General features: G+C 37.4%; 1 protein-coding gene across 1 annotated transcript; it reads left to right on the forward strand.

Moving 5' to 3' along the window:
- Positions 1-78866: 78866 nt before the first annotated feature.
- Positions 78867-82951, forward strand: SLITRK4 (SLIT and NTRK like family member 4). The gene has a single exon (XM_065729778.1). The coding sequence runs from the start codon at positions 78882-78884 to the stop codon at positions 81393-81395; it is 2514 nt and encodes an 837-aa protein (XP_065585850.1). The 5' UTR covers positions 78867-78881; the 3' UTR covers positions 81396-82951.
- Positions 82952-144179: the final 61228 nt, after the last annotated feature.

The following is a 144179-nucleotide window of genomic DNA, read 5'->3' on the forward strand; positions in this document are numbered from 1 at the left end:
TAGAGCGTATCATTTTTCAGCTGGAATATTTTTACTAATCAATACTAGCTTTAATTAACAGCCCTGGATTGTTTGTTCGAGAAATAGAAATTGAGTGGTATCCTGCCTAATATTTCTTCCTTGAAAAACTTGTGGTTTTCCCACTGTTAAATGAGTAATTGAGGTTGGGACCTTGCTGTCACGTTGAAAATTTTCAACATCTGTGTCTGAATTGTAACATTTTTCTGGAAAAGGTGGCAGCGTATTTAAACGAGCTCCAGTCAAAAACTTCACTTACAGCTTGTGCCCCTTTAGTATGAAGGATACTCATTTCAGTGTCTTTAAATAATATTCATGCCATTAGGAATTATAAAGGGAATGAACATCCGTATTATTTAAATTGTTGTGTTTTTCTCTGCTGTGCCTCTGTGGGAGTGTTAAGTGCCACACAAGAGCTATAATTGAGAAATCCCCAGCTCTCTGTGACTCTGATTGCTATTATAATTGGAATAATTTGCATTTTTATGAAGATACCATTCTGTCTTCAGGCATCCATGACAGTGCTTGATGTTTTTAATATTATTGGGAAATATACATAGAAATCACTTGTTTTTAGTAGAATGACTTTTAACTTGCAAGCCAAAAGCAGATTGAGTCCAAAGGAAATAAAAGAGTCCTAAGTATCCAAAGATGGTGCTATTCCTAGGTAATATCTCCAGAAATTTACTCCTCTTGACTACCTGGCTGTGCAAAGACTTTTTAACCAAAACCTACTCAGTGACACAGCGAGAAGATTCTTATAAACTTCCAGAAAATAAAATTAATGTTAGAGTTAGAACCTCCTATGACAGCAGACCATTTTATCTCTCTATTTTCCCTGCAAATGCCTACTGTAAAACTTTCAGGTTTTTTTCACTCTGGGAGCCTGAGGCTCTGACAGTGGCCTCCGGCTTGTTCGAATACATGCTTAATCTCTAGCATGCTAGAATCAATGAATAAGTGGTACCACATTATAACTGTCATTCTGTATTATCAAGAAAATTATTTTTTAAGAAGGCAGATGAAAACATAAGGCAGAGGCCCTGATACCCTGTTCACCTTCACTGCATTAACAGAGCTATATTTTGTTCTGCAGTTAGACTACTTTGAAGGGAGAGTGACTAAACTTGTGTAAAAATTATTTTGTAGTTAAGAGTTCGAGTATGGTCTCCCTTATCCTGCTAAATGCAAGCATATTTACACTTATGAAGGAAATTCATGCGTAAACAAAAATTACACATCTATGACTAATGCTGAGCAGAACGTAATGGTAAGTCTTATGGAATTTTTTCTGTTCCAAAATGGAAAGTACTTATCGCCCCTGAAGAAATATGAGTCCAAACGACAAATACAGTCAGCTGGTGTTTATCTAGCATTTTTCAATCTACTGCTGGAGACCTAAGGAATGTTCAGAGATGCCCACTGATCTCAGATTCCCTCTGAGCTGCTATCATCCAACACTGAATGGTTTTTCAACTGACTGTATTTCAACCATCAGTTGACAGCAGATTCAGAAATACTTACGTGAAATAATTTTTATACCTAATTCTAGAAATACGTGCACTTCTTTCTGTACCCTGAGGAAAAAAGCTCTCAGCCCTCTAGTAAGACCTTCATTTCTACAGCTGACATAGTTTTTTATAAATGAATCGTAGAATCATCAAGGTTGGAAAAGACCTACAAGATCATCCAGTCCAGTGGTCCACCTATCATCAATAGTTCTCTCTAAACCATGTTCCTCAACACAGTGTCTAAATGTTCCTTGAACACCTTCAGGGTTTCTATGAAACATCTGTGTCCCAAGTGGGCATCTTAATAATACTACTTTGAACAAGTTAGCCTATGAATTGTGTAATTTACAGATAATTAGATAAATTTATCTGCAATAAATCTGCTTTATGATACTTTTATTTTATGAAATGCCTCTTTAACAGCTTGAGTTTGTCCCTTATTTGAAACAAGGAGTGACCAAAAATACAGTACTTGATGTCTGATGCTCATTGCAGTGTTCTGATACAAAGGACACTCCACTTTCTGAGTGGAGTTTGCGATCATTTGTCTCTTCTGGTATTTAAATGCAAGCAAATTAGCTGAAGGAAAAGGTTATAACAGATCAGTGGTAGCTGGTAATTTTAATAAGAAATATTAGCGTTTAATAGTTATTCTACACAAATATATTAAAGGTTTCATAAATGAGTACTGACACAAACTGCTAGCAATGTTATGAAGGCACAGTCTGGCTACTTTACAATTCCTTCTTGCACAGTTACTGATTTTGCAATGGCAGATTGTGGAATTTTGGAATGATTTGATAGAATTTCAGTTGGTCTCTCTAGGCCTCTCTTTTACATTCTTTCACAATGAAATCTAAAACTATTGTGCAAAGGACAAAATTTACTATCTTTTAAGATCACAGATAAGCTATAAAATGTCCATTCTGCTGTAGAGCATAACGTTTTTAAAATGCTTCTGATTTTACTAGCTCTTTTCTGTTATCATGTTTATCCTCCCATATCTCAGTGGCGCTATAAATGGTGACATTGTTTTATATGGCAACTCCAAGTCATCACTTTTCTTACAGGAATTGAACTGGATCCAAGATAAGGTTATTGCTATTTTTCAGAGGCACTGTCAGTTACATTCCAACTTCACAGCAATTCGTAGAACTGCTCAGTTACTTGGTGTCAGAGTACGTGGATCATTACAAGTCACAAGTGATCACATCTCTGACCTTCACAACTTTGTACCATTCTCTAGTCCTGTCTGCATTTGTGTCTCTGTGGGTGATCTCACTGCACTGTTCTGACATAAAGCTGCTGTACCAAGAAAAGAAGTACCAGTTTGGGAGAGCTCTTCTTTAGAACAGATCCTTATGCTGTTATTCAGCTAAGCACTTGAAGATGTGTCTGGGTCACCTAGTTCTGGCAGGTTCAGAAATTATTGTGCAGCACCTGCAAACAGGTTTATGTTAGATGCATTTGGTCATCTGCTAGTGACTGCTACTCCATATGGATCCTAAACATTACAGGCATTGATCTTATTCTGTAATTGTTGCAGAATGAAAAGTCTCAGACACTTTTTTATCAGAAACACAGAAATGCTGACATCTTTTTCTCTTTCCTTGACTGCTCCATGTATTATGTTGCTAATAGATGCTTCAGAATTTCAGACGGTAAACATAATTACTACATTTTCTCTTTTGCCTGTCTGCCTTCCCTTTTGACAGCTTCTAAGTCTCTTTGAATGAAGGCTTGGCTGCATACCCAGTCCTGTACTTGTATTGGAATAGCAGCACATGTAGATCTCCTGAGTGCAATAGAAAGGATTAAGAAGAGACTATACACACTCATTCTCCTATTCTGCCGGTGTGTTCTTCATCTAACTATTCTTCTATATGCTCAACATATTTGGCCTTATGTCTCTGAAACAGATGAACATACTGTAAGCATACAGAAAGAAAGTAGATATTAAAATTGGTTTGAATTACTTTTCTTGCTTGTCAAAAAGTCCCCTTCCAAATCCGAACAGCAATCAGAAGCATTTCTAAGTATCATCCCTTCCTGAATGAGGACTTTGAAGGCAAAATAGGAAGAGTTAAGATTTAGAAACTTCCTTAAGAAACTCAGAGAAGACAAAATAAAGGAGAAAAAGAATTCCACCTGGGACTTAGAGCTCAGTTGTGCTGTTAAAATGCAGTCCTTCCAGTATATGTCTTCTTCAAGATTTTCAGTTTATCAGACTTAAAGGAGCTCAGCACCTTATATTCTGTTTTGAAAATTCCACTTCCCCTGTTGTTTTAAGAGCTTAATGAGCTGCATTAAGTAAGAAAATAAGTTGGCAGTTGTGGCACTGTTGGAGAAAATATCCACACCTCCTGCCTAAAGTATTAGCAACAGTGATTGTTTTAAATAGTGATAACTGGAAGACTGCAGTAAAAAGTGAGTGCTGTAGATTTAAAAATATGAGAAAAAGAATTTCTGTGGGCATTATGGACATTGTGTAAGCGTGAGTTACCTCGTGAGAAACCAGGACATCAGCAGTGAATTTGGAAAGCAACTGTGGACTGTTCCTCTACAGATAAAGAAGTTGTGGGATTAAATAAAAATTTACCTGTTCTCCCCATCTAATACGAGTCTGAACAACAACAATAGAAAAAAGAGATTATTTCTTAGTAACAAGCTGAGTAAAATTTCCTGACAGAATAGATATGGTTTTTCTCATATCTTTCTAATTTATTCAATTAATTATTGCAACTAACAGATAAGTCAAGGCTTATCCTAACATAAGTTTTCAGGCCTTTTCCTTCTCATCTCATGTTTCTTAGTATTCTCTTTAATACTGTCTCCTTACTGTTCCTATTCAGATAAACAAAAACTAGAAAATGAAGACCTCCAATTTCCAGGGGAGTAACAGTAGCATGCTGGCAAAGGATAGTCTGTCTTCCTAAAAAAAGATAAAAAGTAGCAGTTGGGCTGATTCCTGTTTTTCTTTTTCTTTGCCTTAACTCTTGAAATACATGTGTGATTGTCAAATATGATCTTTGATGATCTAATTGTGAGGAGGAGAACTAGGAGGATAATAGAAGAAATGTAAGGCAGGCCATCCTGCATCTCCTTTCATATTTGTTATTTCATGATACTCAATCTCTCTAAAATTCATGTGTGGATCCTAGTCACTAAAAATGCTTGTCATACTTTGAAGTTTGCCTTGCTTAATGTGACTGTAATTTCCATCAAAGTAAAGACTATTGTTGACAGTTAAAACTTGGAAGCAGAGAAAGGGGAGGTGGTTAATCTCCCCTAGGAGCTTCTTTGGGATATCTTTATTGTTACTCTTAGTCTTTCTAAAAAGCTTTTGGTCACCTCAAATTACAGGCTTTGGAGAACAAAATTGCTTCATTTCCTATAAGCTAAATTCTGTCCTGGGCTTTCAAACCATACTAAGGCTTTTCTTATAAATTACCACATTTTATATGTATGTTAAGAGCAGAAAGAGAGCATCATGGTGCCTTGATGCATTTGTGGATTCTGTTTATACCCGATCCAGCTGTTGTTGTTGCTACCCCTTAAATTAAACTTCAAGTTATGATATAATTGACCAACTCCTAAAGAGCACTAAAGGAAATTCAGTTTCTGCTGATTAACCCAATGAGCTTATTATAATGTTTTGACAATACTGCTTTTTATTTAAACTGTACTGCAAGGCAGTGTTACCTCATGGGGAGCAGGCAGCATGCTTGCTGACTACAGACAGACATTATAGCATTGCATTGCAATATGTTAATAGCTGAACTGTCGCCGCAGCAGTACAGAAAGTAAATAATGATTTTGCTATATCTTCTTTCTTGCTCCTCTTTGCTTGGTGAAATAAGTAAGTTAGCTCCTCTTATTGTCCTTTGTGAAGTTGATTTTTGACTGTCTTTCGGTGGGCAGCATGGGATGGCAGTGTTTATTGCTACTATAAGCAAGCGTTTCTTAGCTGACAAAACAACTTCCTTCAGTGAAAACAAAGTGAGTCTGTGCTTAAGTTCCCATGACAATCTTTTAAAATTACTCTTATGTAATGTCCCTTAGCTGTGTTATTAATAGTAACAATTGATTTAGCTAAAAGAAACTAGAGGTTTTCCATCTAAATAGAAACCTTCTTTCCTCAGCATTTATTTCATGAATGTTCAGCTACCTTAATATGGCATTAGTGTCATTTACAGTCTGTTGCTTTGATCCCCTAAAATACATAGGTTGTTCTAAAAATAATGCCTTCTATTTATTTCCATGGAAACAACAACAGATACAAAGAGCACAACAACGCTATTTGATAGAGCAAACTTTCAGATACAAAGCACTGTTTTTCTACATAATCACCATCATTAGCTGCGCATTTTCAGCAACGTGCATTTTTCAGCAGAGGTGACCACTGTCACTGATGCCACTGCTGAAATGTACCACCCACTGTCTCACTGTGTTACATCCACTCTTTGACCTTCATAAACATTCAGCATTCAGTGAAGGTCAATGGGTGCCATTTTTTTTTCACAAGGAGTAATTAAATTCCACTCTTTCACTTCATATGCAGTTCCATGTCAGGTGCCATTCTGTCAGACTGCCCCTCCACGGCCATCTGTCACATGGCAACAAAATGTAGCAGGCTATTAGTGGAAATATTCAGCCTCTACAGCCATACCACCAACATCCACTCTGACGCTGTTGGCCAACATAATAAAATAGGAGGCATTCATTTCAGAGCAGCCCTCATATAGAAGCAGGATTTAGGTATTTAGGTATTTATTTAGATACATATTTTTCACCGGTTTTATAAAATACTTTGCTCAATCCCTATGCCTTCTCCTCTAGGAAAAGGAATTGCTAATAACTGTAAATGTGTAACTTCAATGTCTCTATAAAAAGTTTCTTCAGTAGTTGTCACCTTTTCTATTTGTTTTGCTTTAGGTATGTGAAATACATCTGCTAGTCAACCAGACTGATACATGATTTGAGCATAGGTAGTCTATAACAAAACTTTTTAATATTTGCAGCTGAGTACTAAACAGATAGCAGCATCTATAAACTAGCAGCTCTTCAGCTGTGTGTATGTTTCACTTTTAAGTCTCGCACCCAGGGAAGATTAGAACATGCTCAGTGGCCCAGATCAATCTGAGTACACTTTATTTTAAAGAGGTGCCACAGTGTCTCCTTTCTCAACATAACAGAACAGTTGGCAATCTTTCCAGTGACATAAAGAGATCTTTTGAAACCCAATACGCCTACATAAACTCTTACTGTCTTTGACTTCAAGGAACTATGTTAGAATAGAGAACACAATCCCTGAAGTTTCATAATCTTTTCCCTCTGATTCCTTTTACTCCAGAACAATTCTAATTCGAATACATTTTGCCAACTTGCACACTTACGTGTTATACCAAACAGAGGGAATATGGCATTTTTTATGACGACATATAGAAAATGTCATGGGATTTTCTTGCTAGTGATCACATTCCAGTGCTCATTCAAACTCCAGTCAACACATTCTACTCTGTCTCAGCCTAAAGTCATCAAACTTTAATACAGGAGCATATTTCCCAGAAAGAATATTATGTCCAAATATCTAATTTTAATTAAAAATTGAAGAGCTGGATTCAAAAGTTCACATTAAAGAAACTGCAGTATCATATGATAGTCAATAAGGAAAGTAATTTACTAAAATTAGTTAATGCCCTGTACATATTCATTTCCAGTGACAAATTCTAAATGTGTCAGAGTGCTTACAGAAAGGGAATCTTAAGAACAATAGATAACAACCATGTCCCATTGAGACCGAGTAAAAGTGGGAGGATTTTTTCCGTTTGGACCTGAAACTGGCATTCAGGGACGACTCGAGCTAACTTCAAAATATTTCACCTCCAAGCAGTGAAAGTCATACCTATATTTATTATATTATTTATTTTTGTGTAGCTGCATCCTGGAGTGCTAAGCAGTGTGGTTGTAAATAATATATTGGCCATGTTAAAAAAAGAATATTAGAAGAAAAAAGAGAAATTAAGAGCTGTAGGCAAAAAGGAAGGCAAGGACGTGCTCAGAAATGAGTTACAGAGTCAATGAGGTGGAAAGAAAGAGGGAGGCCACTTTCAGATAGCACATCAGGCAGAGAAGGAACAAACTACCAGCAGTAAGAGATCTTGTGAGGCAATGCTGACAAAATGGTGCTGAAAACATGAAATAAAAGGGAGGATACAGCCAGAACTTAGCACTGGGGGAAGTAAGGGAAACACCATAGAGTATTTTTGAAAAAAATGAATAAAATGTAATAGAGATCAGCATTTTTCAGAGGATTTCTCTTTTAAGTGCTGCTTTTAGGAAACACCTTTAAATAGTCTGAAGACAAATTCTGATCTGATTTTCACTTCTTTTTACGTATAAAGTCCACTGAAACTCACAGAATTATATATTTGCAAAATCTAATAAATTGATCTGAAGTTTATATGAAGCAAGTGTACCCAGTTTGACTTTATACTAATGAAATTGAGGCTGCAGTAATCTACTCATTTATTTATTAGGAAAAAGGAAGCAAAACATCTAAACATTTTATTGATACTGTAAAGGAAACATATATAAAAGCCAAAAGGTAAGCTCATTTAAATAATCCTTTAATTGATTTATATTCATTCATCTTCCATATTCTGTCAGTTCAGAATTATTTTCTTGAAGCTTTTCTATATGCAGATAATGTTGAGTAGAAATCTCAATGTCTATATTATTCAGCAAATACTTGTATTGTCATGATAAGAGTGGGCTCTTCCCAAGAAAGTGTTTCTGGTACTTTAGCTTCCCTTGCATGGAAAGATGGAGTCCAGGTGTTTGAAGTAAATAATTTGATTCACATGGTTGTTCTGTTGTTCTCAGATATGCCAGCAACATGTTAGGTCAGTTCAGGCTTTGCAGCAGTCTCATTGCCTCACAGTCAAACGTAGGTGTTGGTAGCGTAGCCAGTTCCTCCCATTAGTACAAATATGAGCTTTAAACCTACATATTAACTGTATGGCAACATGCTTTACAATTTTCTTTTAAGTATTGTAATTAACAAAGATGTAGTTCTTGTTAAATCTGACATAACTCATTCAGCAGAGTGCAGTGATGTAGGCACATCTGTATATTTGCATACTAAAAAAGTCTAAAAATACTTGTATAAAAGACAAAAGGTGGCTTTTGAATTCACAACCCAGTCCCAGCTTCAATTATATGTTTCAGCGTAGAGTATTATGATCTTGCTTTTAGCTACATGTGTGTGACTGCTTAATTACAAAGCAAAGCTTTTAAACAAAGGGCCTGATTCTAGCTTTCACAGTGGGGAAAATTAGGATAATCACTGTTGTACAGAATGGAACCGAGCTGTTGCACAAACTTTTTGAAGTAAGAACTTTGCTCAAATTTTGCTTAAATTATGCTTTATTTATTTCCCTGTAACTGAAAGAAAAATATGATAAAATTAAGGAATGTAAGAACTGAGATTGACAAAATTAAATTGGCTTTTGAGATTTACTCCATTAATTTACTGGTTAGAATATGACTCTCGATTGCAATGAACATATGCTAGCACAGCAGTAAGCTCTGTCTGACTGTTATATGAAATAAGACCATCTAAGTCAAAGCCTAAACTGTGTGTTCCCAATTTGTAGTTTCTTTGAAGTGAAATTTGTCCTAAAAAGAGGGCAGATCTTTGCATTATACTTGGTGAATAGCATTTCTCAGTTGTTTGCTGCAAAATTAATACTATGTACAAATAAATACACTTGTAATTCATGGAGCATTAAGAGCATACAAAGAAAGTGAATGTCTGAAGGAAAAAAATAGCCTCACCATTAGGAGCTCATAAATTGGAGTATACTCCAAATGAATATAAAATTCGTTTGTCCTTCTCTCAGCTGATGCTGGCATTTAGCACAAGTGAGAGGGAAAAACAGACTCCTCAGAGCCAGTAGGTTTACTTTCCTTCAGTACGTGCATGGAAGCAGAATTTGGTCCCTACTGCAGTTTTTGTCACTGTTTAGTGCATTACTCTGTACTGCATTTTCTTGATGATGCAGAAAGTTGTGGTATCTATTGATCTGTAAGTACCTCAAGATATGACAGTTTCATCAATAGGTGAGATGGAGAAGCCCTGGGTTAATATAGAGACTGTGAGACATGAGAGGGTTGAGAGTTGCCATGAAGAAAGTCTATTCTGGTTGACAGCAAGTTGAGTATGAGTCAGCAGTGTATCCTGACAGCCCAAAGAGCTGGTCATATCCTGGGGTGCACCAGGTCCAGCACTGCTAGGAAGGGATTGTCCCACTCTGCTCTGCCTGGTGTGGCCTCAACTCAAGCACTATGTATAGCTTTTGGCACCAGAGTATGAGAAGGACATAAAACTATTAGAGAGTGTCCAAAGGAAGGCTAAAGACGTGGGGAAGGGTCTGAAGGCCAAGGTGTGTGACGTGTGGCTGAGGTCCCTGGGTCTGTTAGAGCCAGAGCAGAGGAGCTGAGGCGAGCCCTCATGGTGGCTGCAGCTCCTCACTGGGAGTGGAGGACTGTGTACAAAATTGTTTGATTTATTTCATTGACTTTTTGTGTAAATAGATTCCTTGGTTTAAAAGATGCAAACCAATTACTGACTCTCTACCTGGTAAAAGTATCTGAATGTGATTTCCTTTTTATCTCACAACATCTTATCTAAGCAATGGTTCTGTCTGTAGGAATGCACTCACATTGTCTAATTCCGCAGTAGTCCTAAGGATAGCTATAAATGCAAGTCACATTTTTTTTTCCTTACAAAATAAAGCATGCTTATAAAATAAAGCATGCCACAAATATTTAAATTTTCTTTTTTTTGTTGTTGTTGTTCTAATGTTTTATCTTTACACTTCCATCTGTAAGGTATTCACTTTTAACTGTAGCATCTGAATTTCTTTTATTATTTATGAATATCAGTGAGCAGAAAGTGTACCTCAGAAGGAGGGAAGGAAATCGATAGTCTAACATTTGAGGTACATGTTCCACATTCAAGGTTACAGTGGGTGACCCACAGCAGATGAGACATGCCTAGCAGCTTGGAACATTTTTTATTACCTGAGCTGTCATGAGAATGTGGAAGGTAACATTATGAGTTAGGGCCACCCACAACATGCAACATAGATAATCCTGAACTTTATACAAGATATATATATATATACTTTAATCCTGAAATTTATACAAGATTAAAAATATGGCTTCTATTCTACAATTCCCTATGACTTCTGAGGCCAAGATCTCAGGGGTCTTTAGCCTATTAATTTTCTTCAATGAGAATCAGAATCCTGATGCTATGTGTGAAACCAGATGAGAGGTTTCCTGCAAGTAAAAATCTATGAACTTTCTCTCTCAGGAACATCCAGAATGTTTCAATTTACTTGTCTGTCACTTCTGAAAACATTTCTCTCTTTATTCTTTGGATTGTCATTCTGAGAATTTGCAGCCTCACGGATCTGTTCAAACATATTACTTGGAGACTTCAAGATAAAATATGTGGGCCTATTCTGATGTCTTTGAAAGTTAGCATGAGTTTTTCCATTAACATCAATGTAAGTAGTCATACTTACTTTGTATTTTTTTTTCCCTTAGAGAGCCTTTTGAAGCAAACAGTTTGGCTTGTGTTTAATTTCAAATATATATGAGTTTTACGTCCTGAACTCATTGTACCTGCTATAATATAAGAAAACTGATGCATGTATTTGTGATATATTTGGAAGAAGTTAGAGGCAGAACTCTTAAAAGCTATCTGAAAATTTTCCAGAGGATCTTGTATTTTCTAATAAAAATAGAGAAATATCATTGTAATTCATCTCTACAGTTAAAACATGTAAACAAGATCTTCAAATTTTTCAATTTTCTGAGAAATAGTTTTCAAAGTTCCATAAAAAAGTGTTTTCTGATTTAAATGGATGTACTTATGTAACCTACAGGGCATTCCTTACGCAAGAGTTCTTATGAATTTGTCAAATGCTTTGAGCAACTTCAAAAATAAATCCTCTCAGTAATACAACTGGCCATTCTTGAACCTCAAGCTAATAGGACTCTTGCCCACAAATGAATTGAATAAAATAAAAGTGTATTCATGGCTATTATAAAGTCCAAATTTTAATCTAGTTACTTTGGAAAGCTCACTATAATCTTTAAGTCTTTAAATCAAAAGTAGATAGTGTTGTAAAAGACATTATAGTTTGAGAATTATGAGCACAAAGTAAGAACACCTGGATGGTGTTCTTTGGCCTCTGGGAGGCATCAAGTTGGACTAGATGATGGTAATTGCTCCTTTTAGCTGCCACATCTATGAATCTAAAATACTTTTTCCAAAATCCTGAAGGGAGTGAAGAATAGGTGGCCATCAAGGAACAGTGATTTCTATTAATGCAGCCTTCTAGCTACTATTTCTGACAGCAGCTCTCTGTACATTATTAGAGATTATCATTCTGCTTTCTTTCCATCAAGCAATGAAGTGATTAAAAACTTCTAGCAATGCTTGTATAAGGTGATATTCAAGATACTGACTTCACTTAAATGAGAGTTAGGGTAAGTTACACCCCAATATCATTCTCTTTTTATTTTACTACACAGCCTAAAACTCATTTTGCTAAAGGAAGCAGATCTATTACTGATGGTGATTTATTCAAAGGAGTTCATTCTAGTTCCCCTGTGGCTATCTTCAGGTGCTTAAGGCAAATTTCCCTAACCAATTTCATACTCTGTGAAATCTTTCTCTCTCTCCTGTACCTCTCTTATCAGGAAAGGATCAAATTCTCTCACCTTGAAACAAACTCTCTCTACTCTTTTGTGCAATCATGGAGATAGGCACATCATTTAGATAGTCTCACAAGTAATCAGGAAGGTAATTGCTGGATTAGCTGCCACTGCAGTTTTCTCTTCAAAGGCAATCTTCATCCAAAAACAAGCTACTCCTTGACCTCTGTAAAACTAATAATATCCAAAATCCACTTAGAAGTTCTCTTGATCTTCATGTAGGTGTTTCTCAGATTTCACTTTCTAGAAAAACAAGTAATATTCAAATACTTTCATCCCACTCATTCTTAAATCCTTCAATACATGTATGGAAGCATCCCGAGGTCATTCCACTTGATTTATGTTCTGTCTCAATAAATTGAGTCACCTTGATTTTTTTCTCACTGGGGACAGCCATTTTGCTCTGATAGTCATAAGAGCAGAGGTTAGGTTATCTGGATTCCTCTTCCTGTCTTCACTTTCATGATCCTTTTAGGGTCTCGATGTTTCATTTAATTAGTCTTTATTTGGATAACCCAATATCAAGTTCATTCAATTTATTATTCTAAACAAAGCCTCAGAAGACCACTTTGATGTTAGCAATAATAGTACTGGAGGAAGGGAAAAAGCAGTGGGAGAGGTTTATTGTAGTTGGGAAGTAGTGCTGATGTTAATCCTTATCCCATAGAAACAGAAACAGAGGGGCAACTGCCAATAGGCAACTAGTGTCCCTTTCTGGCAGTCCAAGCAGAAAGACAAGCCTTTCATAGCTTGATTCCTTGCTTCTGGCAGCTTAAAAAATGATAAAATGCAACATTAGTGCTGTGGAAAACAGCCTGATGAAAAGGCATAATTTGACATAACTTACCCATGGCAGACAGGGAACGTAAGTGCTGTAAGTACTTACCACATTGCGTTTCTTTATTTAATCTTTTTAAACTGTTCTTTCTGTAGAGCTTAAATGAAATTGCTATTATCCTGCTTGGGCAGCACAGCAAGGAGACATTTTTATTCTGCAGGCAAGTCAGATGAGTTTGAATAGCTGCTCAGCTGACAGTTTGGAAATTGTTGGTGAGTTTGGGATTGTTTCATTTTTTCCTTCAACGAAACAAACTTAAACCATGTGCTTTTCAGCTTTACACTACATGATATTGCTAGTAAGCTCCCATTCAAAACAGAAGTATCAGTTTTTCAGCAAAAATACCATTTTCTCATACTTATGTTCATTTCACTTCTTTCTCTTTTGGCAATTCACTTATAGCTTGGGCTTTCTTTGAAGGAATGAACCTATCATCTCTGGAAGCTAAATACTAGAGATTCAGTCTGTGCTTTGTTTCTTCAGCAGGAAAGATAAGAAAAATCTCTTTTACCAGAAGATAAGTGAAGCAATGCAGTGGGTGACTGCTCAGCTGATGGGTGAAATTCAATGGAGGTTCTGTTCTGCCAGTCGTTGAAGAAATGGCTGTGGTGTTTTAAGGAGTGTCTTCCCAGTGATTTGTTACTGTCCTCCATTGAATTCTGAACATTAGACTGTAGGAGCTCTGCCTGTTACAGAGTAAACAAATTAAACCTTACCTTTGCCTTCAAAGAAAACTGTTTAAATTAATCCTCTTGATTTTACACTGCCGTAACTGTGTGACAGCCTCAATTCTTATTTTCCCCTCTGTAGTCTCTTTACTTTAAGATGAACTTCTGAAAACATACAAATTGTAGACTATTTCTCCTACAGAAAGGAAGATAGAAAAAATAAGTTATTTGTATTTATTTTTGAATGTGCATAAGACAATTTCAGGCCTAACTTTCTACAGCTTAAGGAGCACTTATTTCAATATTGATGGATCCTGCCAGGCAATCAGATCATACACTGTACCATATTTGCAACTGCAGAAGTATTCCTATCCTAAGTCAGCAGGAGTGTGGTTTCACTGCAGATAAACAATTCCATTCTTTTCTAAATTAAAACAGAAAACCATTGATGTTAAATCTTTCTGAATATATGTAGGTCACTCCAGAAGTAATGCTTTCTATTTAATTCCTTGGAAACTACAACAGATACAAAGATCACAATAACTCTGATAGAGCAAATTCTCAGCTACAAAACAGTTTTTCATCAGTCAACCACCATCAGCAGTGCATTTTCACCAGTGATGAACAAGAGCCTGCATGCTGTGCTCATAAAAATCTGTACCAGTGGTGGTGACCTACTGCTGCTGTCACCACTGCTGAAATGCAGCATCCACCACCTCACTGTGCTACATCCACGGCTTGGTCTCCATAAAGTTCATAAAAAAATTAGAAGAATCTTGAACCCCAATCATATCATCTCAGTGCCACGTGCTACTCTTTGAAAAGAATATTGCTATGTAAGAAAACCTTGAAACTCATTACTTTCCTATTAATTTATTTTTTTTGGGAAAAAGATTGTTGCTGGTTCTTGTACAGAAAAAGAAATGATACCTGTGGAAGTATTAATGTTTAAGTTTGTCTGTTGTTGTTATCTGAGCCACTGGACAAAATAATATCAAAATAAGCGTTGGGATAAGTTGTTCATAATAATGTATACCTGGACTAGAATTGTGCCTCTGATGAAAGGTTTTTTATTGCTTTTGTTATAATTGCTTTTATTTATTTCTGCGTGTGAGTAATAAAATTGTCAGTGCTTCCATAGCACCTGCTACCAGATTTAGGAGTTCACAGATGTAGAGTTAAGTCACCTTTGCCATAAATCATAATGACATGTGAGGTATAAACAGAAGAACTGGAGGAGTGAAAGCTACCTTTCCAAGAATAACAGGTAGCATTTATACAGTTGGTTCAGCTGGACCTACAGGTGTTTTTTTTTTCCCCTAATCAATACACAAAGCTAGTATCATGGTCTTTTGGAGACATGAGTAAAAGCTGTTTCATCTTTCTGTTCAACAGATGTCAGCCATACCTGGAAAGTCGAATTTAATGACAAGATTTTTACTTTTATATATTGCTGCCACCTTCCAGCAAAACAGTTCTGCTAAAGGGAGTTGTTTCTGGTCTAGGAGTTCAGTGTGCTTTGGACCTTCAGTTAGAGGAAAACACTCTGTGTTTCCTGCTGCTGAATGACACCAACCTTCATCTGACCCACCACAGTCTAGTGGAAGACAAACTCTGTTCCTTCACATTTGTCTGACCTAAAAATAACAGTCTCTTTGAACTTCTTCTTCTGGAAAATCAGTGGGATTTATGTTCTGTATTATCTGAGATGACTCACAGTATTTATCATGCCTAAAGAAAACAAAGTGATTTATTTACTTAAAGATATATAATTCATTGATTTACAAAATTAGAAACAGATTTACCTAAATATGTAAGAAAAGATTTAGACCTTGTTATTTTTAATCTAAATATAGATTTGAGAAATACCTTCTTTTCCTTAACTACTTCTGTATCTCAGATATCCTGGTCTATTTTTTTTTCTCTTTCCTCCTTGCAGTAAAATGACAGCCTAACAAGTGTGGATCTGCAAACATAGAGGAAAACTATAATTCTCTAGCTGCCACGTTTCTGATTTCAAAATGCTAAGGCAGCCTCTGGGAGATATTGGAATTGCATGCTCTTAATGAGAGAGTCTCATTTAGAAATGGGGGTAGCTAGCTGTAAAAAGTCTCTCTGAGATTCATATCTACTTTTTAGGGAGTCTCGACTTCCCTTAATATTCCTTACAAGATAGTATTAAGCAGTAACAAGGAAAAGCATTTAAGGGCCATGTAAGAAAGGCAGAGAAATCAGCAGCTCTCTGTAAACAGTAGGTATGGCAAGGGGCATTACCTCATATGCCTTCTTATCTTTTCCTGGGAGTTTGGTCTCCTCATCTCCCTGTTCACGATTACTGTGAAATTTCTCAATCACAATCAAACTGCTGAAGGTGTTTGGGTTTAGGTGGCCAACAGATGTAGGCAATGCATCCATGCTTTTATGGTATTCAGACTTCTTGGCTGAGACCTTACTGGTTCATGATCACCATGAATGTGGACTAACCAAACCACATTCACATTTCGATAGCTAATACCTACAGCTGGAGTCCGTGTTCAGCTCCAGATGGAGCTGAGCAGGTCAAGAGCAAGTGATTCCAGCTATAGTTGGTGAATTCACATAACAGATTAGAGTATGTAAAACTTTGGGAAATCAAATGCTAATTTCAGGTTTTTTCCTTAGCATTTGTTCTCACTTTTCCCTCTTACGCAAAACAAACAAAACAAACAAACAACAACAAAAAAAGAGTAACATTCATAACACTGACACAACTGTAGTAAATTATTATTGATTTTATCAAATCACTCAGCTGCATTTCAGAGCCAAAGCAAATGTGTGGTCATTTATTGCATCCTATACTTTATTCACCATTGATGCGAATTGTGTGCTAAGAATGGCACTGCTGAAATTGTGGAAGGAAGTGACTCTGGACAGCCTGAAAATGCAGTCAGTGGCTAACTGAATACAAAGATTTCTTTGGTGGCAATTGGCTTGTTCCTCTTCACACACTCCAATATCAGAATTTACTGAAAGGCTCTTTGGACAAGAAAGAAAAAATAATCCTGAAAAAAATAGGCATGCTCTTATTATAAGAAATAATTATTCCCTTAGAATGGTGTAAAATAATCAATATGTGGGAGTTCAAACATTCAGCTGCAATATATGTCTAAGCTGTCAATATATGTTACTTCCTGATTTAAAGAGTCATCTAAAGCAATTCTGTTTTTCTGCTTATTTGTACGTAAAATGAGTGTTTCTTTTTCTGTATTGTATCTACTTGTACTTAATGCACTTAGAAGTCATAATAATTCTAATAATCTGAAATGACAAGTATTGTATGGGTTTTATGTTGGTACTAATAAGGTTAAATCAAGTGAGCTATATACTGACAGAGCAAAAGGAATTAAGGATCAAAAAACAAGGTCTGAAATTGTTCTTAAATAGATATGAAGTGCAAAAAAAAATTACTAGTAAATGATTTGAGCAGTGAAAACAAAGAAACTGTATTGTTCAGTCATAAAAGAACTAAAGGTAGGAACTGGTGAAATAAAAATGGCTAAGAACAGTGTTATGAGATCTGTTAATACAGAAAAGAAATGCCCTTTAGACTTGATAGAGGCCACAGTGATTCTAATATTTGAGGATGAAAAACAGTAAACATAATAGAAATTTAGAAATCCATTAGTTTAGCTACAGAAAAAGCTTGCAAGGTCTGTGAAAAGATCAAACATGGGAACTCCCAAGAAATCCAGAGAGAGGATTCAGTACATGGATTATGTTCCCTTCTCTTTCTCCTCCAGTTTTTGAGACTTTTAGCTAAATCCTTGAATAAAAATAATCTAAAATTAGACTCTTAATTATTCCATAGTAGTTGGAAAATTTGGTCAGAGGAAATGAAGGGAATCCATATTTGAAACAAGTAATTAAGGAAAAAATGTGCTGTAAATGAATCTATTATATTGCACTGAGGAAAACAAGCTGAAGGGCAAACAAAACTAATATCTACTGAATCAGAACAGACTATATTAAAATCCTTCTGGCATTCAGGTATTCAGATGTTGTGCTTATCCTCAGAAACTCAAAGCATGACATCTAGGTGAACAAACAGTTCACAACTGTAAGTTATTAAGGGGTAAATGGCCAATTGTTAGCTTACCAGCAGCAAAACTGAATTACCTAGTCATGCATCACAGACTGCAACAGAGCACTTAGGAAACAAAGAATTATTCTTATTAGAGAGGTAATAAATGGGGAGAAGACATAGTGGTTCAGGAAAGAAATGTGGGAGTTTCACCTTGGTTGGATACAGTACTGTTCACTGCAGGAAGACATTTCAATGTTTAACACTAGAAGGCAGCTTTTCAAAGTGTGGCATTTTCAGATTTAGCATCTTTTAGTGTGTAAATGCTGCTGTAACCTGTGAGTGCTTTACAGGTTCGGGGTTATACAGTTTGTGTATTTAATCTATTTCCATGCAGGTAGGACAATAAACCTTATTCAACACTTTAAAAGAAAGTAAAACAAGGGCAAGAGCTAGAAGCTTGAAATAGAGATGTGATACTGCATGACTTTTCACTTCATTTTAAAGGAAGTGTAATTACTTTATCAAGAATGCAGGAGAATATGGTCTTGATCTAGTTTTGGGGAAGTTTTTACTCTAGGGAACATAATTCAGACTTATCTTTACACTTGGTCAGACAAAAGAAGTTTGAATATCACAATTTTTCAGCAAGCTTATAATCGTTATTAAATGTTCTTTCTCATAAAATGTTCCTAAAAAAAAAAAAAAATTGTTATTAAACTTTCTTTAGACAAGTTTTTTTTTTGAAAAAAAAAGATTTCCTATTCATTTTTTATTCACCCTGTGGATTTATATATTTCTACTGGAGGCTTTTATTAGCAATTTCAGGAAAACAATTTAAATTTAAATTGATTTAATGAATGATTGTATAAAATTCAGTCACACAGGTAGCACTTTTATTGTCTTTGTCCTACTAGACTAATACCACAGGATATGAAATATCCAAATAAAACATCATGCTGTGTGGTTTGGGAATGTATATAATAATCTATTCTCTCTCGAGAAAGATTCATATAAATCAGTGGAGACTGAATGAACTTAAATAGCAGTATCATCCATATAGAGCGCATTCATCTAAACACAGAATCTACAGAGGGCTGTAGGATGAAAGAAATGCAAAAAGCATACAGATGGATGCAGATTAAATTTGGAATATGATCAGACAATCTTTTATGTTAGAACATTTCAATAATATCCTGTCCTTTAGCTCAGAAATAATATCTGATGACAGGCATGGTGTTAATCCTTTGTAATGAAAAGAAAATGGTTTACCTGTACTGCTTGATATGAACATTTGCATCATGTTTATAACATTCCTAGTTGTTTGGAAACACCTTCCTAGTTCAGTAAGTTCCTAGTAGAATGCTGAATACCTACAGTTAAAGTTACATTAAAAGTGGTCCTTCATTAATTTTGAAAGCAGAATTGTTTAATCTTCCAGGTTTTATAGACCTGTTGCATCAGCAAATGAGAAAGAACTCACTGATACCAATAGATACTGACTTGGAGTCAGAAACCTGAAAATTTCCCCAGTAATATGACTTCCTATATAAACCAGGACATGTTGGTTTTCTGTCAAAGTAAGAAGAAAAAGAAGTGAATAAATATAGAATATATCAGTCAGAAAATTCACAGTGTTGCATTTGTCTTTATCAGTGCCATGAAAAATAACTGACATTCAACTACTCCCATTCCAGTTCCCACATTCCTCCATGTTTCGTCTATAAGTAAAGGACACTTTGTGTCATGTGAATATGCATAAAGGTTTTTGACAGGCTTGGAAAGAAAAAGGATATACTTGCTTGTAATACAATATTATTTCTCAATTATTTTCCTAGATTTTGGGTCATTTGTTTCTCCATATCATTTTTGACATGGAGATAGCTTGCTCTTCACTATTGTCCTCTTGGAGAAACTTTAAGCTGCACTACTAAATAATATGTAATTCAGGACTAAAAAATAGATATTTAATTCAGATATTAACATTAGTTTTGTTCTGTTCCTTTTGTTAATTTATACCTGCAACAGTGTGTTAGGGAGAATTTCCAAACAAAACAAAACAAAAACAAAAAAAGAAAAAGAAAAATTAAAAAGCTTTTAATCTGTCTTTTAACTAGAAGGGAAGTGAAAATAGTCTGAGCAATTTCATTTTGAGTCTTCTAAGTAGCACAGTGTTTTTTTCTTCCTGCCAAAATATAACTACTTCAAGCATATAAACCTTCCAGCTATAAGCACATCACAAAGCAGAGTCTGTCATATGTAACTCCCAGAACTGTAGTAGGAACTATGTGCTTAAGTTCCCCTGTATCATTTAATGTGTATATGCAGAAATCAAACCAGCATGAAAGCAGAAGTAGTTTTTTTGCAAGTTATTGAACATTATTGTTAAACTTTACACTTTTTTAAGAAAAATGCATTAACCAACAGATTTACTGCAGTATGTCCTGTCAAAACTCAGTTTAAATTTGACAAAATAGGATTTACATGCCACTGTCAGAAGTAAGAACCCTGGAGTAAGCATTAAAGTATCCAGATCATGTGAATTTTAATGTTCTTTAGGTAGTTATTTTATCTCACACCCTATTTGCCTGAAGTCACAAAGTTACTGTCTTCGTGATTACATGCAAGATGTCAACACTCAAGAGCTATATCTCCGTGCTTGTCACCTCTGAGCTAGGTCACATAGTGTACATTATTCAAGTTTTCTTAGACTGAAATAGGTAATACAGTGGTTGATATCTTCGTATCTTCTAATACAGTGTACAGACCTCAGCATCCTGATCCATAAGGGCATGCTTATCCAGTTAAAGGCCTCACTTTTATACCCCATAGTCTCAAAATTCTCATTAAATTCTATGAAATATGGAAGCAGAGCTCTCAGACTCTGACAGCAGGCCTTTCCTACCAACTCGTTAACAAGATTTGCAACAAGGCATTTCTTCAACATAATTAGGAGAATAATGTGAGATTTCAATCAGAGTCCTAGGATTTTACACATTCAAATTGTTCTGGAATGTTCTGAGGATTATTCTGCAGTTCTAGCACCATCCAGCTCTCTTCCTTGCATCAACTGTACTCAATAGTATGACAGCACTGTGTTGTCCCTCAATGGTGACAGACAGACACAAATGCACAGGTTCTCTTGCTTCCTTCTTTATCCTGATTTGTCTGCATAATATATAGCTTCATCCAAAACTCTCTGGATGAAGAGGGAGCAGAGTTATTTTGTTTTTGTTAATAGCAGCTTAGATGGCAATGGCAAGAACTTCCATTACACTACATGGTAATGGATTTTAGTATAAGTCCCAGTCAATCTTAGAGAGTTCTCAGTATGTCTAATGAGTGGAAATATCAAAAAGCATGAACGTTTGCCTAGATGCTGGAAGCCCTATTTAGGGCTGAATGCATCAGTACTTAATACTGAATGAAGCATTCTGCAGAGTTCAAGACAAAAGTGCAGACATAATCTGGTTGACTTCAATCGTGTTGCTGGATGTTGCTTTTGCTGTAAATTTTAACCGTGTGTTAGCTACGGAGATAGGCATGCTCTTGTTGGAACGAGAGCTGGGCAGAACAGCTATTTTTGTTCGTTTAGACAGGTAGGATTTTGCATGCTTGAAAAATAGCACAGCAGCTTGCAACATGTAGGTAGAACCAAGGGAAAGGACGAGCATAAACCTGGGGCAGAACAGTCAGGTTTCTGTTGTGTATGCACAGTTGCTCCTGCCTACACAGAAATTTTCCATCTAGGCAAGACTTAAACTATTCATTCAAAACAACAATGAATTTCATTGATGATTTTTTGTTTTGTCTGTTTTCTTTTTCATTAAAATCAATACCTTTTCCACTACTGTTTGAGAATGAACATAATTGGAAAAATGATTACTTTTCAGAAGTGTTTATCAAGGTAAATATGTACAAACACCCTATTTTTTCAGTTCTGTCTTTATTTATAAAGCTTATCTTATTAAAACTTCTTCTATTATTTCCTAACAATTATGTGATTGGTAATTATGTCGCTTGATTGGCAACAAAAAACAGTTTAAAGGAAACCAGGGCAAAAAGTTCTCATCCACTTGTTTTAGAGTCAATCGAACATACCTTACAATGACCAAAATATTGAAATGTCTGAATTTTTATGTTGGGTGGGAAATAATTGTTACTTCTTTCACAATTATAGCATTTATAATAATCTTATAATTTCTGTTATTCTTTTTTGATCTTTACACAAGCAATTTACATATAATATAATATTAAAGTGAAAATTACTCCAGTATAACCTATGAAGCTTTGATTATACACAGTGCTACTCTGTAAATACCAGACTATACACGTTATTAACTTAGATTGAAGGAACAATTTAAAGAGTCAACAAAATCCTTATTATTCAGTTTGTGGTGATTCATCTTGGTAGATGAAACTTTTAAATCAAGTTACTGTAGTTCCAACAGAACACTGGACTCTGAGATTTTATTTTCTTTGTTTGCTTTCCAAGGACAAACCAGAACCGAAAGGTTTATGACTGAACAAATAGGGAATAACATGTTCCATACAATATAATGCCATTTCTTTATTGAAGGTTACTGGTGACATTGTTCAAATGAGTACAAAATCTGATGGGCTTGTTTGCACTTCCAGAGTTATAAAAAAATAATATACTAAAAATACTTCTGGTTGCCATGATAATTATGTTGCAAATAATAAGGAAGGATTTTAGAGAAAGGAATGAGTCTAACAGCTATAACTGGAGAGCTCCTGGTTTGGTAGCTGGCTTTTCAGAACAGGATGCAGGATACTATAGATCCCTCAGTCTCTGGATTTTTCTGCCTTCCTGTGCTAATCGAGTGATTGCTGTTAATTCAAAATCTTAGCGTAGCAGTTGACAACCCCAGAGAATCTTCCAAGTAGGTATTGGATTTACAGTACTGGTGACCTGAAAGACAATTCATCTATGCTTACGTTGGTTTCAAGCCCAAAATAACCTGCATTTGAGATTCAGTATCTTGAGAGTTTTAAAATAAGTTGATGCACTTTGAGCCATCTTTTGAACTTTTTCAGATATAGCAAATTGGCGATAGAATAATCACAAGTAAACTATAATGTAGAACATATAGAGATTAATTTGTTGTTGGAACTTAAACTGAATCAAATTCTGACTTAATCTGCTTAAATTGTGGGAAAGCAGAGATTTATAACCTTTGCGGTTCTATGTGCTTGGGGTTGTTTTTATTTGCAGAATAACAGAGCCACAGAAATCTAGGGGTTGGAAGGGACCTCTAGAGATCATTGACTCCAGAGTCCCTACTGAAGCAGGTTAGTTTGTTAACACTAAACCCTAGATTAAGTTGTACAGGCAAGTGTCCATGTAGGTTTTTAATATCTCCAGAGAAGGAGGCTCTGCAGCCTCTCTGGGCAGCTTGTTCCAGATTCAATGCTTTCTTCTCCTTCCCCAGATTTTTGTGTATCTTCTCTATGTTATCTTTCATCCCTGTATTTGCAATTCTTATTTGATTTTTCTGCTATATGTCTTCGTAGCCTGTCTTTTCAAAGTAGAATGAGGTGTCTTTTCAAAATAGAATGAGGTGTTCAAAATTACACAGGAAATTGTGTTTTCTCCATACTATTTCTTACCCGATCTCCATACTTGATCTTGTGCTCTTGCATTAATTAGATATCTCGAGTATGTCAGTGAATGGAGGTCAGAATGTTAAAGGTGTAAAAGATATGAAATATGTAACTAACCCAAGAGCTTTACAAGGCAAGTCCTGGAAATAATTTTCCTAATAGTGATTAGTATTTAACTACCAGATTGAACTCTAAAGGATACTACTAAGTTTCAGTGAAGTTATATTTTTGGGAAAAACAAACAAACTATATCATAAGATATTCTTGGGGGTGTGATGGAAATACCCACAGGTTTCCAACACCAGAAGCATCTGGGCTAAGGCAATATTTCTGCACTGTCAAACACTATCCTCTTCAAGACAGACATATACAGCTATTCCAGAGTCTTGAAGTTTGTGGCCTGGACTATTGTGGAAACACTGGTTTGATTTAATAAAGAAAAAATGTGGTGAAGACAGGAGATATTTCTGCAAGGTCTATAAGTGCTTCAGGATAAAACTGCTTTGCATGTCTACTGGACTAGGAAAAGCAGAGCTGAATATCATCTGGAATAAAGTTTTGTTTTAGTTAAAATAGTTTCTGAGTATTCGGGCTGGATTAGAAGGCTGGAATTTTCACCTATGTTATTTTAATAAACAGTTACACCATATTTCCTGGAAATTATAATTTCATTCTGCCTCAGGAATGGTGGCTTCAGTCAGAGAACACTTCAAGATCTCTTTCAGCTTCACTTTTACAGTTTGCTAGAAAAACTCATAGGTCTTTGTTTGCTTAATGGTTTTCCCAAAGAGTAATCTTAATATTAAGAAATTCCCTCAAAAATAAACATAAATAAATAAATAAATAGATAAATAAATAGATAAATAAATAAATAAATGCAACAGTATGATATGTAATTGAACAAGAAGTTCAAATTTCCTTTTGGCAGTATTAAAGTGTTCCTTGCCATGGCTTCAGAACTGCTTTTGAACTGCTAGTAATTACTGCTGCACTGCATACAATCCATTTTCTGCCATACATATTGTACTAACATATGTCATAGTTGTTCATGCACTGAAGTCAAAGGAGTCATCTTACTCATTGCGCAAGAACAGAAGCTGACACTGCATATTTCCAAATTATGTCAGTAGAAGGTGACTGCCTCTGTTTACTAGTCACATTAGAGTGGTTTTGACCTCTAAGCTAACGGGCAAAAATCTTCTGTGCTGCTGAACTCAAAAAGGGGCACAGTAGAAGTGTCAGAACGTACCAAAAAATAAAGAGGAAAGGTAAGTTAAGCACCTAGATGTACAATAAAGAAAGTCTGTTTGTTTAGGGAATTTAAATAAGAATCTTAGCACCCCAAGATATTAAGGTTTCTCAGCCTAGCTCAATTTTTTAAGCCATATTTGTTCCGTGGTGAAGGCATAACACTAATTTTAATCAACTGACTTTGAATATTTTACTCAGAGCATATTTCAAAATCATTCAACTTGCCCATTTCCTGCTGCTATACCATAAGAAATTGAGAACTTGTATTTCCTGTTGTCTTCCATTTCAGTAATGATCTGATTTAGAATCTTTGCCTTTCTTCATAAAAATTGGATTGAATATATATATTTATATTTTTATATATCTATTTACTTCTTTTATTGAGGAATTCTGTTGAATTCATGTTGTTATGTTAACAAATAAATTATTTGATTAAAAGGACATTTATGATAACTGCAAACTAATATTTCTCTTCATTTTCCATTTTGTTTCATATTTAAAAAAGGCAGAAACCACGACCTGTTAATTGAAAGGTCATAACGCAAATTTACTTCTATTTAAAAGCTGTGGTATTGATTTTATTATGTGTGTGAATGCAGATGGCTCTGTTCTTTACCTGAACAAGAATACATTATTGGGTTGTGCTCGTTAGGTAACTATCTGTAGTTAGAAGAAAAAGCTTTTTCCTGGAAAATGTCAGAGTTAGCAAGATGTTCTGCAGTGATTCAGCCTAAATTGGAGTGATTCATTATAGCAAAATGACATAAACCACTTTCTAATTGATTCAAAACAAATTCAGAGCTGGATTTTCTTAGTTTATGCATTATGGGGGTTATAAGTGAGGACCCTGTATCCGGTGTTTTAAACAGAAATGATGGATTGCTCTAAGTGTATCATAAAAGATATGGTCTCTCTAAGAAGCCTAGTTTGTAGGATACAATGGGATGTCATGCTCCATGTCTGGAAATTAACAAAGAGTATTTTTTTTCAGAGTTAGTTTTCTTCAGGCTTTTCTCTAATTTTACAATGAAAGCACATGTTGTACTTAATGTGCAGACTGAGGGAAAGTCCAGAACTTACCAAGTCTTTTTCTAGACAATTTAAACAGAAAAGCTTATGAAAATGGGAGAGTACACGGGCACACGCCGTGAACTAACATACCTTTGTGAAGCTGTTTTCACTTTGCTACAGAATAGGGAATACTTCCTTGCTGTAATGTTGCTCAGTTCATACTTTCTGTCCAGCAATGATACTGGGCACTGTACTGCTTTCTTTAATATCTCTACCAGTCTTCTCAGCCTGTTTATTCAGGCTGGTGCTTATCACTTGCTATGTAGAAAAGGTGACTGAATATTTTACAAATATCTTTGCGAAGAATGTGGATTCCTCCTCATATCAAGGCAGCTCTTTGAGGAGAGGGGAGGCCCTGGGAATTGCACAGCAATAGTCCATGTTGCAAGTAGGTCCTGAGCTCCTGAAGCATAACACATTGCATCAGCAGCAGATTGCTGTTTCTAACGTTAGCTGCAGGACAGGGCATAAAGCAATTTTTTGTTATTGACATTCTTGAGTATAAAGGATTACACTCACTAATTTTGAAACCTAGCTGAAAACTCATGCACAATCCTTCTCAGACTGTGAAACACTGCGTGGAAATAATAAAACAACATTTGGAAAAGGAAAGACTAATTAAAGGCAGTACACAAGGGCCCTGAAAAAAGCAAAATATACTGCAGTGAGCTTTTGAGACTATCTTTAGGGGAGATGTCCATGCAGGGTTTGTGCATTGTATTCTTACACCTTGCTTAAGAGCAAGGCAAGCACTAAGGCTCCACATCAGCTGGCTTCTTTGGATTAGGCCCTGAATAATCAGAGTGATATGAGGTGTTGCCAAAACCTCAAGCTGTGTGAGAAAAGATAATGGATCTCAAGTTAAAAGCACACGTTTGGCTGCCTGCTGTGCACAGAGCCATAGGGCAGAAAGTAAAGAAATGATATTAAGATAAATGATGGTGAGATGTTTGACATTGCAGCACATATCTGGCTAGAAATAACTATTCAGAGCATGAGTGCAGTACAGATTCTGTGTGTCCTAATAATAAACTTAATTTCATCCTAATGCATTAAACGGGAATATCAGTTAATGGTATTTATGTCCTGAGAATATATTGGAACTATGAAAGAGCATAGTGCTGCTGATGGCTAATGCATTCAGTCAGTGAATTTCTCTGAACCAGTAGTTGTATATAGTTATCAGTGCTATTGTGCCAGGTTTTATGTGGCATAATTATTAAGATCATCTCTTCTTTATGAGATGGGTCTGTAACCTAAAAAGAATTGTAAATATTTTTCCTCTGTGTACTAGTCTGTGCTAGGTCCAGGTAACAACCCGTGGCAGTTCCAGTATGTCAAAGAAAGGAACGTAATTGGCTTTCCTTGATTTTGACTTTCAGGTTCATACGTCTGTTGACATTTTTCTAATCACTTGATGCTGAGTTGTACCTTTAGATACTCTAACAGGTTTGTGTAATTGGCTACACTCTTTTCCTAGTTCCCACATGTTAATGAGATGTTAAGAGCAGTCTGCTGCCCCAGGCAAGTACATTAGCAATGAGACTGGGCAGGATAAAACAAGGAGACTCCCTTGTCCCTTGCAGGTCAGGGAGGAGAGGTGCTGGTCTCTGACAAAAGCAACATTCCAGCAGATCCATTGGGCTTCTCTATCAGTATACAATTAGCCTCCAGTGCCTCTCTATCTCCACTTGAAGTATAAACTTGTAAGTATAAGCTGGGATGCTTCAGTTGCTCCTCCTGCAGCCTGCAACATACATGCTGACTGGCGTTTCTACCTCCACCAAACATAAACCTGTTCTTTATTGGACAGACCTCCTGAGGCCTATCAAATGTGTACTGCATAGGGTAATGTTTGGTAAGTGAGGAAGAGAGTAAAAGCACAGAGAAACAAATGTCAACCAGCAAAGAAAAGTGGAAACACTTGTTTGGCAGTGAGGTACAGCTGTATGTGAGCAGCTGCTGCTCCCTCTGGTCAAGTGATGCGTGCCTGTTGCTTTATTTAAGGTTGGCTAGACTCTCTGTAGGTATGTAAGATAGAGTTGTTGCTATTTTAGAGAAAGAACTCCCTTCACCCGTGGATTTACTCAGCTCTAATCAGAAGTTATGTACCTAATAGCAGAGCTATAAAAGTTTATTTATTTTTCAAAATTTTATTTCTTCTAGAAAAGTTTTAAATGGTGCGTGTTCTTACTGCTGATCTTTAAAATACATTGCATGATTTTTAGAAGATGACGTGAGGCCCAGGTTTTATTTTGAGTTATCTTCTCACTTCATTTGTTCTGTGAACTGACTGTGAGCAATGTCACTTATGGAAGAGCTACTTAAAGTGACTGTGCTTATTGGAATCTATGTATTATCTTCATTTTCAGTTTGTCTTTTTTTTTTCTTTCATTTAGAAATTTTTCTCTTAGCAAATGCAGTTTCACTGTGATCTCAATGCGTTCCAGGTTATTACCATAATCATTTTAATTCAAAAGATTGTTTGAAATTAAGCATGCATCTTTCATACATGCAGGAAAAGCCCTATTCCTCAATCATGCATATTTGCTTAATGAGCATTGAGTTCATGGTATAGCTATGAACAACAGCTAAGCACCACCAAATTGTATTGCATTGAACCATGAAGTATAGAAAGTATGAATATATGCGTTATGCAGCAGTGTGTGAGCTGAAAGTAACTGACCTACAAACTGAGTGCAGATGTCTACCTGTTCAAAATGGCTTAGGCTCTTGTGAAACCCACCTGGAGTACTGTATTTAGCAATGAGGCTTCCAGCATCAGACAGACATGGATCTTGGAGTGAGTCCAGAGGAGGGCTATGAAGGTGATCTGAGTATTGGAGCACCTCTCTAGTGAAGATAAGCTGATAGAGTTGGGGTTGTTTTGCTTGGAATGGCTCTGGATAGGCCATGTAATGGTCTTCCAGTACCTAAAGGAAGCCTATAGGAGAGCTGGAGTGAGACTTTTTATAAGAACATGTAGTGATAGGACAGGAAGTAATGGCTTTAAACTGAAAGGGGTGTAGATTTAAATTAGATATAAGGCAGAAATTCTACACTATGATGATGATGAGGCACAGCAATAGGTTGCTCACTGTGGATATCCATCCCTGGAAGTGTTTAAGATCAGGCTAGATGGGTCTTTGAGGATCTTGGTCTAGAGGGATATGTCCTTGCCTTTGGCAGAGGATTTGGAACTGAATGACCTCTAAGGTTTCTTCCAACCCAAAGCATTCTCAGATTCCGTTCTTTCTTTTTTTTTTTCTTTTTTAAAATTTCCCTTTATTGTAGGTGTATCACATGTTGGCAATGAGTAATTAGCATAAAGACAAGTAAGCTATCCATGATTAAATTCAATCAGCAGAGATGTATAAGCATCAATTGATTTTCCCACAACATGCACAAAGATAATTGGAAGTGGGAACGTATGAGACATAAAAAATCAGGACATTCAGTCCATATAAAATTTAGCATTGATTTATCCTATTATAGAAAAGGTAAAAGATTAATATGAGAGGCTTTTTTTTTTAATTTAAAAAAGGTCAATTCCTTATTACAATGGTAAAGAACAGAGTGATCTTTTGTAAAATATATTGTTGGCAGTGCTTTCTTCCACTTGTGTCTGCCAATTTTTATGCCAGTGTACATAAAACCAACTGTAAAAAAGGAAGATCTTTTAATTAGAGTACTTATCATCTTGCACTAAAAATTGGTACAAAAATATAAATCCATTTAGTGGATGCCACTTAACTCCAGTTGACATTAGTCTCAATCCTACATGCTTTACTCAGAGCTTTAATGCCAGTGACGTCAGTAACTTTTGTGTAAGGCCAGCAGGGTTTGCCCTGAGTCATGTTTGCTCAGAGGGAATAGACATAAAGAAAACCACGTTTAAGGAGAACTATAATAGAATCCAAGAAAAATATTTGAATTTCATATTGAAGAAAAGTGTTTTTCCTGTAACAGTGTCATGTGTAAAGGCTCCCTTATATTTGTATGCTTCAGGTATGCTGAAATATACTGAACTGTAGCCTCCTGTTCTTGTTTTGTACAGCAATTGGGAGGCACTCCTGCATAAGCATTCTTCCAGCACGCACAGTGCCAGTGAAGAGCAGTGCTCTGCATGGCATCGTCAGCTCAGGGGGGAACTCTTCTCTGCGTCATGGTACAATAATTTATCATACGGAATAGTCCCTCTGAAATTCTACACATCTACTAGCTGGAGGCATGGCGTGCTTTCTCAAGTGCCATCAGTGCCTAGGAAAAACTAAATAGCCCCGATAGCAATAATCAAAGAAAGAGAGGAAATGAAGGAAAACATGACAGTGCTTTGTAATACTGTCACAGCTTTGGAGTAGCTCTGTTGAAAGAGCTCTTTTGCTGGCCACAGAGTATTTCAGGGAAAGAAGACCTATCTGAAGAAACGTATACCCTTGCTGTGGAACGTTGTGTTCAGATGAAAAACACCAAAGGAGTCCTGAGTGCTGCGATCTGCAGTTTGCTCTGCTCTACTGCACACCGGTAGCTGCAAACCTCCCCGTTGTGTCGCTCCTGCAGGCAGTGTCCCTGCACAGAGCTCAGCCACTTTCCAGCAGGCTGTTTGCCACCTCGCCTTGCATGAATGCCCTCCTCCATGCTACCTGCCTTAGAATGCCTTGCAGGGAGATTTCAGTGCCTCTCTCCTTTTTGACTTTACTATAAAAATCAGCAAAATGATCAAGTCTCAGTTATGTACCTTCTAGCACCAGCATGAAACCTTTCAACATTGTGTATGTTGGTTACACTTCTTTATGCGCTTCTGCTCTTAATTGCCTCTAATTTCTCCACAGTCTCCTTTAATGCATTTTGCATTCAACGCCACATTTTGTGTCCCCCTTATTAACCATTTGTTCACCATTACAGTAAAAGCAGTAGAAACACAGCTGTAACAATCAAAAAATATATTTTTTTTCTCTAAGAAAATGAAATTAGGATATTAATTCCCCACAAATATGACCAAAGCTATATTAGCCATCAGTACTACCATATGCTTATAGGAAAAAAATAATTACCAAATTGTTTAAGAGTCTTCTGGGAAAGGAGAATAGAACATCTGATTTAAGATGGTGTGATGTCTTGAGAAAATTACACTATGTCCCTGTCATACTTTTATCTATTATGGTGCTGTCTGCTTGTGCATTTCCATTTGAGGAGTGTTATAATTTATCATGCTGCTGGAGATCTTCAGAATTATGGCTAGTTATGTATTCTTAAGTAGAACATAAGAATCTGTTGAAGGTGTGGCAGAAGGCTAGACTGCAACCAGTGAGTTTAGTCCCATTGGATCGAATTGTTTATTAGGGAACCTTGACCTTAGGATTTTTGTTTTGTTTTGTTGTTGTTGTTTAAGTGAATTTGGAAAATAATTGTACAATTTTTAATAAAATCATCGTGCTTATTTTCTCTACATTTATGTAGACTGTAATCCAAGCTAAACTTGCTTGTCACTGCTCTGTGTTAGGAGTTCCAAAACCTATCCATAGTAGGGCTGGTCTTTTTCTGTAGCCCAGGTAACCTTAGATATGTTCTGCTGATTCAGACTCTTGTGATGATTATTTTGTAATTCCACATTTCTGGTCTAAACTGTAGAGTGTCAAGACAAGCAGTGTAGCGTTGCCATAAGGCAGTGAACCAGTGTGAAAGGATTTCTGCAAATTGTACATTTGTTTAGAAAGAAGAGACAATTTCTAGGCATTTAGACTCTTCCAAGTCCAAGCATTTCTCTTAAAATATGAAAAACAGACAAATGTTAGCCAGTTCGGTTTGTATTCGTTTTCCACACATCTTAAGGATTGCCCACTGTTTTAAGTCTTTCAGTTCCTCTGCTTTACTGTTTAGAGAAAGCACAAAAACATTCATTACCTCCTTCTTCGTTGAATGAAGATTCTGACTAAGGAAGCATGAAAGAGCAAGTTAGTCAGAATCTAAATATACAGAATATTTTTTAGCTGTTCAACAATTCGAGTTCCTTGTTCCTTATACAAGAATTTCTGGTGGAATTTAACCAAAAAGAAAAATGAAAATCTGCTCTGGAAGAGTACAGACTTTTCCAAAATTACCATAAGCTCATAAAAATAGACTGCCACCTTGCTGTTTCCTTTGCATGGCTAGTCAAGCAGAAAACTTTTTAGCTTTTTTCTTCTGTGGAAATGCATGAGATTTAGTGAAAGCATGGAGATTGACTCTAAATTGGGCTGGGATATACTCTTTCACATTGTTCTATATTTTAAAAGAAGAATTTCTGAGAAGAAAAAAAGCTGTGCAGCATTTAGAGATTAATTTTCTTTTCATCAGAAAATCAATCTATACAAAACTGTCTTGCACTATAGGTGTTTTACCATCTGTGGATTTAGTACTGCTATAAGGCAGTTTGCTGCATTGGTTACGAGCAGGGCCATGGAACAGAAGCAACAGCAGAGAGTTGTAGATGTTAAAAAAACTGAGTTTGCTTTAGAAATCATGAACAAGTTCAAGACTTGATTAGTACATTTGGACCAATAATATCCATGATTTTGCAAGGCATTTAAAGATGGTTTTGTATTCATACACAGAGAAAAGTCATCAGGTTGTTCAAAAATCCGATGTCATTTGTTTATATGTCACATTCAAACATAGTACATTCAAACATAGTAAAATGTCTTACAACTGCATGAATGATTATTCTCCTTTGTTGTATGCTATTTCAGGAAAATATTTCTAGCAATACTCTAACATGTTATTCCAGTTAAAACATTCACAGCACAATATAAAAGGAGTTAAATTAGGGACCTTGTATGTACTTATAATAAAACAATGAATATAAAATAAGGCAACTAATAAAATATTTAATAAGTCATTTAGCTTATCTCAAAGGAGTAGACAAGGAAAGAGTTGAAAAGACAAACTAGAACAATCAAAGGATCAAAGGATCAAAACACAAGGCAGTCTTCTGTTTGCAAAATGAAATGGTTAAGAATATTCAGCCAATGTAATGATTCGATTAGTTTAGCATCAGTGGGTACTTCATCATGGATAATGGCAGTGAATGGCCTTAGGGCTCTAATATTTGTTCATATGAATTCATTGCAGTCACCATGACAACACTCATGATAATGTAATGTATTGTATGTACCCAAGTTAATAATACAATATATTTCCAAATTGCATGTCTAGGATAGTGTCTTCAGACTAAAAGAAATACTGTTGAATACTTCTTTTCTAAATGTAGAGTATTGGCACTGATTTTATTTTAATTCCTGAAATAGCTAAGTTTCAGCTTCCTAGAAATAAGTGATTTCTATCAAATTTCTGTGTCATACTCAGTTATAAATGTTACAGGAAAACTACACATTCTTTAGAAAGCTGGAATACAGCAAGAAAAATCATTATTCTTTTAATTACAAAGATACTGAAATTGAGATAGTAGTTTTACTGTGATTTGCTTAATTTTACGGATTTTGTATGATAACACTTTATTTTTTTATTTGAGCTCTATTTATGTGCTTGAAATGCTTTGCAATAAATAACTGAAACTTAGATTTGCTCTCTTTGAATACATGGTGGATATGAACACAACAATGATACAGCTTAAACTTACAACCTGACAACAAAGACTGATTTTAGATACAAACCAAGTGTGCAAAACTGGTATGCTGCATTACCCCAATCAATTTAACTTTATGGTGCAAAATGAATTTATTATAATATACCACAAAATCATTATGCATTTGACCTTATTAAACTGGAGTGGAAGCAAATTGTATATCAGTGACCTTAACCTTGGTTCACTGTGTAGATGAAAGAAAATAATTGCACTTGTAAAAATAATAAAATGACTGCATGCAGCTCTGCAAATTGAATGGACATTGACTCTGTGCTATTATGAATGATTTAGCCCATATAAATGGAATTTTGTTAATCAACAGTAAACAGGGGCAGGAAAAAAAATAGTTCACTGGCTGCTTTTAAGCACGAGTGGATGGATGCAATCATACCAGCAGCTAGTTGTTATAAATATTAACAATGGCTTCAAGGTCTGGAAAGAAAAAAAAAGGGTGCCAAGGCAGAGATGAAAAGTGGTCTAGAATGAAGGTTTTCATAATCCAACAGAGTTTAATAACTGAGGAATCCTTAACTAGGGTGGTGAGGTCCTGTCACAGGCTGCTCAGAGTAGCTGTGGATGCTCCTTCCCTGGAGGGGTTCATGGCCAGGTTGGATAGGATCCTGGGCAATCTGATTTAGTGCCTGACTTAGTGGTTTGAGATATTGCCCATGGCTGAAGGGTTGGAGCTAGGTCATCTTTAATGTCCCTTCCAACACGAGCCATTCTATGAGTCTATGAAAGAAAACTGAGCTAGTGAGGCTCACTGCATATGTGACTTTAATGAAAATTTGGCCCAGGCACTGATAAAAAAAGGAGACTGGAAAGACGCCTTTGCTGAGGTTAGTGAATATCTTCCATTCTCTATTTTTGGTAAAAAACATATTTGCAATTGATGCTATTCAGCAGTGGAGTAGGTTGTAGGTATGGTATTTGATGGTCACTTAGGCAGAAGGATATGCAATCATTCTTACCCGGAACTGATAAACTAGCAGCTCTGAGACTCAGAAAGGCTACGGCAGGAATTGTCATTTAGGTGGTATGAAGTCTCCTGAAGTCATGGGAGATTTGATTTTAAGCCCACTATTCAACAAAAATAATATGTTTCATAGTTGTTTTTGTTATTTTCCCTCTCCAATTGCTATTCTGGAAGGGACAAATAGATAAATTCTGCTTTGTTCTACTAATTTAATTAGTACTTGATTGCTGTAACTGAGCTGAATTTGTCCTGTTCTGTTCAAATGAGATGAAAGCTCCATCAGGCTGACTCTTTTATATTATAGTGCATCTTCATTAAAATATCATTTAATACCCTCTGTGATTTCAGCCCCTTAGTCTTTGCTTATGAAGTGTATCATTCTGATATCACTGGTAAGGTAGGCATTTTACTACTTCCTTCACAGAGTGTGGTTTTTCCCAAATGCAGAGGGAAAATAATTGTGTGAAGGAAGGCCTCAATGAACATTTAGCTCTTTGATTTTAATATTAACACTGCAATATGAATGGCTAGATTTCGTTACTAACACAAGTATCCTAAGAATAATTCTTCTGTGGCAAAGCAGTGCCACAAAATGTTTACAGCCCAGCTGTTAACATGAAAGAGGACACACTGGCAGGATAACCAATACACAGTTGGTCTTCTTTGCTAGAGTGGTTTCATGCCAAACACATGAAGTTTTAATTATAAGCAGTTTAAAATATTTATGCTCTCTTCATTTCCTTATTCCTGTACAGAAACGAGATAAAAGTTCTTTTGAAATTTGATGACAGAAAGTATTTGATACCAACACCATGCAATTGTGGTGCCTAATTAATTAGTCTAAGTGAATATTTATGTGGTTGGGATTTCTATGATTGCATTTTCTGCTTAGTGATATGTAAAGCCAGTAAGACTAATTACTCAAAAAAGACCTGAAATTAATAATCCTCCCTCCCTCACAGCTTGCTTCATTTCTTCTCTCCGAATAAATGTTTGGTCCACTGAGGGAGTCAAGTGCCAATGAACAGGGTATTGCAGTGTCTTTTACTTGTGTGGTTTCTGGAATAGGATCCACAGCTCTAAGTGACTCACTTAAAGATCCACTTCAATGCATATGTTTCAAAGTACTTTAGCATCCGAGGTCCTTTTCTGAATTTGAACACTCACATCAGCTCTTTCAAAGGCTTAGTTAAGCTCACTGCTCTTCTAATATCACAGCTGGCACCACAATGAGGTGGTTGCCTTTGTAGAATGCCTTTGTGGTTAGCACAGATGCACACAAAGATATAGGAGTAGGGTTTTATGCCCTACTCAGCCTGGAATCTCTTCTCCATGGCAAAAATACTAAGGATTATTGGGTAGAAAATGTGAAAAAAGAAGGTGATATTCTAGAGCTGACTAGGAGATGAGACAGATTCCACATCAAAATTCCTTCATGGTTTATGTATTGGGTTTTTGAGTTTGCTTTGTTTTTCTCTAATTTAGTAGCTATATAAAGTAAGATAATAAAACATTTTGTTTCACTTTCTGGAGAAATCAGTAACCATTTGACTGATACGGGTGTATGTGTGCGTGTATGTATGCATATATGTGTATATAAACATATACCATATTTTTCCTATTTCTTTTTAATGTGAAGCTCATGTTCATTAGTATCCATCAAATAGAGTCTGACTGGTGGATCAAACCCCAGTGGGAAATTAAATAGAATAAACCTTTAGATACACAGATTGCTGTAAGTTCAACAGAATTCACGCAGAGTGTTACTGAAGCTAGATACTGAGGCCTTTTCATGTATTAAAGCTCTCATTCTTACAAGGACACTGATTTTCAGAGCAGATACCATCACCTGAAAAGTGGTTCTTCATTTGTTTTTAACTCTAGTAACATGTTCGTGGTTTGAGAGGGCAAATCAGTGCTTTCTGATGGCACCACAATGTCAGTTAAGATAGGGTAGAAAAAATACAACGTGGAATTGTTGTGGTGTCTGGCAATTGCTGGTATAAACAGATTTCCTGATATATATATGGATATTAAAAAACAACAACAACAATAATGTTATGGATAAATGTATAAGACACAGTCTTGTCTAAATCTGAACTGCAACTTAAGCATGACTGGGAATCAGCTACTGCACAATTAACTACATCTTGTAAGTTCAATAGTCATCCTATGTTTTAACCTTCATCCAAATAATATCAGAAAAGTGTCTGTGTTGCAGACTTCAGTGTTCTGTAGCCACATGTCAGTTTTAAATGAGCTGTCTTGGATAGTGGGAGGCCCTGCTGAGATCAAGGTAAATTAACATTCCTGCTTCCTATTTTTTCATCAATAAGCAGCTGTCATCACCTATAGCTCCTATAATAACAATAACATGAATGTCTTGTAGCTATACAGTTTGGATATATCCAAAAGCAGTTGGCTTTTTTGTCAACCAAGAAAGAGCCAGCTGCTTGCATTACACTCAAATCAAAATGTTTCCTATTCCAATAGATCCACAACAAGTTCTGCCTACCTTTTTTCCCAAGCTGCATGCAATAGTAACAATGAGTGTTTATCAGGTCTCCTACAATTTTCTGCCCAATAAACTTTTTTTCCTCCTTTTTCTGACTAGTTTTTCAGTATTACCATGCTCTCTACAGCTGAACTCCTTTGTTTACCTTGTATTTCAGGTCTTTTGTGGATTACAGGATATGATACTCTCTCTCCCATCTTGCCCTGTGTCTTGTTCTTAGTTCAGTTGTCCCTGGCTCGAGCAGGAAATCCAGGCAACTGTCCACTGTCATGACTTGTGCTGGGATAGACTGGCTTGACAACCCACCTGATTAACATGGATTTGAGTATTATAATTTGGAAAGGGAAAGAATAATGTTCACCAATTCATTTCTATTTCTTTTTTTTTCACTGACTGTTGTTCCTGGAGGGTGAAAAACAGAGCTATGAATTGGCAAAATTAAAATAAAATCCACAGTTATATAAGAAAAGATCAGAGAAAGGAAGTGAGAAATGACAGTAGAACCTGGTAAGTGCAGTTTAACATTAACATATAGCTAAATAATACATTTTTATTGCACATCTATATAGTCTCATAAGAAACATGGCCACACAACCCAGCCAAACACTGTCTTTCTATCTAAATTACTCACTTCTTCACTGTGTGGCCTTTCCTGCAGTATGACTATACTGCCTGTATAATTATCTCTGTGAGTGATCAACTCCACCTGTAATTGCTTGATTTCTTTACCTAACAGAGGCATTTTCTTGTCCATGGAGAAATATTTTTCAATCCTAAGTAATGCATTTGTCTAATGCCTTCAAACTCTGTGTAGTTACAAGATATAAGAAAAAAACTAAGCATCTTCTTTGTAAAAGAAAGCTTATAATCCTCATAATCTTTTCTCCACTAAAAAGATTCTAAAGATGAATTAGTGATATATTCCTTTCTAATAAATATTACATATGAATGCTGTACATTTCTATAAAGCTCCTTCCCAACCCAGAGCTGTAAAGACTGATTGACCGTGGAGGGCAGGAATTAATCAGAAACCATTAATGAAAATTCCTGTGTTCTAATCGGTGCTATTGTAGCCATTGAAAAAATTGAACGTCAAAACTGAACTCCTTGGATAATAACCAGAATGTTTAATTGTTGGATATATCGAAATGCAACTTTCCTCTTTTTCTTTTGGTTGATGTCTTTAAAGTGAGTCTCAATCTCTTTATTTGGTTCCAAAGTAATTATTTAGAGCCTCATAAGGTCTGATAAGATTGATGCTCTGTAGCTAGCAGACCATGTTTCTTGACTGTGATAGCAAGTTATACTCCAGAGTTAGAGCCTTGCAGGTAGGAAGCCCAATTAGAAGGTTTCCTAACGGGCTTAGATGTGCTTGACTGCCACACAGTGTAAAAAGTCAGGTAATTGCTGTGGCACTAAGCCCCTCAGCATGCTTTCCTGGGGAAGCAAGAGCAGCATATCATGGAAATGATGCTGACCTTCTGCCTTGCAGGCAACCTCACAGACTATGCACTCTTGAAGAGAAGGGATTCTCAAGGTGAAGAAACATGGTTCTTATCTAGATTTGAGTTAAGATATTAATAAAAGCCCCTTGCAATCGTTACCCATGGGCACCACTTTCAGCTTCTTTCTTTTAATTAAAACTCGTTTTTGCCAAAATTAGATTTTTAAGCCTCTCAGGTTGTAATATTTTGTCAAATGCATAGATTCATGACACAAAAAAATGTTCAATAATGTCTTTCGTTCAGATTTTTTTATTTCATGGTGCTGGCACAATAAGATACAATGAAACGTGATTCACGGCTAGTTCTTGTACCATTCATGTGAAAGTGAAATGCAGTGAATATAATCATAGTACCATAGATTCACTGTTAGCAAAGTCACAGCACAGAAGCCTGAGACTCATCATTTCTTATGGTGTGTTTCTGTAATGATCCACAAAAGCTTGATTATTAAAAATATCTTGAAGATAAACTTTTTCATTTTTCTCCCTCAGATTCATGGGAGTTCTTCCTTTTGAATGATGCCTGTGTTACTTTAGCCTTTCAGACCACGAGAAAACCTGTGGGTGAAATACCTTATACTTCCCCATTGAGGTCATCATCAGGAACCATTTGTCACACACTTCAGTTTATGCTGCAGCATTACTGTATCTTAGATTTAGTTAGCGTTATATGTGGATATCTATTAGGTCTATAATATTTCATATAAAACACTCATAACATAGTGGGTTTTTGTGTTGTTGTTTTTTTTTTTTTTTTTTTTTTTTTTTTTTTTTTTTGTAGTGGACTTGATCTGAAATGATCACATTGTGATTAAAAGCTCCTTATCCTATTCATTGCATTCCCAACTGCAATGCAGTGCTGCACAGAATATGATCTCAGGTTGTAAAGAAACAACCCTACTTATAAACAACCCCACTGTGTGTTTTGGACTGTTTCATAGCAGTGTTTCAGAGTACTCTTGATGGAATTTTCCATCGAAGAAGTTATTGAACCCCCTCTTTTGAATGCATCAACACATCTAAGAGACAGCATTTGCTTATTTATCTGACATTACTTATATCTGTAACAGCTCTTGTCACTTTCCTTTTGGGAGTAGAAGATGGATACTGTGTTCTCAAAGCAGGTATTTCACTGTTTGTCACTTATGATTTTTTATCAATTTTGGCATGGTTTCCTATTACTATAATATTAGAATGTTAATAAAAGCCTAAAGCTTTCATTGGAACATCTTGTAAAACTGGTTTGGTAGCCTTGCTGGTTAATTTATTATTTTTAATATGGCTGACTCATTGCCACCAAAAGAACAGAAAATAAATTAGTAAAAATATAGCTTTGATGAAGACTATCAAAACAATTTCATCTTGGAAGTACCTTACAGCATAGAGAACATAGACATGGGAAAGTGACACAGAAGAAGGCCACTTGAATAAATTCTAGTATATACTCAATGTAATATACTACTCCTCTTTGAATATCTCCATGAAAATCTACTTATGGTGAGTAGTATCTTACTCCAGTAAAAAAAGCACATTATTTATATGGAAGAATTTGAGATGTAATATTACTCAGCTTAAATAAATACAAAGCCAAAAACAGCTGCAAAGGCTTTTTATAGAGGCTTTCCCAGTATAAGTAAAGGCAGCATTGAAATCTTTCAGATATAGAAGACAAATCACTCTGTCATCTCTCAGGAAAATCAGTGAGTTGGTATTAGTATGCATCTACTACCCAGAAGGTAAATAGAGGATACACAGTTGTATGTTCTTTGGGAGGAAATGCTTTATTACTTGGAAATCAATTGCATTTATTTTGTGAAGTTTAGGGTAGCTTGGAGGTGTTTGTATATTTTTTTTGCACCATTCTAAAACAAGAACAATGAAAGATTACTTTTCCATGATCATAATGGTAGAATAATCACTACATACTGTATCAGAATGCATCACATTTTTTAAATTCTGCACATGAGTTGAACATCCCAGCTGGATTGAATTAAGGTCACCTACTGATGTTATGCAAAATTTACTTCCTCTTCATATATAAGATATACTGCAGTCTTATGTCTGATACATTATGTAATCTCATGTCTGTAGCTCATTTACTATTCCCAAAAGTAAACATTTATCAAACAAATCAAAATAAAACTCTCATTTAAATTTCTTAGCTTTGTAAACTCTATTCTTTTACTTTAATTACATGCAGTTTTAGATGGGTTAGATGTTCTTATGTCTCTAACCAATAATCAGGCATCATATTCACATACACGTTCTATTGGAAGCCATTACACGGTCATTTGACATACGTCTGAATTTGTAGTTTGGAATTTATACTTTGTATTCAGAAAAGTGATTGTTACTGAGTATTTCATCATCCTGTCTTTAGGAAGTATATGATTTATTTGTGAAATTTGTGGGTATTATTATTACTTGATGTACCCACGAATCCTTCATTTTTGCTATGTGAGATTACACTTAAGGAGGTATAATGAACATTTGCTATCTCCAGATAATATAAATCCCTTACCTATACCTTCGAGATTATGTAAAGGATTGGCCCAAGATATAAATGTCCCAAATAAAAAAGTGCCAAGAGCAATATATGCACTTCTATAGTAGGTTCCTGTGTGTAGGTTGCACAGGAAAGTATCCAGGTGGGTCTTGAATATCTCCAGAGAAGGAGACTCTACCACTTCTCTGGGCATACTGTTCCAGTGCTCTGTCAAGCTTACTGTAAAGAAATTTTCTCTCATGGAGGAAATGGAGCTTCCAGTTTGTGCTCACTACCCCTTGTCCTGTCACTGGGCACCACCAAAAAGAGTCTGGCTCCATCTTTTTGAAACCTACCCTTTATTTTTATTATTTTATTTAGAACTGTTGGTAAGTATTCTCTTCTCCAGGGTAGCCAGTCCCAGCTCTCTCAGACTAAGTATATCTGTAAACATAAAGTGTTGATTTTGGAAGTAGCCATAGACAACTGATATACAAAGAAAATTTCTGGATTGTTGAATGGCAAAATGAATCTTTTTTGGGTTGTTATGGTAGCAGATGCCACTGAGACCAGATAAGTTTTGGCTAAGTTCGAACAATGAAGCCATGGTTATTTTAGGCTTATCATTGTAGAGCACAATCCTGCATTCCTTGCATATGCAGCTGCCAAGTTCCTGCTGAGATCAGTGAGAGTTTTTTGTGCATAAAGAATGAAAGATCAGTTTCCTAAGAAATGCTTGGACAGAGCAACTGAGTGACTTTACTCCTTTCATAATGCTTTTTGCCTTGGTTTAAACTTAAAGCTTGAGTTCTCTTCTTCCTTGATGCTCATTATTTATGAAAAATGAATCAGGATTCATTTTCACTGTTGCACACTTTCAAGATATGTTATTAGACAGTTCTATGTGCAAAGACCAGTTTGGAGGATATATATGCTCTTGTGTTCTTTGCTCACTCTAGTTTCTCTTCCAGGCAGTTAGGACAGTTATTTACCATAGTCTTCCGGACTGTGCTTAGAAAAGAGACAATAAAAAACACAGGTTGAAATGCTGACTCCATTGAAATCAAAAGGATTTCTGTTACTGATTTCAGCCTGTGCCTTCCACAGCACACTTTTCTATAGTTCTTGCTAGAATGAGAGCAGCTTCATATTTAGTCAGCTCATTCAAAGTCTAATTCCCTTCTGAGGTTCTCATTATTAGAAGTTCAGGTTCATTAAAAATTCAGGTCTTAAAAGCAAAGTAAAATACACCCCAAAGTAAAACAGAGAAATCTTATTCATGTTTAACGGCTTTTGAAATTCTTTCAACACTGCACTTTTCAAGCTGTCCAATAGTAACTTGATACTCACTCCAAAGGGAATTTGACTTAGGCTGTCTTGATGAAACTATTTATCCACAAATTCTTTGTGTCTATTCACATCCATCCTTTGTCTCAAGAAGCTTTCAATTATTTGTTTTTGCTACAAAGCTTATTAAACTACTTTGCACCTCAAAATCGCTGACATTAAAAAAGCCATCCCCAAAGAACTAATATTTATGATCCCAAGGGCTGTTGATCTCAACTAAGATAGCAGATACAGCTCTGTATGTGTGATTCCTGTGAAATAGTAAACAGCAAAACCGTTTAGCTGAGAGTCCTGGCCCTTAAGAAAAATAAAGGCGTGAACTCAGATTACAACATATGTGAGACACTGTGGCACCATAAGGAGACGAAGTTTAAGGCTGAACAGATTCAGATTTTAGGTTGGGTTCTTCTAACCATCCCAAGCATTGCTTCTCAATTTCAAATTGATATGATATTTGGAATATTTTATCATCTTCCCAAAAATACCCAAACCTTTTCAGGAAGTGCACTCTCCACTGAAAAATAATACTTGGGTAGAACACCACTAGCTTTATCAGCATCTGACATGACATGACTGCTGTGACTCAGCAGGTCTGTAACGACGTGCTCAGTTCCTGATGCTCTTCAACTGAATGCAATCACTCCTTTACCACTTTGTCCACGAAGGTCCAGATCTGAAACCTTCCTTAATCAGAGAGAAGTTTTCACTAACCTTAGTGTTCATGTCTCACACTCCTTAATTTAAGGCATATTATAAACACTGATTATTTTGCATTTTAATAGCTTTATGCTATCAGAGTTTTTAGAGAGGAACAGAGATCTACCATACAGATTGTGCATCAAATCTTGCAATTTCTCAGTGATCACCAAGCTCTGGGGAGGCAGTATTTTCAAGTAATTTCCATTTAATATTTTGATATCATATAAAGAACAAAGAAAAGTTGTAATGAATCATAAAAGACATTTTCATTCTCCAAGAATAAACTGGATACAGTTATTGAATGAGACAGTTCAGTGTTAATGTATCCTGGAAAATTTCAGTGAATTGTAGCTAGCAATATCTTGTGCCCACAACTAAGCATGGGTAGGAATGAGATTTATGAAGCAGAAACAACAATAAAAATTCTGGCTATAAATTGTCTGCATTTTAAAAATGCATTGAGATCAGCACTGGCTTCAGTTTACTAAAATAATTGCAACCCAAGTGTATTTGAAGGTGTCTTCTCTCATACAGAAGAGCAAAAAATGACATAATGGAACTAACAAGTATGGTTTGTCAGGAGTGACCAAATGTGTGATTTCTACCCTAGCATTAAAAGTGAATGCAGAACTGTGACATGAGGATTGTATCTCATCTAAAAGTGGTGATTTATGTAGCTCCCAGGCATATTGTTAAAATTTGGCCTTTTATCACATTCCTCCTTTCCATTTTTTCACTTCCAATCAAAAGGCCCATCGATTTTGCATGGCTATGATAGGGAGAGTCCAATAAATAATATGAAAACAATGCTCTCTTAAGAAAACAAATAATCTTCTAGTGCAGCACAGTGAGATGAATGCTTAAAATGTTAAGTCTGTCAATTCTTCAAGAGAGCAGTTCTGAAAATATTATTTGGTCACTGAAGCCAACAGGACCATTCAAATGAGTAAAATTTTTGTGTGGATGACAGCTCTGAGTTTACCATCAAACTTATTTTCTCAGGCTTTTAAAAACCTGTACATCAACATTTCCAAGTATTTTGATCAAACTTCAAGATTTAAGAAGACATTCTTTCACCATATCAGTGCTACTATTTTCCATTGTATGGGTGCAAACAGAGTGGGTTTTTTCATAACAGGCACCGGTACAATGGAAAAGGGCTGACTCATAACTTATGTGCATACTACACCTTCCTTTTCATCTTGCCTTGAGGTATTTCATACGTGAGACCAAGCTAGTTTTAGAAAACTTCCCAAAAGTTGCAGTCATGTCAGTTCCCTCTACACAGGTACAAATGACTTTACAAGGTGCTGTAGAGTCACACTTCTCGTTCTGATTTAAACCTTAGCACATTTTCCTTTGTTCAGCCTGAGACAAAAGTAATATCATTTTTCTTGTTCTGTCTCCTTCTGTTAAAAATGAAATGAATCTCAAGTATATAAATTCCTTCTAAGTGTGTGAAAAATCATAACTACAAATTAATATTTTGTTATATGCTCAGGATGACTTATCCTTTCCATACATTATTTTCTTACCCAGGTAAGCATTCCTGATGATCTAGGTAACCAAGTTATGTACACCACGAGTAGAACCTTTTTACTTACATAGGAAGAATAACATTTAGTTCTGTCGTAACAGGGGACTGAGGTCCAGTTCCCTCACAGAACTGCTATGAAGTTTATTATGGTAGGAGTGCTCAGATAGCCATATCCTACCAACTCAAAGTGTGGAAGAAAAGTTCTCAAACTGAAACTGTTGTATCCTGGAAAATGGTCTCAGTGGCAAGATATCAGTGTCAGATGGAAAACTGGTCTTATCCAGAGCAACACTTTCTACCTTTCTTTGCTCTGTTGTACAAAATATAGGAAGAGACAAATCTTAAAATCCATAGAACACACAGCCCTGGCTTTTTATTTACTCTATGAAGTGCTGTAGGCACATGACACTAATATTAATAAAACAATTCACCAGTAAATGTGCAGCATAGTTTTCAAATCATCACAATTCTTAAAAAATCATGGTGATACAAAACCTTGAATTATATTACTGTTGCAAGGGATGATTGAGAAAAAAAAATGATATCCACAAAGCTGTTTAGAATTACATTGGGTTGTTTGACATGATAGATACTCTTCCTACTATGAAGGAAATAACATTTTAATTCATAGGTATCTAATATGAAAACTGCATTAATTGTCTGAGGGGTAGGAGGAAAACTTGATCACATTCCTTCTGAAGTACCTTGATGCATTGATTTGGATTAGATCCTGTCTGATTTTATTGTATGATAATCAAGTTTGTATTTATTCATTCCTATACCTTGCAAAGCATCAGAATTCAAAATCAGGTTTGCTTGGCTTTAAGAATATGATGTTCTAGCAAAACAGGAGCTACACTAAGCCATTTACTGGAGAGAATTGTAACTAGAGAGAAGATCCATTACATTTTTATAGATAGAAATCATAAGTCCATAATTCACACTTTTGGGAAGGCATTAGCAACAACTTAGATAGGAAATCATTCAAAATGACATGAAGGAGAATAATTGTGTGATCACTAGAGAACCTTGAATAGTCTGAGAGATAAACTTGTAAAAATTACAATACAAATACATCCTTTACAAATGTCTTGTAAAAGGGAAGGTTTATTATCTTTGTTGTATTTTGAGCACCTCATATTTCTAGTGATCACATGAAAATGTTCAAATGATTTTTAGCAACTCTGCTCCTAGGGAAACCTCTTTATTATTATAATTATTTTGACCTTGGAAGAAAGGCTAGATGATTTCTACATTCTTGACAGGGACACAGGAAAGAATGTGATAATAAAAATTGTAAACTTTTTATTGTCAATGTACCTCATGTTTACATCCCACTTCCTTTATTCTTTCAGCAACCAATGAAAGCAAGAGACATGTTTAGATACAGCTATCATCTATTTTTGTGGAGCTCAACAGCTGTTCTGTTCTACACAGAAACGTGACTGTGCTATGGTTGGGACTGGAAATAATGTTTTGACTGGATTTGCAAAACATATTTAGCTAATCAAAATATGAATATCGAAGACTGAATATGGAAAGCAGATCTGTAACTTCTGTTCATGTTAAAAATCCAGAAAATTCAATATCAAGAGAGTGAAACTATATCCTTTCATCTTAGTCATGCAGGACACTGGTTTGTGGCCAGTTTCTACCTTAAGAATTGTTCTGCCATGGCTCTTTCTAGTTAGTGAGACAGTCAAGGAGAAAGTTGAATATCTGCACATGAGAAGAGCAAGATACTCCTAGAGAAAATAGGAAGACAGTTGCTGCATTAATTTACTGACATGAATATGCACCAGTATGTTTCCCCTTCATTTCTCTACAGGTTGCCCACTATTGTCAACATGAGCAGCATAGGATAATAAGCTTTTTGGTGTCTTTAATGCTTTTGCAGTAATAAAAACCAGCATGTACATAAAGGAACTTTGATAAAGTATTCTCAGTTCCTATTATTTTCAAGGAATATTCATTAAAATGTTTATTTACATGTCTAAACATAATTTGAGTACTAATTATGGAAAGAATGAAAGAATGGAAATTCTAACAGATTTTAGAGGACATGGAAGGAATTTATAGATGATAGATAAAATGCTCATACTATCAGTCTCATGTGTAAAACATCTGTAATAACCACTTTGTAGGTGACCAAACAGTAGGATCCAGAGGCAGGATTTTTTCATCATAGACGAATATATTCACCCTTATTTTAACCTCCCAGCAACTCTGAATTAGGACAACTGAAGTTGATAGTACTGAAGTCAAAAGGTACAATGAATTGCACTAAGGTCAATATCATTATACTATTGTAAAATGGATATAATCATGAGAAATCTGTCTCAAAATCTTTAACTGTCAGCTGTCTCTTTCCTTCTGCCTCCTTCAATTAACAATGTCTGTGACACTTGGACTGCCAGGAAAAGCCCCCTAGTTCAGATGAGGACAAAGAAAGCCTGGAAGATGAATGTTACCATCAGGTTTATAAATCTCTGCTCAGACAGGTAAATAAGGTGATCTACCAGAGAAGCAATCATAAGTCAATGCTGATTTTTTTTTCAAGGCTAAGTAGACAGAGTATATTATCTAAGTGCTGAAGACACTGAATTTCCAATTGTGGTTTTTTAAATATGTCTGTGTTTCTGCTCTTCTTTGTATACTATACAACCCTGGGAAACTTATCCCTTAAATTCAAGAGATTCTAAACTCCAAAAATAAGAATGCAGAACATAGGAATACTCAAATCTCAAGACACACAGGTCATATTTTGACAGAACACAAGCAAGCTGTTTAGACAAAAGATACTAAAAAGACTGAAGTTTTTGTCATTTATGGAAAGCACACAGTTTGAGCAAAGTAATTCTGAGTAATCCTTACTTTGTCAATTGTCATATTTCTCCAAAATGTCTCATATCAATGAATATCTCCATGTGATTTAAGGCGAACTGAAGGGTACTGGTTACATTAGAAATATTAATACTTCACAGCATTAAGGTCATAGTGTTTCCTCCATCTCCTTCTACTCACTCTCATATATTCAATACAGCTATTCAGAGAATGGGGATATGCTGGTAGTTACTCTAAATTCTGAGTCTTAGAGGGGGCAAGCCACTATGGCAGATTTTTCTTGTGAGGGATTTTATGGTGACTCAACCAACACTCAAAGCAAGTCCCAGTGCTGGTATAGGGACAAAGCCTCACTGACTTTAGGAGAGTGAGACAGACTTAAAGAGTTTACAGTCTGACCTTACTTATGAACAGAAGGTACGTAGAGATTATAACCTCTTTGGTCTTCTAGGTCTTTAATGGACTTTCTTGTTACTACACATTGGGAACACTGACAATTTTTGTTATGTATTATCATAGTTTGACTTAAGAGTTAAGCAGGATATGTTTTCACCAGGAAAAGTATTGCTCTAGTTCGACAGCAATTTACACGATATAAAAGGAAGTATGCATGAAACTTTTGAAAATTCAATTCTCTGTGTGCAATTAAGTTATTTATTTGGTGTGTATAATTAATATGTTCGGCGATTAAGGTAAGGAGGCTTAGCTTTTAATCCTCCTTTAAAGATAAGAGATCATAGGAATGAAATGTAAATTTGAGGTCTTATTTTATGTTTATTCAATAATATCAAGCATTTTTCACTGTGGATGAGTACTGAAAAAAAAACAAGAAACCCAGAAATCCCCATAGGCTAATGATTGCATTATCAATGCAAGCAAATTCTTCAGCACATTTCTGAAGGATTTAGGCACAACAGCAGATCAGCACTGTCAGAATCTATGGTGTAGCAGATGAGTTGTTTGTAATACCTTGGTTTTCCATAGGTGATTTGGATAGCTAATAAATAGAGTAACTAAATGTTCCAAATCCATTTATTTAAGGAAATATCTTCCCAGTTAAAAAAAAAAGTGTAATTCCCAAACACTGAGGAACTGCCAGTTTCATAGCAAGAGTTTGGAGAGGGTAAGAAACAGAGAACAGACAGATTCCAACGTCTCTCATGGCCTGTGGCACCACACTCTGCATGCAAAGATAAGATGTCACAACTTTAGCCTGCAAAGTATGTGACAGTAGTGGTCATACACTCAGATAAGAGATAAAAAAGGCCAGCGCTAGGGCAAATCCTGAAGCAAAGCCTGTGAAAGATAGGTTCTGATTCATGTATTTCTACTGATAGGGGTGTGAAAATTTCAGTACATTTTCCTGTGAGATACATATATGTCACTCATTCATGGTGAGCTTTAGAGTAAATTTGTTCACATGCGAGTGCTCAGTGAATTAATAAAATCTATTTTTTTACCACAGTCTTCTACTTTCCCTTATCACACCAACAGAGCTCTCTTGTAAGTTCCCTATAACCACTTTTTTTCAGTTATTTCCCTTGACAAATATCCTCTTAAACCTCTGCCACCATCCTTTGTGCAGGAGATACACTGATCACAAGTGAGGTTGGTGCTGAGAGGCACCCTGCTAACTGCAGGCTTCCTGGGGAGGAGAGCAAGCCAAAGAAATATCTCTTCTTTTACTCTGAGCAGAGAATGAATGTGGGTCATACTTTTCCAGTTAGCTGTAGATTTTCATGTAGGAACTTAAGCCATGAGACCTCTGTATCTCTGTCAAACATATGGAAGTTGTTTGGTAGCTACTGACAGACTGATGTGCAGATGAACATCTTGTCAGTGCGAACCTCACTTTCTTACAAAATAACAAAATAACACTTTCTTCAGATGTCCCCAAGCTTTGACAGCTTTGGCTGTCATTAAAAGTAAGCCTCTGATCCTCCCAGAAGTCTGGTTTAGTCTTGAGCATATTCCTGCAATAGGAGGAAGGTCACAGGGAAAGGAATCTTTCCAATGAGGTTTGCACAGCTGTTCACCAACACCAAGAAGTTTTGTTCGGATAATCTCAAGTGATCACTACAACTTCTGTAACTTTGCAGGTTGCCCATTTGAAATATTTTCCATCTTTAATGCAGGTGGCAGCTAACAGCCTTATTAGACACAGACAAAGTCTCCACAATTTGAGTTAAGAAATTCCTTGTGATATTATGATCATTTTACAATTACGAAGGCTGAAGAAGACACACTGTGTATAGTTTGTTAAATGCAGATCAATAACTACAAGTCTGTATTTGCTCCTTGACCTCTGTTTACACACTAAAAAAACCCATAATATGGTCTATTTTTTTCTTACTGTGGCGATGCTCGGTATCATTATGTTTTGCACAAGTTTCTGTGCAAAAATTCCAGACATATTATGAACTCAGCCAAGTTTTGAATGGTCTGCTGAGCTTACATCATTTGCTTGATTTTACTATTGGAATCTTCATTTAAATGTCTTTTAGTCTGCATTCCATGAATTTATGAATTAGTAATTCAGTAGCTGTATGCCACTAATTAAGACACAATGGGATAAAGCAAGATAGTTAATAGCTGAAGCTAATGGGAACAACAAAGATTCATCCCTACAAAAGGATCAGTATCAGTTTGCATTAAGTTGTACATCGTTAATATTTCTATCTACCAAGATATATTTGCAATACTAAATTAACTACTGAAAATAATTGTAACATTATAAACGAATGGAATTGTTGATAACAGCATATATATGAATTAGATGCATAGAGTTCATTCTAACATTTTATAATCTGAAAATAACCTGTGCTGTAGAAGAATTCTGTCTTGCAATATGTGGATGTAAAGTTACCATGTATATCAGTTTCAGCTGGGATGGAGTTGTTTTCTTTGAAGCATCTGGTATAATGCTATATTTTGGTTCTAAGACAAAAACAATGTTGATAACATACTGATATTCATACTGCTGTTACTGCTGGGCAGCATTGTACAGAGTGAAGGCCGTTCTCAGTGAAGGGCCCAAGAGGAAACAGAGTTGGGACAGCTGCCTGAAGCTGGCCAAAGGGTATTCCATACCACACGACATCAAACAGAAGGAGTTTTGAAGGGGGTGGGAGTTTCTCTTTCAGAGAGATAAGGTAGGAGGTGGTAAGCAATTGCTTGTGCACTTGTTATATACATTTATGTATACATATATAGAGAATCATAATTATTATCCTTTATCTTAGTAAATAGTTTTATCTCAATGCACAAGTTCTACGTTTTTTTAATTCTCACCCCCATTCCACTGGGAAGGAGGGAGTGAGCAAATGACCATGTGGTGCTCAGCCACCTGCCATGTTAAACCACACCATGGTTTGTCATTTTAGAGAACATAACTCCCCAAAGAACTGGAATGAGAAACAAGTGCAAGCAGCTGCTCATATTTTGGCAATATTTGTCTGAAGAGGGTTGAAACTCATTTAGTTTCATTTGAAAAGATTTTACATCCCCTGTGTGTACTTTAAGGTTGAGACTCAGGAATACAAAGAATACCTCAGTGCGAGATTAGAAACATTTATTAATTTCAGATCAAAACAGTGGATTTTATTAGGTCTTTCTGCTCATGCTTATTGAAATTATTCTTCAGGATCCAGCAGTTTTCATTAAGTTCTATAAAAAAAATCTTTCCTTCACTTACAGACTCTTGTTTAACAAGAAGTTGTATTGCACTAATTTTTTTCATTCGTTGTTTCTGTCTTAAAAAACAAACAAACAAAAAATACCAACATCTCTGAAAACCTTATCATGAAATTAAAGGTTTTTCAACTATTTTGCAAATCAAAAGCCTTGTAAACACTGTTTTTGTTGGTACATTGCATTGTCCTATTTTAAACACAGTAAGATCATTTGTCACAACAAATCATATATTATTTCACCTACTCACGTGTTGTGAATAACTGTACCACTCCCATGAATTCAAAGTGATAAGCAGCTGCAGTTTTCTGAAGAATTTCTCTCTTGTGCAGACCAAAAAATATTTTTTATGGTACTATCTCATTACGGGATGTTTTATTTCTGCTGTTTTAGAACAACTGACTTAAGAAACAAATCCAGCCTATATAGAGGTAGTTATGGGGTGCAAAGTAACAGTGAAATTAATGTAAATTTATCTTTTTATTGTGATTTTAACTCAAATCTCAAAAACCAAGACCCATTTTAAAAACTGATGGCCTGCAAACTCTATAAATTGTGCTTGAGAGTGGATTTTAAAATATGTCTCACATAGTTTTGTCAATACACTGTACTTTAAAATCATTCTATTAATTTTTGTATAATCTTGGAATGATTGGGATTGGAAGGGACATTCCAGCCCTACTCCCTGCTGTGGGCTGGCTGACCCCCACCAGCTCAGGCTCTCCAGGGCCCCAGCACATCTTTCCCTGAACACCTCCAGGGATCCACAGCTCTCTGGGCAGCAGTTCCAGGGCTTCCCCTTCTCTGAGTAAAGCATGTATTCATAACATCTAACCTAAATCTCCCCTCTTTTAGTTTAAAGCCATTCCCTCCTGTCCTATCTCTATCTGAATAAGTAAACAGTTGGTCTCCCTCTGAATAGGATCATTCCAAGCTCTTTCCTCTCCAGGCTAAATTGAGTTCAGCTGCCTCAGCTTTTCTTCATAGGAGAGGTGCTCCAGCCTTCTGATTTTCCCCACGTTATTGCATCATCTCCCTAATATATAAAATACATTAGGTTGTATTTTAGAAACACACCATGTTCTGTACATTCTTTTGATTTATGGAACTCTCCTAGGACCACAGAACTGAAGTACTGATATATAACATTGAGTTAATAGATTTGATAAAGCAACTCGGTAGCCTTTTTCACTGTTTTGCGAATCATCTGATGGATAAGGTTTTTCTGTATATACAAAATAGAAACCATTTTTGCTGAAAATTATGAGGAATTATTAAGCACTTAACACAATGTCTAGACACTGTATCTCCTTATTCTATTATCAAAATCATTAATAAAGTTTTGTAGTGTAAAGTCAAGGACAAGCTACTTTAGGGACCTCCACCTGAATTCCCGCTCCAACAATGAACCTGTGATAGCTACTCTAAGCAGATTGTAATAATATTAATAATAATAATTTAGTCATACATTTAGAGGATGGTGTTTTTTGCAGAAAATAATTTCTCAATAGTTATTTAAAAATTAGTGATAAAAAAGAGAAGCATTTATCACATCTACTTCTTCCTTCTTATCTAGTATATTGGTTACACTGTCAAGAAGTGAAAGATTAGTTTGAATTAATTAGTTCTTCATGTATCTCAGCTGCTGTTATCAACTAATTATCCCCCTGCTATTTTGAAATCAATTATTAAAGATCTATTCTTCCCAGATAGCAAAGATTTTTTATTTTATTAAACCAGTTTTACCAGATGCATGTATAAGACCTCACCAGGGAATTTACAGAAAATGTGCACCATATTTTACGATACAGCTTTTTACAATACATTCTCTATTAAAATCAGCATTGTTATGTGAAACTATATTACTGTATATATAGAATATTGATAAAATAGGATAATCATTGTGGCGTTTCCTTTGGCTCTTATTTTTTTCTTTCTTGGACTATTATCGGTGCATTTGCTTTTAACAGCTGTTAATATACTGAGCTTTCAACAAAACAAATTGGAGTGGAATTTTTATGAGCTTTATGGTATTGCTGAAGACTTGCTTCTCAATTGTCAACTTATATATTGACATCTATTAAAGTTATCATCAGTCTGTTACAAAATATGTCACCATTGTGATGTCAAGTAAAACGCTACGTAGACAGAGAACTGTATGCATGTGAAGTTTCCACCAAAGAGCTGTTTATCAAATTCAGTATCTACTTTGCTGTACTAGTGAGGGCTCTCAGTCTTGTATTCTCTGGACTTGGTTTGAAAGTCATTGACTTTGCAGGATGTACGAGCAAGGCCTGAGTGTGCTAGAGTAGATGATTGAATCTCATCAGCCATAACTTTACATGCTTAAGAACTACTGTGAGATTTAAACCTCTCTTGCTCCCACCTTGAATTTTTATGAAATATTTTGTGATTTTAATAGGACATGTGTCCTTCCCAAACCATTTTCAAAACTTGTATTTTAGAAAAGATGCCTTTACCTGCCTTCAACCAGGCACAGACCTGGTTGCATAATATAAATCACAAATAAGGGTCAACATTTCATGAAATGTGAAATACGTCTTTCTTGGTACTACATTATTTTTTTTCCTCTGGCTGGGTATATTAAAATGGCAGGTAGTACAGTATTCACTTCTTTATATTCTTATCTTCTATTTGAGCTCAAGGACATTTTCTCACTGTGTTCAAATACCTTTCTAGTGGCTGATTACTTTAACATTTTCCTACTCCATTTCTGGCAGAGTTTAAGCATATGTTTTTGCAAGGATAAGAGAAGTTTCAATGAAGTTAAATGAAAAGAAATACAAGTTAATGAATTGTTCAGCTTTGGCTTTGTGGTCATTCTGTTAAGCATTAAGATGTAAATGTTCTCTGGAATATTACAGAACAGCTGAATTAAAATGATGCAAACAACTCTAGTGGTTTGTCAGGTACAACGCTGAATTATTTTTATCTTCTTTTTCTAATTTCCCAGCAGTTTTACATTTCCTGTATGGTAACCTCGATCATAAATACACAATGCAAAGAAGATAGAGTAATGAGTTTGGAGAATCTATAACATTTAATTATCTCACCAAGTACAAAGGATCTGTTTGATTCAAATAAAAATAGTTGTGATCTTCCTTTGGTTGAACCAAAATGATTTATCACTGACAATAATATGTTTCCTAATTCTACAACCTAACAACTTTCAAGTTTTTTGTTTGTTTGTTTGATGTGTCTTGTAATTTACTTCCAGTTCTTAAAATAATCTACTGTACACAAACCGAAATAAATATTACAAATCCATAGAGTGGCTTGAGTTGGAAGAGATCTTATCTTAAAAATCATCTAGCAGTCCATGTTCATGCACCAGAAAGTTTTGGTGTTTAATCTTTGTCTTATCTTTAACTATTAATTGTATTTTTTATGGTTATAGGCAGATAGATAGATAGATATTTTAAATATTTATTTCAGTTTTCCTATTGTATGACGATGCCTGAAATATAGTTTTTAAAAGTGATGATCTGGTTTTTATCCATGGAAGATCATCTGCGTTTATGATCTGCTTCTAGTCCCACTTGATAAGATCTACAGTTTCTCTTTCCTGCTGGCTGCTCAGCCCCAAATTGCCATTAGATACATTACAGATTGCTTCTCATTTTCATTCATGATTTTCTGTAGCAGAGTTGATTCATTACAACTTTTAGATTTTTCTAATTATTTTTTCCTAAATGCTTTTTAATACTTTTTCACATTGCAACCTTTGTGAATATTCTGCTACCTCTAGTCTTTATGAAAACGTAGTAAATGTAAAGTTATCCACCAACTCAAGTTTTATCTGAAAAGACGATAAAGAGAGCATCAATTACATTTTTCGTTCATTCATAGAAATTCTGTTTCCATATTTCCATATTTCGCAACTCTGTTGTGCTATGTTGTGTTGTTGTGTTTTAATCAAGCATGTCCATAGCTAGGTAACTTTCCATTCTTGTGAGGGAAACAGAACATTATGGCTTGGAAGGGGCTAGCAGGCAGGAAAACAGTTATTTGCTCAGCGTGGGTGGCAATCTTTGCTATTGGTAATTATTTTAGCAGCACTTCAGTGTAGGTTATCACAACAGTGACGATGAAATAAATGTGTTGAAGTAGTGATGTGAGATGTGTTCAGTCTACCTTGGAGAGTTCTCTTTGAGCTCCGATAGAAGTAGTGGTTTCAGATTTTAATACAAGCTTTTATTCATCAGCTTAATACTAACTTTAACTTGGCTATAATCTAGAAATTGCATTTTGTGTATACACAAAACTATATCACAGATTGGATGTATACTATTTTAGTGACTGCATTTAGTACATATGACTTTCTTAATTTCTCTCTTTCATATCCGCTTCTAATGCCAATATTGTTTGCTGCTCTCTCACAGTGAAAGTGATTATTCTGCAGTGAAGCTCCTGGATTTCATCTGTGATAGCTACCTTCACATGCTAGCATTATCTGCTACACAATTGCTTCAATTATTGGCATTGTTTTTGAAAAGAATGCATTTTTCTTTTCAAATGTGAGCTATTTTATGGAGCTAATTTAACAAAAGTAAGATTCCTTGCTTTAAAAAAAAGTAGAGAATCTGTGAACAGTAGATAAAGGAAGTGAAAATATGGGATCATGCAAGCACTTAAAATTAAGTCAGATTAACTCAGACAGAATCTCTATCAATGACTGCATAAGAGAATGCTATTAATTTTCATTCTCGTAATGAGTTCTCCTTTATTTTCCTTAAAAAAATAATAATTAAAGGATGCATTCATTTATCCAAATTGAAGAGCCCTGTCTTACGTTTTTAGTTCCCTAAGAAGGGTGTTCTTACCTTTGCTAATATAAAAATTGAAAAAGGTAGTATTTCTAAGTTCCAGAGGTGAGGTGGTTTTGGGGATATATGATTTCTCAGTCTTAAAGCTCTAATTTGCCCTGAATGTTATAGACAACCATAACCCAAAGGCCATGTACCACTTTCATGTCACAAGGTTCACATTTGTTTTACAAGGGAGCAGTAACGAAGTTCACAGTTTTTTACATTGAATTACACCTTCTATATGCTGCAAACTATGATTTTTCTAAAAGAGTCATTGCACGATACTGGTCACTAGGGAAGTGCTGCATGGAGAACTCAGAAGAGTTCATTGGAAAAAATACTTCATCTGCATCATAGGAAAAAGAGGAATCTTTCATAAAGCATTTGAAAGATGTGTAATGTTTGCCTCATATCAGAAATCACTGTGCTGTATCCATTGGCATCGCTTCATACTTTCCAGTATATCCATCCATCTCCAGATACCAGAAATAGTCAGCCCTAAGCAGCCTCAATGATTCCTCCAGGCTAAGCCCCTCCAAGTGCCACTGCAGTGGGTGGTGACAAGAGCTACTACAGAAGATAAAGTTTGACTCCATATAAACAGCAAATCCCCCAGGTAGCATTATAATGAAATCATGTAAATGTAATAAGGTCACCACAATGGTCATACCATTCAGGCGACAATTTTCAAGCCAACAGCTTGAAGTCCATCTTCAAGCACCTAAGAAGTGTCATGAATTTCCTCCAGCCTGTGATGATTTCTTTCAGGATGAATGAAACTGAGTATACAAACACCCAGGGGCTACTCTGGCTGCTTTGCTAGTGGAATTTGTAGTCACCATTGAAATCATCACTGTCTGCAGCCTGGACCATGTTGTCCTATGTAGTCCTTCTGAGCTTGCAACCGTAATTCTTTGCCAGGCTGGGTCTGAGATGGCATTGACAGAACACAATCACTTCTAAGACAATTAATTGCTTAAGCAACAAACCCTAAGCCAGGCCTAGTGGATTGTCGCAGATAATATGCACAAGAAAATCGTGACAATTAGTAATCTTCAAATGCCACGTACTAAACAAGAAAAGCCACTTTTAGCCAGAGCATATTTGTATCTCTCAAATCACTTCCCATTACCTCTCATGAGTCAGAACTTTCTTCAAGGTAATTTAACTCACTATCGTGTCTTCCCTGTTGATAAAAAAATAATCTCTTCCTCTGAGACACCTAATGGATGATCCCCTGAAATACATGCCTAAATAATTGTCTGTCTAGGAGACTTTTTTATACAATGAGTCATCATTCACTGTCACTTTAAAGGGCTTGTTCTAATTTTGAGACCCTCATTAGAATTATAATATCAAACAACATATATGCCTATAACAGTCCACTAGAATTGCAGCAGTAATTCTGTAGAGCAAGGAGAAAACAAAAGCAGGACTAAAATTATAAAAATTTTCTTTGCAACAAGCAAAACCAGAGCTCAGTGTGAGAGAGTCACAATACAGGAGTTAGGGAGGAAAAAAAGGTCTCAAAAGATTAGAAACTTGATGGAAGAAAACTGCTATTTGTGTCTAAATTTAGTCTTTTCAATGTTTGCTTGGTAGGATTTGTTTAAACCACATCAGAGCAATTATTTGTAAGAAATCTTGGCTTTTGACTTCAGAATTTCTAATTGGATGTGCAAGCTGAAATTCTTTCAGGTCCCAGCTCTCAGTCTGTACATGAGAATAGTTGTTACTTGGCAGAGTCAGGCAGGTCAGGGCTTTCCCTCAGTATATAAGGGAGCTATGCAAAGGAAGGCTGGGGTACCACTGAACGTTAGATGTGTGAGCTTCCTTCTTATGCAGAAATCATACAAAAAAGAGTCTACACCAGAACAGATCTGAAAGTTGGTGTATATTAAAATTATGCAAGCTGTATAGCCTAGCTTATATTTACGTTGCAGCTCTCACTGACTGGATTAATTGGTTACATAGAGCCTTCCTGTAGCACATCCACTCATGTCATGGAGGGATCCCTGTGAGCAGACCAGGCCTCCCTCCCACTGTAGGGAAAAGATTGCTTGTTCTTTATGAAAACTTGCACTGTATTTAGTCTCAACTGTGACTCAGAAGGCACAAGCAGCACACAAATAGGGTGATTTTCTCCCTAGTTCCCACCATGAGAAACCATCCAGCTTCATATCTATCATTCTATGTTAGCACTACCTGGCAAGAGTTGCTCCTCTTACCAGGAGGCTGACCAGAAAAAGAAAGAACTCTTACCCCTGAAACTATTGCAATTGTGTCCCTGTTTTTATCTTTGTTCAATGCTCTGATGAGAGGCTTAGCTTGCTTCAGTATCCCACACTTGTGTCTATTCTTCCACATTACTTCTCTGCTTCCTCCCACAATCTTCTCTAGTTGTAAGCACCTTCAGTTAAAGAGGTCTAGGAACAACCAAGGAGAACTGTATAGCTTAATTCCCAGAAAATAAAAATATTTATCTCCATTTTCTTTGTGCCTGCTTCTAACATCTCCCTCCTCCCTTTGCATTGAAGCATTCTGTGTGTGACCTCTAAAAACACAGAAATCAAAAATACATTAATGTAAAAGAAAATTCAGGAAAACCACCATGGATCTTTAGTATTGCAGTGTCTGTCTTCTACACGTCATTTTGCAGATACTGGTATAGCCCTACCATGACTTTGCTTAGAGAAAGACCCTTTTAGAGGCGTGGGCAGCCACAAAAGGAGGACAAATTACATTGTGTTTTGCTTAAGACTTCTTTCCTGTGCCAAATACTGGAGAGATACCTCGGTAGCTGCTTCTGTCAGCGATGGAAAGGTTTGGGTATGCAGGGAGGTAGTTGTTGTTGGGTCTGCCCATCACAGTCCTCATCCCCACTCCTAGTCTCCCTGAAAGCTGCTGCCCTGGAACTCCTACTTTAGAAACCCATCCAGCCCATCAGCTATGCTGCTTGTGCTGTATCAGCAGCCATCAAGCCCTCATCACCAGGCTGCCAATATCCAGCTGAGCCCATCAGACTGAGCTGCTGTGCTGTGGTCATGCTCCTGGGGCTCTGGGCTTTCTTCCCATCCTGGAGGTCACAGGCTGTTACCATGAGTGACTCTCCATCAGGTTCCTTCCTCAACAAAAGTCATTATGTGACACTTCACCCTGGCTGGCAACAATTATCATTCTCTGTGTATTATCATTTGGGAACATCTGTTGCATAACCCCTCTCCTCTACATGTTGCATGCAGAGCTACACTGCTGTGCCTGGAACCACTCATGCTCTCTGATGTTGTCTTCTGTGCTACACCTGTTCACTAGCCATAGAGGGTCACTGCACCCTGGCAAGAACAAGACTATTTGCTTAGGGCTCACCATTTTTTTTAATGTCATATCACCATTGCAATATTGGCTCCATAGTGGCTGTTTTTCTGTGTTAATTGCCTCAAGTGTTGCTCAGGCAGTACTTTGTTCCATTGTAGAAACTCACACCTGTACATTGACAGATTTATTTATAATAAACTGAATAGCATTAGCTACTTTTTAATGAAGTCCTTTTTCTTCTTCTTGTAAACATTAAATTTACACATAGATTATCAGTTAACGTGATCCATCAGAAACTATGCTATTAGTTTAGAGATGAATACTGTCAAGATGCTACTAAGTTTGTCTTATGCAGTGTTTAGTTCAGTGGAGGCATGATGCCACTGGAGTCTTTTAGTCACTTTATGAGATTTTTTTTTTTTTTTGCTGGGCTCCCTTTGAAAGCTTTCTGTGTACCTTATTTTAAATAAATAAAAGCTCCTAAAATACTTTTATCACAACTCAGAATTGTATGACATGCAGCTGTCTCTGATTGTTAATAAGCTGTGCAAACATTTGTGAAATTTCAGTGACTATTGAGTAAACCCACAAGATTTGTGGCTTTATGTAGCAACCGTTCCCAATCAACAATGAATGTGAATGCATGCACAGCTATTGGCAATTTGGATATGTAGATTTAGCTACACTGACATTGAAGGAAAACATCCAGCTTAGTGTCTTATGAGCTTGACACAGATGAAATGTACAGATCTAAAAATGATGAGCAGTTACTTTTTTTCTGAATAAATTAAGAATGAAGGTAAACATTTTTTTTTCTATATTATATGGCTGGATTCATTTTCTCCTGTTGTATTTCATCTCCAGCCAGTCCTGTCTAGCACAGAAGCGGCAAAGAGAGTGCCATCTCGTGGATAAAGACAACCTGTACTTAAAATAAAACACTTGGCTCTTCTCCACTGGTTTGAGTGAAATCACTAGCAGATTGACCCAGTACAGCAAGCTGCAGGTACTATGATACTTCTCTCTGATCCACAGCAGCAACCTTAGTGGAAGTTTTCCAGAGGGCAGGCACTGAAACCTGAGTACCCAAACACATGTTCTCCAGGAGCATATTATTTCAAATTTTCCTGGGAATAATGTGTGGTAGATGCTAACTTGGACAGTTTCTTAACAGGAATTAGTTTTCCATAGAGGAAAATGTACCATTTTTATCACAGGATGTTAATTTTAGTATTTTGTATGCCAGTAAAAATCACTCACAACTTATATTTAGAGAGTCTGAATGATTAAGAACATTCCTATAGCTTATGTTTTGGTTTAGTTCAGTTTTGGAATAGACAAAATCAGTACATCTGGCTATTAATAGCCACTTACAAATTTAAGGCATGTTTCTCTGCAATCTGTTTTTCATAAATTAGAAATAATTTAAAGAGTGACTTGCCATAGCATACTGTACCATGTCATGCCTTGCCATGCCATGCCATGCCATACCGTACTATACTATTCAGTACACTCTATCTGTAGAATCGCACATACATTTCTCTGTTCACACTGAATCTTGTCCGTCTCCAATAAACTCCTGAAATTTGATTTTATCCTTAGATTTTGTTTGTGGTTATACCATTATTAGTATTGCATTGGCTCCTTATCAGAACACCAAAAGGTAAAAAATCACTGCAAATCAGGTGTGCATATGGAGTTGTATGTACTCCTGTTAAATTACAGCATATGATAAAGGGGTTATGATTGCTCTGAATTTTTATTCTGAGTTGCTACTGGCTGTGGCAACATCTGATAAAGCATAAAGCTAAAGTGCTGAGTGCCTAAGCAGTCAGCATGAGGTTTAGTCAAACCAAACCATCTTGAACTACATTGCAACTTGAACCAGCAAAGTGAATTTACTGCTATGCAGAGTGGGAATAGCACTTTGCATCTTGTGGATGCAGTTTCCTTGATCTGGTACTTGTACTTGGAGGGCTGTACTGTCAGACCATGGCCCAAGAAGCATCTTAATTTGCCATTTCACAATCATATTGACTTGGAACTCATTTAAGCATCGCAATTTCTCATAACTTACTTCTGTTGTTTAGCACTTCTGCCAGTTGTGCTAATACAACTGTTTACTAATACAACAGTGTATTCCTTCATGGTAATCTAGAGTGATAGATCCAAGTGAAAAGCCTTTATTCCTCTGTGTGCACCACTGTGTGTATGTGTGTATACACATGTACATCTTTATGTTTGTGCACACGTGCCTACTGCCCAGTACTGTTGTCTTACTGCACTCTGAAATATACCAAGTAAGTACAAGGAAGTCAGCTGGGTTTATTTCAATTTAAACTGTTGTTGTGTAAGGGAAAAACAGACTGTCTTGTGAGAAATAAGGGCACTGCAGTTTATCTCACTGAATTTTTCAACTTCTTAATGAAACTTTTGACACATTCATCTGGCTACAAAACAAAATACAGTATGAACACTAACAGCAGGTTGACTTACTGAAATGATTCAGATGTATTATTCCTAATTTAAAAAGATAATTAGTGAAAGCTGGAGACGTACCATGAAGCTTTTTGTTTTATTCTTTCTACATGAGCTTTACAGGTGAGTTTCTAGCTCACAACAAGCTCTGCAGGGCTGGAAGAAGCTTGCTTAAATATCTAGAATCTGCTGACTACTGCGTGAAAACAGTGAAATCTGTTTCACCCTTTTGTTCATGGCCAGCTCACAGTCCAGCTGTTTGTTAAAGGCTTCATCCTCATCCTTTTGCCTGCTCACCTTCCAACACGGAGTTTCAGCCATACTGCCTTAGCTCCACAGTTTCCAGCTCTGCTCCAATATTGGGCTATTTGTTTGCCTAAGGTACCTGCAATTCAAAGGAGACAAGATGTAAAGCCATCAATCAGTGACATGACCAGGTTTTCTCCAGAGTCTAAATCTTGACTGGGACAATCTGTAAGATCTGAGCAAATTAAAGATAAAGAAGATTCTTATCAGACAGATCACAAGAAGCTACCAAGTAGTAAATATTGTATGAGGGCTGTACACTTGAAAAATACACTGTGAGTAATTCACTAGTGAAACATTGCAGATAGAGTAAATTGCATACAGTAGCTTTTTTCTCTTTGTACTAATGGGGGAAATTCTACTTTCATCTATAGTTGTAGGGTCACATGTTATTACAGGTCATAGTTGTATTGCTTTAGTTGAATATTTACATATTAGCTGAAAACAGAATTAGGGTCAACATCTACTTTTAAACCAAACACAGAGCCCTTCTAATGGTTCCATCCAGCAGCAAAAGTGAGCTGTACAGCAGATGTCTGGTTTCTCCAGACCTGTTATGAAGTAATTCTGCATAAGGGAAAATATGAATAGTTCCTTGATGAATTTCAAAAATCTAGCGGACAAAACCATCAGAAAGTTTGTGGAACCTCCTAGACATATGCTGTGTCTAGCTTCTCTGAAAAAGCAGTGAAACAGACAAGATCTGACAAGATCCATCAACAATTATTCATCAAACGCCTGATTTGTTAAATATTGCAAATGGATTGCTTGCTGAATAATAAGAAGCCAGTTCTGGAATTTATTTCAGTATAATTCAAAGTTCCTCCCAATTAGATATTAATGTTTGGACTTTCAAATTTATTAAACCAAGATCCTATTTTAATTTCATTGCTGCCTTCTACAAGTTCCTATCTAATTAACAATGATTGCTGTTTGAAAAGCTCTTGATTTTTTACTCTATGGAAGAGCTTAGAAGTAATGCTAGCTACCTTACTAGATATAAGTTGTTTGTTTTGATAATTCAAGTGATTAATACATTGAAATGCAACTTCCTTATTCCAGATTCAGAATTGATGAAATGTAGTACAGAATGCATAAAAAACCTCTTTAGAAAATATTGATGTTTTAAGTATTCCTCAGTTTGGTAGAAGAAACAATGAAAATAACCAAGTGAAACAGAATAAAACATTTCTTGCCAAATGAATTGATTCCCTTTCCTTGAGGAAACAAATTATGGACTTGGTCCAATTGCTATTACATGAGAGAGCAGGAGCAAAGACTGCAGTGTAGACAGTGCATATTTATTCACAGGAATTAATGCACAAATTAAATGGTAATATTTTCCAAAGTAGTGAAGGTGTATTTTCAAAAGAGATACCTTTAGGAGTCAAAGTCTTACTGAAGAGTTTTGAGGTAGAGATTGTTAATGCCTTACACAGGCAGCCTAGTGTTTTCTCAGACTCTGAACAAGGCTCTATGATTGATCTGTGATCTCTGACTTGTTCAGAGTTTGAGTCCAATTGCCTTTGAGTGCTGGCTCAATGTCAGAGGAATGGTACTGCAGAAACTGTGCGTCATGTGCTGCTGTGAGAAGGCCGAGGCCTAGACCCCAAAAAGGAATGGTTGGAGAGGGCAGATTCTGCCACACAAAATGTGACATCAGCATGCTCACTTACTGACTCCAGTTTTTTAAGTGATCCAAATGCACAGCTTCACATCCAGAGATTTTCCAGACCACCAGCTCCAGTTTCTCTGGAAGGCAGGAAATGGTGACATTGTGCTAGTAGCAACTAAATTTGGAGCATTTCTGAGGGCCCTTCAGCTGGAAAGGACAGAGATTTGTATTCATTTCAGCTGACTTCCAGTACAACTCCATTTCTCAGAGGTGATAGGATAAAGCACTTGCAGATAACACTCCTTCCCTTGGCACTCAGCAGTCTGGAATGTTCTGGTTCATTTCTCCCAGGCAGGAAGGTGTTTACAAATCACACATTTTTGTATTAGCTGAACTTGTGGTCAGCAATAATATTACAGATGTAATCAATGAGCTTTTTTATTTCAGAGTTGTTTGTGTACATATAGTTTATCTCTTCTTCTCTTTAAAGAAGCAAACAAAAACCAGGAAGATGATAATGACTTAAAGTGGAGCTTGAAGAGGGATGGAATATGAGTTGCCAGTGTCAAGTATTTCTTGACATCAAGAAGAGCTTAAGGCCTAATAAGGTACAAACGTGAGCGATGATTTTGTGTTGGTTGATCCTGCATGCCCCAGGGGAGCAAACCCAGCTATCTGGGAGCACAGGAAGAGCTTTTGTATTCTCAGAACGAAGAGTGTGGGTTTGGTACTTTTTCAGTGGTGTTCAGCTTTCAGGTTAAGGGATAAGTTAACAGATGCAAAACTGGAGCAGCTCTGGCTATACAAGCAGCAAAGCATGCTTCCCTTCCCCATCAACTCCTACCCACCTGAGTGCTTTGCACGTGGACTGTGTATCATGCATGTGTCAGCTCTGTACAAATCAATTTGCTTTCTGCTCATTGAATAATTTAGGTCATGGCAAGAGACCCAGGGCAACACCAGTGTGGCAACATGCAGATGTCCGCTGTGTTTTGGATTCAAGTGCAATCCTTAAAGGTGTTTGCCAGAATGCTGGAATGCTATTTCACAGATACAAGGGCAGGCTGTTTTCTGCACTGTGAAAAATATATCATTTTTAAGAAACCATTATGCAAACAGTAACTCATTGCTTGCTCTTTCTTAATACTTGATTTTGCTATTAGTCATTTCAGTGAAAATATTGGTTTCAAAGAATGCAACACTAGCCTTTGTGTATATTAATACGGGCTTCCCCTGTGCATCCTAATAGACGTCTGGCAGCTTCACTGGGACTCTATAATTGTCTTTGATTAACCTAGGCATAATGATAGGAAGCTGCAAAATTGTAATGGAGATGAGAATTTTACTTAACAAATGGTCTTATCAAGCATTGGTCTGTGCATCTGTTTGCTGTTTTGCTCCTCAGAAAAGCAGGCTGGAGAGAATATAGGAGAGCTGCTGAAATGAAATCTAAGAAATGTGTGCTCTAAGTACTTCAGAGAGATGCAGTGAACCATCATGTTCTTCAAACCACAGGCCACACTCTTTCATTGCAAGTGTGTTTGGATGGTTCTGATTTACAAGTTGTTTGGAAAAACAGAGGACTAAGGTCCCTGTTATTTGTCACTTTTAGTCTTCAAAGCAGTTCACAAAGTAAAGGGATGTGATTTTCTAATCAGAGAGACCAGCATAAAGGCAGCTGTGTGCAGCTCTGTAAATGGAACTCTGGCTTAAATTAAAGTCAGGAATTCAAGAACTGAAATCTATGATCAGATTATACAACCATACCCAGTGTTTATTGATACAAAAAGAAAAAGAAATTAAGGTAAGGAAACATATACCCAGTTCTAATCACTGTGAATGAAAGAAACATTCATATTCACACCTGAATAAGAGATAAGTGACAAGAGATACATACAGACCAGAGTCTGTTCCAAAGTTCATTGCATCAAGAGGTTTGTTGAACCTGATTTAATAAAAATAATGGGCCTTATTCTGCAATTCTTCCTTCTGAAATTCAGGAATAGGGAGTTCTAAATAGTGTTGAATTGTAAAATGTGCTCTAAATAACTATATCAGATGGGACAGATGAGTATTCTACCATTTGTAATTTTTATTGGCAGAGCAAGTAAAAATGTTTTCTAAATTTTAAATTTCAGCTATACATTTTGGATAAACTTCAAATATTAACAGCGTAGGAGGAATTCCGTGAAAGATATGAATGTGTTTTCTGATTTAGTTTGCTTGCTTGTTTCAATTTATGTTTGCCCATTTGCCTTCTTTTCACATGCATAAATATATTATAAATAAATAAATAAATAGATAGATAGATAGATAGATAGATAGATATAGTAAAAAATATAAAGCCATCAAAAGGTAGCCATCAAAAGGTTTGGTTTTCCATTCATACATGCTATCTGTGTTCTGCTTCCATCTAGGAAAAGGATCATTATCTGTGACAGTCTTTGTCAAAGAACCGCCCAGATATGCCACAATGTGAGAGTTACAGGATAATAGTTCTGGAGTAGGTTTCCTGTCTCTGTTCTCCTATACCTCATATCTGACTTTTCTGCCATAGGGATAGCAGCTCTGCTTAGCATTAAGTATTGCTGAAAATAACACTTCTTTTAGATATACCTCTTTTAATTAAAATATATATTTTTAAAAAACAGCTCACTGGGGAAATACAATAAAATGATTAAATGTTGCGTAGGGATTTTTCATTTGATAGAGATGTCACATCATCTGAAAGAAATCCAAAGCTGATTGTTGACAGAACAAAGGCCACAAAATTCATCTGTTAGGCTCTATGATGCATGTTGAGAATACTGATTCTTAATTACAATGATAATGTAAGGTTTGGTGGATTCAAAACTGTCTATATTTTTACATCTACTCAGTAAATCTTTAGAATTGAGATAATCTTCTTCCCGAATTTAGAAAACAAATAAATGAACAAAAACATGAGCAGAAGATGTCAGTGAGATATTACTTCTGTACTAAGTAGAACAATAATGCAGAATAGATAACTACTTCCCCAAAATTGGATAACAGTAGAACTGAGCATTCAGAGTTTATTTGCCTTTGTTGTTTTGTAGATTGGCTTCTAAACTGCAATTTTTAATGCCCAAATAGACAACGGTGTGGGTAAAGACGTTATAAATGCTGGTAAGCAACACATGTTATAAATGCTGGTAAGCAACTCCCCAAAAGTTAGGTGCCAAGTTAGACCCTGAAGGGCCACTTCACTGCCACTCACCAGTGACCTCAGCTGAAACCACTGTATGCATGTATCCACACTGACCTACCGACTTCACATCAATTTTTAAAGGTAAAAAGAAACAAATGAAGGCATTTTCAGATTATATTATTTTTTTATTTTTTACCTGTCAAAACTAACAAGCTATGACTTTAGGAAGGAAACAACACTTGAAAAGCATTTTATGCTACTAGTTAACTGGTTTATGTACTTACAGTATGAACAAATCCTGATTTGCATAGAGAATGGAAGTTTATTTTCAAAACAGTCATTACACTATGGAACTTGTGACTAAAATGGAAAAGCATCAGAAATTCTCATTGTAAACAAAACTGTGTGATGTCATTCACTGGCTTCAGAAAAAGATGTATTACACTTGGACTTTGTCCTTTGTTTTAGGACCTCAATTAAAACCACAGTTACTAATGGGAATGCTGAAAAGGAAAATTGTATTATAGTGATTTCCACTGCAACCTCAGCAAAAGCTTCTTTCAATAAATGCGATCAAGAACAATGATCTTGGAGATAGAATAAAGAACACAATAAAGAAAAAAGCATGAAGTCAGTACCACATGTATTCAGAACAAACTGAAAAGGGAAAAAATGAGATGTCTTAGATCTCTTGGCATCTGTAAACATCAAGAAGACATTACATTTGGGTTAATCTTAAAGCAAAGCAGCCATATAAAGTAAATCTACAGGCTTTCTAAAGTAAATCTACAGGCTTTCTTGGCCTTCTAAAGAATGGAAGATAATAGAAAAGTAATCCTCTTTCTTTTTTGTTAAAGAATGACTTTAAAGTAGGGTGGACTTTTTTCCTTCGCACTTTGTAGGATCTATTTTAAATGACCTATTTAAATGTTCTGCAATTATGGTGCTTTTGTGTATTTTCCATGCAGACTGAACAGAAAGGGAATCCCTTGAAGTTATGATATTTTAACCAACCAAAGAATAATCTTTTTTTCTTTCTCTCAAAATTCTTCATACAAGGTGTCTTGAAATAGATAAGATAGGTTCATTACCGTTACTGTAATTGTCAGCTTCTGTCAGTTCCATTAGTGGATAAAGGCCTCTCTGAATATTACTCATACTCCTAGCCAACCTCCTAAATTCTGTACAAGCTTCTTAAAACTCTCCCTACTGCTGCTTTCTCCAGTCACTTACATTTGTTCTTCAGTTGTTTTATGTGATCCCTGCTAGCGTCTCCCTGTTATGATATGTCAGTTTTTTCTTCTTCATTCCATTGCAATGCTTCTTAATTATTTTATTGAAATGATAATGCATTCTATCATTTATTTTATTTTATAAATTTCTATTTATGTTCAGAGCTTGCTGACTTCCAATTTGTCTGACGTTATAACTTCATATCCCAGAGAAGACCTGAAATGTTGTATGTCAGAAAAGCATTCCAGTCATAGATTTTGCAATTAAGAAGACACATTGCATTCGGTTCCTTTTATTATGGTGTGTCTAGAAGCATACTGTCATAAGAGGATTTAAATAAGATTAGAATTCGCAACTACGATGTTTTCAATATTTGGCCATTGGTTTAGACCTTACACATAGATCTATCTGATTCTTTCACTATTTGGAAAGAAAATACATATTTCCTTTTTAAATCTTAGAGGGCCTATGTGTGTGAAAAGCCAGAGCATTTTCTAGGGAAGCAAAGAAAGTTCTAGAATTTACTTTTTTCCTTGATTTTCTATATAAAATTTGCTTAAAATTGAATTCTTCTGGACATACATGACTGTGATGTTACAAAATACACTGTAAAAAGATTTCACAAGTGCTGTTGCCAGTAGTCAGTTCAGTGTATTCTTCTTCCCTCGTACCTCCTCCCATCTGTCTCCCACCATGTGGCTAGGCACTCCCACCAGCTTTGACACATACTGGAGCTCTGTATAATCCAATTCAGTTCCCTAACCTGGCTGAAAACTAAGACACTCAGGAAAAGAAAATAAAACAATGATTTTGAGGTTAGTGAGCTGTATCAAGGAGGGTCTAGTAAATGCCAGATCTGGCACAAAGGAGTATGGCCATTCCCCTTGGCTGATAGAAGGGACATGAAAAAGAGGAACAGGGAGGACGAAGCATGATTCCTTCCATCCTTCATGAAAATGCCCCATAAAACTGAACATAAGCACTGCTTGACCTCTCTTATTGACATCTACATTTCCATCATTGTTTTCTAAACATCCATCTTAGTTTTATCTGTAGATGTGGGGTATACTGTATCATCAGAAGCTAGGACACCCTCAGCAGTGCCATGAATAAAAGGTTTGTGTCACACCATCAGAATTCTCTTTCCTTTGATATACTTGCAAAGAAAAAAAAAAAAACAACTTAAAATCATTTGAAAGACTTCACTGCCCCAAGTAATGATTTTACCCACCTCAAACCTACCTTTAATTTTTTAAGGATATTCCTGTGTTTTTCCATCTTCTTTTAAATGGTTCAGCTTCTTTTTTTTTTTTCCTGTGTCCGTGCAGTGGAGAGCACAGCAGACCTGCCTCTACATATTGCCATGCTTAAGCCTTTGCTTAGACAAAGGAGATTTCATTTTGTTTGATTTGGGACCATTCTGAATTGGTTGCTCAGGCCTTAGAGTCAAGTATATGGAACAGCCAGCTAATGCAAAGACCTCTTTCACCAAGGATGGACTGGAATTTTCAAATATGACGCATCCACATAAACCACGATCTCTTCCCTGATCATTTTTATTTGTCAACAAAAATCTTGTTGTTCAAAGTAAACTTCTCTTATTTTATTACTTGTTCTGCATTTGTTCCCTGAAACTTGTTTATATCAGGCAAGTGTTGGTCTGTAATCATTATGTTTAAGAAAATGTCACCACAAAGCTAATGAAGTAGATGCACTTTCTGCTCTCTTGAAAGACTATGGTTCTGCTTTCCTTTGCATCAGACAGTAATAGGAAAGCTAGAACATGCCTTTAAAAATAATTAAAAAAAAACCAACAAAAACAATAAGAAGTCTGTCAGCTTATGAGCCTTAAGGCCTTATGGAGATCGTCATGGAAATTAATAGAAAATGTTAAAGTAGAGGAAATTAGGGCAGCTGCGAAAGAAACCCCAGAAGCAAAAGGAGATTAAAGTAGAGCAACAAGCAAACTCATACAATATCTTAATTTTGCTTCAGATATTTCCTCCTAGTGTAACTTGTTCCCTAAACCAAGCAACAAGTATAACACACCTAGTTTATTCTGTAGATGTATATTCATTCTGCCACAATTGTCTTTTAGGTGCTGAGCAAAGGAACAATAATACCTGGGGTGGTGATCCTCCCAGCAAACAGTGACACTGCAATTAGCAAGTTGCTCTGCACCCATTCTCTGCTCTATAATGTCACAGCTTGAAGCTCTCCATCCAAGAGAGACTCTTTCATCTTTCATCCACTCTTTCAGCATCATCTTAAACTTCAACAGAGCAAGGTTGTTTTTTCCAGCCTAGATTAGATGACAATTATCTTACTCTCCTTTGTCATACAACTCTTGAATGAGAAAGATCTTGAACTTTCTAAGACAAATAGTAAGAGACTTTTCTGCTTGCAGATAAGAGGGTTATATGATCCACCTTCACTCATGTGGGAAATCTGTGGAATTCCAGAAGCAGACACAGGCTTGTCTCACATGTGAGTAAAACTTGGGTCAATGTGAATTAGAGTATTCCAAATAAGTTATTCATATTCTGTTAATGTTGAGAGACCTTAACCCATCCAAACCTGATGAGAAGCCTAACAGGTATGGCAATCATGCCATAAAAGATAGCCTCTGCTCCATTTACAGTAGACAAGATCATTAATTAGAAGCAACCAAAGAAACAAGCCTTGTCACACAATACATTTTCACCATTCTTAGAGAACCTCTTTTCTTCCTATCCTATATAAGGACCTGGGGGTGTTGGTTGATGCTCAGCTTAACATGAGCCGGCAGTGTGCCCAGGTGGCTAAGAAGGCCAACGGCATCCTGGCCTGTATTAGAAATAGTGTAGCCAGCAGGAGCAGGGAGGTGATCATCCCCCTGTACTCAGCTCTGGTGCGGCTGCACCTCGAGTACTGTGTTCAGTTTTGGGCCCCTCACTACAAGAGGGACATTGAGGCCTGGAGCGTGGTCAGAGAAGGGCAACAAAACTGGTGAGGGGTCTGGAGCACAAGTCTTATGAGGAGCGGCTGAGGGAGCTGGGATTGTTTAGTCTGGAGAAGAGGAGGCTCAGAGGAGACCTTATTGCACTCTACCACTTCCTGAAGGGGGGTTGTGGTGAGGAGGGGGAGGGCCTCTTCTCCCTGATAAATAACAACAGGACGAGAGGGAATGGCCACAAGTTGCGCCGGGGAAGATTTAGATTAGACCTGAGGAAACATTTTTTCTCTGAAAGAGTGGTCAGGCACTGGAATGGCCTGCCTAGGGAGGTGGTTGAGGCACCATCCCTAGCGCTGTTCAAGAAGCGTTTAGATGAGGTGCTAAGGGATTTGATTGAGTAGTTGGGTAGGGATAGTGATAGGAGGATGGTTGGACTAGATGATCTTGTAGGTCCTTTCCAACCTAATGTATCTATGAATCTATGAATCATTTCCAACCACAGTCAACTTTTTAAAAAATTGGTATTTCTCAACAGTATGTGGACTTAGTTGTACTACTGGGTTCATAGTTTACTTGGGGAAGATAGAGTATTGTTTTCTAATAGAGTATATTCAATAATATTAGCATTACCTAGTATGAAATCTTTATTGTAAATACATTTCTTTTCCTGAGAAATCAGTTTATGGAGGAGCAACTTCTGCAGCAGACTTGGGCAGGACAAGATCTGCTTCTAGTTTTTTATTATAGAACAATATCTTAGATAAGTTCTGCATCCGTTAGTTTTCTTTTCTTCTTTTTCTTTTTCCTTTCCTTTCTTTCTTTCCTTTCCTTTCCTTTCCTTTCCTTTCCTTTCCTTTCCTTTCCTTTCCTTTCCTTTCCTTTCCTTTCCTTTCCTTTCCTTTCCTTTCCTTTCCTTTTTCCTTTCCTTTCCTTTCCTTTCCTTTCCTTTCCTTCCTTTCCTTTCCTTTCCTTTCCTTTCCTTTCCTTTCCTTTCCTTTCCTTTCCTTTCCTTTCCTTTCCTTTCCTTTCCTTTCCTTTCCTTTCCTTTCCTTTCCTTTCCTTTCCTTTCCTTTCCTTTCCTTTCCTCTTTCCTTTCCTTTCCTTTCCTTTCCTTTCCTTTTCTTTCTTTTTTTCTTTTTTTCTTTTTTTTTCTCTTCTTTTCTTTTTTCTTCTTTTCTCATTTCACCATCTTCATTGTCTCAGGAGATGGAGGGAAAGGCCGACCTTGGTGGTAGGCTCCAACAGTGAGCTGGAGGTTAAAAATCCCTGCATAAATGAGCTCAGAGAAAGGAAATAAGTAAATGTGTACTGATGGCATTGCATCGACATCTTGCAGTTTAGTGAATAAATGCCTGTTCACAGTGCCCTGATGATAAAATCTGGCAAGGTTGCTGTTATAGGGCTGGACATCCCCTCAGGCTGAGTTTATAAAGAGAATTAGACAGAAGATCCACTATCATCAGCATGCCTACTTTGATCCAGCTTTCAAGGAACTGACTCATTGCTAATGAGTGGGAAAAGATGGAATGGAAAATCCCTTCCAATTCCTGCTGACAGGATGCATTTATGGCAGTGTTCTCTCAGGTGATGCTTCCCTGGAGCAGGTGATCAGTTATTTGTTACACATTGAACAGGGCTCCCAAATGAACCGGAGTGAGTTAGGTGGAAATAATATGGAACCAAGCAGAGACATATATTTGACATCATTTCTTCCACATTATTTAGCACAGTACTCTTTCACAGTGGTTCTGTCTTCAGTGTACTGCAGACTCACACTGTTTCCTATCACACTGTACCTTTAAAAGGATGCACATGCAGAGACTCACTCCAGTACACACAGTTTTCAAGGATGCCCTCCCTCCCCCTCTCCTGACAGCCTGGCTAAATACACAGAAGATGAGAACAATGAGTAGAGTTATTGCCTTTTTTTTTTCCTCCTCAAAAGGTGATGTCCTATCAGTGGAAGACCTATTTTAAGACACCTCTGTAGAGTCTTTGTTGTATTTTGCTGTGTCGGGTGTTGTTTGCTGACTGTGATAGTTGTTACTGATTTATCTGAGAGTAGAACCATGCTGCAGGACTATTAAATGGAAATTGTTTAACTATGGAAACTCTGGAAGCAGACAAAGCTCACATTAACCTTTATTTTCCTATTCAAAGAAGGCTCGCTCACAGCTGGCCAGCAGATAAGTCAGCACATGAACAAGGAAGGCATGCTCCCTGGCTGGTCATGGAGGTTGCGATTTCTTGTCTTGGTCATCTGATTTCAAGAGCCACAGGTGTCTGGACATCTCATTAGTTCAAACTAGAAGAGCCTAACTCTTTTTTTTTTTTTTCATTTTCATGATGACAACAGACAAAGAGCGCACTGAGACAGCACAGATGTGCTCTTCAGTGCCTGTAGAAAAAGCATTTAGGATGCTCTTGCAGCTATAGGCAGTATAAAGGTCGGCCACAGCAATGTGTACATATATGCAGCCTATGTTCAGTTAATGTATCTTAAAATATACTGGGAAATCCACCCAAGAATGAGTAAGATGTTTAGCTCCTGCTTCCCATCAGTTAATATCTCAGAAAATTACTATCGATGAAATAAAACAATTTATAGCACGAAACTTCTCTTGACTTTAGCTTAAGTCCTTCGTGCATGTGTGCTGAGCAGCTTAAGAAAAACGCTCTGCAAGGTTTTGAGTAGTTGGCATTAGATTCGGTAACTCCACTGGCCTTTGCATTGTGATTATTCTTTCACAGGTGGCAGAAGTTTTATCCAGATCTCAAAGAAGGGGTTACAGCCAAGTGATTCTAGGATACAGTCCCTTGAAGTGAATTCTTCCTTGCATCATTATTTTGGATCACTATCTTCGCTTTAAACTTGTGCTTATGCTGTACTTTATCCTCACTTTGGTTTTGTTTGTAGTCCTGATGTTGTTCTGAGCCTAAATCTTAGTGAGTCTGACATGATGTAGGTTAGGACAAGTGGCCCAGAGCCACTTAAATAAGATTTGAAGGAGTTATTTTTCATGACTACAATTTAGAAGTAAATATTAAAATATGACATACTAAAATCTGAACAATTAAATTCAGTGGTGTAACTAAGTTTTATTTGCAGATAAGTGCGGCTACATCATAAACATATGTCATTGCCAATAACCACTTAGAACAGAGACATCAAAAATTAGTTAAAGCACAATTTCAGTTCTCTTAGATACTTACTCATCTCATGGTTCACTTGGTTAATATATGATCTACGAGAGCTGCTCCAAAAGTAATGCCTCTTATTTTAGTATGTTGGATCACAAGGTCAGAGGCAGATGTTGGCGGGATGGCAGTAGAGGTTGAACCTTCCCACCAATATCCCATTAAATTTTGTTGCCGTGTGACAGATGGCAGCGGAGGGGTAGTCTGACATGGATGTGTGTATGAAGCAAAGGGGTGGAACTGAATTCCTCTGTGTGGAAAATGGCACCCGTTGACATTCATCGACACTTGCTGAATGTTGATGGATGCCAACAGTGGATGTAGCACAGTGAGGCGGTGGGTGCTGCGTTTCAGCAGAGGTGACAGCAACAGTGGGTCACCTCTGCTGGTGCAGATTGCTATGAGCACAGCATGCAGGCTCTTGTTCACTGCTAGTGAAAATACACAGCTGATGGTGGTGACTGTGTTGAAAACCTGCATTTTGAAGCTGAGAATTTGCACTGTGAAATAGTATTATTGTGATCTTTGTATTGTTGTAGTTTCTATGGAAATAATTAGGAGGCATTACTTTTAGAGTGACCTACATACTGTTAGGCTCCACGTTTGGTTTCTGATTGAGTTTCTAAGCAGAGAATGACGGTGGGAGTAGCAATCTGCCTCTGATACTGTCTATGCTATATACTAAATAAAAAAGGCATGATTTAGCACTCAGCTTAATATTGTGGGTCAAAGGAAAGTGGAGCTTCATCTTTACACTTGCACTTCTATACCTGTGAAAATATACCTATAAACGGTACGTTTTCCAAAAGGAGCTTTATGATAAACCTTTGCTCTCTATTCTGTAAGTTTATGCAAATAAAAAGTTTGAGAAATTTAGCTTACACTGTATGCAAATCGTTGTAAGCTTGGCCCTTTAGATGCACGCATTCCCTTTTATGTGAGCAGTACTTTGTTAATGGCTTGATAATTAAGGGAGTTTACATTTTAAACACTTCAGTTTTTAATTGGCTGAATATTAATCACAGATCACTTTCAGTTCTGTTGAGATATGCAAATTATTGATGTCTCAGATGTATTTGTTTTCAGGTATCAGTCTATTCGCATCATGCGAAATAACATTCTGCAATTATTTCAATTAGATGCAGCCAGCCATCGGAGCAAACTATGTATTTCATTTCTGCAAACGAAGAGAGCAGTTGCTGTTTTCCACCCGTGATGTTTACTGCCCAGAACTACCACTCACAAGCAGCACGAGGGCCATACATGAGCAGTTCTCTACCTGAATTACGTTCACATTCACAGTAAAGGACAAACAGTTGAACTCCTCTTGCAAGATGTCATTTGGTTAACTGGTCCTTCTGCCTGAGAGGGAGATGTCACCTTCTCAGGGGGTTTTAAAAATCATATTAGAAAATGTAAATAGGAGTTCTTAATTAGCAGAATCAGCTTGCACAAGTGCCATAGCATTAGAGGATTTTTACATCAGACTGCAGCTGTTACCTAAGCAGAAGCAGAATTCCACCTAGCCACAAAGAACGAGGCACGCGAATAGCTGCGTTGTCTCAAGAACGGGTCGCTCGCCTCTTCTCACAGCAATTTTGCTCCGTAATTGCGATTCACATTAAATGCAGCAAATGTTACCATCCTGCCCACTCAGTTTCCACCTCTACTTTTGTTTCAAGGCGGGGGAGGGAGGGGAGCCGCCAGAAAAGCCGGGGAGGGGCGGCGGGGTTCCTTTCCTTCCCTTCCTTTTCCCAGCCACGGCGCGCACCCCAGCGCTGCGCGGACGGGGGCGGGATGGCGCTTTCGCGGCTGTGCCCGGGGCCGCACTTGTAGCTGCGGCCGCCCCATGGCATCCCCGCGGCGGCCGGCCCGGCAGCGGGGCCCCGCCGCTCTCACCGCCCCGGAGGGCACCTCCCGCCGCGCCGCTGCCGCGTGAGCTCCGCGGGGTTCTCTCCGGGAAAGGTAACGGCGGTGGAGCTCCTCCCCGCGTGCGGGAGCGGCTGCGGGATCGCTTCCCCGGAGCGGCGTCTCCTTCCCCCTCCGAGCAGCGCTCGGTGCGTGTGTGCGTGTGTGTGTGTGTGTGTGTGTGTGTGTGTGTGTGCGTGTGTGTGTGCGGCGAAGGGGAGGGGGCTCTCTCTGCGTGCTAGGGGTGGGCGAGAGCAGTGCGATGGGAGCGGGCGCCCGTGTGCAGAGGGATCCTCTCCCCGTGTGCGTGCGGGGGACCGCGGTGTCGGGGCAGGGCTCGGCGGGGCGGTTGCTGCATGCGGCGGAGCCCGCCGGGGTACCGCAGAGCCGGGCTTCGCCTCGTTCCGCGCTTCGGCACCCGACGCGGCCAGAGGGGCTCACCCGGGCGGGCTCCCGGGTGCCCCCGGCGCTCGGTGCGTGCGCGGAGCCGCCGGAGAGGAGATACCTCGCGGGGAGAGCGGCGGAGCGGAGCGGGGCCGCGGGGAGCCCGGCCGCCGAGGTAGGGAAGGTGCCGAGCTCGCCGCGGAGCTCCGCCGGGAGCATCGCCGGGGGCGGGTGGCAGCCCCGCTGGGCGTGTGAGTGCGGGCGGGGACGGGGCCGCTTAGGGGCTGCGTTTGTGTCGGCGTTTTAATATCTCTGAATTATTCCGAAGGTCTCGGTATCACTACTGTTATTTTAAAGGAAGGGCGGGGGTGTGTGTGGGGGGGGGAGGACGGGACGAACGAAGCCGAGGCGGCAGTGCTTCCTGCCGGACCCTCTCCGCTCGCCTCTTCCTGGAGCCCCGGGCCAGCTGCACCGAGCAGCGCTGCCCGATCGCTTCCTTTCCCTTCCGGCGGAGGAGCCGCGGCCGGGCGGCTAGGATAACCGCTGGAGGTGCGGATGGGCTGGGGGGGACGGGATCTGTGCCGTGTGAATGCACTGCGGGCTGGACTTTGCAAAGGTGCGGGGAGAGGGTGGGGGAAACGCGGCTGTACCTTGTTGTGAAGGGCTGGAAGAGATGAGGGCTGCATCGCTGTGCCCGTTACCAGCCGGAGTGTGCGCGGTGTGTGAGCGCCCGCGTCCCTCCTGCGTTCCCCCGCAGGGAGGCAGAGGGCGACGGGGCGCCCGCGATAGAGGGGAGCCGGCAGCAGCCGAGTCGGCTCCGGCCATCGTGTTGCGGCAAAACGTTGCGGTAGTGCCTGCACTCCTGGCCGGGCTCGCGACCCGCAGTGCCCCCGCTCGGCATCGGCCGGGCCCCGGGGCAGAGGAAGAGGAGGGGACCCGAGCGTGGGCGAGGCAGGGATACGGAGGGGAGGATGGAGCAGAGGGGTACGGGCGTGGAGCTGCCTCCGGGCTTGGGGCTGCCCCCGGGCCGGGAGCTTGCGGGAGTGAAGAGCAGTTGCTCCGCGCCTTCTGCTCCCCGTCGTCCCTCTCCGGGCCCTCCTTGACCCCTTCAGTGATCCCCTTCTCTCTCCCTTTCTTGCTCCCTCCGTTTTCCCCCTCCCTCTTGTCCTTCTGTCTTCCCTTCCTTGCTCTCTTGTCTCTCCTCCCCTCCAGGTTCCCCAGCGCATCCTCCCCTCCCTGTGGCTCCGATTCCCCTTTCTCCTGCTGGGTCTTGCTTTCTCCACTTCCATCCTGGCTCCTTCCTTTCCAACTCAGTGGCTTCCCACAGTGGGAAGTGAGAGGGACAACAAGTTGGGCACTGGGGCATTGGGGAAGGTGGGGGGGACAATGCATCAGTTGCTGACTGATTTGTTAAAGGAGAGGGAGCTAGGTTCTGAAATGCTCTGGCTAGGAGTCTGTGTGAAAAATGGCAGCTCAGCTGGATGGGCTGTATGTGAAGACTTCTTGAAAGCCACCTCTGTATCAGTGCAGGATGAGAGCAAATTATATAACGTTTTGCACAGAAAAAAAAGAAAAAAAAAAGAAAAAAGGAAAAAAGTTCTTCTCAGGTTTCAGTAGTGTCAGACTGGTGAACTGCGACTTAACCCTGCGAATCGGGGTATTGTTATTCCGGGGGTTGGGGCTGAATGCCTGTGCATGCTTCTTCCATAGCCGTGTGCTTCCATTAGTCCCCCACAGCTGATCTTCTAATTTTCTGGGTAGTTCATTGTATTTCTGTGATCAATTTGCTACTTATCTATTCAAACAAGGTATGATGAGCAACAGAAGCAGGGTGTGTGCATGCCTATGTATCCCTTGAGTGAATTTCACTATTGTAGTGATGACAGTCTATATGGGTCGATGCTGTAGATACCTACTCTACTTTGTACTGGCATTGTTTTCTGTGACTGCATCTTCATCTTTTCTATACTGTGCTTTCCCAGCTAAGATGTTTGGGTGCGCATAACATCAGCATTTGTGTTTAATATCCCTGAAATGCATGGCAGTGTGTGAGCAGTGCAGGATCGAGGAGAGTATATGTGCATAAAATTGGAATCTCCTTTGGTTATTTCACTTTGTTAGTTATGCACGCTTGTCATGTATGGCAGATAGAAATATTTGACAGACCTTACAGTTATTTGTGTTTATCTACAGCGATTTACATTCTGTATTTGAGATTCCAGCTCCCGTGTATTTGGTTGTTAAAATTTTTCATGTTGTTGTTCTAAATTTGATGCTTGTAGTTTATCTATAATCCTTGGCAGGTACAGTAGCTCAGTGGAATACAATTTTTAACCCAAATGACTTTTTGGAACTGTGACAACTGAAAAAAAATTTCTTTTTTCTTTCCTTCTTTCTTCTTTAGATACTTTATCTTTGTTCAGGAGCCTAAGGTTGCTTGCTGATCACAAGAAGATGTTTCTGTGGCTCTTTCTGGTTCTGTCATCTCCAGTTTCTTCTACAACTGCAGATGCTGATATATCTGTGGAAATTTGCAGTGTTTGCTCCTGTGTGTCGGTTGAGAATGTACTCTATGTCAACTGTGAGAAGGTTGCAGTCTACAGACCAAATCAGCTTAAGCCACCATGGTCTAATTTTTACCACCTCAACTTTCAAAACAACCTGCTAATTATTCTATATCCAAATACCTTTCTTAACTTTACACACGCAGTGTCCCTGCAATTGGGTAATAATAAGCTGCAGAACATTGAGGGAGGGGCCTTTTTGGGTCTTAGTGCATTAAAACAGTTGCACTTGAACAACAATGAATTAAAGATTCTCCGAGCTGACACTTTCCTGGGCATAGAGAACTTGGAGTATCTCCAAGCTGACTACAATTTAATCAAGTTTATTGAACGGGGAGCCTTCAATAAGCTTCACAAGCTGAAAGTCCTGATCCTTAATGACAATCTGATTTCATTCCTTCCCGATAATATTTTTCGATTTGCTTCTCTAACCCATCTGGATATACGAGGGAATCGAATACAGAAGCTTCCATACATTGGAGTTCTGGAACACATTGGGCGAATTGTCGAATTGCAGCTGGAAGACAACCCCTGGAATTGTACTTGTGATTTGTTGCCTTTGAAAGCATGGCTGGAGAACATGCCCTATAATATCTACATTGGAGAAGCTATCTGTGAAACACCCAGTGACTTGTATGGAAGGCTGCTAAAAGAAACCAACAAGCAAGAGCTGTGCTCCATGGGGACGGGGAGTGATTTTGATGTACGCATTCTCCCTCCCTCGCAGCTGGACCCTGGTTACAGCACTCCCAATGGTCATACCACTCAAACGTCAGTGCACAGATTAGTCACGAAGCCACCGAAGACTACAAATCCTTCGAAGATCTCGGGGATAGTAGCAGGCAAAGCACTGTCTAATCGCAACCTCAGTCAAATTATATCTTATCAGACCAGGGTGCCTCCTTTAACTCCTTGCCCGGTTCCCTGTGTTTGCAAAACACATCCTTCTGACTTGGGATTAAGTGTAAATTGCCAAGAAAGAAACATAGAGTCAATGGCTGAACTCCTACCAAAACCGTTAAATGCCAAGAAATTGCACGTAAATGGCAATTATATTAAGGATGTGGACACTACAGACTTCACTGAGTTTGAGGGGCTGGATTTACTCCATTTAGGCAGCAATCGGATTTCGGCGATCCGAGGAGAAGTTTTCCGCAACCTTACAAATTTACGGAGATTGTATCTCAATGGCAATCAGATAGAGCGCCTGAGCCCAGAAATGTTTGCTGGCCTTCACAACCTGCAATATCTGTATTTGGAATACAATGTTATCAAAGAAATCTTAGCAGGCACCTTTGACTTAATGCCAAACTTGCAGTTGCTCTACCTGAACAACAACCTTCTACGAAGCTTGCCAGCATACATTTTTGCCGGGGCACCCCTTGCCAGACTGAATCTGAGGAACAATCATTTCATGTATTTACCTGTAAGTGGCGTTCTTGATCAGCTGAAATCCCTTACACAAATTGATTTGGAAGGTAATCCATGGGACTGCACTTGTGATTTAGTTGCTTTGAAACTGTGGCTTGAAAAATTAAATGAAGGTATTGTGGTGAAGGAATTAAAGTGTGAAACGCCCGTACAGTTTGCTAACATTGAACTAAAGTCTCTGAAAAATGAGATCCTCTGTCCTAAACTTTTAAACAAGCCATCTGCTCTGTTCACTAGTCCTGTGCCCGCTGTCTCTTTTACAACACCACTGGGACCTGTCAGGAGTCCTCCTGGTGGCCCAGTTCCATTGTCCATACTAATCTTAAGCATATTAGTTGTGCTTATTTTAACAGTGTTTGTTGCTTTTTGTCTTCTTGTTTTTGTGCTTCGGCGCAACAAGAAACCAACTGTAAAGCATGAAGGGATTGGAAATCAAGAATGCAGTACTATGCAACTGCAGCTAAGAAAGCACGATCACAAGTCAAACAAAAAAGACGGATTAGGCGCAGAGGCCTTCATTCCTCAAACCATTGAGCAGATGAGTAAAAGTCACACCTGTGGCTTAAAGGAGTCTGAAACAGGCTTCACGTTTGCTGATCCGCCAGGGCAAAAAGTCATTCTGAGAAATATGAATGACAAGGAGAAGGATTTATTGCATGCGGATTCCAGAAAAAGACTTAGCACAATCGATGAACTGGATGAGCTATTCCCTGGGAGGGATTCCAATGTCTTTATTCAAAATTTTCTCGAAAGTAAAAAAGAGTACAACAGCATAGGGGTCAGTGGCTTTGAAATACGTTACCCAGAGAAACAGCAAGACAAAAAAAACAAGAAATCTCTAATAGGTGGTAATCATAGTAAAATTGTAGTAGAACAAAGGAAAAGTGAATATTTTGAACTAAAAGCTAAACTTCAAGGTTCACCTGACTACCTACAAGTCCTTGAAGAACAAACAGCTTTGAATAAAATATAGGTCATGCAATCTAATTGCCTACAGAGGACATTTATTTAATGATGAAAGTGCCTTTTGTTGACTTCTAACTTCCAAAATACTATATTACATTGGTAGGCATAGAGGCAGGTGTATCTGAGGGTGTCTGATTAACTGTAGCTGCATATGATTTGTCAATTAGAGGAGAATTTCCTTAGTAGATTTTACTACATAAAGCTCATGCCCTGTGGAATCCTGTAGGGATACTGCAAACTGCATTGCCAAAGGGATGCTTTATACACGTTACACTGAATTTAACCTCAAGAGGCATATATGTTTTGTACCTTAAATGCAAAACCATCGTCTCCTTGTGATTTGTTAGAGCAAACACAAGAAACTTGGTACTGGTGTTCATACCTCAGCTGGGTCCTTCATCCTGCACGTGGATTTAAGTTGGTGGAACTGGAGTAATCCTTTTGTGGTGTTGTAATGGCACTGTTTAAAGATTATCTGAAAAGTAACAAGCATGCAAAGAGAGAACATTCGATAGTATGTGTAAATTGGTTACATTTATGGCCTGCATCTTGAAACCACTGGAATATAATGTTAAATTGTGCAAATATTTGTTTAAAAATACCATGAATTACATACTTGCGAAATAAATTAGACCACTTGAAGCATACATGTTTATACGTAACATTTAAAAACAAAACAAAACAAAAAAATCAAGGGAAGAAAACAGTTCAACTTCACTTCTGCGGTATTTGTGGCATCTGAAGAAAATATTTGATGTTTATGCAGAACCTGTTGTAAGACTCATCTCCAATTAAACCTAGAGTTCCTTCTCAGTTACGTGAAAAACTTGCAACCTTGACGGGTTGTCCGAAATTGTCAAAGTGCTTGCTGTGTGAGCGTAGCAGAAATTATTTTTGTAATATAATTCATATTTATGAAATACTTTGTATACTAAATAGGAAATATGTACTCCTTAATATGTATTTAATATGCCTGACTTGTTTTCCTGATCGCAATGCATTAATCATTCGATATAAATAAAAACAGAACAATATACCAAACAAATGGGGGGATGTAATGTATAGAGTTATCTGGAATTAAGTGATCAGGTATCATAATAATAAAATTGTTCTGTACTATTCTTGTAAAATTAGCATACTATCTTATTTCAGATTTGTTACCAATGGTGCATTTTGAAATAGATCCATTAGTTTTTTAGTATTGTGTCTCAGGCAATTATTTTGCCACCAGTTGTCTTGCTTTTCAGGGTTTTACAGCTTAATCTGAGTAGTTTGCACTACATGTATTTACAGGAGTTCATGATAAAGGTAATATTTTCATTGTGTATGCATACACTTTCTGTTCTTACTTGCCTGGTTTCTGTCAGTCAAAAAAAAAATAAAATCAGAAGAGTAAACAATATAGCAAATTACTTCTATTTAAAACCACAATGTAAAATAAATATAGTGGTCTCAGCTCAGAGTATTGTGTATCTCGTATCTAGAGAGTAAAACTTGCTTTTGTGAAGGCTGAATGTGAATTGCTAGGAAGAAAGAGTATTCAGGAGAATGGAAAATCCCCACTTATCTCACTAGTAGATGGTACCTTGAGATAAGGATTGAGATATAATGCTAAAGCATCATACAGAAAATCTGCACTGTGAGATTAACAAAAGTTCCTTGACATGAACAGGAATTTTTCCATTCATTTCAAAGAGCTTTGGATTATACACTCTATCTCCTTTGCTTCCAGAACTCTTTCTTTTTTTTTTCTTTTTTTAATCCTCATCCTCATTTTATAATCAATCAAGATTATGAGAATGTAAATACTAATGTCTGTCATGAATGTGAAACGAGCAAACATTACAGCAAGACCCAACAGTACCACTGTGGAAAAGGCTGTGTCAGCTCTTTCCGTTACAAACCACTAATTCCAGGGCTTTATGGCACTGCTGTAAAATTTTTATTCCGGAATGATATTTGGCAAACAGCCTGCAGTATATTTTTACAAAGATTCCAAAAAAAAAAAAAAAAAAGAAAGAAAGAAAAGAAAAGAAGACAAAATACCCACACTACTTCTTTATTCCAGGGAAAGCAAAACAAAAAGACATTCTTCTACTTTCAGGCATTTGTTTCTGCTCTTGTAACTTAGAAAGAGAGTTATTTTATTATTTTATCCAGAGTATGAAGTATATAAATGACTGCAGATAATAAAATGATAACAGATTAATGAATGGCTGGATTTCTTTCAAAAAGCTGCTGCTATCCATGCACAATAATTTGCTTCTTTCAAGCTGTCACAGGGATTTTCAGGAGATGGATGCTATGCACATATGCATTTCTGGCATAAAAAGTTATTAGTTGTTCAGTAACACAATACATGGTCAACACTTGAAGGAGAGCATTTGAGCTCACTGTGTCAAGAGTCTGTGGATTAAGAAGCTGGTAAAGATGCATTGACATGAGAGATCATAATGACTCCATCAACAGGCTGAGGATAATGGATCCCAGGACTGCTCTGCGCAGTGCTGCGTGTCAGTGTTCACAGGGATTCTCCAAAGCATAAGGCATCAGTGTATTGTTAGAGGCTGCCATGTCCCATACCCTTCTGTTGAAGTCAGGTGTGAAAAATAAGAAAAGTAGCAAATTTGCTACTACTTCTAAATGGTATAAACATGATATATTTATGGTGAGTGTGTCCCTGAGTTAAAAAGCACTTAACAAATTCCAAAGCTAAATCAATTAAGTTAATGTTCTCTCTCTCTTTTTTTTTTTTTTCCTTTTTTTTTTTCTACCTGTGTTACTCTGTTCACTAAGACAGGAAGAACTGAGCCATTATGCTGTACCATTACATTGGGTCAGGTTTTCCTACTCCTTGAGGTCCCAATCTAGTAAAGCCTTTAAACTTAAATCATATATGGAGTTATTATTCTTGAGCTAATAATGTACCACCTGCCCAAGAGTGGGGCTTAAATGGAAGTTTGTTGTTGGCTTCCAAGAGAGGAGGCACAGAAGTGATGTGTTTAAGGCATGGATTCCCGCTGTCTAACTACAAGCTGGTGGTTGTTGTTTGTCCTCAAGTTGTCCATTGACCATTCTGGGATTATGCATCTGAATGTGGGGTCACCAGCATAAAGATTGCACAATCTGGACCTTCCTGTAGAGATTGTCCCTGGATGTTTTACATTTGTGGTGCAATATGTAGGCCTAATACTGCAAGTCAAGAATGCAGAAGTTGGCGGAACACTATTTCTGTGACACTGTTACTTTGAATGACAACTTTAATATCAGTTTCTTTCCTCCACGTTTTGAAATGGTGTATGCGTCTGTGCAGCAGTTTTAGTGTAACATCCATTCAAATCTACACTGAGTTGTTCTGGGAAAGTGGCTCTACAAATGTGGCTTAACAGATGTTTGTTATATTGGTTTGAGTGGCCATGATTGTAAAATGGCTGTTAAGACCCGTAGACATAAACTAAATCAGTGATGGTGTTAACATAACCTGTTGTGTTTGTTGTATTATAAAAGAAGTTTACATTTTTAAACAAAATCAATAAAGTGTACTCGTTTCCTTGAAAAAAAAAATTGTGCAATTTTATCAGAAATCAACTCTATGGTACAAGAATGCAAGGCTTTTTTTGCGAGTTACATTTTGCATTTAGTGTTCACGATTGACAGCGATATAGAAGTCTAGTATAATAACATCTTTTTAAAAATGATTTTTATTTGAGAAAAGCCATAATGACATTATAAATGATAAAAGGCATGGCCTAGTGAAAAAAATGTTAACAAATGTGTCAGAATCAACGAAGCCCATCCAGAACTTGATGGTAGTATAATGTCTATTATATCTTCTGCATGATTTGTATATTGATATTGTATGAAATGAACAAAGTGAGGGTTTTTGTTTTGTTTGTTTTTGTTGTTGTTGGGTTTTTTTGTTTGCTTGTTTTGTGGGTTGATTTCTTTATTGGTTGCATCCAAAGAGTTGGGTAGGAAATATCAAAAGAATGTATTTATAATTACTCTATTTTCAAATAAAATAAAGAAAATGAAACATATTGGTTTTACCCTGCTTCAATCATTATTATCCTAGATTAGTTTATAATATAAAACTTACTTTTAAAGTCTAATCTAGCGTGAAACAGAAAGCTGTAGGTTATGACTTTTGTTTGCCTTCAGCAATGTCAAAACATTAGCCAGCATTTACTTAGAATTTTTATGAAATATTAATGAAATTGTTTGGTGCCATTGTATTTCTGAAAGTAGACTTTGTTACATGCCTGTGAAAAAACATTTGTGTACTGGAGAATCTATCGTGTAGTTAAACATACGTGTTTTCGAACTACTTTGGACAGTTTATTATTATTTTTTTATTGTCTTAACCAAATCCTGGTTGCTTTTGTAGTATGTATAGTCACTCAGAAAACAGTCGTTCTCTTTGCATTAGTAACATGAGCAGTATTTATTTTTGTTTGGGTTCTGAGATCTTCAACACAGAAATGCTCAGAGGGACAGTCTTTGATTCTGCTCCCTTTTCATTAATCATTTCAAATAAAAGGAAGAAAATTATTGGTTATTTTTTTCTAAATGAAATTGAAATGACATCTTCAGGCAGTTTAACTTCCAAATTTAGATTTTGTAATAAAAATATTTAACAAAGGTTAGGAAAAAAACTTAGTGGGAGGGGAGAACATGTTTCTAATTATGTTTCATTTATCCTTATGTATTCTGATTAGTGTTGTGTTAGGAAATAGTATTAGGAATGTTAATACTCAGGGACAAACTCCTCTCAGGAACGCACTGTGTAAACATATATTAGTATGTAAGCATGCAAATGGAAATCATACTAACTCAGCAATCTTTGGTGGAATCAAACCACCTTTACTCTGGTGAGCACTAAAGCAAAAATTTACCGTATTATGTGAGGAGCTGATCCTTCTGTCAATGAAATAAAAAATAAGCTATTTTGTTGTTGTTTTCTTTTTTTACTTGAAAGAAAATATAGTCTTTTTAATCATTAGTATGTGTGATAGAGCTGTTCTTAATTTCAAATAACAGTGGGAGAGAATATAGAGTAGGTGCAGTCCTGTGCCCATTTGATGTCAGAGGAATTCTATTGATTGAATTGCTGTGGGCATTCTGTTGTAGTATGGATGCAAAACTGCTAAAATATGCTATTTTAATACATAGACTTGGAATACAGAGTAGATAAAATAAATATGCTATCATCTTAATAATGCAAGTTATCTCCTAATACAAGTTGTTCCCTATAGTGTAATACTCCCTGCTCCTCTCACTCATTAATTAGTATCTACTTGGAAGTATCTGTACTTTTCACTTTATTCATGGTCATTAGTAATACTTGATATAATTCTTTGGTTTCCTGAAAAACAGGACATTTTGAGCGGACTGTTATTTCTAAAATACCATTAATTAGTCCCAAACTGATGCTCTACTATATTGATTTTTCTTTGTCTTGCTATGAATTGTTGTAGTATTTTCACACTAATTTGTTTCTTAAAACCACACATAACAATCAGGAACAAACAAGAAGAAACTTAACTGGTGCTAATGCTAAATGTATAAGAATATATATATACATCTATGTGTGCATGCACAAAGATTTAAAGTGTTTCTATGAGACCCTTTGGACTTAAATCAGCAACTAAAAGGTGATCTTTATATTGCATACTAGCCATTTTGCATATGCGCAATAACAAGTTGTTCTCAGTCTGTTTCCCTCATTCACAAGCATTTCATTTCTTAATTTAATTCAGTGTCATTTCATAAAATCATTGAATCATAAAGGTTGGAAATGACCACTAAGATCATCTAGTCCAGTGTTGACTCATTACCACCATGCCCAAGTCTCCCGGAGATGTGTGCCCTGCGACCAGCTGGGCTGTCCTTCCCCTTCATGCTCACACTTCACTTTGCCCAGTCTTCTGCAGCAGAATATTTGTCTAGAAGGGTTAAATAACTTTCCAAAGAGACAGAGAAATAGGTTTTCTCAAAATGTAAAAAAATAAAAATAAAAAATTAAATAAAAATGAAAAAGCAAACTGTAGGAGTCTTTCCTGGATGGTTTCTGAGTCGCATCAGATGATAGATGATCCATAACATACGATATTCAGAACATCAGATGATATGTTACCCAGAGAGGAATAGGAAATGGTTTAAGCTTCTATTAGGAAGATTCAGAAGTTGGACAGTCATAGCTTTTCCATGGCTGTAAGCTGTGCAGTGTAGAGGAGATGGGATTCAGTCAACTGAATCCCAGCAGTCATTGTGGGTTAAATCTTGCAGATATCTGTGAGATCTTTTGGTAGGTTTTGGTGTTAGCATTCACTGACCTGTCTTGGACACATTACTTAGGTTGCAATGGAGAAGTTTTTAACTTACTATGGATACTTCTGTGTGTAAACAGTTCTTTTGTAGGCAGAATACTCCATACCTAATATTTGTTAAGCATTTTTTTGGTAGAGACTTTCTTCATGAGATATGTTGGTGCTTTTATCTGAATATGAGCCACAGCACAGTAAGTACATCTGAAAGAAGAGTCACAAAAGGTAGAGTGTTTTGACAGATTTTGAGCTCTTCACTGCAAGAGACTGCAGGAAACAATGTACCTTACAGGAGATTTCCTTGCTCCCTGGCAGGATTTCGGAGATTCTGTGAGTCCTTCTCAGTGGGATATTCTTCTTGTCTGTACACCATAAATAAGATGCCAGATCACCAGTCTGGTGTATGTGCAGTCTGTGTTTGTTTGTACCCAAAAATAATTCATGAGGAGAAGAGTGGAAGTATCTTTTTTTTTTCTTCTTTTTTTTTTTCTGAAAAGAAAATAGAATGAATTTCAATTTGTTTCACTGTTGAAAAAAAAAACCAAAAACAAAAACAAATTTTAAAGAATGGTCAGCTGGATAATATCTATATTTATCTTTTAGCAAAAAGGACAGAAAGCACGTAGTTTGTGACATATTTTTAGCATGCAGCTTTTCAACTTGCTTCACTGTTGATTTTGTGTATGCTTTGGGAGGCAAGGAACTCATGTGCAGCTCAGGGCACAATTTATCTACTAAGATGCATCCTAACTGTCTTGCTGCCTTTTGTGTGGTAGGAACTAAATGCAGGATTCTGAATGCTCCCCTGTTTGCTTTAATGGGTGTTGGATCAATGAGAGCTCTTCAGGACCCGTCTTAAGCTCCTGGCTTGCAGCCAGAGGTGTGTATGCAATTTGATGATGTTGAGAACAATACTGCAAACATCACACAGAGAGTGATGCCTTTGGATGGAGTTAGCCCTGAAATAATTGGAGTTCCTATATTTTCTGTCTTAAATACTGTGTGTGGTTGCACTGCTTTATCCCAGTGAAGATCTTTACTTTTGGGATCGATTCAGTGTATCTATATGTTTTCAGATGCAATCAGGAGATGGTGCTTAAATGTCCAGCAAAAACCTTTTGCTTTTAATGCCCATGGTTTTCTAAGATGTAAATAAAGAAAAACTGCATTGTGAATATCCTAGAGTTAAGGTTTCTTCTTTGAAGAAGAAAAAAAGAGGAAAAGACTTTTTTCTTTAACTAAGTAGTTTTGTCTTTTAAATATGTTTTGGACTGTAGCTGTTGGAGCAATGCTGTGAACATGATTTTGTGATTTTGTTAAAAATAGTAATGTATACAGTTAGCAACTGAAAGAAATAATGACCAACAGCAGTGTGACAAACTGCGTGGCTTTGTCAAGTAATTTATACCCTTCACCACTTCAGCATGTAACAAAAGGATTACATATTTTAAAACGTGTTGGTGAGGATTTCCTTACATTTGTAATATGCTTTCAAAATGAAAGCAGCATGCAAATGATGACTATTATCAACATAAAATCCATTTCAAAAGGGAACTACCACTGCACTGTATATAGTACTCTATTGTTCAGGGTGAGAAATATCACTGAAAATGAATAAGCTGGATTTTCCTTTCTGTATACTTTTCTCCTTCAACAGTTGAATAGACTTGTTTTCTCTGTACAGAGCAATACAGCTCTCAGCCATATGCAAGAAAACATAGAAGCTGAAAAAAAGATAAGCAAATATATTCCCTCCAAGGAGTGTCTGCTATATAAAAATAGAATGATTCTTTTTTTGTTAAATAGTACATGATTGAAACCTGTGGCAGTTCCAGCTTATGCTGGCCAGCTGTGGGGCTGAGGTATAGAACTGGAGTCAGATCCTCCTTGCTATAATCACACAAATATTTCCTTTGACATTAGATATGCATGAGGTCAGTTTGCCTAGAGTTGCTCATGGCCACGTGGGGTTGTATGAACCAATGTGTATTCATATCTACTTGTGCAGGTATTTATCATAAGATGTACCTGGGGGCAATGGAAGCATGGAGATTAATTTTGCTGATGTGTCATCTTCTGTACCCCCTGAAGCAGACTTCTGTAGCATGGCCCAGCACATCCAAGGCCTGGGCCAAGGAACAATAAAGAGAATGTCCAGCCCAATAATCAGGGCTCAGTAAATTCGTTGTATTGACATGACAGGGAAGTAAAATAAGCAGGACTAGCAGGTCTAAAGTGTGGGACCAGGCTAGAAAAGCCTGTTTATTCATATGACATGTTCTTCATAGTACAGGTAGAACAGATCCTGTGTCGTATTAGTGTATATGTATCTTTTTTTCCCTGTCTGTACATAGCATGCCGTAAAACTAGCATTAACAGTGCTTAATGACTCTGTTATATAACAACCATAGTACATGTCCACGTGCAAAATTATAATTTCTAAGTATTGTTGGTAAATATTATTGACAGTGGATTGAGACTATCATTTTTTATCTCAAAGTCTATTTTGGTGCCCAGACCAGACCGATCCCTTTGCCTGATTATTGCTTATACTTCTGTTATCCAGAAAATGAATCAGTGATTCTCAAAACACTGTGTTTCTCATCAGCAAAGAAAGGTTTTCTCCTTTTCTTTATCTCATTCCTCTGTGCAGCAGAAATTCCTTTAGTCCATTTCCAACCCATAAAGAACAATGAAAAATCCTCTACAGGAAAACTCCAATTTGTGTAGTGCACTGAAGATGGCACTGTAGTAACAACTTCACACTGTGAATGATAAGGTATGCTTGTGTTTGTTGCTGAGAATTTATGATTTTTTATTTACTTGGCTCAGCTAACATAAAGCCAAAGGTCAGATTAATGGAGCACCACCTGACACTGCTGTAATTAAGGCTGGAGAAGTATTTCCTTTACTTGGATTTAGCCTCAAGGAGATTCTGACCCAGCCCATGCTTAGTGGAATACTTTATAGTTGATCTGTGTAGTAAGCTTTTTTAATTACAAAAAAAAAAAATTGGAAATGTAATAAAGGAAATCCTTGCTATTAAGGTGTCACTTTTACACATCTGTAACTCTTGGGGGCTGTATTAAGTCAGCAGATCCCTAAAGACATAGCAGACCCCAGGGCAGGGCCTCACACTTATTGGATTCATTATGTAAACCTTCCAGAAATCAGTTTCTTGTAGAGTTTGGAGGGTTTTATTCATGTGAAACAGCATCTTAAGTTAAATAAATAAACAAACTCATACATACAAAGAATGGTAGCGATAGGTAAGAGTAACAATTTGGTTAGTGATAACTTGTAATAAAAATAAAGAAAACCAAAAAGGTTTAAGCTGACAGTTCTATAGGTCTGCAATATCTCTTTACCCATTTCTTTATCCAACCCTATTAAACCTTTCAATCAGGCTAGGTGGGAGTTTTGGTTTGTTTTGAAGCATGTGAGTAATTGGGCCCCTGTGCAGCAATTACTTCCTCACCACCACGTCCATCTTTCATACCTAAATGAGTTTGGAGTGGATTAAAAATTGAAACTTTGCTTTTTTCTTAGGGTTTCAGGCTACTTGGACTGTTTGTGTGAACTACCACCACAGGGCTTTGTTTATTTATTTGTTTGTTTATTTGCTTATTTAGTGTTGAAAAGAAATGCAGGGTTTAAAACACCAAAAATTTCCATGATAGACCACAGCTGCTCCAAATGACCTAATAATCTTTATCAGTGAGTCAAAACTGGGGAGGAATTCAAAGCCCTTAGAGGAGGGTCCTTTGGTTCTGGGCTGTAGGAAGAGGAGTCATTTGCTGATGGGTGCTTGGCTTTTTTTTTTTTAATTTTTTTAATTTTTTGTATCAAGAATGAAGCAAAGCCAGCCAGATGCTGCATGTCTTTAGGAAAACCTGTGCATAAATCTGAGGTGTCACATCTGGTTAAAGGTCCTGGCTGGTTCCCGAGCATCCCTTTATATAGTAGTATGCTTGTTCCTGCTCCCTGCAGGGATTGGATTTTTGTTGTTTTTACTCTTTTTAGAAGCCCCAGCCTTACCTCAGGTGTGGTGGAAGGGAGAGAAGGCAGCACTTTGCTTTGCTTGGCACAGGCTCTTCTGATCGATTAACAACTGTTGTTTGCTTCCTCAGACATCCTTAGCTCATGTTCCTCAGTGGGAAAGATGACAGTCTCACGGGGCACGGGGAGAAGTGTAATGTGAGGCATTTGTAATGTAGACAGAAAGAAACAGACACAAAAATGTGTGGCTGTGAAAGCGATTCTGGCTGCGTTGTGTTCTGGCACTTAAGTGGAAACCAGCGTGGGGACCATCTTCAGGACCTGGATGAAAGCTGAGCTGCTAAACTCCAGCTCCACAGCAACATCCAAGGTGAGGGCCCAGGAGCTCAGCAGCAAGTGCTTTGGGGTTAGGGCTCGGAGTCTTTCTTCTCCCACACAGTAGGCATTTTGGAAGCCCTTTGTGCACAGTTCTTCAAAGATCTGAGGGTTAAAAACTAAATATGTTTAGGGCCTTGCTCTTTGAATAAATCCCATGGTAGCTCTTTAATTATCCCAGCAGGGTGCTCCTTCCTGCACATACCACTCCTCAGCTGCTTTTGTTCTGAACCTTCCTTACATTTCCCTTCTCTGCCTGCCCAATGCTTCTGACAAAAAAAAAAAACAAAAAAAAAAACTTGCAGTCCTCTCTACAGAGGAGGATGTAACACTGATTTTTGCTCAGGTTTGAATGACAACAGCAGTTAATCACCTCTGTTTGTTTCAGCATCCTTCTTCTACCACAGCTACATAAAACCAGAATAACAGAATGTGGGGTGATAGTCGCAAGTGAGGCAAGAAGCTCACAGTGAAGAGCATATTTGAGAGACACTGAGGGATGAACTGAAGCAATTTGTTCTGTAGGTCCAGAGATGGATTTTTTTTGTTAGAGGTGACTTTGGGATCACAGAATTGCTTAGGCACTTGTGAAGCACTTAGCAAGCAAATCAATGAATTATGTGGAAACAGGCTGAGCTGCTACAAAAATGTACACTCTAGCTTATATACTCAGGTAAACTTTCAGAGATCTCTGTGATGCATTGGGCATTAATATTTAATGTATCACATATTAAATATTTCATTCTGTATAGTTCTATAATGGAAAGGTGATGGATTGTGTTGTCTACAAGAATCCATATATAAAGATCTGGTCGATTTCTCCTTTTGAAAAATATTTATATCCAATTTGTAGGAGGTAGAATGTATTACAAAGAGATTGGTTGTGCAGATGTGTTGTCTTGCTTTAGTTTAGAAGACAGGTCAGTACCAACAAGAAGTATGTATAGCAAAGGGGCAGTCATAAAACTGTATGGAAACTGCCACCTCCTTCGTCATCTCTGTGATCACACTGAGTTTGAACCACTGCTTCTACCTCTCATGGCTGATGAAGCAGTGATTACATGAGGACTTGCATTAGTACAAGCTGTAGTGCAGGGAAGAGACAGAAACTACACAGTGTCCTTGTGCTTTTGGTTAGCAGTGCAGCCACATCTCTGCACCTTTGGCACTTAGGCCTTTGCTACTATAGTGTTTGTGTTCTTGGGACTGGAGCCACTGAAACAGAGACAGATGACATGAAACAATATCAGAAAGTAGTGTTGTGCAATCCTTTTCCTTTTTTTTTTTTTTTTTTGTGTGTGTGTGTGTGTGTAGCAATGTCACTTGAAATCTCCCTGCCACAGTCTCTCCTGTTTTGTCATCACATGTGACCACCACCTTCACCACCCTTTGTCGTATGCACAAATGCTGGTATATATTGAAAGCACTCTCTTAGTTTGTTTCTCCAGCTTCCCACCATGTGACAGACCATGAACACCTTCCTTTTCCTCTTCTAGTGGTTTATGCTCTGAATCCAGCAGAGAGCTTTCTTAGGTCTTTAATAGCAAGCTTAAGGTTAAGCATTTGTTTAAGCACATTACTAAACAATGTTTTACTGAATCTCAGCCAAAGGGAAACAGATGGGCTAATTTACCCTGATGTTCTTCTGTGAGCCTTCAGGAGAGCTGTAAGAGCAGCACTGAAAGGTGTGCTCCAAAGCAAGTGAAAAGTAGAGCTAAGCAATTCAAGGCCAGGAGGTGGCTTTCAGTTCCCTGGCAGGCTGGAGATTTGGGGACTGTACTTGCCCTTCTTATTGCTCCTGTTCCAAGGAAGAATCCCACCTGTGAGGAAGTGCCATCCAACCTGTGAAGCTCCCTTATATCTGCAAGGTCAGAGTCAAGGAGCAACAGCAGTCTTCCCTGTTTGTCACCAAGAAACAGCTGTGGCTGGGCTGCACTCTGTGAGTAGGATTTTTCTTTCTGCTGCATCATCCAGTCTCTGCTGTAGCATGTTTGAAACAGAATTGTGCTCCCCTTCTAACAGCGCTTCCAATGATTTGGAAGGAGCACAAACTGTTGATGAAACTGTTCCCTTTTACTACAAGAGTAGCTTGTATAATTTGCCATACTTCAGAACTGAAAGGTTTTTGACATTGATTTTTAGTCCATTAGAACTTGGTTTAAAATATTGAACGGTGTCCCTCACTCAAGAAACAGTAGTAAGTTTTAGCCTTTGAAATATGCCACATACTTGAAGTAAGTATTAAATAGTGAGATACATAACAGATTAGTGGGAAAAAAAATGTTCTTGTTAGCTTAGGAGTAGAGATTTGTGAAGCAATGTTTTTAAAGGAAATAAATAACATTGCTCACAAACAAAATGCTGCTAATGCTCATGTTGATTTTCAAATGCACTGACTGTAGTATGAGGTCTCAGAAGGGTGTAATGTAGTCCTAGGGAAAGACAGCAAGTGAACATGGAATTAAAAGCTTAAACATAATTGAAGAATAGTCTGAACCAATGCTACGTTGGCAGTATTTACTATTCAGTGGTTTACATATGGTGTTTTATTGTGGGCATGATATGGTTTCCATAACCGATGACATGCCTGCTCTCCATGGGGAGTCGGTTTGTTACCAAAATGTGTCAGTTTATAGTTTTAATGCCAAATAAAGAAGTACATGGAAGAAAGAAAAAGTGGGATTTGATCTTTAAAATGTCTTTCTCATGAATTATTTATATTATTTATGCTGCAAGATCAAATGCTGTTTTTTTTTAAAAAGTATGACAGAGGTTGGATATGAGCAACAAATCTTTGCTAAGAAAGAGAAAACAAAAGCACCTCCAAACCTCAAACAAAAAGTTTTCCTAAGAAATATCAAAGATCTATGTTGGGGGACTGTAAAATGCAGACCCAAATCTATCAGTTTATTTTTACAGCAAGGTGTTGTCAAACTCTTCTCTGATCTAAGACTAAACAGCAATTTGCAGATCGGGGTGGGAAAACAAAAATTCACCTTCATTTTTAGAACGCCACAGACGGAAAAGAGCCACTGCATGCTTTAGCTTCTGTAAAAGCAGTGAATTTCAGCTTCTCTTCTTTTCTTACTAGTATATAAGTATTTAAGTCCCTTGGCTTAATATGCTGAGCAATGGAGGGTGTATATGTACTTCCAGTCTCACCTACTCTAATTTTTCTGTGACCTCTTAGGGGACAGCAGTGGACATCTTTCAGTAGATATGTACTGGGGAAGGGTTGCAACAGGAGGAAAAAACAAAACAAAACAAACAAAAAACCAAACCACTTTTTAATCAGTTTTCTGATTGAATGCTGAATTAAGCTTCTTAGGAATATGTGATCTGAAATACCTAGTGAAGGGTGCAGAGGATGTCCAGGAAAGAGATTTTGCATTGAGTTCATGCAGACATCTGAGTAGAAGAGGTAGAAGGCCTTGTAATCTGTGTTACCTTCCAGGTTGCTTAGGGCAGGCATGCCTGATCCTTGCTATCCACTTGTATCTATGACTTATAGGAAACCCACAGCTCCCTGACAGAGGACCAGAAACATTCTTGATCTGATCTTCCCTCTGAAGGTGGAAGAGGTAGGCTTTGGGTTCAGACCTGCTATTTACTGCTGCAGCAATGCTTGCTGACTTAGTGTAGCAGAAGTGCTAAGTCACAGCCTGAAACAGTGATTGAGCATGTGGTGGGAAGGCAGGGCCAACCCAAAGGAGCGCAGGTGCATGCAATGCAATGCACCTGAGTGAGCAGAGGAGGTGGTGCCAGGATCCATGCCTTTCCAGACCTCATTTAAGGGTTGGCTGTGGAGGCAAGAGTATCTCTTGCTGGAGATCTGTGCCTACCTGAGGCTTTCTAAAGGTAAGCAGCTCTTTTTCTTCATTTCTGCACCCATAGCTGCTGCATTTAGGCTTGTTCTCATTTGCAGTAGCTAAAGATTTTTCCACCCCACTATTATTGCAGTACTTTGCATCCCGTTATAGAATTACACTTAGAAAGTAGCAGGGTAGTGGGATGTAATTCAAGAGATCTTTACATCTATGTAACCATGGGTACCCAGAAGATACATAACACCAGTGTTTACAAAGTTTAGTGAATTGTTTCCAGAAATGGGAAGCACAGATTGTGAGTTCTCCCTGGGACATATGTGCAGGAGATGAAAAGTAAAAATAATGATAGTCTTCTATGCTTATGAAAGAGTGCTCTGTTCTATGTTCTTTCAGCTGTTCTGACTACAGTAGACTCTGATGGCAGTGGGTTTGTGGCTTTGATGGCTGTGGTAGACTTTAATGTCTGAATGTCTTATTTAATGCTAGGTGGGGGGTGGCAAACTGCTAACACAGAGGCTTATCTTCATATAGACTACTGCATCAAGCAACTACAGCTCATTTGTTTAAAAAGTTTCTGAAATACTTGTTATATTTTAACACAATTCCCCGTATTAGGCAGATTGGGATATCTCTTCTTTAGCACTAATTTGTTGAGAGCTTTTTTTTCTCCTCAGACAAAATGCACTGCTGGATCCCTTAGTCACAAACACTAGGGAACTGATTGGTGACATCAGAATTAAAGGTCGTCTGGGCTGTAGTGACCATGCAGTGATGGAGTTCATGCTCTTGAGGTATATTTATAGGCAAAGAATAAAATCAGGAAGCTTAATTTTAAGAAAGCCAGATTGCAGCTCTTCAGGGAGTTAGTCAACAAAACCCCCTGGGAATCTGCCCTGAAAGACAAGGGAGTAGAGCAGACCTGATACACCTTTAAGGAAGCTTTCCTCAGGGTACAAGAGTTCTTCATCACTGGGTGGAAGGAAATCAGGAAAGAAAGGCAAGAGATAGTCATGGTGGAACTGGGACCTGCTGGTCAAACTGGACAGCAAGAATAAAATGCACAAACAGCGGAAGAAGGGACAGGTAACCTGGGAGTAGGGGGATGGTGCTAGGCTGTTTAGGGATGGGGTCAGGAAAGCTGAGACCCAACTGGAACTGGATTGGCAAGGAGCACAAAGGACAAGAAAGGTTTTGGTACTTTCCCCCCCCCCCCCCCCCCCCATCTTAAATTGAGCAATACAGGTAACAACAGAGAGAAGGCTGAGGTATTCAACAACATTTTTTGCCTCAGTTTTCATTAGTGACTGCCCTACACACAGTCCTTGAGTGGATGATTTGGAAGGCAGGAACTGGGGAGGCATTGCCCTTCATGTTGTAAGTGAAGATCAGGTTTGTAACTGCTTGGGAAACCTGAACATCCCTAAGTCTATGGGTACTGATGAGGTACATCCCAGAGTCCTGAGGGAACTGTCTGATGTAGTTGCCAAGCCACTCTTGATTGTATTTGAAAAAGTCACGGTGATCATGTTAAGTCTCTGGTGACTGGAAAAAAGGCAACCTCACACCTATTTTAAAGGGGAGTAAAAAGGATGGTCACAAAAGTGATCTGAGGGATGGAAAACACCTCCCCTGTGAGGATGGGCTGAGAGAGCTGGGGCTGTGCAGCCTGGAGAAGGGAAGACTGGGGAGATCCAGAGAGGTGGTGGATGCCTCAACCTTGGAGACACTCAAGGTCAGTCTGACCTGGGCTCTGGGCATCTGATGGAACTGTAGTTGTCCCTGATCATTGCAGGGCGGTTGGACAAGGACACCTTTAAAGGTCCATTCTACAATTTGATCAAAATTAATAGTTCTAAGGTCAGCAGTTGCCATCTGTTTCTTTCTGTCCTACTTCATAATACAGTGTACTGTTGCCTCAGTTTCTACTTTGGAGGTTAATTCTACTTGATTCACTCACTTATTCATATGTTTTAATCATTCAGTTTGAAGCTAGATTTAGAAAGGATGCCTAGCTAAGACTACAAATAACAAGTAAAGAACACAACTCTTTCCAGACAAGGTCACCCAAAGCAACAAATCCTTCCTGTGGAAGCTTTCTCAGTTAAAAAGTATCATCCTGACCTGCTGGTTTTTTTCAGTAGAGCTGAACAGGCCATAGCAGGGAGCCTCAGAGGGGATTAAAAAATAGTTTGGGGAAAAAACAAAAAATCAACATTAAATATTAAAATGTGCTACTTAGCAATAAAATTAAAACAATTTTTTAAATATTTACTACTAAACTGCTTTAAAAAAATCTCATTTTTTCTTGTGAAAACAAAGTCATCTGTTTCAGGTTGAGGTGTGTGTCAAAGCCCTGTATGATATGTGTTGATATGTGTGCCCTGTAGGGAAATTTCTACATGAAATTGAAGATGTCCCAGATTTTTCCAGAGTTTTAAGAGAAAAAATCAACAAAAACAGTCCTGATGAATTCCAGCAAACTTCTATATGCCACTGATTTCAGTAAGAACATGATCAGCCAGTCTTGCATAATCCTTCAGGTAAGGTCAAGAGAAACAGACAGTAGAAGCCCTAACATTAAGAATTTGTTTTTTTATTTACGTTACTGACAGATTTCACATGTTCACAATTCTGTCACATCCTTTCCTCTGCATTTAAGTCAACATGGAAAAGCATATGAATTAGCAGCCACAACAATCAACTGCTTGGAGACACTGATCAAAGCTGGAATGCCAGTAGCAGGTCAGTAACTGCAGCAGCTGCAAGATGTGGTTCTTGCTGCTGCTCAAGTCCTGTGCCTGCTATTTTATGGCCTGCTTAATGCACATGGTGGTCTGAAAAAGAGGTGAAAGATGAGGGATTGCTGGACAGTTGCTCTTGAATGAAAGCATGACATTATCATTTGGAAAATATTTTATCCTAAAGCAGCAGGAGATAAAAATTTCCCCTTTCCTCCACAACACAGCCACAGATGTGCTCAGAGCTCTTGATAAAGGAGGAAGATTTCCCTGAGCTTAACTGGCTGCTTTGATATTCCCTCTGTTTTTAACAGAGGTTAAACTTTAAATGCTGTATAATCAGCAGCTCTTGTTGACTTGAAATTACAGTGGGGTCTCAGGCAATTTGGGAACTCCCTACCAGCTGACAGCAGCCAGAAGGAAGTGGCAATACAGATGCTCACTCATGCAATCAAACCCATGCACAAAGGTTAAATTCTGTTTTGTTTTGTTTTTTCCTTTTAACAGAAAAATCTCTCTACCATACAAACATGACAAGTTGCAAAGATTTGTGAAGAAAGCATTTACTTCATGGTTGGTTTTTGTTCTCTTGTAGTATATAAACACTGCAGCAGAATGTAGCATGTGGCTACTGCTTGCTTAGGAGTAAAGCAGTCTCCCCAAGTTAAACAGGCTTATGCACTCGGGGAAAACTGACCATAAAGAAAAGCCATCATTTGATCTTTGCTATATTACAGTGGTTTGTGCAATGTCTGAGTGAGAAACCTTGCTGCTGATGTCACTTTCCCACACAGTTTGTTTCTCAGTTAGCTCTGCTGCCATGACTGACTAGATGTCAGCCCAGCTCCCAAACAACATTTTTATATTTGATTCTCACTGATGATTTCAGCTTTTACAGTTACACCCACCAACTTGAAGCACCCTGATGCAAGGCAGTATTTAAGGGCTTTGCACTGTACGTAGCGGTGAGGAATCAGCAATAAAAGCGTTCCTCTGCAGTGCTCGCTTTTAGCAGGCAGGTGATGCAGGGTTCAGTAAGAAGCATCATTTGAATTTGCCTTTTTTCTCCCTTTTAAACAAATGTTACAGGAGGACTGCAAGGTGCCAATTTACAGTACATTACTGTGAATATTATGATAATGACTGTTTATCTTGTATCCCCTATATCCTGGATCTGACTTATTTTGTAAGAAGCTTATATGTTATTAATTTAAAGCACTACCAACGAGCACCCATCTGGCTTTTGTGCCAACCTCAGAGCAGCAAGAGGCTTAACAGACTCATAACCTGGAAGCCTGAGTTGTGTGTGATTTTCACGATTCACATCTTGAAATTTCCTTACAGCAAATTTTACTTTTTAAAGCTGAAGTCTCCAACGCTTGAGGTTAACCAAGAATAGTTTGAGAATCATGTAAGCCCTGTGGCCAGTCCTTTTCTGTACAGCTCTGGCATTGAGCTGAAGGAGGGGACATTCACCCATCCGAATGTGGCCGGAAGCATCTGTGATAAGTGTGAAGAAGGAAACCTGTGTGGGCAAATGGACGGGGGAGGGATGGGGTGAAGCCGAAGTTTGGCTCAGAGCTTCTGCATGGGCCCCGTTGCTGTGGAAACGACGGCCTTTGTCTGCAGTGCTACCACATCCCTATACGTTCCGAAGAGCCATCTCTTCTCTATGTCATTAGGAAAGGTCTGAAATGAAGCTGATCAATTCAGCTTCTGTGCTATAGACAGTAACTTAAGTTGTGTGCTTAAAAACAAGTAATGAATCACCCTTTTATGCAGTGACATATAGTTACATCCCAATGCCATGCTGTGCTGCTTGGGGAGAAGAAAAGGAAGGAATAATAAAAATGGAACCGTGCTTTTAAATTCAGTTGCTCACAACCTTTCCCATGTCCTCCTTATCCTCCTAGGCGAGCCAATCAGTATATATTCTCCCTCTATTCATCCATTACCTTGTGAATAAGATACTTTCATGTGATTATTTCTTAAATTAAAAAGACTCAAGCTCTGAGAAGTAGATGCTTCCACTTAGAGCACATTTTCTCTGCTATTTGCAGTTTGTTTGTCTGAGTGGCTGTCTGATTGTTGCCCAGGCAACCTGAGCAGGCGTGAATTTGATTAGATATAGTTTCACAGATGCAGGCAGTGTTTCAAGCATTGTTCGGTGTTTCTGTGTCTGTCCAAGACAGACCTCAGTTTGTTAACTTTTGAAAGTTGATTCTGTTTGAAGGGTAGGGAAGAGAAAGCCAAGGATCTCAGTCATTTTTAGCTGTACTTATCTCAGCTTGCTAGTTACTGTTTGTGTTTAGGAAGGGCTGACTTGTTCTTATACGAGAGTCATACGATTTTTAGAATAGAACAAGGAAAAATGTGGAAGAGTTCCAGTATTGACTGCAGGGAGATGCGTAAAAACACAAGCTGTTTTATGGCCTCCACTAGAGCAGATTAAATTGTTATCATCACTCTAGCAGCTAAAATCATTAAAATGTGGAGACTATTTGGTCATGTCGTGATAATAAGAGTAGCAGAACATATTTTGATATTTAGCTATGCAGTCTGTCTTGTGAAGAGACAGCATGGTACTTTAACTGATGGCAGCGCTGCTCAGTGTGTTTATTTTTTCCAGTGGATGTGGCAGATGTAAACATCTGCTGGATTTGTAGCTGGAGGACAGCAGTTTGACATTCTGCATCAGAGCTCATGATGAGCAAAGCTTACCTTTTTTTCCTTTTAAAAAAGCAGAAGTGGGAAGCAGAGTTCAGAGATGATTAAGTAACATGATCTCCCCTCCACCTGAGCACCTTGAGCTTCAGTGTCATTCAGTCTAACAAAGACAAACTTTCAAGGGAATGTTCAGCTGTTTCTAGATATAAAATTCAAGAGAGTTGAGATTTTCTGTTCTGTTTAAGCTCTAGAATAAACAGAATTAACTATTTAGCTGTGAATACTGGCTTGGGTTTGCATTGTCCTGCAAACAGGGCTGGCAACAAGACTTCCTCATGGTACACCAAGTAACCTTGAGAGCTTTATACACTGTCTGCAAACGTGCATCAGAATTACTTCTTGTGAGCAAATTAACTCTTCTTTTATGACAAAAACTGAATGCTTCTCAAAACTGAATGATTTGGCAGCCAGTACACTATAATTCATACCTGGTCTGTGATTTTATAAAATTGGAGCCTTCTTCTGGGAACATTTTTATTTGTCTTTTTAAGGAAACAACTTCTGTGATGATGCTGTCCATCTATATGTGAGTCAGTTACTTGCCTGCATTTGATTTTCTTGGCAAACCACAGCCAGATTTGCAAATATCAACTGATCAGATAGCACAGAAAGATCTGGAAGATGTTCCTACACATTTTGTTAAAATTGAAAGCTGGGTGAATGGGCAAGAGCCTTTAGTTACAAGAAAAAAAAAAAATCAGGGAGAACTCTGTTGCTCTCCATTGCATTTAGAGCATCTGTATATATAAGCAGTCAGCCTTCAGGCAACTCCTGCAAGCATAGCACAAGTGAGAGGTATAATCACAGCATAATGATTGGGAAAGGCCTTGGGAACCCAAGGGAGCTGATGTCAGAAGCTCCAGTAATAGTAGGGGGACTGGGAATGTGCAGTGCAAAGCTGCTGTGATAGACTTTGGGCAACAGGAGGGGCACAAGTCAGAATTTGTCTTTTCTGATCCTATTGAGATAATTTGTTCTACCACATCTTTGGCTGTGATTAGAACCTTGTAATGCTATAATACAATGGAAAGTACAGCAATAATAGTGGGGCAGCAAAGTCCTAGTCTGTAGCAAATGAGGATAAGCCCAAATGCAGTAGATGCAGAAACAAAGAAAGAAAACTTGCTTACCTTTGGAAGGCCTCAGGTAGGCAGAGATCTCCAGCAAGATACCCTTGCCTCCACTGTCAACCCTTAAATGAGGTCTGGGAAGGAGTGGATCCTGGCTCCACCCTCTCTGGTCACTCAGGTGCATTATATATACCTGAGCTCCTCTGGGTTGGCCCTGCCTTCCCCTCATGTCCTCAATCACTGGTTCAAGCAGTGACTTACACTTCTGCTACTACCCTGGTTATCCATAAGGCAACTGAAAAAAATCTGTACAGATTCAAACCTCATTAATGGATTACTTTTGCTGACTTGAATGGCTGTTAAACTGGAATCTTTTTTTGTAAAGAAAAAAGGCAATAAGGAATCAAAGGAAAGTAACAGTAATTAAACATCCACAACCAGAAGGGTAGACTTGTGTTGCAGCTCAACCTTAGTTGCTGGCCATTTAAAGGTTTGGCCAGTGAGCAAACAATTCTTAAAGACTGAGATGAGACTTTCATTGAAAGGCTTAGGTGATACGCTGAAATACATTTTTTTTTTAAATAAGCCATTACTTTGCTACTTTCAGCAATATGCAAAATAAGCATCTTATGACTACTTTTTCTAATAACATTAATTCTGTTTCTAAATCCCATCAATGTAGGCTTTGATTTTCTGTAGTTCTATTTCTTGTTCATTGTTACATGAGAGTGTGAGAATTAATTATGTCCTCCCAGCTGATGGCCAATAAGTGCTAATCCTTTCTGCTTTGTAAGCAGGTGATATTGTTTCTGCACCTACACTGTTTAAGTCAGAACATTTTTCTGTGACAGTTCCTAGGAGTGCACACTTGTAGGATGTGCTCCATGCATTACTATAAATAAGAATGTGCAAATTCCTCAGATTTGTGTTTGCCTTTGTTGGTTTGTATTTGTGTAAAGAGCAGCCATTTTTCAGCATAAGCATGCTCAAAAGCATGTCCATGTGATTGCTGAGAAGTGGAACAAGTACTGGAATTGCCGTCCTGCTCTACCCCACAGAGCTGAGCAGCCCTGCTAAGTTCATGTTGTTGTTCTCTGTTGGCCTGACTGTGGGTACTAATTGTGGCTGTTTGACTGATTTTGACCCTATTAAGACAGAAGCTGTTATTTGAAATGAAGGCAAAGGAGAGGCACTGACATAATTCAGTACAATTTCATCATCTATTAAATTAAATGGGAGTGAATTTTGCTTTCTTATTTGAGCTCTGACTGCTCAGTCCTCATCCTACCAAGGCAACTATTCTGGTTTAAATATCCTTATACTCCCAAAACCAAATACTACCTCACCTCCTCCCCCCCCCTTTGTCAAAAACTGGAGGACAGAAACAGATTGTTTTATTTTTTTCCTCATCCTCTAGGCTGAGAGACGAAGCACCATAGGAGGCTTTAAAAGCTTGTGTATCTAGATGCATTTTATACAGGATAGCTATTAACTTGACTTCACAGAAATGGACTCAGATAAAGAGTGATAAGTCACATGTTAGTAATGGTTTATGTCCTTTAAGGAAGCAACAAAGAAGCCCTGTCATGGCTGTAGATCTGGTACGTGCTAATCGTACTGAGCAACAGCTCATTGTTGTAAATGTAAGGATACACGGACAAAAGGTTGTCAGTACTTATAAATTGTCAAGCCATATATAGTACCTTGTGCTTTCATGTTCAAGTCCCTTCAGGAAAGAAATTACAGAAATTACCTTTCAACAGTAGTAATAGATATCTAGCTTATTAAACACCTTTCTAGAAGAATCTGTTTGACTCACAAGCATATGCAGATGTGGAAACATTAAAAACACTGCAGAATAAAGCAATTGGAGGTTGGAAGCTGTGCTCAACTCTTCAGGCTACAGTACAGTTTCACAGAAAAAAAGGGTCACTAGGCTCTAGCATTTAAATAGGAACATAAAATACCCAGTATTTAGTCCTTAGAAGAAATCACTGCACCCTCTTCTACAGCCCTGTCCAAGTGTCCTGAGCAAAGGCAACACCACATATAGATTCTGCTCTCATTACACAGCTTCAGCACTATGAAGCATGTGCTATTACTGTCTGGGAACCTCTTCATCACAAAAAACATTTCACTATAACCCAAATTTGGATTAATGCTGTTCTAGTAAAACCCCTTATGCTCATTTGAAGAACCAGATACATGATGATAAAGCTAAAGAATCAATACGGGTTGTATCCTTAATTTCTGTACATCTGGCTATTAAAAAAGAGGCAACAATCAAAATCAAGCAATAAGATATTTAAGCAGAATGAGAGAAGCCTCTGGAGCATTCAAGATGTTTCAGAAATATGCTGATCCTAAAAAATAAATAAAGATACACAAAAATCAACTGCTGCCTCAGATTTATGGTTGAATAGTTCTTTCATAATCCTGTATTAAGATGTCTCTGTTCTATCTCAGAATATAGAAGGCAACTAGAAGACATGGATAGGTTTGAATGGTAATTCTGGTAGGCTTCAGTCCCCAGTGCAATTGCTACAGCTGGTCTCAGTGGGCAGCCACCACCAGGCAGCACCATCCCTGGGCACTGTCTCCACACCAGCATGTTTTAACAACTCAGTTTGTGAGCTGCTGCTGTGGGGATGGAGCTGTGCAAACAGCAGGAGGAGTCACTTTCTCTCTTAGTCACTGATAAAAGCATAGGGATAAGGTGGACTGGCACCACTGATACCAGAGCTTTTGTGCTGAGCAGGGATTTCTGTGACACTGAATTACCTGCATGCTCTAAGACTTCCTAGTTCTAGATTTGCATACACACAAAACAAACTAATTTGTTACAGTAAAAATAAATGCAAGCTCTGCAGTCCTGTTATCTCCCCTAGTAGATGACATGGCATTTGGGTGCTGCAGTATCTAGTCTGATAACAGTGTTGTACCAGAAGAGCAATAGAGGCTGCCTCAGGCTACGGAAAGGACAAGTTCTGACTCACTGGGGAAAAAAATTAAGCTGCTATTACTGGAGCCTCTTCGAAAGTAACAACATACAGGCAATCAGGTGCATTGTGCTCTTTTTTTTTGTTTGTTAAAAATACCCTACAGCTATAAGTATTTGAAGTCTTGTATTAATCTCGATGCTACCAACGTTAGACTTGAAATTCTTGGGTAGACTGGAAATGGTAAGCATTTCTAAAAGAAGTATATGATAAGTTGCTCCAGGGTTGTTGACATCAATAGTCCATTCCACTTCTGAAGGGAGACTTTAGAATCTATCTGCTGTTGCACTGAAGATATAACACACCGTCTTCCCTGTACACACAAATTTGTAATTTGATTGGAAAAAAACAAAATCTGGAGAAAGAAAAAAAAATCAAAAAACCCATACTAATCTGATAGGAGTCCAGGCTGCTCATTGTAATTAAAAAGAAAAAAAGAAAAAAAATCACTTCTCTGCAGTGCCCACAGGAAGAAAAATTTCATGGCTTTGAATTAAGAAAGCACAACAAGTACTTCAGATTGGGAGAGCAGAACTACTTCAGGGACTGCCTTCCTTTGGTTCTGCTCCAAAACCAGATCTGTACCAGGCTTTCCATTTCAGCTTACTCAAAATGACAAGTATTTTGATACGTAGTTCAAATTGCTATGAGGTTTTATTTGTCCGGCCATTTCCTCTTACAATAAATTCACTATACATTTACTCTGGGGGACATTTATATGTGTTCCACTGAAAGAATTAGCCACAAAGGTGTATCAGAAAGTAAAAAAAAAAAAAGTGGTGTAGATACAGGTAGTATGAGAGGAGCAAGATCATACTATGCAAGTAGAAAGTCAGGGTTTTCTGATGTTCTAGTAATGTTCATGCTGCATACATCGATGAAGGAAACACATACCTATGAACATTTCTTAGCTTGCTAATGCCAGTGGAGTCACGTTGTGTTTCAGAAGCCATGAATATTGCCTAACTTCTTCATTCGTTTGCCTTACGTGAAACTCTTCAAAATTTAATTTAAAAAAACATCTAGATATGAAAAAATCCAACATAACATGGAAGAGCTGTCCAGGAAGGATAATGAAAATTTGCTTCATTTATGGCTCAGAAAGAGAGAAGATGAAAGACAGGATAAGTGTTCATCTGGTCACCATTTGGTGTGATGTAGTCCATCTCTTGATCAATGGATGCTAAATAGTTCTGCAGAATGGGAGTCCTGTAGGCAATGGCCCTGTGCAGTAGAAAGGAAAGCAGATTAGTGCCCTCAGGCTGCAACCTGTCTCTATTTCAGTAGCATTTTCTCCAAATGCTGTTGTCTGTTCCTGTTTGTTTTTTGCTTGCCTGTGTTTTCATAGAGAAGAGCACAATGCATATTCATTGCTTTACTCTTCCATCACTTGAACGGAGAAATCAAGCAAGCTTCTTGTTATGGCTTCAGGCTACCACTTGCAAACTGCTGCTTATCACAGTGTATTGTAACCTCAAGGTACCTGGTGGAGTTTCAGTGGAACTTGTGTTAAGCCTTTAAATGTACATGTCACTGGGAAGCTTCTTAAGGGCTACTGTAAAAATACAGATGTAAAAGAAAGGAAAAAAAAAAACAAGCACGATTTCTACATTTAGCATTACAAAATATAAAGCACATGAGTGGCAATCAAGACTAGAGCTCAATTTCGCATTGTTAAATCTATGCAGTAGAGGTCATCTATTTCCCAAAGAGCTTCTAGTCAAAACAGGGCATCGTTGCAAGAGAAAGGAAGGGTTATTACCAGTATTCCTAAATCTCCACAATCCAGGCTCCAGAGAAGCCCCACTAGAATTAGAAGCTTAACAATAATCTCAGGAATTAAAAATATATATATAAAACAAAAACAAAGTGTCTTTAGAAAGATTTTTTTTGTGTTAGTCACATACTATTTTCCTTACTCTACCTTCATTTAGACTAATTCTGATGTACAACATTATAGCAGATATTTAATATGAAAAATATTGGTTCCCAGAATAGCAAAGATGCACATCCTTGTGATACGCAGTTCCTGGCACAAAGTACCATCTAATGAAAGACACAGAAAAGAAATACTATGTACACACAAACCAGATAATGCTTTTCCCTTCCTGTTCACCATATAACAAGAAGCACGTGTTTGAATGGTGAAGAAATAAGATTTTATTGTGTTGAGAATGAGGTAAACAAGTGATAAATCTCATGAGAATGGGATTGATTACTGGCAGCTGGATTCCTAAAGAAAGGAAAGGCTGAGATCTACATGGCAGTTCACACTTGTCTGATGCTTTTGGCTGCCTCTAAAGGAACCTGCTTGTAGATGGCATTAGCTCCTTCATTTGAGAAAAGTGCACTTGAAACCAAGTTTCCTAGAAAACATCTATCAGGGCCTGAAAGATACTTTCTTAAATTGAAAGAGGTATTAATGTACTGCCATGTAACACTGTAACACAATGGAAAGCACAGCAACTACAGCAGAATAGCAAGGTCCTAGGCAGCAGCAAGTGAAAACTTGGTCAAATGCAAGAGCCATAAACAAAGAAATAAATAAAGACGCTACTTACCTTCAGAAAGCCTCAGGTACACAAGGACCTTCAGCAGGATACCTTTGCCTCCACTGCCAACCCTTAAATGAGGTCTGGGAAGGGGTGGATCCTGGCTTCACCCTCTCTGGTCACTCAGGTACATTGCATGCAGGGGTGGGCCCTGCCTTCCCACCAGGTGCTCAATCACTGTTTCAGGCAGTGATTTTCATTTCTGCTACAGTAGCAAACCTGGAATGAAAGTTTTATTTTCATTTAAACAGAGCAAGTGCTTGAGCAGTTAATGTGTAACAGAACTGAGGGGTCTAAGAAAAAGAGTCCTAGCTTCTTTCATGAACTGACTGATTTCATTCCCTAGTCACCAACTGCAACTTCCATTTAGTTCCTGGAGTACAATTTGTGAATTATGAGATTTGAATATGACAGTATTTCTGTTGATTTTGTGATACAGGTAACATGAGACATGGTCAGTCCTCAGCTAGGTAAAGCTTACAGTCTCTGCAATTAAAGGCAGAAGATGCTTACGATTCTGCTAGCCTATGAACACTTTATCTTAGGTAATTACAGGATAAAGAGACAGGAGCAAGCATCAATAACTTACTCCATCCAGCCATACTCTGTATCTTTGCTGTCAGATCTCCTCTGTTGTTTCTGAGTCACAATTAGGTCAAATCCAGTGACTAGTGCCTACATTTATATGAAGTAGAACTTTGGAATACAGTAAAATATCAAAAAACAGTTGGTAGCCTAGATGTGCAATTGCCTGTTGCTTTAACTTTTTCTTTTCTTTTCTTTTCTTTTCTTTTCTTTTCTTTTCTTTTCTTTTCTTTTCTTTTCTTTTCTTTTCTTTTCTTTTCTAGTGCCTACATTTATATGAAGTAGAACTTTGGAATACAGTAAAATATCAAAAAACAGTTGGTAGCCTAGATGTGCAATTGCCTGTTGCTTTAACTTTTTCTTTTCTTTTCTTTTCTTTTCTTTTCTTTTCTTTTCTTTTCTTTTCTTTTCTTTTCTTTTCTTTTCTTTTCTTTTCTTTTCTTTTCTTTTCTTTTCTTTTCTTTTCTTTTCTTTTCTTTTCTTTTTTCTTTTTTCCTCCAAATTTTATTTCTAAAAGGCCTGAAAAATCACTTAAGGAAAATGCTTTTAAATTAAGTAGGATACTGTGACCAGAAACAGTGGATGAAGCATGCCCATCTTGTGAACAAGTGCCTGCTTGTCCAAGAATGCAAATGAATTTTGGGGGGAGGGGGTTGTGTTAGTGCAGTAGCTTAGGTCAGTAACCTCTATTTCTGAAACGACTGAGCCCAGCCTCCTCCTCTCCAGACATGGGTAATTCACATTGCTAAAGAAATTATAAAAATACGTAGGAGTAAAAAGGATGTGTGTACAGTACTCAGTCGTTAAGATGAATATCTGTCGGAAGGGCTGACCATCAGCCAAGATTTCAAGCAAATCAAATATGGGGAAATGAAACTCTGCAGGGCTCTCATGGAAGTAGGAATCAGATTGACTTTGATCCATTTTCCATTGCCTCAGGGCATCTACAAATGTGGTTGGACTAGATTAGATCTGGCCAGGCAAAGGAGTGCTTTGTTTGGGACTTGCTAGGGCTGCTTGCTATAAGATGAATTATACCAAAGGCTGAGCATCTTGAAGGAGTCATCACCTTCTCTGTGACTTGTTGCGGCTTTGTTAGTAAACACTTCTTACCTGTGACAGTCACTGATAAATCTTAGACAGGAGTTTCTCATCTATTATAAACAGCTTTCAGTTTCTCCCCTGAGGGAGGTGTTTTTTAGAATTTGGCATGTCTTATTGCTCAGATGGCAATATTAGCAGTATGGTGTTTTCTCAGTGTCTTCCAAATGTACTTGTCAGGAATGTTAATAAGAAGATGGTGGGAGACAACCCTCCCTTCCCTGCTCCTCTATCTGCAATCAAGAACAGTCATACAAGTGCCAAGTCCTCATGTGCTGAAATTTTCATTTGTAACATCCACAATAAAAACGACCTCTAATAGAGAAACCTCCATCCTCTTTCTGTAATTCCTAACCCTCCTTCATCCCCTAGACTAGTTCCTTGCAGTGCCTGGGCTCTTGCCAAGTCCCAGTGAAGGTAGAAGAATTACTCACAGTTTTAAAGTTAGGCCTGAGCTTCAGCACCAGGGATCCATACTATAATGACAAGTACAGATTATTAGAACTAAATGATATGTTTATACAAGCTAAGGAAAAAATGCATTGGGTTCCAAAGTTATTTGTTCTCAAAATATGTATATCCACAACGGTGTCTACGTTTAAAAAGGCTCATTGCCATTTATGGGTGTACTAATGCAATGCAGTAATTTGCTCCATGGTTAAGACCCCAGGATGTTATGAGAAGACAATATGAATAATTATGTGTAAGAGGTTTTTCTTTTAGCTGAAGCCAGGGTTTTAGAAATGCAAAATACATATTAATGAGTGCTGTGCCTTTGAAAGGTGCTAGATTAACCTTCTCTAAGAGCAGAATCTTCGTTTTATTCAACAGAAAAATGCCATGTTAGCAGCAGTGCTTGTAGTGCTATGTTGGGAGTGCTCCCTATCCCTGTTGGGTCTGTACTGCATCAAACCCCAAAACATCTGCCTGCTTTTGCACATGAAACTAGAGCCACCGAAAGGAAAGGAGTTGGTTCTTCATTGTTTGTGGACATGAAGAGGCTTGCTGTACCCTGTGTTTGTAGTAAGGTTGTTTGGGGAATGGGAAGATGGCTTTTCCTCTAGATCTGTTCATCCTCTAAACATTCAGTGCTCATCTCAAACTGTGAACATAAAAGAAAAAGTGGTGGATTCTTTTAGTGATCAGGAAGGTGTCTACACAAAGGCCATGGGAGATGGCAGGAAGGTACATAATGCCTGATTTCCAACAAGCACTTTTCTGATGAAGTGGCTTCCAGTTGACGACTTCTTCTGAGTCAGCTGAGGCTACCTTTCAAGCAAAACCTAGGAGGTGGGAAAGTGCTGCTCCTTCTCACTACTCAGAAGTGCTGGGTGGAGTTCCTCAACTTGACAGGAACATACAGTGCCTACAATTACAGCAAGGTTGTCAGAATTTTTTAGTATTACATATGTCATAGATTTCTTGAGTTTGTGGAAAAAAAGATACATGCTCAGGGCTGTTGGTACACCACAGCATCCTCTGGAGAGCAGAGCTCAGTCATTTGTTGATGAAAACTGTAACATTTACAGATGTCAGTGAACCCATCCATGCTGATTTACAGCAGCTGAGGTTGTGGCTTGCATGGTTACCCTTTGACAGAGGAAAAAAAATCACAAATTGAATATAAAGATGTAATATTAAAAATTAGCTATTAGAATCAGATATGGGCTTTCACTGATGAGTATAATTCAAATTGTAGTCTCACACTTGACATCTTTTTTGACATTATTATCAATTTCTTCCTAAGAGTAGGCATTTCAAGGCAAATACTGCCTTCATTATGAATTTTTCTCCAAATATTTAATTTTTGAAAACTTGTAGATCATTTGAAGCATTTTCCATTTCTATTCATATTCATGGAAGTGAGAACTCATAACATTACATCATTAAATTGAATACCAGTAAAATGATTTGAGATATACAGCAGTGAAATGTAAATACTGAACAAGTTTTAGTATTCATTTAAAGTGGAAAAAAAAACACCCCATGATACTAAATCATTAAACATATGTAAATGCATCAGCAAAACAGAATCACAACTGAATAAATCATGGGTGTTAGTTCTGAAGTGTTTTCAAAAGGTACTTCTGAGAAATAAAAATCAGTTTAACCACAATCAATTGTAATTTGTAGTTCTTACATCATATTCTTATTGTTGGAGAATAGCTTATTATTCACAGATAGCAGAAATTAAACATAGTTGCTGCTTGATATATCTACTTCATTTACAAGATTGAAATTAAAAACTTAATGACAGAACAAATTAGGCAACTCCAAACAGGTTATGAAAAAAGATGAGTACTGATTGAAAAGATGAGTACTAATTTCTTGTTTGTTCAGCACTCAGTCAATACACAAGTACCTAGGTGGTCATCGCTTTGGTCATTCCAACTGTATAGGCACAGGATTATCTGATTATGCCCCAAAAGCAGGAAAGTAAGCCACAGGAGTCTTATTTTCTGCAAATCTAAGTTTTCATCATTGTTCCATGCCAAATTCAACAAATAAATGGATTAAAGTTTCAGCAGTCAAAAGCCCGTTTCAATATTTATTTATCTATTTATTTATTTATTTATTTTGTATATATGCCTGCTTTTATCAATTATTAGGATAGATTTTATATGGCTGAAGCAAATGATCTGTCTGTCAGAATCAAGGCTATTAGGTGGTATTGGTTGTCTGTCAAAGCTAATGAGGCAGGCTGGGTCTGGCATCACTGCTAAGCAGATGTCTGTAAGCAACAAATCCCCCAAATAATTTTCTTATGTATAAAAGACCATGAAGCCACAGATGTTCATTTCCCTCCGTTGTTATATAACCCTTATACTTCTTAATTTCTTTTAAAAAGTAAAGCTGCATGCATCTGTTTCATTAAATATTTGTGAGCCAAGCAGATCAACGTCTTATATTTAGTTGACAGTAATAGAAAACCTTCTTAAAATGTATTCTCTACTCAAATTCCCTGTGCTGTGTCAGTGTGGCTATGCCTCCTGTTTTTACTGAGAATCCTGAGTTCTCCACATTCATTTCTCAGTTTCCTTATTGTTACCATCGCGATATCGAGAGAGTGCTCCATTCCTGCTTGAGTGTCACCTTGTTGGTCTACCTCCAGAAACAGTGAAGAAAGAGAGAAGCAGAGCGTGTTGTTTTTTATGCATACTTGGCTATGAATTCTATTTGCACAGCAGCTGGACCTGTGAGTAGTTTGCTTCTTAGTAAGGTTGTTCTTTGTAAAATAACAAATTATCTATCTATCTATCTATCTATCTATCTATCTATCTATCTATCTATCTATCTATCTATCTATCTCTCTATCTCTCTATCTCTCTATCTCTCCCTCTCTCTCTCTCTCTCTCTGTATATATATATTTATATATATATAAACAAACAGGCAGAAACCCTTCCATGCAGATTTTATATATCTAGCTAAGATCACATCATGGTGTTTCACTCACAGTGAGACTGTGATTGACAAGCCCGCATGATTAGCAGGTAGAAAGAATGTGTGTTGAGCTACATCATGTCCAGGAGCTCTGCTATTTGCTAGCACACCCTTCATTCCATGTTTTTCACCCTTTCCTACCTGAACAGGAAGGGACAACATGATAATTTGCCATCATTTTTGATACTACCTTGTGTAGTGTTTTGTCTTGGTTTGGTTTTGTATTACTATTTTTAAAAGTGGAGTTACTATTTCTAGAACAGGACACGGTATTTTTGTAGGAAAAAGAGAACTGATCTCACCTGATTGCCCCATGTTCCTTCTGAGGTTGCTATAGAGGTGCATATTCTTACCGTGGAAGTGCATATTGCAGAGCTTATCTGCCAGATGCTGACAAAATTCCTGCAGAAATACAGAAATCCCGCAAACACTAATTCTCTTAAAGGAAGCAACACCTCTGCATCAAGTCAAGGAAAAACTCACAATCATCGTCTTAGCAGCTTGGTGAGATAACAATAACCCTGGCTTCTGTCATAATAAATTATATCACAGCAGAGAAAAACTGCCACAAGCAGTTGGCCCTTACTCTCATGTAAGCGAATACAGATTCTCAAACCTGACTTTCTACAGTGGTACTCACCAGACTCTACTATCCTTGCCTTTGAACCATTTAGGCTAACTCAGCCCACACACTATACAAGAAAGCTCATCAAATGCCACAATATGTTGCCACTTTTTATTTGTGTACGAGGGAGAAAGTAAAGACAGTGGTCAAAACGGAAAGCTCCTCTATTTCTTTGTTAATGGCAATGCTGAGAAGTCTGCCTGAGTCCAAAACATCAGGGAGGCACGGTTAACTTAATCAGTTTCTCATGTGTGGTCATGATGAGGGCCCACTCTTAGGACAATGATATCCAAGACTCTGCAAAGCACGTCTGTGTTGCTTTTTGATGCCCTAGGCGTGTTTTTGACACCTTCTCTTCTGCAACGTTCCCATGGCACACTGTCCATTCTCTCTATGGAATTAGGAAAACAGCTCATTAGAAACTGAGAGCTGCCAAATACGATGATTTCATCAGGGCTCTCTGCCAACTGAAGTGGCCCATGCATTTGGCAATCCAGCACCTGCTGGCAGAGCACATTGCTTGGAATGGGCAACACATTGCTCCCCCTGTATTCTTCACAAATGGGATGTCTTTCATATTCATCAGAAAGTCTGAGAAATTATCTCTTTTTCTGACCTCTGTGTTAATGCTCCTTGCCATCAGCCATCCCCCTTCAGGAGATACATTTCCACTTCCTGAATAATCTGCACTCACTAGGATCTGTGTCACCATTGCTGTCTGAAATCCCCTATACAAAGACATCTGGCTATGATTATGCAGTACTTTGAAAGGTGTAGATCTGATAACAGAATGAAGGGAGATAAATGATGTAGACAAACATCCCTCCCCCCAAACAAACAAACAAACAAACAAACTTTAAACAAACAAACAAAAAAACACAACAACAAACCCTCTGCTTTGTGCATATGTTAGTAATATCGATGATGTATATGGAAATTCCCCCATCCCATTCAATATTTTTCCATTTCTCAAGGGAATTTTCCTAAACGCAGTGTAGTAAAACCCAATTTAGTATTTCATACTCATACCCTAACTTTTGAAAGTAATTTGCAGTTTGTTTTCTGCAGATCCTTGAAAATAACAGACTCATTCTGGTTCTGAGGATTTCTTGAGTGCTTTGAAGCCTTACTTAACTAAACAGGAACAGTACAAGCTTCTTAGGGCTATCAGTATTATAGCACTTTTCCCATCCCCTGTATATATCTCATGGTCACAGCACAACTTGTGCTATCAATTGTCCTTTGTTTTTATTTTTGTAATTTTTGAATAGCCATGTTCCACAACTGATCTATATGACTGTCTTGTCATCCTTTCTGCTTCATATTTGGCTCATGACTTTCCAACTCAAGCCAGATTAGCTCTGAAACACTCCAGTAGTTCTTTATGAGTGGAAAGACCTTTGATCCTGAGCTGATATCTTTATTGCCATTACTGTGAAAATCTGTATTCCATTCCAGTAGAGTTGAAGACACTGTGAGTCTTTGAGAAGAAAGAAGAATCTGAGAATTTGGCTTGTTCATAGCACAAATAGACAAGCCTCTGCTAATGACACTTTTGTGCTTGAGTTTGATGTTTTGGAAGATGATGATGGAAACATTCCAGTTGGAAAGTTTACTGCAAGAAATAAGCCTTTCTGCTTTTAATTAGTATGGTCTCTCTGATAAGCATACAATGAACAAAACAAATGAAATAAGTAAAACAAGAAGCCCCAAATATACAATGTCATCAAAGAAATGCAAGCAGAGTCTCATATGTATCCAAGGTTTATTACCAGAACCATAAATACTTCCCTTAAATACTATTTCCCTTGGCTATCTTCACAATATACTACTGAAAATTTCCCCCCCCCCCTTTTTTTTTTGTCCTGAAGTTGAAAGTAGTAGTTGAAAACCTACATTTAGTAGGACAGAGATGCTTGTTATAACACATATGCAGTTTGTACCACATTAGGAAACAGTACTGGCATATAACATGCATGAACAATTTTTTTTACAGGTAAAGCAGTCTATTAAGCCCTATATTTAACCAGAAACTAGACCACGTTGACAAAAATGGAAAGGGGAAATAGTATGTATTGGAAAAACTAGTCCATTTGGTCACTCTGTATTGTCAGGAAGAATTTAAACAGGTTGCTCAGATAGCAAGAGAAGAACAACTTTTCATTCAGCTTTTTGTGGTCGTGACTAGAACGGAAATCACTGAATCAGAAAGGATCAAGGCTAAGATCTGCCATCCTCAACGTCTGCCTCTGGGCACTGCAGACCACATGCCCATTCATTCCAGCAGAATTAAGGTGTCCTTTTCCTTCAGCTCAGAAGGTTTTTGCAGAAAATACAATGTGAATTCTCAGTACTTGCTATATTAGGAATTGTTATCAATTACATAACTTGAAGTCAGTGTGCATTATATATATCAACATACTTTTAACTTGGCTCTAATGCTAGAGTAATTTCATAGTCAGAATTCTTTATCTCCAGATAATCTCTTTTTGCTTCTGGAAATGAATACCATTTGACAATACTTAATTCAAAATGGGTAATTAGGAGTCTTGCCAATAATGCTTAATGCTTTTGGTATGCTGACATGTCAGAAGATTGCTCTGAAGGTGATGATGTGCATTAGCTTAGTTTTTTTTACTCATTTGGGATCATCTAGAGTGGTGCAGCTGACCTTTGCTATCATCTGGTACATGTCAGCCACAGCAAAGCATCATAGCCTCTGCCTGGTGGTATGACCCAACACAACTCTCGAATCTCTGGATGTGATGTAAGAGAATATGGGGCTGCCTGAGGTATGAGAAGCAAGAAACATGAGAGATTTGCATGCATCACAACTATAGTAGCCTATTTTCCTGCTTTTGTGGAAAAATCTAGACCTGTAATTGCCATCATATGTCTAGGAAATTAATAGTTGAATGTATGAAGTTAACATTCAGAGCAATTTGAGGCCATTGTTTTGGCATATAGAAGTCACCTGTGAAAGAAGACCAACGATAATTCATTTGGCCTATTGCATTAACTATTTTCAGGGTAGGGAGAGGAAATTTCATGACACTGTTCTCTATGCTTACAACTAGAGTTATGATCTTTGAATTTCTAGACCTGAGAATGAACTAATAACAGCAGACCTTGTCCAAAACCAGTGGAACACTTTTTAATACTGGTTAGGTGTTTGTTTACTTCTTAAATTATACTCAAATTTATTAGCTAAATTTTACAACAATATAAGATACTACATCAACTGCTGAGTAATTGCAACAGCTTTAGTGGAGTTAATAGATTTGAATCTGCTAAAAATGTAGTTCTGAGTTTTCATCTAAATTGCAATGAACCGATAACTAATGGCGCTAACAACTACATAATAAAACTCAGAGAGTTGCATAGTGTACATTTTGAAATGTTACCAAAACAAGTGCTGAAAGTGCTGATCCCTAAATGTATTGTGTATTGTACAAAAAGAAGGAATGTTCTTCATTATTTATGATTGAGCGATTTATGGATTTTAGATTGTCATTCAGTGTTGATTTTTTCCATGCTTGCTGTTTTCCCCAGTCTTAATTCAACAATCCTTTTAATATTGATCTGGAAATGACAAGCAATGCAAATTTTTAATGTTTTGCATCGTGTGGCATACTTCAATTACTGAGATTTATTATCATGAATAATTTATTGTGGTGTTCTTTAATTTTCCATTGATTGTGGCCATCAAAAAAATGAATATATTCTTCAGGAGACTTGATGAATTTGACAGGCATGGGTAGATGTCTTCTGTACAACCACGTGATTGAGATTTTCCCATATTATCTCACTGTCCCTGGAGGTGTTCAAGACCAGGTTGGATGGGGCTCTGTGCAACCTGGTCCAGTAACAGATCTGGAGGTTGGTGGCCCTGCCTATGGCATGGGGGTTGGAACCTTATATTCCTTGTGGTCCCTTCCAACCCAAGCCATTCCATGATGATTCTATGATACTATCACAGCATTGTTTTTTGACTACATCTTAAAAAAGACATTTTAGACATATGGTCATCCAAGCACTAATGTGTCTGTTGATAATGTAAACATGACAATCTATTCCTTAAGCAACAATTTTACAGTGAGTGCATCAACCTTTATCCCAGCCTCTATTTTCAGTTCTTATATGCAAATTAATGTCTTAAGATTGCAAAGAATTAATAATAGATATCTAGTACATTAATCATCCTTAGAGGCCTAGAGAAAATGAACTTCTATTAGGTGTGGAATTACAGATCTCAGATTTTTAAGCAGTATATACTCATAGAGATTGGCTGGAACTCTGATGACATGATGGTAGAAAGTAAGAGTCATGAAATCTCTTAGCCTCAGAGGAGAATTATTTCTTCAGAGAATGGAGCATTGTAAGAGAGACTGCCAGGCTTTAGGAGCTACCAAACTGCCTTGAAATGAGAACTAACCAGAAAAGGAAATGGCCTGCCTTTTCACAATGGCACGACAATAACAGTTCTTCCTAGCTGTGTTCTATATCAAAGGCACTGCATCAAAAAGGTTTCCAGCAATAGGGGGGAAAGGGGGATTGTGGTAAAATTGTTACTCTTTTGCACTGAATCAATCTGAAAGATGATTATGTGATGGAAATTATTTTCAGATGGTAGAGCTTGTTAACAAGAACTTATTTCAAAATGACATAGGCGACTCTGATAGAAGGAGGTATGTGGTTCATAACTATTGTAGGCATCATTTACTTATCGTCTTCTGACTTCTCTTCAAATGAAAAATAATTATGTCCAAATACGGTCACTGCATGCATGCTTTCCAGTTGTCAGTTTGGGAAAATTAATGTCCATATTTTGAGGTGACAAAATCTTAATAATAATTGGTATTTACCTATCACCTACATACCTGAACTAATTAAACGTTCTTTCAAATTCTAGTAGCTCAACCTGTGGAGTGCATCATGCAGTAAAGTTATTACGCCTTTTTATGGAGCATTAAACTGCAGTTCAGCAGATGGGATTTTCAGAAGTGTCTGGTATTGCCCTGTCCTCACTTCTGCTGAAGCTGGGAGTTTTCACATCAATATTTTTGAGTATCAATCAAGAGAACACCAACTCTTTCACTGACCTCAACAGCAGGAGAGAGAAATCAAGGCTGATGGCCTTTGAAAAGCTTTTCCTAAATGACTTCAGCCAATGTGTCATAACAAGACATTAACTGAAACAGACAGGTCATAGGGTCACCTCTTCCAATGAACACAATGCACTGCCTTTGTAGGCAAGTTTTAAGATGTTTCATTCACCTGCTGAGAATTGAGTGCACAGTGCTTGCGAGAAGTATGTGAATACAGTCTCTGTTTTCTCATTGCTAGCATGGGACAAGAGAAAGGGTCATGGTATAAATTTTGTATCTCAGATAATTACAGTTTGTGTAACTCCATATGACTAGGTAGACACTTTTCTTGCACTGCCACATGTAGAATGAAAATATAAAAACTTTCAAGTACTTTTGGGATCACAGAATCTATGTTAAATATTACAACTCATTATATGGTCACAAGCCATTAGTTTGGACTCCAAATTGGCAAGAAAGCAGCAATTTAAAATTCATATGCATGTGGGAAAAAATGTACTCAGAAAAATCTAAAAAGTAATCAGAAAAAATGTGTTTCATAGCAATTCCCTTTTTTCCATTTTAACACCCTATTGCTTATGATGATGGTTCATTAGCTTCTGTCAAATATTTCATCATTTAATCCTCAGTCTTATTTGAGAATGGCTACATTACATTTCTCTTCTGGCTCTAAGGAGGTTTATTTTTGTTAGTCTGGACTTAGATTTTTTTAATGCTATTCCATTTCACCAATTCATAGTGTTTCAAATATATATTTATTCATTTGTCATTCTTTTACAATGCTAAATCTGTATTTCAGATAATGTAGGAAATTTCTTCATAGCAGTACTTTTTTCAAGGTACTGCTTAAAAAATGCTTAATGATACATATGGAAATCCACAGAAAGATGTGGTTGGAACAATTAATGACTTCCTACTGAAGTGCAGTCCATTTTTTCCTCTCTGTTCCAACAGCCTGTTAAAATAATTGTATTGGCAGCTAGCAAAAAATTTGGAGTGCTCATTAAAAGATAAATATATTTTTTTTTCACAGGCAGTGTATGATTATAAATGTCTGGAAATTACCAATGCCAAAAATTTTACTGCAGCTGTGTACTACCTACTTAAATAATTGGGAAACATTTATCTTGTTTTGGCTTTTGTTTTGAATTGGAGCAACTCTTCATCAGCGTATAATTCTTCTGCATCTACTAAAAGTTTAAAACTTCCACCTGTTGCCCCCAGTAATTCCATGGAACACATGTAGTCACTCAACAAAGATGTGTAACATTTCTTTGTAGGGACACGTGCTGCACAGTTTGCACACTTACGATGTTAAAATAGGATGGCATATGTCCTAGGATTCTCCTGCAGAGTTCCAGATCTCAGACAGCTCACCCAGCTACTGTGTCTAAATCCTGACAAAATGAACTCCTGTTGTTCTGAGTAGGCTGGCAGAACCAAAACATTTTTCTGTGATATTTGAGAAACAATATTTGAGAAATGCTGAATCACTCATTCTTATGGATGTGACAGCAAGAGCTTGGATTAGACCTTTGAAATGGCACAGAACTATGAGCTATTGTGGCTCCAGGTACAAAGGAGATCAGGATCAGAAACTTGTCTTTCCACCACTCTCACCAACCTGTAATCCTATGGGTGAGATTGTACCTTTCCTAACTTTGACTAAGATGCCTAACTTTGAAATGACTGGAACAGTAGTTTGAGCTTCCTGGGAACCCAGGACCTTCAGGAGATGGTATGGCTATTAAATCTCAGAATAAGACAAGTATCTAAAATCACTGAGAAGAATCAGTCTGCAGGTTTTAAACTGTCAACTATACAGGGAGTCCTGGTGATTAACTGTGACTACATATTTAATTGTTGATTGCTAAAATCAAGTGAGATACATTCTGTGCAAATTACAAATATATTTTCATGACCTGCATGGTTTCTAAGGATTAGATTAGATTGTATGTACTTCTCAGAAAAGTGACTCGAAGTTGTTTGGACTGTATATATACTCTAATGCAACAAACTATGGTAGAATAAGATCATACAAATAAAGAGTTCTTCTGCATAATTTGTATAATGATGATGATTATCATATGGGAAACAGCTGGAAGAAGGAAAGCAATTGGCAGAAAATGGGAAGAAGTGCAAACTAATAAGCTAAAACAGTGTTCTAATATCACCAGAAAATAAATAAATAAATAAATAAAACCAGCTCAATTTGACTTGAGGATTGCAGTTATATATAAATATATATTAATAGGATTCCTCAGTGGATGCAGCAGAAAGTAATTTAAGCTGAAGTGCACTTTAGAAATTAGAACTGCTTCTCTTTTGTTGCTTTTCTTGATGTTAGAGGTCTGGGTAAGTGTTATGTTTTAATGCAAATTACCAAGATTAGTATGTTTGCAATTTGTCTACAGACAGTTTAATTTCCTTCAGTACTGCCACTATCCATCTCATTCTCTTTGAGATGCTCCAAGGAGAGAAGAATTGTTAGGGCACAAGAAATACGTAATTTCTAAAGGTCATCTTGTTTCTGAGACTTTCTTGTAGTCAGGCTAACCATCTTGAAGTGTAAATAAATAAAGACTAAAACAAGGTTGTGCTTCCATGTTCTCAGAATTCCAGGAACTCACAGTATGCACTACAAAGAGATTAAAATTTTAATATTATTAAAACTATGTTAAAATGACCTCTACCTCAGTTTCTGGAGAAAGGTGGGAGACATGAGCAAGGTACACAAGTACTCATTTTTCAAGTACTTGTCTAAGAGCAACTAATTAGGACCTCTTCTGTTCAAAAACAGCAGGAGTTACATAGGAAAAGCCTTCAGTATTTTGGCTTAAATATAAATGGAAGTTTTTATCCAGTTCAAAAATATTTGAATTATCTTGTGTAATTTTCCAAAGCTGTTTTATTTCTATTATTTTAGGAAGAAAAATTAAAGCTGTTCTAGAATTTAAACCACTCCTTGCACTCTGCTTCCCCAAAACTGCTTACACTCAACACTTTGAGGTCTACTTTGAAGATTTAAAAAAATATATCAAGGACGTTCCACTGTAAATTTGTCACTTTTGTAGGGCCTAATTTCAGCTTCCAGTTCTCTGAAGCTCAAATAACTTTTTTTCCTCTCCACAGACAAAAATATTGTATCATGAAATATAAAATATTTTCACCATATTATCAACCCCAAAGAACTAATAGTGCTTTATTGCTATGCAATTTGTGTGTGCATGTGTGCGAGCATAAAGGCAAATAAGGGGATGCATAACAGATGGTTATTACAAATATTGCTGCAGTGTATACATTTCATTTGCAGATTCTGCTCTTGCACATGAACCCTTTCAACTATCAGACTGTATAGCACAAGGGCTTACACAATATCCAGTAATTTTTGGCAGTTGCTGCTCAGTCTTTCATCGTTACCAGATCTTTGGCAGTATAAGCTAAATCCCTGTCTAGTATACAGCAAGCACAAGGTCCTCATTATACTGCAATTTAATAGGGCCAGCAGGCTCTACATACAGTGTAAACCCAGAGACTCTCCCTTGCTTTTTGACGGAGCAATGGTTAACTGCGTAGTGCCATTTAAAGTTGCCATCATTAAAGGGGTAATTATTTATATACACATTCCAATCCAACATAAACAAATAAATAAAAGTAAAGAAATTAATGGGGTAAATTTCAGATGTTAGATATACTTAAGTAAATGCATTTATTCCAGCAGGGAACAGTGACTATTGGCTCAGTAGTGTACATAGGGCATTATGACATATTCAATATCACAGACACTTAATGTGTTTGTAATACCTCTGAGTACTAGAAACAATATGTAGAAACAAGAATACAGTTAGGCACACACACAAAAAGATCTTTTTCTGCCTATTCTCAAAGGCATTACTTTAAATATTAGCAATGGGTCTGAACCACCAGACAGGTATTTATAATGACCTTGAAGTTCCAAAGTTCATTCGTATTCCAGGTGAGAAATATAGAATATTTCACTGAATTTATTTGCAGTATATCTATGTGGATAGCTCTCATATCAAAAATATCAGTTCAGTGCTCTGCTATTCTGCCAGCCTACACAGCCAGACAATTAGTTACAAATAAAGTTTGTCAAAACACCCACCCTTCAATATCCTTGCTCAGCCCAAGCATTAGAAATGTATTGCTCTCAGTATCACGATCATTCTTACCATATCAGCCTCATGGAGGATCTACACCTACCTCATATTTTATTATTATTATTTTTGTAATTACTAAATATAATTGCCTGCTCCATGAGAAGCAATTAAATGGAATGTCCTCCCCTTGCACTCTGTATTAAAAACATTCAAGACATCTTCTTATTGGTCTGTAGTTTCTCAGTACACATTTCTTTTCACACTGATGCTTTCTTTCTGTGTTGAGCAGTAACACAGATATTTTACACAGAAGAAATACTGCTAGTCACAATGATATTCTTGCATGTAGTATGTTAGACATATCAATAGGAAGCTGTTGGACTTCCTTTGGCTGAGATACTTGCCAAGCAATTTTTGCTATTATATCAGCCTGATATAATTTTGATCTTGACTCAGTTCCTACTACAACTAGCTCTAAATTAAGAACTCTGTTTTTATTCGCTAAGTGGAAATTTGACAGCAGCAAAAAGAGTCATATTCATTTCTTACATACATGGGTGGACAAAGAGGACCAGAAGGCATTATGAATAAGACTGGAAAATGGCTTTAATTTATCATTTCCTTGTTAGTGGAGAGGAAAAAAAATGCAACTTAAGGAAATATGAGGAACAGAAACACAAAAAAAACCATGAAGTTTATGCTATTTTCTTCTGAAGTGTGCATGTTGGTAATTATCTAACGGTCTCTGAATATTCACTGCTGTTGCACAGTTAAGTGCTTCACAGTCTGTAAGTGGTTTCAGCCCATTGCTTTTCTCCCAGCAGACATCTTTGATAGCAAAATTGGTGTTTTGAATTCCACCACTCAACTCCTATTGGCTCTTCAAAATACCTGGAAAACATTATTCTGTGGGGCAGAGGAATTACAGAAGTCCCTAAATGAAGCTTATTCTTGGAGTCATACAAAAAATAGTGAATCACATGGCTAAGTAAGGAAGGAAAAGGGGTTACTTAGAATGGCCAAGTCAACATCAGTGATCAAAAATATATTTTTTATTAACTAACCTTGAGTGATGGTTTTTACTGTTGTTTATTCATTAAAAATGAAATGAGGCATTGTAATTAGGATTTCATCCCTAGGGATGAAATAGCTATACAATGTATAACTGCAGCAAGGGGGTTGGAACTAAATGATCTTTGAGGTGCCTTCCAACCCTAGACATAGCATGATTCCATGATTCTATGACTCACTGTAGAGATATACTCTGTACATACATGTGGGGTATACTCTGTTTTACACTGGTTCATGAGCACTGGAAGTCACCTCATTGTGTCTTGATTGTAAAACAATTTCACAAAATTGAGCATTAGTTGTTATGAGGCTGTTTGGCACAAGAACCTATGGGAAACTTGATGTTAAGTAAAATCTGAGGTAAACCATGTGTGTTTCTTTATATAACAGTATTATTATGATCTTGGCAGAATTTTCATGAGCTTAGATTTTTGTCACTAGAATTTCCTTTACCAGATAAGATATGTCACAACAAGGCTTCAGTATTTTACTAGCTCCTTAAAAGATGAAATTAGACTCTGGTGCTGAAAAAGGCTTTGCTGCTTAGATCAAAGCTGGCTGAAATTCAGTTTTTCTTCATGGGAATTTAGTATTTTTTGAACAAGGTTTTTTATTTTTTTTTTCACAGTGAAGATGAAAGTAGAGTTGTCTATATTTCCCAATGAAGCAAAATGAAAAAAAAACCAACAATAATCTTTTTGATATTAGTCATTTTTTGGGAAACTCAACATAATTTGGTCACATCTATTAAAAAAGAAATCAATAATGCATGAGTACCATTTCACCAGAGGAGTTTCAGAACAATAAAAGAAATTCCCATGAATTAGGAATAATGAAACTAGGTGTGGAAGACAAAGTCATTGTCAGGTTTACCAGAGCTGTCAGGAGCAGTGCTTGATGAGGAAGAGCTTGGATATTCTGAGACCTTCCTATATGCATGGTCTAGTGGGTGCACATCTGAGCATGTCTTCCAAGTACTGTGTTTATTTGCCATTCAATATCCTCTGTAAAACAAATAAATATTCTTCTCATTTTGAAAATGGAGACAAAGAGACAGGAGGCATTGCTAAGTTGTAAGTTCATCTCTGCATCGCTTAACCTTGGAAAGTCAGAGGCTGAAAACAAACAGGACATTAAGGATTAATTAAAAAGAGAATCACTTTGGAACTGAGTAGGTTAGATGCACATTTGGGACTCTCACATGCCTGAAGAAATTATATGACTCCAGAATGAGATGTCAAGTGGAAGACTTGAAGACCAGTATCTTAGCTACTCTTGCAGTAGTTCATGCATTTATTTATCCAAAGTCTTGAAATGAAAACTGTACTTGAATCAGTTCTTGGAAAAAATACATTTTCTATGAATGCCGAATATTCACAGTGTTGTCAACCTTTGCTTCATACACACTTCCATGTCAGACACCATTATGTCAGACTTCCCCTCTGCTGCCATCTGTCACATGTCAACAACATGTAATGGGATGTTGGTGGGAAGGTTCAACCTCTACTGCTATATCATCAACATCTACCTCTGATATCATGGGACCAACATCATAATTTAGGAGGCATTACTTTCAGAACAGCCCTTGTCGTAATTGCTATTACAATAATAATAAATGTATACTTGAGGCCTTTAAAATAGTTAAGTATGATTTAGTGTTAAATAGAATTCTAAGAAATCATTATAGCTTATTGAAATATTATATAGCTCTGTGAACAGTTTATATTGTTAAGGATCTATAATATGAAACACATATTTGTTCTAGCAGAGCTCCAGAGGAGCTATTAAAGTATAAATGGTGAACAAGCATTAAATACAAGTCACAAAACTTAATGAAATCCTTATATGACTATTGATAGATTATTAAACACAAAATTATTCTCCTATTCCATCAAGTATTAACTGCACTTTGAAAATATGTATACTTTAATTTTGCAAAAACAGAAAAGAAATAAAAAAGGAATAAAATTATTGTATAGCATCATAAGAATGCCTAAGTAATTATGCAATTCTGAAAAACACCTCTACATTATTCCAAAACATTAAGGCTATTTTTATAAGACTTTATGCTGTTTTATGTGGTTGCTGTGCTGAGCCAACTCAGGAACATTCATACCTAAAACTATGTTTTACTGCAAACCATCAAATTAAATCCGAACAGAAGAATCTGGCAGAAGAGTGAGACACAAAGCCATGTCCTGTGATTTTACAGTCTATCATGTCCAATCTGCAATTCTGACATGGTTTCTAATGGAGGTATCCTCCTCAGCATGAGCCATCATTTTCTTGGGGTACCTCAGCCATGTCATATGTTTTGCTGTCAGCAAGGGATGGCATGGGACTCAGTACATATAAAAAAGGTCTATCAGTGCACATACCCCCAGGTTCATGAATCTCAATCAGAAGTAATCTGTGCTATTCCTTCAAAATAATAACCCAAGTAGGAATGTCACCATTTAAAATAGATTCATGATTTAAGTGGATTATAGATGTGCGCAAGTTGTGCATTCCTAAATTTTAGGTGATGGGCAGGAAAAGTCTGCATCCAGCATTCTAATTGAATGCAAATAATGGCATAAGAATAGTTTGCGGGTTGAGATGGTGCTAGATGAAAGGAATAGAAAGTGTTCAGCAGCTGATCTACATCTCTCTTTCTGTTTCCCCAGTGTAGCGTTTTTAGTAAGAAAAAATTAGGCTGTATTTCAGAGTGAGGGAAAGATCCCCAAACAAGTAAATTTTGAATAACACTGTCTTTGAAATCAAACAGCAACACTGTTTCCTCTGAGAAAACACTTTGAAAATTATGAGTTTTCTTTGAGTTAGTGTATGCCAAATGATGGGCAGAATTGCAGCTGTTTTCAGAGTTCAGCACATGCTTTCAACCTGTTCATGGTTTCCTTCTTTATTAAAAATGTAAGACACTCGTTCACAGTGCTTAAAAGCTAAAAAAGTATGCACTAGCTTGTAAAAAATCATATTCTGCAAGGTTTAAAAGATCTCTTTCATAAAGGGCTTGATTTTGAAAATTTAGGCTCGGCTGCTTCCACAAGGCTTTTGCAGATCCTACATGGAATATAATCTTCTTTAAGGTCTCAAAAAATTACAAATCTCTTGACAGTGATGCCTCTGGCTTTTAGTAGGACTCCTTCATGGTTACTGTAGGATGGAAGCTATGCATCTCTGGTTCCCACTGAGTGAGAACAAACAGGAGGTATTGGGGATGTGCACGGGCTCAGCAGACTCAATCATATCACTTCAGAACCCAGCCAGTATCAGCACAGCGTGAGCAGCACTGTTCCTCACTCTTACAGCTGGCAGTGGCTTGGTTGTTTACATTATTTCTTCAAAAAACAAATGCAGTGGCAGTGGAGAAGTCCCTTTTCAGTGCTGACAAGCCCCATAGAGCAGCAGTGTTAACATTTCACAGGCTAAGTGGAGTGAGATAGGAAAAAATGAAGGAACAGTTCTGGAGACAGTGACAGAAAGGTGTAGGCTGTGTTGTTATTTTGTGTGTTTTACGGTATACATTGATGTATATGAGTAAGACTTACATGTCATTTTGTCTGTGTTGATGAAGCTTTGTAATGTGACCAGATGTCATTGGGGTCATTCTATTTGCCCATTTGCAAGAACAAGGGTGTTAATAATAAATGAAAAAAAGATTAGCCTGGTAATTACATAATGAAGAAAAAAAAGAAGTTCCTAACTGCTCTGCTTTCCTTTGGAGGAGGATCTGAATAACAGGGCAGAAAAACAAGCGTGAGGAGCTGAGGATCAGCCCTGTGCCATCCGTGTTTGCTCCATGTTCTGATCTGCTGCGTCCCGCTGATGGGAGCCATAAGCAGCTCAGTGATTCATCCCGTAGGTGGCTGCCTGTCACGGGTGGGTGAAACTGTTCCTATAAATAGATTGTGCATGAGCTCACAGCACATTTGGGAAACGCTTGGAATGGAAGATGTTCCCAAAAAGCTTTGAGTATATCGTTATTTTTTGTATTACAGCTTGGTGCTAGCAGCTGACAATTTCAATAATTGGATCAACGTTCCTACTGCAAATGACAGCAGGTTTGACACAGCTGTTTATAGTTCTGTAGTGGATAAATTATATTCTTTGAAAATAATTTTATTTCAGGTGAGATTCTGGGGAGACGGGAGAAGGAAACCCAGTCTGCCCTTTGCAGAAATTAGAGATCCCTGTGCTGCTGGGCCAGATGACATGTCCTCTGATAGAGGTGTGAGCTGGGCAGAAATGCAGTGACAGTTTCAATTAATGGCTATGATGTGGATTAGAAGTTCAGTGCTACAGTTTAATGACAGCACTGCTTCTGCTCCCTGTACTCTTACAGGCACTGTACAAGTCATCAGAGCTAAATCCAAACAGGGGCATGCACACCTTCCCACCCAACTTAAGATATTTGGGTTTTGGAGAGTAAAATGGAGGTGGGTGTAGTAAGTACCTATATAACAAAGATACAAAATATAATCCTCTCAAAACCACCTAAAGGCAGTAGACTGATTTACACAGATAACTAGGAAATGCTGCCACTCTTCCTTGGTGTGAGAAGTTATTCAGAGTCTCAGCAAATCATCCTCTGCATGGTACTGCAGCTAGAACATCCTCTGGAAGGAGAAGTCTTGTTTTCTCTCTAAAATAAAGTACAAACCTTATGGTAAGAGGATGTTTGTCATGAGGCAAACTAAAGCTTACGAGACTTATCTGAAACCCTGCAATGTGGGTACAGTTTCTTCCTTTTTCTTTAATACACAAAGGCTTCTTTGAATGTAACACCTCCTATTTTATGATGTTGGCCCATGACAGCAGAGGTGGATGTTAGTGATATGGCAGTAGAGGTTGAACCTTCCCACCAGTACTCCTTTACATTTTGTCGCTGTGTGACAGATGGCAGCAGAGGGACAGCCTGACAGAATGGTGACTGATGTGGAGGTCTGGATGAATCACAGAATCACAGAAACCATTTGCATTGGAAGGGACATTTAAAGGCCCACTTCTCTAACCACCCTGCAGTGAGCAGGAACACCTACAGCTCCATCAGGTGCTCAAAGCTCTGTCCAGCCCCAACCTTGAGTGTCTTCAGAATCAGAGCACCCACCTCCTCTGGGCAACCTGTGCCAGTGCCTCACCACCCTGATTGTAAAAGTATTCTTCCTTATATAGGTGGTGAAACACTGAAACAAGCTGCCCTGCCTGAAGCACAGGTTTGGAAATGAATTCCTCCACGTGTAAAAAATGGCACCCAGTCACATTCATTGATGCCTACTGTATGTTTTTGGAGACCAAGCTGTGGATGTGAGCACAGTGAGGAAGTCTGTGGCGTGTTTCTGCAGTTACAGCACTGGGTCACATTCACTGGTGCAGACAGTTGTGAGTGTGGCACGCAGGCTCTCAGTCACAACTAATGGTGGTGACTATTCTGAAAAAGAATGTTGTGTAGCTGAAGATTTGCTCTATCAAAAACTTTTGCACTCTTTTTATCAGTTGGAAATATTTCATGGAAATAGATAGGAGGCATTATTTTTAGAGCAGCTTACATACTTAACATACATTTTCTGAAATCCCAAGACAAATCAGGTCATTAAATTCTGTTAAATCTCTTCTACAGTCACTTCACTCATGACAAAAACAGTGTTCTGAAGTAATTAAATTTTGCCTTCCCTCAGTGAATCATAATTGCAGCAATAGCTCCATGATTCCAAAGCAGTGCTTCCCAAGAGGATCTAAAATTTGTATTTTGGAAAAAAAAAAAAGTAGTACTGTGAACATCACAGTACATTTATTAGGTCCAAACATAGGAAACTTACCACTGACAGTCTGTTTACTTACTTTCTCCGTCACTGCCTCTCTCTTTCTCTGGCATGAATAATGAATAATGTATCAATGTTGTTGTTTTATTTTTTTTTCCTTTCTGTTAACACAAAGAAAAATGGAGATGTTAATTTCTTACAGTGGCAGCTAAGACAAGCACAATTAAGCAGTTTACTTTCTAGGGATTGTTCACTGAATTCTTCAAGAGGTTCCTCTGCAGCTGATGTAGTTGAGGGCCACACCATCGATCCTTAGCTGACAGCAAACAGATGGTCTGTCAGCAGAATTGTTCCTACTCTGAGGAGAGTGCATCATTAATGAAGCCAAATACAAGCTTATGGTTTCAGCTCCCTGGTACAATGTAAGTGGTGCTGTATATTGTAATTTATTAGAACCCGTGTGTCATTCACATAAACAAGTTATGCTGAATCTGTGACACGACAAAAATCATCCTTCTCCTGTAACACATTAATGGCTCCCTGCATTATTTCTGGCCAGTGTTACTTTTCCACAGGTAAGTTCTACACCACTGTTTTGTATCTGCAGGAGTGCATCTCTGGATTTCCTAAGTGGCACGTGTTAGGTGCTGAGGGATGCAGCAAAACCTGAAATACCAATCAGTCTTTTTAGATTTATATAATTTTTTTTTTTTTTGCCTTACACCTAGTTCAGTCTACACACTGGAGCACAGCAAAATTTTAGTGACTCAGTGGAATGCCGTGTGTAAAAATTCAGATTTTACAGCAGACATGGCTACATACATAATTCAAAATGAAACAATAATAAAGATCCAATTTGCTATACATTCACATTGAAAAACACGCCAGCTGTGTAATATCTGCTTGTTTCCTGGAACCAAATTTCTGCAGAGCAGTGTCCTGTGTGACCAAGTTTGCCAATACAAAAAGGTGCATTGCTTCTCAGTCGTTCAACACTTCTGTATGTGGCAATATAATCATAAACTTGTCCAGAATCCTACACGATGAATGATGATTTTAGGATAAAAAATATATAGTTAAATAACTGTGGTGGTGCCTAATCTTAAGAGGTACATATACTGACAATTTTCTTAAACACTGCAGTAGTGTTTGAAAACATACTTTGGTTTTCTTTCATTGTATTTGTCTCTGTAATGAATATACTGCTTATATTTTTAAAGTAAATTTATTCATATCCCTGTAGACTTCCTTGTCAATTTTATAATTGCTTGAGAGTTTTGTTCAGCAGAATAATTTAGAAATGTGTCTTGTGTGCTGTCACCTTTGATTAGTGAAGTTCTCTATGGGGGGATGGTGATGGCTGAAGGCTAAAGTGGTTACATATGAGGGTTTTGTTTGAGGAGTTGTAGTTTTTAATAAATGACTGCCACTTAGGAAATCCTTAAGTAGACAGAAAAGTATTGTTCCTAAGGTGTATTATTTTACTTTTTTTTTCTTTTCATGTTCACCATTTGCTGTTCATCTATTCTTTCTCTCTCAATTACTATTGATGTTCAGAATGCCTGTCAGCTGATGCCTTTTTATAAGCTGTTCTGCAAGTTGAACACAAATAACATGACAGCTTGCAGGCTACTTGTTGTCATGGTGTTCTTACTTTGCTCTGGGCAATGCCATATAAAGAATATTACATCTCGACTCCTATTTGCATCAACCAAATATTTTAACATTAACACAACAATATCAGAATGGCAGGATGTTTATGACATTACCAGCACCAAGAAAGCAGAATAAAATTATGTTCTGTTTCCACCTACACATTTTCACCCACTCCCAAGCTCTGTATCACTGTCGTTACAGAACTGTTGATTTTTGTGGAGGTAAGTTGATTACAGAGTCTGGGCTCAATTATGAAATTTAATTTCAGTGGTCTTTCTGACTGCAGTTGTGGACATTCATTAAATGAAATGCAACATGAGGAATGTCACCCTCCATGCTACTTAGAAACTAAGTTTCTAAGTAAACTACTAAGTTTCTAAGAGGGACTATGCTTTTCTTTTTCTATTTTAAATTATTTCTGAGTAATAACCACTTCTATTTCTACTTTATACTTAGGTGTTTGTTTGTGTAATACCTAACATATCTGTAGGTGCACCATCCCTGGAGGTGCTCAAGGCTAGTCTGGATGGGGCTCTGGGCAGCCTGATCCAGTGGGGACAGCAAGCCCATGGCATGCGTAGGGGTTGGATGGGCTTTGACATCCCTTCCAACTCAAGCCATTCTATGATTCTATGATCTGTACAAAATCTACTATTGTGGAACTCCCTATTGTGCTGATAGGTGTTAACATAAGTGTTAGCATAGCTTTCAACTAATACTCAATGATTATTATTGCTACTATTTTCCTTATACAGATTGTCTTCTTCTACAACACTTAAATGATAGGAAAATCATTATGAAAAATAACTTTTCTGTGGTCATATTTAAATTAGGCTCCAGCAGCCTGCTACTTTTCCGACAGCCAGCCTTGAAGTCAAAGATGCACAGATCCTTCTCTCCAAGCAGCATAAAAGAAAGTAAAAGTTCTCTTTCCTACATTCACAGGGATTAAGGTCAAGCAGGGCCACCAGATGCTCCAGTCTAATATGAACAAGATTATGCACACGTGGCCTTTAGATCTTTTGGGAAAAAAAAAAAAAAGAAAGAAAAAAAAAAGAAATATTTTTATGGAAAGTATTTAATTAAAAAAAAAAAACAAATTCCAGCCACAGTTTATAAACAAAGAAGCAAACAAAAAAGCCCTCTGATAATCTGCTTCAAATCTTAACATTCTTTCAGGAAAAAAATAAAGATTTTAAAATATGAGTTCAATATTGGGCAATTTTGAATGAGCAAGAAAAAAAAAGGACTCCAATTCTGAAACCAGAAAACAGTTAAACCTGTTAAGATTCCAAATCATAGCTAACGTGAAACTTGCTGTAAAAAATATTCCTTTTGATTCTGAAGCATTTTTCACTTGGGAAAACCTGATTTGAACAGTATAATGAGATCCAGAGGAGAAACAATGATGCTGGGAACCAGTGAAGAACTGGTGTAGATATATTTCAGAAATGTGTTCTGCAGATATGCAAGGACAGATTTCCCTAGTAACATTAGCCTGATTGCCTAAGGAAAGTAAATTTTACAGCTAAATTGCTGCATTTCCATAGTATGGAAGAAATCAGAGGTAGCTGCACATGAATTATTGCAGTTTACTGGTGTATATCTTAGAAGACTTTTTGTACAATTTTGAAGTCAAACATGGTGATGATGGGTGTCAAAGCCACTCTGGCTACAGATGAGGCTTGAATGCTAAGACAGAGTGAACATAACCAACCACGTTTGCAGTTGTGTTTCTAGTAAAAAAAAAAAAAAAAAAAAAAAAAAAGAGATGAGATTGTTTCTTGATTCTCCCAAGAATTTTCACATTTTTCCCTCCCTCACCACAAACCTTCACAACACATATTAGTGTACACATGACCCCACTTTGCCCTAGTGAAGAGAACTTAAAAACTCTTGAAATGAGTATTAGTGGAAGTGTATCTGTGTATTGTCCCCTGCATCATTCTCCACTAAAAAAAAAAAAAAGGGGGAGGGGATAGGCTCACTGCCTTCCACAAGAATAAAATGGGTGAAAGTAATTTGATATCTCTCAGACTATTGTAACCTACTTGTCATGCAACTACTTAACAGTGATGCTCAGAAGCATTTTTGAAGCTGGATTTTCAATTGAAACTGTGTGCTCTTAGGCCTTGACCTACAGATAAACCTTAGTATCTAAACTCTAAAACAGGTCTTAAAAAAGATTTGTGAGTAACAATATTTGTACTGGACCTTTATGATTTTTTTTTCCCTTGAATGTTTGTTTAATATTATAGTCAACTTGGAAATACAAGATAAATGAAAAATAAGTTCAACTTCTAAGTTGAATATGATTTTAAAATTACTAGAGAATGAGACAGATCCATCACTGAAGCTCCACCAGATAATTTTGGTCCAACAGAACATACAATGTTGTTTCAAAATACCCTGAGTGCTAGAAATGTGTCTTAAGAATGCATGAGCCTGCTTTTTAATGAGTTTTTGTTGCAAAGGCAAGAGAATGATATATTATTCAACCAAGGATGTTCCATATAATTTCTTTTTAATATGGTATAATTTAAGGTCAAGTGCTTATAGATTTTTTTTTACACTAAATTATGCCATCTATAATGTTGTTATTGTACAGACAACAAAAAGATAAGTGATTAGATTAGTGACTCCCTTCTGTCTTTTTAATAGGAACAGTTAAAGAAAATAACTGTTTTTAGAGAGCTCCTAAGGACAAGTGTAGAGCTTGAATTCAAAATCAGTTAAAAGATTAGAACATTTGTTATGGTTACTTAAATGTTTTCAACAAAGTCTTTAGCCTAAAAGTAAAACAATTTGCTAATGTTTAGTGCTCTACTTTGAGAACATCTTGTTGGCAGCAGCTTCTTTATGAGACGGCATATTTGCAGTCCATTAGTTTAGCAAAGATGCATAAAATACTTTAATATGTAAGTCTGGGAAATTACGGAGTTCTGAACATTTCAGCTGGGCATAGCTAAGTAAGACTGAGTACTGTGTTAAATGCTAGGGCACGTAATGTGTCAGGAAGAGGAAGGGGAAAGAACATGGAAAGAAAAAAGTAAATACCAAGTCCATTTCTATAGCCTGTTCTACTTGAGCAGTGGTGCTATGATACTGCAGGGACAGAATCTCAGCACCAGTGATGCCTCAGCAGCACAGGTGACCTTAAAGTGACCAGAAGCACTGAGGGAACTCAGTCCTCTTACTGTGCTAGCAATATCCTTAGAACTTGTTTGGTTAGTGAGCCTCATTTACGTCAACATAGAGTGAAATCAAAATGGATTATCTTTCCAGAAACCACTCTAGAAAAGCTTACCTTAAAAATAGAGGCAGATATTTTGTTTGGGAAGATTTTTTTTTTATTTGTGTTCAGAGTTTCTAGAATCTGGAAATCTGAACATACTTGAGCAACCTGATCTCCTTCTCTGACCAGTGGATGAGGAGAAGGCTGTGGATGTAGTCTAACTATACTTTAGTAATGCCTTCCAAATGTACTGCATGGGTCCTAGCCTTCTAGGACAGGAGGACCAAGAATAAACACGAGGACATCTTCATCTTCCCTGTCATTTCAACCAGGTTTGGAATCTCAGATCAATCTATTAACTGTAGCATGCCTCTTAAATGTAGGGGAGCTGTTGGAAGACATTATGTAATAGACAATTTAGCTAATGATAGAAATGCTAAAAAGTTCCAATAATTAATTAATTATGTCCACGTACATACTTTATTTGATTATCTTTATTTCAGTTTTGCTAACTTCAAGTCCCAAGTTGTATCTTCCTCTGTGCTTTTATCAAATAAAGAATCATGTTTGTGATAATATTAATTATTTAATATGTTGGATTCATTAAACATTTACTAAAAAGATGCCTTTACCAAACTACCTAGTATTTCACTTCTCTGAATCATTTAATCTCTTCTAAAGCTGTCCAATCTTACAGTTAAAAACTATTAATGACGACGAATCTTCTATAATTTACACCAAGCTCATTTATAAGATGTCTCAGTGATCACCAAATGATCACCAGGGTTACCCTACTCTATGTCTTCAAATATTTTCTGGTTGTCTCTTCCATTCCCTAAAGAACTAGGCATGCCTCCAATGGACACTTAATATAATCTCAGAGCAGGTTCATCAATTTTGTACTTACATAAGTCGGTTCATTTCCCATTCCTCTGCACTTTGCCAAAACCATTTTTAAAATGCATCATCCTGATCATTTAATTAAATTTCCACTGCATTTATTTCCTTTATCTCTTCCTAAAACTAAAATCCATTGCATATTTAACCTCTTCCTTAGCAGCCTTTGAAATTCACAGTGCATCTTGTACCCCTGATTGATACCTATCACAGCTAACATGATCGCAGATGTTCTTCAGTGCACTCACGTTGTTGTTTGCTTGCACTTCATTCTGTAATATCTGAACATGAATCTGAATATTTTCTCTAAAATAATCTTTCATTTTCCTTTTTAGATTTTCTTACAAGAGGCTTGTACAACACAGCAAACCAAGATGGGATGGTACACCGAATTAAGCTGAAGGTGGTCAGCAGAAGTTTATCAGCATGTTCACATGAAAAAAAAATCTCAAGATGTCATTTTTTTAATGGTGCAGTTGTGAAGAGAATTCAATCTCGATTTGTCTCTGAATCTTCAAAGGACATTTCATGTCAATGTCTAAGATTAGTACACAGAGAAAATATTTTCACAAGAATGTAAATATAAAAATGTGACATTTATTCTGGATTTTGAAAATTTATGACAAAATTTGCCAGCCCAGAGAATAATCATTAAATGGCTCAGAACTGCTATCAAATAAATAGTAGCATCTTTGCACAGTGCCTTCCTCAGGAAAGAGTGAACATAGTGCTGACGTCAAGGAATGATAAGCTGACCTGTTGGCTTGGTCTTTTTTTCTGGTATCTACACAGGCTATGGGGTTCTCTGTTTTATGGATGCCTTTGTACCTTCCAATTATTAACAGAAACCTAATGTCACATATTAGTCACCTCTCAGAAGTTACAAAAGCCCAGGGTTATACCCCTAGCACATTACAGTGTTTCAGAAAGGTGTAGTGTCATCATGGTCTCTGGTGCAATCAGTGTCTCTAATCTTTTTTTTCCATTTGAAATCACCAATAGTCTGATCTGCAGTGTCACAGTTGGGGTCTGTTTGCCCTTCAAATAGCATCAGTTACACATTACTCAAGGTCTAATTGTATTGGACTACAAATGATGTAATGCTAGGTAATTTGTTTGGAATGATAAATTTATCAGAAACCTTTTTTGCTAGTCAAACAGAAATTACCCTAGGAGGATTTCCTAGGCTTATGTTGACCTTGCTTTCACATTTAATGCTGTTTTGATACAAAAAAAAAATAAAAAATAAAATTGCTGATAGATGTTCAGTAGCACTCAGTACTCAATGACTGAACATCTGTGAGAAAATGATTAAATGGCCTAACTCAACTTAATAAAACTTTGTTTGGAAGATTACTGATGTTCAGCTTTCCAGAAACATAAATATTTTCAGTGCTCTTCATTGGTATTATGAAGCTCTATATGATTTAGAAGATTGTAAAAGTCCTGGTTTGGATGATTTACATAAGAGCATAAAAATGTGCAGGCCTTCTCTTCAGTTTTTTGCTACATAAGGCTAATAAAAATAATAGTCAATATTTTTAAAATTGAGATACTTTCTTTCCCTTCACCAAATCTGACTGACAAAACTTAGTTGTTTTATATTTTTATTTTACACAAACTGGAATATATTTATAAGAAAACACGAGCAATTCCATATAGACAGAAAAAAATTAAATATTTTCAAAATTATATTTTTTAATTAATGAAAAGTGGAAGATGAAATTTCTTTAGGACAATTTTTTTTTTAAACATTACACATACACACAGAAACCCTTCTCTGTATTCTTCAGCACAAAGAACTATGAATTTGTTTCAAACTACATTTTACTGAAATTATGCATATTACTCGCTGAACAAAAAATTTCATCTACTTATCCCAGAAATATTGTATGTTTATATTTTTGCTTATGATTCTAGTATCAAAGTGTGCAAGAAAAGACATGAAAGAATTAGAAATACATTTAAAAAAAAGTGAGAAGAAATAAAATGATGTCTGAGTGGCATGTGTAAGGTGGGGACCCTGAAAGTGGTTAAGACACAACAGAATTGGTTCACAAATGATTCACATATCTTTCTAATATTAAAACACATGAAAAACCCTGTCACACTTGTTTCTTCATTAAATATTTACCCTTAATTAGAAATAGCATCAATTAGATATTATATCTTTGAACTCCAATCAGCTGCAGTCTGCACTGTTACTCAATAAATAAAAGGTAAAGGTAAAAGTAGGATGACCAAATCATTATGGAAGAAACTAGATGCCAAGAAAAACTTGTTCAGGTTTACCATTAGCAGACCTCTGCTATCCCAAGTCTACACCCTGTACTCTCACCATTGGATACACTAATGATTATTTAGATGACAGAAAATAAATCACTTTTAGTTTGGAGATGGTAACAAGCTGGGAAGGATGGCAGCCACTTAGAGGACAGTAACACTGAAGTGATGTGGAGAAATCAGCAAAATAGTAATTCAGTGGCATAAAATACAAAGTGACACACGATTATAAGACAGAGAAGGATGATTAATAGAAATGATTCTACTGATGATAATTGGAGAACTAAGGGACCAAAATTGGAACATGCATCCATAGTGCCTTGAAGTACTGGATTGGACTGCCTATAGACACTTAAATAGACTTTAATATTGGTCACTCAGCTGGAGTGACCAATCAGCTATATCAGATTTGGCCACAATATTATGGCTACACCAGCTGAAGAAACTCCTGAAAAGAGCAACAAGCACAGACATTTGCAGCAAATCCTGTGATAGAAGCTAGAAAGTATTTGCTTTACTTATCTGAGAGAAGTATTGGCTCTGCTTAGCAAGGGGAGAAATGACTTACAGATCTTAAAACAAAAGGCTGGCAAAGGGAGGAAAGCACTCGTGTATTCTCCAGGACAATGAGAAATGGGTTTAAGTTATCACAGTGGAGATCTAACATTGAACACGCTGAAAAGCAAGTTAGTTAAATGTTAAAAATGTAACTGTCCAAAGAATTGGGATTCTGCATCACCAGGGTGTTTTAAAAACACGTTAGACAAATGTCTGTCAAATATTCTTTGGATAAAGCTGAATCTATCTGTGATAGAGGTCACATAATACTTATTTCTTTGGTTATTCTTCCCATTTCAGATCTTCTAGCAAATCGAAAATACAGATTACTTATTATACACTATACATGTTGAGCTGAACGTGGATCCAAATTACACTGATTTCAACACAATCTGATAAATTGTTATCATTCAATATTATGGATTCAATACTATAGACAAATCCTTGGTAAAATGTCTGGGTTTTATTCTGAGGGAAAATAAATTGATGGTCAAAAGACAGATACTCCTATTTTTATTTTATTTAAGAAACATACTCTGTCAATTGTGGCAATTTAGTTCAGTAGCTTTAAATATAACAGCTTTGCCATCCTCTTTTGCCTTTCACCGCATTTAAGAGACAGTAAAAGACTGCTAAAAATAATGAGAGTTTGCCTCATAAAAGTTAGGTGTTAAAATAATAAGCTAGAGGCCATAAACACAAATGTCCCTTGGAGATTTTATCCATCTGGACTAGACAGAATATATAGCTACTGCAGTTATTTTGTACACAATGTTAACAACATTACTCTAAAGTTTTCACATTGAATCTTAAAAACCACAACACACATTTCTTGTGTTCCAAAGACTCCCAGACTTCAGATTTACATCTAAAACTTGCAGATGGCCTTATATTGTAATGGACCAAACTAAAGCACTGACTCAGGAAAATATTTAAGCAACAGTTAAATCCAATTTTATTCAGCAAAGCACCATAATGTGTTGAACTTTAATACTGTTCACATTTAAAACAAAATTATTCACATATGCTTAATAATATTTCTTTAAATTCTTATTGTGAATATGAAAGTGGGCCCTAAAAGGGATCAAGTTGTACATACTCTCAAATGTAGAGATATGTGGGAGATGGAATGAAAAGACAGACGTGTGTCAAGGTTGGGATCTGTCATGAAACGCTCTGCTACCTCTGACAGTTCCATGTGCTGGTTGCCTCTTACTGTTCAGTGTAGCAGTTATGTCCATAAAAATTGGAATGAAAGCTCATTATGTAGTTTTTTCAAGGAAAAAAAGCCTGGTTGATTCTATCACTATGAAAGCAGTTATTCTAGATTACCATATCTTTTTTGGTTGCACAGCACATAATACTTTAAATGACTCTGTTCTGTTTTAACTAATGTGGTTGATCTAATTTCTAAAGCTTTAGTCCAAAGGAGTAATTGACAAGCATCATATAACTTATACAGGTGAAAATTAAAAATATATACACCATCCATGAGTTAAGCAGATTTTTCAATGAATAGAAAGTATTTGAAATGAGCAGCTATTATGTATAAAGAATAAATCAGCTAATTATGAAGGAAGAACTCTCGCTTTTATCCACATAACTATCTTCTTAAACAACCAGGTATTCTACAATAGTCAACAGTGTTCCCAGAGCAAGGGAAGCTACAGCATTCTGTACAGTACTTCCTCAGTAGCTAGAAAATGTGTGAAATAGCTCCAGAGGTGCTGCATCTAGCCACCCTTTGGGCACATGAAACCTGAAACACTGAATATGTTATTTAATCTGTTCAGCTACTGCTTAGTGCAGTAAATCTCTTGGTACCTTTGGCTTAGTGTGTAAAATCCCAAAGGGTCTACATTTCAGCATTTGAGAAAGCCCATAATTTTTTAAACCCTAATGGTGCTGAAGAGCTTTCATTCTGCCTGACTTGTAAGCACCAGTGGGTCTCACAAAAGACTTACTTTCCCCTCTAGTGTAACCTCTGACTTGTTTTGTGCTTAACTCAGGTTCAAACAAGGAGAGGCATGTGTTTTCTGAGTAAGTTGATCAGCCCAGTAGTGCTGGTTTGGGCCAAGGCAAAGTTGTATCCTTTCCCTTCCTCAGCTATCAAGGTAATGACCTAAATCTTGAGCTAGTATGTTTCCTGGATGGATAGTTCCTTGAAGCTTATATATATAATAATATAAATATATATATTTCTGTTGAAATTGGTTATTCAGCATGAAGTAGTATATTTGTTGCTTTGGGACTAGAATTTTAGTCTACCAAGTCAGCAGCCCAAATAATTACTCCTACTCATTCTCATACAAATAATATTTATGCACTGTATTAAAAGCAGCACAGCAGCTTTTACAGGGAAGGCTGAGATAACTACACCCCTTCAAATCCCATAATGCTATGCCCAGGCACTCCCTGAAAGCTGGGAATCTTGGACTTAAACCCCCACTCTTATCAGCTGGACAATAACCATATAGTCAACGTGTTCCACATCTCAGGTGAATAATTTAACAGACCCTAAATTGAATGTAAATTGAGAAAAAATATTCAAATGGATTCCTCTTCACTTCTCTACACAAGTGATAATTAGCAGAAACAGAGAGAGATTTACCTCACTTTGCATTGATGCAGCATTTCCAGAGGTTGAACAGCCTAGAGAGGTCATCTATGAATTCAGCTGTGTTGAAGCATAGAGGGTCTCATTTGCCAATCTTCTCAGTCTCTTTTATGATGACCATTAAATTTACTATAAAAGAAAGATGGGATAAGCCTTTTCGTACACATACCCAAGGCAGCTACTTATGTCTATCAAGCCTAACACCCCTAACACCAGTCTGCTTCAGTGATCATTAAGGAAGGGAATTTTAAAGTACTCCTCAGTATATGGAAGAGCATGTGGCCGTGTGAATGGGTGTTTCTCCTTCACGGGCACAACTGTGTATGGAGTTTTAAGTAAGATAATGTTGTCATAGATGGCTCTGTTATCAAAGGAGGTTATAAACAGGCTGTAAGGAAACATGGTATTGTAAAGCCAAACATAATCTGATCTTAAGTCAATTAAGTTCAATCTGGATTTAAATTAAGTTACCTTTTATAGACCTTTTTATTCTTCTGGATCTGATTAGTACGGGATCAAAACTGACAAAATACTTGCTCAAATCATAACTGTTCCCGAAGCCAAAAGGAGGAGAAGAAACTGCCATTTTTCAGCATCCTGCCTCACAGTGCAGGCAATAAATCCACAGTTAGGTCAAGATAAATATTATTCTCTGAATTCAGTGATTACTAATTGAAAATATAGAACTTCAGTCAGGTGATTAATCTGAGAATATCACACATTATATTTTCACAGTATTCAAATTATTTTCTGCTGATCCTATTTGCTGCAAAATTTGTCACCATTTTGTTGAAGAATCTTTCCCAAACCATTCCTGGAGTTCCACAAATGCATTTGCTATCAATAAGTGTTTACCAGATAGTCTGAGTATATAATTTTCAATCTACTCCTTTCTTGTCTTTGTCTTTGATTGTTTACATAGGAGTAGTCATTTTTCATGATTTCTCACATACTCACTCACTTAAATCATACATTTATTTCTACTTCTTGACAATGTGACTGAAACTTTTCTTTTTTTTTTTAGAGAAAAAATATATGAGAACTGTAAATGCAGAAAAACCTCAAAGATCATAGAATCTGCCATTCTGGTATAAAAAATCTTGCATATAGTCCAATATTTTGCATCTGACAGTTGTCAGTAGTTGATCCTTCAAAAGGCAGAACAAATCGGTAAGAGCAGAGGGAAAATAATCAGACAGCTGACATATCAGTCTTTGCCTGAACTTTGCCAGTCAGAGATTGGTTAACATCTTCAAAGAGAAGTCAAAACGCTTTCTAATGCTATCATTATTATTAATTCCAACTGTAGATATTCCTGTTATTTTTATGCACATCAATTTGTTTTGAATTTCATATTTGTATATGTTTCAAAATGGTAAAAAAAAAAATACAGTGCTTTCTTTCTGGCAGAAAGGTTTAGTCAAACAGACATTTACAAAACTTTCAGTATCAATACTCTCAGCAGTGCTGAGAAGCTGTCAAAATGACTACATGCATGTCTAGGAGAACAGACTTGGTACTTCTACTCATGAAAAAGAACTTTCGTATTCTTAACCAGCAGCAACAGCGCTGACAAAACAACTCTCTAGAGTAATGAAAGTACCTCTCAAACTAAAGAGATTTTTTTTCCGTTGGGTTGATGTGTTGGCTTTTTAAATAATCTGAGTACAAGTATTTCTGCAAAGATGGACTTGATTCTTATCTAATTAAAAAAAATGCATCTGATCAAAATGCAGATATTTAGGAGCAGTGTGCAGAGATGGAGTGACTTTAGATTTTATGCTAAATCCAGTGTTTAAGACTGGGATGAATTACTCATCTTAAGAGGTTATCTCCTGATGACATCTGTAGACTTCTGGAATTAACGGATTTTTGTTGGTAGGTATCTCTCTTTGAGAGAATAAGATAATGAATGCAGAGATGTGAATTAAAAATACACCATATTCCTCTAGGTCTTCTACATTTTTGAATAAAAGGGATAGATATAAGCCATAAAGTAAAACAGTCTACTTGCATTTTTGTCTGTGCTGATGAGCCAAGTTCTGTGATAGATAAGTACCCATTACCTTCCCATACAGACTGTAAGGGTTAACACATCTTCACCAAGGAGCAGCTCAGTCCCTCTCAAGACTCAAGCTTTATGGAACAGAATTTTCTTTAGATAATATCTGGCAACAGCTTATTGAAAAGTAGAAACATCGGGAAATGGGTGTTTCTGAATTCCCATTGGTATCACTGATCAAAGGTTTAGGAAAGTCAGCATTATGTTTTTTTGAAATCTCATTCCCAGGAAGCACATTTCAGAAGAATATCACTCCATCTTATCAGTAGGTTTTAAAATAAGACCATTATTAGATCGCAGTTGATTTGCAGAAATCTGTTCATTTTTAGTCAAATTAAAACAACCTTTATTGTAGTGCCACAGTTCATGCTGATACAGTTAATGCTGCATGTGAGCATTTCTATTATGAAAATCCTTTTCTCCCCAGCTTGATTTATAGCTCAAATATAAAGAACTCACATGGCACTGAAACTTGTCATACAAGGTCTCAGCCCAGGGAAGAATGTTATTCTTTAAAATAAATAATGATAGAAAAAAAACTGACAACTTCTCCCAAGCAGGAATATAATGAGTTGACTGAGAGAAGCTGAGACTGTAGCACTGGGACTGTTCACTCGCCCCATAAGATCCACATTCTCTAATAGCAGATTGGCTGACAAACTGCAAAGTTGTACTGCCATTCAGCAAGAACTGGACAGTCTGGAGAGTCCGGCAGAATGGAACCATATGAGGTTTAACACTAACAAGTGTAGAATCTTGCATCTAGGGAGGAATCACCACATGCACCAGTACACATTACAGACTGGGGAATGACCTGCTGGAGAGGGACCTGGAGGTCCTGATGGATGACAGGTTGTCCGTGAGCCAGCAGTATTCCCTGATGGCCAAGAAGGCCAGTGACATTCTGGGGTGCATTAAAAAGAGCATGGCCAGCAGGTCAATGGAGGTGATTCTCCCCCTCCACTCTGCTTTGGTGAGTCCTCACCTGGAGTATTGTGTCCAGTTCTGGGCACCCCAGTATAAAAAGGACAAGGATCTCCTGGAAAGAGGGCCAC

Source organism: Cyrtonyx montezumae, unplaced genomic scaffold (assembly GCF_038088225.1).
Source record: "Cyrtonyx montezumae isolate F1298 unplaced genomic scaffold, pur_monq_1.0 scaffold_11, whole genome shotgun sequence".
In the NCBI taxonomy this organism is placed as follows: Eukaryota; Metazoa; Chordata; class Aves; order Galliformes; family Odontophoridae; genus Cyrtonyx; species Cyrtonyx montezumae.

What these genes read in the sequence shown, in the direction of transcription:
- SLITRK4 (XM_065729778.1), top strand. Translation starts at nt 78,882, where the DNA reads ATGTTTCTGTGGCTCTTTCTGGTTCTGTCATCTCCAGTTTCTTCTACA.